The 132,760-nt window shown below is 40.8% G+C and overlaps 7 protein-coding genes and 7 non-coding genes across 15 annotated transcripts; 5 read left to right on the top strand and 9 right to left on the bottom strand.

The window, feature by feature from the left end:
• Positions 1-6,111: 6,111 nt before the first annotated feature.
• Positions 6,112-15,369, top strand: LOC129112846 (trichohyalin-like). The gene is made up of 4 exons (XM_054625083.1): positions 6,112-8,302; positions 8,350-8,470; positions 12,835-14,314; positions 14,380-15,369. The coding sequence occupies exons 1-4, from the start codon at positions 6,112-6,114 to the stop codon at positions 15,367-15,369; spliced, it is 4,782 nt and encodes a 1,593-aa protein (XP_054481058.1).
• A 2,392-nt stretch (positions 15,370-17,761) lies between these two features.
• On the bottom strand, positions 17,762-17,833 carry trnaq-cug (transfer RNA glutamine (anticodon CUG)). The gene has a single exon. It is a non-coding gene; the product is annotated as a tRNA-Gln (tRNA).
• A 997-nt stretch (positions 17,834-18,830) lies between these two features.
• Positions 18,831-18,913, bottom strand: trnal-cag (transfer RNA leucine (anticodon CAG)). The gene has a single exon. It is a non-coding gene; the product is annotated as a tRNA-Leu (tRNA).
• A 324-nt stretch (positions 18,914-19,237) lies between these two features.
• Positions 19,238-19,309, bottom strand: trnaq-cug (transfer RNA glutamine (anticodon CUG)). Its single transcript has one exon. It is a non-coding gene; the product is annotated as a tRNA-Gln (tRNA).
• Positions 19,310-20,240: 931 nt separating this feature from the next.
• Positions 20,241-20,323, bottom strand: trnal-cag (transfer RNA leucine (anticodon CAG)). The gene has a single exon. It is a non-coding gene; the product is annotated as a tRNA-Leu (tRNA).
• Positions 20,324-20,647: 324 nt separating this feature from the next.
• Positions 20,648-20,719, bottom strand: trnaq-cug (transfer RNA glutamine (anticodon CUG)). The gene has a single exon. It is a non-coding gene; the product is annotated as a tRNA-Gln (tRNA).
• A 610-nt stretch (positions 20,720-21,329) lies between these two features.
• On the bottom strand, positions 21,330-21,412 carry trnal-cag (transfer RNA leucine (anticodon CAG)). The gene has a single exon. It is a non-coding gene; the product is annotated as a tRNA-Leu (tRNA).
• A 628-nt stretch (positions 21,413-22,040) lies between these two features.
• Positions 22,041-22,112, bottom strand: trnaq-cug (transfer RNA glutamine (anticodon CUG)). The gene has a single exon. It is a non-coding gene; the product is annotated as a tRNA-Gln (tRNA).
• A 1,154-nt stretch (positions 22,113-23,266) lies between these two features.
• On the top strand, positions 23,267-37,330 carry mapk11 (mitogen-activated protein kinase 11). 2 transcript variants are annotated; one of them, XM_054624903.1, is made up of 12 exons: positions 23,267-23,547; positions 29,251-29,380; positions 29,477-29,535; positions 29,762-29,873; positions 31,225-31,254; positions 31,935-31,982; positions 32,073-32,187; positions 32,274-32,345; positions 32,745-32,824; positions 33,038-33,116; positions 33,291-33,464; positions 34,686-37,330. In XM_054624903.1, exons 1-12 carry the CDS (start codon positions 23,435-23,437, stop codon positions 34,757-34,759), a joined length of 1,086 nt encoding a protein of 361 aa, XP_054480878.1. In that variant the 5' UTR covers positions 23,267-23,434; the 3' UTR covers positions 34,760-37,330. The 2 variants fall into 2 exon arrangements, with proteins under 2 accessions (XP_054480878.1, XP_054480879.1); XM_054624904.1 differs by lacking the exon at positions 23,267-23,547 and adding an exon at positions 27,483-27,600.
• A 2,035-nt stretch (positions 37,331-39,365) lies between these two features.
• On the top strand, positions 39,366-43,864 carry mapk12b (mitogen-activated protein kinase 12b). Its single transcript, XM_054624247.1, has 12 exons — positions 39,366-39,695; positions 40,586-40,715; positions 40,898-40,956; positions 41,039-41,150; positions 41,328-41,357; positions 41,660-41,707; positions 41,805-41,919; positions 42,020-42,091; positions 42,277-42,356; positions 42,662-42,740; positions 42,832-43,005; positions 43,658-43,864. Exons 1-12 carry the CDS (start codon positions 39,577-39,579, stop codon positions 43,720-43,722), a joined length of 1,083 nt encoding a protein of 360 aa, XP_054480222.1. The 5' UTR covers positions 39,366-39,576; the 3' UTR covers positions 43,723-43,864.
• A 794-nt stretch (positions 43,865-44,658) lies between these two features.
• Positions 44,659-47,874, top strand: LOC129112753 (uncharacterized). Its single transcript, XM_054624973.1, has 7 exons — positions 44,659-44,810; positions 45,994-46,053; positions 46,225-46,479; positions 46,626-46,883; positions 47,031-47,279; positions 47,367-47,458; positions 47,702-47,874. Exons 1-6 carry the CDS (start codon positions 44,732-44,734, stop codon positions 47,453-47,455), a joined length of 990 nt encoding a protein of 329 aa, XP_054480948.1. The 5' UTR covers positions 44,659-44,731; the 3' UTR covers positions 47,456-47,458; positions 47,702-47,874.
• An 8,427-nt stretch (positions 47,875-56,301) lies between these two features.
• rpap3 (RNA polymerase II associated protein 3) lies at positions 56,302-61,818 on the bottom strand. The gene is given in 18 exon segments (XM_054624629.1): positions 56,302-57,054; positions 57,151-57,251; positions 57,355-57,452; positions 57,913-58,096; positions 58,232-58,337; positions 58,340-58,430; positions 58,821-58,913; positions 59,082-59,152; positions 59,348-59,469; positions 59,575-59,702; positions 60,010-60,144; positions 60,229-60,299; positions 60,381-60,502; positions 60,647-60,774; positions 60,867-60,977; positions 61,067-61,231; positions 61,321-61,478; positions 61,678-61,818. Coding segments are annotated over 17 exon segments (1,962 nt in total). The 5' UTR covers positions 61,471-61,478; positions 61,678-61,818; the 3' UTR covers positions 56,302-56,968.
• A 449-nt stretch (positions 61,819-62,267) lies between these two features.
• atp23 (ATP23 metallopeptidase and ATP synthase assembly factor homolog) lies at positions 62,268-65,304 on the top strand. The gene is made up of 6 exons (XM_054624867.1): positions 62,268-62,536; positions 62,737-62,782; positions 63,445-63,526; positions 63,621-63,758; positions 64,359-64,442; positions 64,535-65,304. Exons 1-6 carry the CDS (start codon positions 62,389-62,391, stop codon positions 64,736-64,738), a joined length of 702 nt encoding a protein of 233 aa, XP_054480842.1. The 5' UTR covers positions 62,268-62,388; the 3' UTR covers positions 64,739-65,304.
• Positions 65,305-87,222: 21,918 nt separating this feature from the next.
• On the bottom strand, positions 87,223-107,874 carry LOC129112360 (leucine-rich repeats and immunoglobulin-like domains protein 3). The gene is given in 20 exon segments (XM_054624426.1): positions 87,223-87,811; positions 87,909-88,163; positions 88,322-88,462; positions 88,558-88,716; positions 88,848-89,324; positions 89,427-89,591; positions 89,594-89,707; positions 89,824-90,159; positions 90,619-90,782; positions 91,083-91,154; positions 91,711-91,782; positions 91,912-91,992; positions 94,292-94,435; positions 95,337-95,480; positions 95,577-95,720; positions 96,264-96,407; positions 96,574-96,708; positions 102,682-102,756; positions 102,870-102,941; positions 107,420-107,874. Coding segments are annotated over 20 exon segments (3,336 nt in total). The 5' UTR covers positions 107,617-107,874; the 3' UTR covers positions 87,223-87,566.
• Between the last annotated feature and the right edge of the window lie 24,886 nt (positions 107,875-132,760).

Here is a 132,760-nt window from a genome sequence, read left to right on the forward strand (position 1 = left end):
AGCGTCTCCACTCTCATCAGAAAACCATCACCCAGGAGGAGATGGAGATATACAAGACCTTCTGTCAGGCTACATTTGATGAACATGTAGCCATCAATGGTAAGTTCAAGGCTGCTCTTCATAAGGCTGAACAAGAGCTGAAGAATGGACATCTACAGTGGCAAAAAGAGAAGTCTTCTCTCACAGCACAGCTGGTTGAAGCGCAAGCAGAGACCAGGAAGACTGCAGAAGCCCTGAAAGAGGCAAAGGACCTGCTGGAGACTGAGCGCCTCCACTCTCAGCAGAAAACTACCACCCAGGAGGAGATGGAGACGTCCAGAGCATCCTGTCTGGCTGAACTGGATGAGCAGAAAAAAGATATTAGTAAGCTCAAGGCTGCTCTGGAGAAGGCTGAACAGGAGCTGAAGACTGGAACTCTGCAGTGGGAAGAGGAGAAGTCCTCCCTCATTGCACAGCTGGAAACAGACTGGGACAATAACAATGACCAGCTGAAAACCATAGCTTCTCTTCAAGCACAGGAGGAGGAGGCTAAGCAGACGCTGGAGAGATTCCAGTCAGCCCATCAAGCCCAGCTGGAGGAACAGAGGGCGGAGAACAGCAAGATCTTAGAAGATCTGAAAAAGACAGAAGATCTGCTGAAAACTGAGCGTCTCCGCTTTCAGGAACAGTCAACCCTCACGGCACAGCTGGAAACATCCCAGAGCAACTATCTTGCACAGCTGGAGACGCAGGACAAAGACAGCAAGAACCTCATGGCTACTCTCCAGAAGAAATCTGAAGATCAACTGGATAGTGAACGTCTTCTATGGCAGCAGGAGAAAGCTTCCCTGCTGAAGGACAGGTTGAGAAAGAAAGCCTCCTCTCGGGTTCAGCTTGAGCACCAGAAAAAGAAAAACAACAACCTCTTGGCTGCTGTGATGAAGACTGAGCAGCAGTTGAAGAGTTGTAGCATTGAGTGGCAGCAGAAGAAGTCTTCCCTCACAGCCAAGCAGGAAAAAACCTGCAGGGACCTCTATGCTGCCCAGCTGATCGTAGCTTCTCTTCAAAAACAGGAGGAGGAGGCTACACAGAAGTTAGAAACATCCCAGGCTTCCCATCAAGCCCAGCTGGAGGAACAGAGAGCGGAGACAAACAGGATCGCAGCAGCTCTGAAAAAGACAGAAGATCTGTTAGAAACTGAGCGTCTCCGCTTTCAGGAACAGTCAACCCTCACGACACAGCTGGAAACATCCCAGAATAACTATCTTGCCAAGCTGGAGATGCAATACAAAGACAACAAAAACCTCATGGCTACTCTCAAAAACAAATTTGAAGATCAGCTAGAGAGAGAACATCTCCTTTGGCAGCAGGAAAAATCTTCCTTTGGAGTTCAGCTCGACCATCAAGAAAAGAAAAACAACGACTTCTTGGCTGCTGTGATGGAGGCTGAGCAGCAGATGAAGAGTCGTACCATCGAGTGGCAGCAGGAGAAGTTATCCCTCCTTCAGGCCACAGAAAACATCCAGCAGACGCTGCAGGAGAAGGAACAGGAGCGGCAGACGACCGAGAGCTCCTTGAAGTCCCAGCTCGAAGATCTTCAGAGCCAGATCACCATCAAGCAGATGAGGAAGAAGTGGTACAAGAAACTCTTCTCATGCCAGGCTCAACACTGAGGACACAAAGACACATTTGTTATTGTATACTTGTGAGGATTAATCAGTCTTAACCCCTAAACAGCACCTTAAAACAGCTGTTTGAGGGTTAAGACTTTATTCTACACTTGGAATGTGAAGTGATTTCACTTTTCAGGTGTAAAACTAAAACTAGTCCTCACAAAGATACAATAACTAATGCGCCCACACACACACACACACACACACACACACACACAACCAACCAACCAACCCACCAACCATCAACCACCAACCCATCAACCCCAACACCCCACACACACACAACCAACCAACCAACCAACCCACCAACCAACCATCAACCACCAACCCATCACCCCACCAAGCACCAACACACACACACACACACACACACACACACACACACAGCCATCCAAGGAGAGGGGATCTCTCTTTGAATAGCCTTTCCCGAGGTTTCTTCCCATGTCCATTAGATTGTTCTAAGGTTCATGGGGAGTTTTTCCTCGTCTTCTTAGAGAGCTTGGGCTGGGCACCTGTTGCTGATCTGGGTCTGTGAGGCCCACTGAAACACCTTCAGCTACACAAATAACATCTTAAAAAAATAAAATCAAAAAAATTATGTCATGCTTGTAAGTCGGTTGTTAATGAAAAAGTTTAGGTTGTCATGTTTAATATTAAAGGTATAATAATAAGTTGTTCAAGTAGAAATCCTGGGACAAACACCAATGAGTTCTCATTAGCACCCTAAAGCCTGAAAATATAAAGTAAGTTGGCTCAATTGATTTGACATGTTGGTCTAAATATAGTATCTTTTGTCTGGAGTTACATGTTGGTCATCAAAAGAAAATAATGAACATTTCGCAGGTTTACTACGAGTCTGAAGTGGCTTAAGAACTTAAGGCAAGAAGGTTAATTTAATGTCACAGCACCTTTCAAACAGAGATGCAATTCAAGGAAATGCAAATTAATATTTGAAATAACAAAGAGATAAGTATTAAAGGTTATATTGATAACAATTTTTATGTAGACAAATGTATTTTTTAAGTAACAAATAATCAAACGTTTTAGAAAGGTGCCAATACAATTAATAAAATTATGAAATCATTTCAAAAATTTGATGGGTCAAAAATGAATGTATTATTTATCCCTGTGGAAAATATCAGAATTGTGGTTGTTCCTTCTAATAAGGTTAGTGAGCCAACAGTATAACGACGTTGGTATCACTGCGTCTTCAGAGATCAAGTTGCCGTGTGGAAAAACAGATTAATGGCCAAGTCTGACAGTAAGTGACTCGCTTAAAATCTGGTAACGTCACCAGTCCCAAGTACTCAGTGACAAAAGGAGGCTGCCTATGTCAGATATAAGACAGAAAACTCAAGAGAGAGGAACAGAAACATTGTTGAGGGTATGTGAAGTATCTGTCTCTATAAACAAGGCTGATACACTTATTGTATAGTTGTCAAGAATGTACAAAAATACTCATTAAAGGTGGCATATCATGCTCATTGCCAGGTCCATATTTCTACTTTTGTTTACATTCTTTAATGTTCAAAAATATCTTTATTTTTCTCAAACTGTCTGTCTGAATATAACTGTATTCAGCCTCTGTAATGCTGCATTTTAGCATGTTTCAACAGAACTCCGTTGCTAGGCAACAGCTTGAGTCCATGTTTTTACTTCCTGTCAGCTGATGTCATTCACATACGCTGCAACTGGAAATTAACTGGGACACATATGCATTCAATCTTTCAATCATTTTACCCTTATTAAAATAAATAGTATGGATGAATGCAGCTTTATTATTTCTCTAGGATTCACATTCATTTGAGTTTTAGTGTTATGTGTTGTGCAAATGCTTCTTTTCTCTTAATAAGAGTCTGGTTAGAGTGTAAAAATCCATATTTGTGAGTACCATATAACTGTGTAACAGAGTCACATAAAGTCTGTAGTGTAAAGGTAAACAGTGGACTATGCTGATACAATATCATTTCTGTTGAATCCATCGACCTGTTATTCTGCAGTTAAATCTCAAAGTTAAATACATCGCTGATGTACAGTAAGCAGGTCTGAAATGGGAATAGAGGGTTTTCTCACACACTTGCTTAGAGTGCTAAGACGGGACACATACAGGTACAGCTACACAAACCAACCCACACATATGTGAACAAACACATTGGTAAAATGACGTGATGAAACCTCTGATGCATGCTGGGACCTTCAGGGTCTGACATAAATTAATCAAAATGAAATAGAGCAAATATTCAATATTATCGTTCCACTCCACCCTGTGAAATCAATGCTCCCTTTCTTGAGGGCTGTAGTACACACCTATACATGCAGCAGAGAGATGAAACATTAGCTTTCTCAAGAAATTATGATTCATAGTCATGGGATGGAACCACAACGTTGTAAAACAAAGGTATAAGCTTTCATGGAATCAAAAAGTCAGTCAGAATTCAGGTCTGTTCTACTGAAACTCTTTTAGCACTACGCTACCCACAATCCGGATAGTTTGTTGGAATATTTTATTTACATTTTCAGTGTTACACTTATTATCCTTGTTGCATAGCAACATTTTACAGCATCCTTCCTGTTCACATTTACCTCAAAATGTCATTCAAGCCCCAACTTGTTTTTGGATTAAAGCTGCATTCATGAATATTTGGTCCCTTGGGGGACAGAGGAGCACCCTGATCTTTGTTGCCCTAAAAGGTTGATAAGGCTGACTCTTGGAAAAATTGTCTGGGCCTTTAAATTATATGATGGTTCTTCATCAGCTACAGACAAACTTTTACTGTGTGCTGTTTGGTGATGGAAAGGTAGTGTAAAGTGGATTTATCTGAGGGTTTTCGCTGAAGACAGCCACCTGCTGTCAATTGAAACAAGGGTAGTGAGAGCTGTGGGACTCAACCAAAACAGTTAAGTTGCGAGTTGTAAAACAATAAAAAGGAGCTAAAAAACGCTTTAACCCTCCATAGAAGTTTGGTGATAATTCTGTGTGGATTTGTCAAGAACAGATATTTATTGAGAACATTTCAATTTACCATCGATGTGTTATGTGATCGGCTCTTCTGGCAAGCCTTTAAAAAGACCATCGTCAATATAGTTTAGAAGCTGTACTACATTGTTAACAGGGCTTGCTATTAAATAATTAATTTAGCATACGTTAAATGGTGCTAATTATCTAAAATGAAAACAAATGTAGGGGCATAGTTGTCTCAATCTTGTCTCTTAGCATCAGTGACGTCACCTGTAAGTGTTCTGGTGAGAGTTCAGATAGGATTAGTAAGCAGAGAACATTATAGCAAAATAGACTGAACTATAAGATCTTTGTCAATCAATCAAACACTCACTAAACATAAATCCTCACCAAGACACACAATTAAGTAACTATATTATTAATAAACCCTACAAATCAATCAATCAATTGTATTTGTGACATGTAATCATGTAATGTACAATTCCCATCAGTTCCTTCAATTTCTGCATCAGTTTGAATAGAATAGGGTTAATAATAGATACTCTCTATCTATTATTAACATACACACACACACACACACACACACACACACACACACACACACACACACACACACACACACACACACACATATATATATATGTATATGTATATCCGTCCTATACTCGGATGTTAGTGTTGGAACAAAGTGCATTAACTGGTCCCACTTAAGTCCTAATCAGACAGAGTATGTATGTTTATATTCATACATGTATGTGTATAGACATATACATATATATATTTATATATATATATGCATGTATGTATGTATGTATGTATGTATGTATGTATGTATGTATGTATGTATGTATGTATGTGTGTATAAATATATATATATACATGTATGTATATGTATATATTTTTACATGTATTTATATTTATATACATATACCCTTTTAAAGTGTAATTTCTTCGCCATATTTTAGGGATTATCAGAAATTATAACATTCATACATTCAAACATAAACAAAAACATTCCAACTGGTCTCCATAGCAACCAAAGGTTCCCAGGACTGGATGGATAGAATCAATGTAATTTGGAACACTCATTAAAGGCAAACATCAAAGGAACATCATCTGTGATGTCATAAAGGACTTTTCTATAGTTTACTAATAGGAGACAAAAGGTTTGATCTGAAACACATTTCACTCAGACTCCAGTTTGGATCGGAGACGAATTTGACTAGCAATGGAAAGTCCACTGAGCAGGAAACAACGTAGACATCTGAAAAGAAAGACCCAGGTCCAGCAGCAGGAGACAAAGCTGGAAGACATGGAATTAAATTCCAAGGAGGTTGAACCTCCAATTAATTTTTACCTCAGTTCACTCGAGGAACAAGTCAGAAGTGAACTGAAGGACAGCGAGGCGAGGCTCACCAAGACTGAATCAGAGGGAGAGTCCTCCTAGACATCGATGAGGACTCGCTGCAACATTTTCTTGATCATGTCCAAGAAAAGAACATGAACAACAAGTGGAGCGACGAGAAACAAGAAACGCCGAAGGAGATATGTGGCCTGAAAGATCAGCTGCATGAATCTCAGGCTAAACATGGCCAATCTCATGTAAAGTTGGAGCAAGTGAAGGGAGAGAAAGAGGCCCTTCAAAATGAAGTGGAGGCTAAGAAGATGGAGCTCTGTGCTGTAAGGAAGATGATTGCAGTGGCTAAAACCAACGTGGAGTTGGAGTTGGAGAGCTATCTGGAAATTGAGACGGCTCAAACACAGAAACTGCGCATTGAATTGAGAAAGATGGCTGAAGCTCTCAAAAATCAGGCTTTCCATCAAGCTCAGATGAACGAAGCACGGGACCTGCTGGAGACTGAGCGTCTCCGCCCTCATCAGAAAGCTACCACCGAAGAGGAGATGGAGACATTCAGAGACTTCTGTCAGGCTAAAGTGGATGAACAGATCGATATTAGCAGTAAGCTCAAGGCTGCTCTTGACAAGACTGAGCAACAGCTGAAGACCGTTCATCTCCAGTGGCAACAGGAGAAGTTTTTCCTCACAACACAGCAGCAGAAAAACGGGGACTACCTTCAATCCCAGGTGCATCTGATAGCTTCCTTTCGGGCACAAGAGCAGGAAGCATTAAAGCAGACGCTGGAAAGACCTCAAGCTTTCCATCAAGCTCAGATGAACCAACAGAGAGCGGAGACTAACAGGATCGCAGCAGCTCTGAAAGAAGCACAGGACCTGCTGGAGACTGAGCGTCTCCACTCTCATCAGAAAACCATCACCCAGGAGGAGATGGAGATATACAAGACCTTCTGTCAGGCTACATTTGATGAACATGTAGCCATCAATGGTAAGTTCAAGGCTGCTCTTCATAAGGCTGAACAAGAGCTGAAGAATGGACATCTACAGTGGCAAAAAGAGAAGTCTTCTCTCACAGCACAGCTGGTTGAAGCGCAAGCAGAGACCAGGAAGACTGCAGAAGCCCTGAAAGAGGCAAAGGACCTGCTGGAGACTGAGCGCCTCCACTCTCAGCAGAAAACTACCACCCAGGAGGAGATGGAGACGTCCAGAGCATCCTGTCTGGCTGAACTGGATGAGCAGAAAAAAGATATTAGTAAGCTCAAGGCTGCTCTGGAGAAGGCTGAACAGGAGCTGAAGACTGGAACTCTGCAGTGGGAAGAGGAGAAGTCCTCCCTCATTGCACAGCTGGAAACAGACTGGGACAATAACAATGACCAGCTGAAAACCATAGCTTCTCTTCAAGCACAGGAGGAGGAGGCTAAGCAGACGCTGGAGAGATTCCAGTCAGCCCATCAAGCCCAGCTGGAGGAACAGAGGGCGGAGAACAGCAAGATCTTAGAAGATCTGAAAAAGACAGAAGATCTGCTGAAAACTGAGCGTCTCCGCTTTCAGGAACAGTCAACCCTCACGGCACAGCTGGAAACATCCCAGAGCAACTATCTTGCACAGCTGGAGACGCAGGACAAAGACAGCAAGAACCTCATGGCTACTCTCCAGAAGAAATCTGAAGATCAACTGGATAGTGAACGTCTTCTATGGCAGCAGGAGAAAGCTTCCCTGCTGAAGGACAGGCTGAGAAAGAAAGCCTCCTCTGAGGTTCAGCTTGAGCACCAGAAAAAGAAAAACAACAACCTCTTGGCTGCTGTGATGAAGACTGAGCAGCAGTTGAAGAGTTGTAGCATTGAGTGGCAGCAGAAGAAGTCTTCCCTCACAGCCAAGCAGGAAAAAACCTGCAGGGACCTCTATGCTGCCCAGCTGATCGTAGCTTCTCTTCAAAAACAGGAGGAGGAGGCTACACAGAAGTTAGAAACATCCCAGGCTTCCCATCAAGCCCAGCTGGAGGAACAGAGAGCGGAGACAAACAGGATCGCAGCAGCTCTGAAAAAGACAGAAGATCTGTTAGAAACTGAGCGTCTCCGCTTTCAGGAACAGTCAACCCTCACGACACAGCTGGAAACATCCCAGAATAACTATCTTGCCAAGCTGGAGATGCAATACAAAGACAACAAAAACCTCATGGCTACTCTCAAAAACAAATTTGAAGATCAGCTAGAGAGAGAACATCTCCTTTGGCAGCAGGAAAAATCTTCCTTTGGAGTTCAGCTCGACCATCAAGAAAAGAAAAACAACGACTTCTTGGCTGCTGTGATGGAGGCTGAGCAGCAGATGAAGAGTCGTACCATCAGTGGCAGCAGGAGAAGTTATCCCTCCTTCAGGCCACAGAAAACATCCAGCAGACGCTGCAGGAGAAGGAACAGGAGCGGCAGACGACCGAGAGCTCCTTGAAGTCCCAGCTCGAAGATCTTCAGAGCCAGATCACCATCAAGCAGATGAGGAAGAAGTGGTACAAGAAACTCTTCTCATGCCAGGCTCAACACTGAGGACACAAAGACACATTTGTTATTGTATACTTGTGAGGATTAATCAGTCTTAACCCCTAAACAGCACCTTAAAACAGCTGTTTGAGGGTTAAGACTTTATTCTACACTTGGAATGTGAAGTGATTTCACTTTTCAGGTGTAAAACTAAAACTAGTCCTCACAAAAATACAATAACTAATGCGCCCACACACACACACACACACACACACACACACACACACACACACACACACACACACACACACACACACACACAACCAACCAACCAACCAACCATCAACCACCAACCCATCACCCCACACACACACACAACCAACCAACCAACCAACCCACCAACCAACCAACCAACCAACCAACCAACCAACCATCAACCACCAACCCATCACCCCACACAACACACACACACACACACACACACACACACACCAGCCATCCAAGGAGAGGGGATCTCTCTTTGAATAGCCTTTCCCGAGGTTTCTTCCCATGTCCATTAGATTGTTCTAAGGTTCATGGGGAGTTTTTCCTCGTCTTCTTAGAGAGCTTGGGCTGGGCACCTGTTGCTGATCTGGGTCTGTGAGGCCCACTGAAACACCTTCAGCTACACAAATAACATCTTAAAAAATAAAATCAAAAAAATTATGTCATGCTTGTAAGTCGGTTGTTAATGAAAAAGTTTAGGTTGTCATGTTTAATATTAAAGGTATAATAATAAGTTGTTCAAGTAGAAATCCTGGGACAAACACCAATGAGTTCTCATTAGCACCCTAAAGCCTGAAAATATAAAGTAAGTTGGCTCAATTGATTTGACATGTTGGTCTAAATATAGTATCTTTTGTCTGGAGTTACATGTTGGTCATCAAAAGAAAATAATGAACATTTTGCAGGTTTACTACGAGTCTGAAGTGGCTTAAGAACTTAAGGCAAGAAGGTTAATTTAATGTCACAGCACCTTTCAAACAGAGATGCAATTCAAGGAAATGCAAATTAATATTTGAAATAACAAAGAGATAAGTATTAAAGGTTATATTGATAACAATTTTTATGTAGACAAATGTATTTTTTAAGTAACAAATAATCAAACGTTTTAGAAAGGTGCCAATACAATTAATAAAATTATGAAATCATTTCAAAAATTTGATGGGTCAAAAATGAATGTATTATTTATCCCTGTGGAAAATATCAGAATTGTGGTTGTTCCTTCTAATAAGGTTAGTGAGCCAACAGTATAACGACGTTGGTATCACTGCGTCTTCAGAGATCAAGTTGCCGTGTGGAAAAACAGATTAATGGCCAAGTCTGACAGTAAGTGACTCGCTTAAAATCTGGTAACGTCACCAGTCCCAAGTACTCAGTGACAAAAGGAGGCTGCCTATGTCAGATATAAGACAGAAAACTCAAGAGAGAGGAACAGAAACATTGTTGAGGGTATGTGAAGTATCTGTCTCTATAAACAAGGCTGATACACTTATTGTATAGTTGTCAAGAATGTACAAAAATACTCATTAAAGGTGGCATATCATGCTCATTGCCAGGTCCATATTTCTACTTTTGTTTACATTCTTTAATGTTCAAAAATATCTTTATTTTTCTCAAACTGTCTGTCTGAATATAACTGTATTCAGCCTCTGTAATGCTGCATTTTAGCATGTTTCAACAGAACTCCGTTGCTAGGCAACAGCTTGAGTCCATGTTTTTACTTCCTGTCAGCTGATGTCATTCACATACGCTGCAACTGGAAATTAACTGGGACACATATGCATTCAATCTTTCAATCATTTTACCCTTATTAAAATAAATAGTATGGATGAATGCAGCTTGATTATTTCTCTAGGATTCACATTCATTTGAGTTTTAGTGTTATGTGTTGTGCAAATGCTTCTTTTCTCTTAATAAGAGTCTGGTTAGAGTGTAAAAATCCATATTTGTGAGTACCATATAACTGTGTAACAGAGTCACATAAAGTCTGTAGTGTAAAGGTAAACAGTGGACTATGCTGATACAATATCATTTCTGTTGAATCCATCGACCTGTTATTCTGCAGTTAAATCTCAAAGTTAAATACATCGCTGATGTACAGTAAGCAGGTCTGAAATGGGAATAGAGGGTTTTCTCACACACTTGCTTAGAGTGCTAAGACGGGACACATACAGGTACAGCTACACAAACCAACCCACACATATGTGAACAAACACATTGGTAAAATGACATGATGAAACCTCTGATGCATGCTGGGACCTTCAGGGTCTGACATAAATTAATCAAAATGAAATAGAGCAAATATTCAATATTATCGTTCCACTCCACCCTGTGAAATCAATGCTCCCTTTCTTGAGGGCTGTAGTACACACCTATACATGCAGCAGAGAGATGAAACATTAGCTTTCTCAAGAAATTATGATTCATAGTCATGGGATGGAACCACAACGTTGTAAAACAAAGGTATAAGCTTTCATGGAATCAAAAAGTCAGTCAGAATTCAGGTCTGTTCTACTGAAACTCTTTTAGCACTACGCTACCCACAATCCGGATAGTTTGTTGGAATATTTTTTTTACATTTTCAGTGTTACACTTATTATCCTTGTTGCATAGCAACATTTTACAGCATCCTTCCTGTTCACATTTACCTCAAAATGTCATTCAAGCCCCAACTTGTTTTTGGATTAAAGCTGCATTCATGAATATTTGGTCCCTTGGGGGACAGAGGAGCACCCTGATCTTTGTTGCCCTAAAAGGTTGATAAGGCTGACTCTTGGAAAAATTGTCTGGGCCTTTAAATTATATGATGGTTCTTCATCAGCTACAGACAAACTTTTACTGTGTGCTGTTTGGTGATGGAAAGGTAGTGTAAAGTGGATTTATCTGAGGGTTTTCACTGAAGACAGCCGCCTGCTGTCAATTGAAACAAGGGTAGTGAGAGCTGTGGGACTCAACCAAAACAGTTAAGTTGCGAGTTGTAAAACAATAAAAAGGAGCTAAAAAACGCTTTAACCCTCCATAGAAGTTTGGTGATAATTCTGTGTGGATTTGTCAAGAACAGATATTTATTGAGAACATTTCAATTTACCATCGATGTGTTATGTGATCGGCTCTTCTGGCAAGCCTTTAAAAAGACCATCGTCAATATAGTTTAGAAGCTGTACTACATTGTTAACAGGGCTTGCTATTAAATAATTAATTTAGCATACGTTAAATGGTGCTAATTATCTAAAATGAAAACAAATGTAGGGGCATAGTTGTCTCAATCTTGTCTCTTAGCATCAGTGACGTCACCTGTAAGTGTTCTGGTGAGAGTTCAGATAGGATTAGTAAGCAGAGAACATTATAGCAAAATAGACTGAACTATAAGATCTTTGTCAATCAATCAAACACTCACTAAACATAAATCCTCACCAAGACACACAATTAAGTAACTATATTATTAATAAACCCTACAAATCAATCAATCAATTGTATTTGTGACATGTAATCATGTAATGTACAATTCCCATCAGTTCCTTCAATTTCTGCATCAGTTTGAATAGAATAGGGTTAATAATAGATACTCTCTATCTATTATTAACATACACACACACACACATATATATATATGTATATGTATATGTATATCCGTCCTATACTCGGATGTTAGTGTTGGAACAAAGTGCATTAACTGGTCCCACTTAAGTCCTAATCAGACAGAGTATGTATGTTTATATTCATACATGTATGTGTATAGACATATACATATATATATATATATATGTATATATATATGTATGTATGTATGTATGTATGTATGTATGTATGTATGTATGTATGTATGTATGTATGTATGTATGTATGTGTGTATAAATATATATATATACATGTATGTATATGTATATATTTTTACATGTATTTATATTTATATACATATACCCTTTTAAAGTGTAATTTCTTCGCCATATTTTAGGGATTATCAGAAATTATAACATTCATACATTCAAACATAAACAAAAACATTCCAACTGGTCTCCATAGCAACCAAAGGTTCCCAGGACTGGATGGATAGAATCAATGTAATTTGGAACACTCATTAAAGGCAAACATCAAAGGAACATCATCTGTGATGTCATAAAGGACTTTTCTATAGTTTACTAATAGGAGACAAAAGGTTTGATCTGAAACACATTTCACTCAGACTCCAGTTTGGATCGGAGACGAATTTGACTAGCAATGGAAAGTCCACTGAGCAGGAAACAACGTAGACATCTGAAAAGAAAGACCCAGGTCCAGCAGCAGGAGACAAAGCTGGAAGACATGGAATTAAATTCCAAGGAGGTTGAACCTCCAATTAATTTTACCTCAGTTCACTCGAGGAACAAGTCAGAAGTGAACTGAAGGACAGCGAGGCGAGGCTCACCAAGACTGAATCAGAGGGGAGAGTCCTCCTAGACATCGATGAGGACTCGCTGCAACATTTTCTTGATCATGTCCAAGAAAAGAACATGAACAACAAGTGGAGCGACGAGAAACAAGAAACGCCGAAGGAGATATGTGGCCTGAAAGATCAGCTGCATGAATCTCAGGCTAAACATGGCCAATCTCATGTAAAGTTGGAGCAAGTGAAGGGAGAGAAAGAGGCCCTTCAAAATGAAGTGGAGGCTAAGAAGATGGAGCTCTGTGCTGTAAGGAAGATGATTGCAGTGGCTAAAACCAACGTGGAGTTGGAGTTGGAGAGCTATCTGGAAATTGAGACGGCTCAAACACAGAAACTGCGCATTGAATTGAGAAAGATGGCTGAAGCTCTCAAAAATCAGGCTTTCCATCAAGCTCAGATGAACGAAGCACGGGACCTGCTGGAGACTGAGCGTCTCCGCCCTCATCAGAAAGCTACCACCGAAGAGGAGATGGAGACATTCAGAGACTTCTGTCAGGCTAAAGTGGATGAACAGATCGATATTAGCAGTAAGCTCAAGGCTGCTCTTGACAAGACTGAGCAACAGCTGAAGACCGTTCATCTCCAGTGGCAACAGGAGAAGTTTTTCCTCACAACACAGCAGCAGAAAAACGGGGACTACCTTCAATCCCAGGTGCATCTGATAGCTTCCTTTCGGGCACAAGAGCAGGAAGCATTAAAGCAGACGCTGGAAAGACCTCAAGCTTTCCATCAAGCTCAGATGAACCAACAGAGAGCGGAGACTAACAGGATCGCAGCAGCTCTGAAAGAAGCACAGGACCTGCTGGAGACTGAGCGTCTCCACTCTCATCAGAAAACCATCACCCAGGAGGAGATGGAGATATACAAGACCTTCTGTCAGGCTACATTTGATGAACATGTAGCCATCAATGGTAAGTTCAAGGCTGCTCTTCATAAGGCTGAACAAGAGCTGAAGAATGGACATCTACAGTGGCAAAAAGAGAAGTCTTCTCTCACAGCACAGCTGGTTGAAGCGCAAGCAGAGACCAGGAAGACTACAGAAGCCCTGAAAGAGGCAAAGGACCTGCTGGAGACTGAGCGCCTCCACTCTCAGCAGAAAACTACCACCCAGGAGGAGATGGAGACGTCCAGAGCATCCTGTCTGGCTGAACTGGATGAGCAGAAAAAAGATATTAGTAAGCTCAAGGCTGCTCTGGAGAAGGCTGAACAGGAGCTGAAGACTGGAACTCTGCAGTGGGAAGAGGAGAAGTCCTCCCTCATTGCACAGCTGGAAACAGACTGGGACAATAACAATGACCAGCTGAAAACCATAGCTTCTCTTCAAGCACAGGAGGAGGAGGCTAAGCAGACGCTGGAGAGATTCCAGTCAGCCCATCAAGCCCAGCTGGAGGAACGAGGGCGGAGAACAGCAAGATCTTAGAAGATCTGAAAAAGACAGAAGATCTGCTGAAAACTGAGCGTCTCCGCTTTCAGGAACAGTCAACCCTCACGGCACAGCTGGAAACATCCCAGAGCAACTATCTTGCACAGCTGGAGACGCAGGACAAAGACAGCAAGAACCTCATGGCTACTCTCCAGAAGAAATCTGAAGATCAACTGGATAGTGAACGTCTTCTATGGCAGCAGGAGAAAGCTTCCCTGCTGAAGGACAGGCTGAGAAAGAAAGCCTCCTCTGAGGTTCAGCTTGAGCACCAGAAAAAGAAAAACAACAACCTCTTGGCTGCTGTGATGAAGACTGAGCAGCAGTTGAAGAGTTGTAGCATTGAGTGGCAGCAGAAGAAGTCTTCCCTCACAGCCAAGCAGGAAAAAACCTGCAGGGACCTCTATGCTGCCCAGCTGATCGTAGCTTCTCTTCAAAAACAGGAGGAGGAGGCTACACAGAAGTTAGAAACATCCCAGGCTTCCCATCAAGCCCAGCTGGAGGAACAGAGAGCGGAGACAAACAGGATCGCAGCAGCTCTGAAAAAGACAGAAGATCTGTTAGAAACTGAGCGTCTCCGCTTTCAGGAACAGTCAACCCTCACGACACAGCTGGAAACATCCCAGAATAACTATCTTGCCAAGCTGGAGATGCAATACAAAGACAACAAAAACCTCATGGCTACTCTCAAAAACAAATTTGAAGATCAGCTAGAGAGAGAACATCTCCTTTGGCAGCAGGAAAAATCTTCCTTTGGAGTTCAGCTCGACCATCAAGAAAAGAAAAACAACGACTTCTTGGCTGCTGTGATGGAGGCTGAGCAGCAGATGAAGAGTCGTACCATCGAGTGGCAGCAGGAGAAGTTATCCCTCCTTCAGGCCACAGAAAACATCCAGCAGACGCTGCAGGAGAAGGAACAGGAGCGGCAGACGACCGAGAGCTCCTTGAAGTCCCAGCTCGAAGATCTTCAGAGCCAGATCACCATCAAGCAGATGAGGAAGAAGTGGTACAAGAAACTCTTCTCATGCCAGGCTCAACACTGAGGACACAAAGACACATTTGTTATTGTATACTTGTGAGGATTAATCAGTCTTAACCCCTAAACAGCACCTTAAAACAGCTGTTTGAGGGTTAAGACTTTATTCTACACTTGGAATGTGAAGTGATTTCACTTTTCAGGTGTAAAACTAAAACTAGTCCTCACAAAGATACAATAACTAATGCGCCCACACACACACACACACACACACACACACACACAACCAACCAACCAACCCACCAACCATCAACCACCAACCCATCACCCCACACACACACACAACCAACCAACCAACCCACCAACCAACCAACCATCAACCACCAACCCATCACCCCACCAAGCACCAACACACACACACACACACACACACACACACACACACACACACACACACCCAGCCATCCAAGGAGAGGGGATCTCTCTTTGAATAGCCTTTCCCGAGGTTTCTTCCCATGTCCATTAGATTGTTCTAAGGTTCATGGGGAGTTTTTCCTCGTCTTCTTAGAGAGCTTGGGCTGGGCACCTGTTGCTGATCTGGGTCTGTGAGGCCCACTGAAACACCTTCAGCTACACAAATAACATCTTAAAAAAATAAAATCAAAAAAATTATGTCATGCTTGTCAGTCGGATGTTGTTGAAAATTTAAAGTTGCACTACTTTCATGTTTAATATAAATGTGTAGTAATAACTTGTTGATGTAGAAATCCCGGGACACGCACCAATGAGTTCTCATTAGCACCCTATAGCCTGAATATATACAGTAAGTTGGCTCAACTGATTTGACAGGTTGGTCAAAATATAGTGTCTTTTGTCTGAAGTTACATGTTGGTCATCAAAAGAAAATAGTTCAATTAAAAACACTTTTCTTTCTGCAACATTTTGCTGGTTTACTACGACTCTAAAGTGGCTTAAGAACTTAAGGCGAAAGGTTAATTTAATGTCACAGCACCTTTCAAACAGAGCTGCAATTCAAAGTTTTATGGTAAGACAATCCATTCATGTGCAATGCATGCAGCAGAGGTGAGTAGCAGTCAGCGAGTCGAGGGCTGTAAAGACCCATTGATGAAATGATCAACTCAGTCTGCAGAACTATTGCTTGTATATTATCAATTATTTTAATTATTCATTCCTTGAGATGCATTAGACACCTTAAATATAGTTACAACAACTGTTTAAATGAGGGAGCCTTTTCTCTGTGTCAAACTCATTTGTTACTGTTCTTCTTCTGAGAAACCCTAATAAAGTCCAAACAAAACAATAATACTGAAACATGGTTTTACACATCACAATCGTATTATATTCAGTCCATGATCATGGCCAACAGATTAGTTTTCTACTAAACAATGACTTAAAGTATATTCCTAGCCTTTACTTACAATCTTAACAGTTTTCCTTGAACAACGTGTGACTTTCTATTCAAATATATTTAAAGTGGCCCTATTATACTTTTCCACTGTTTCCCAGCTTTTGTTCTTCAATCAGAGTCTAGAGTGCTAACCATTACACCATGGAACCAAAAAATCAATTGAAACAGTGATAGTTTTGGGAAAGAAACTTGTGTTTGTTTACTTCCAAACTCCCAGAGGTCACAATGTTACAGAAGTGACTTACTGTATTGCTTCCTTAGCTTGGTCTTTCTCAACAAAAGTCAGGTCTTATTTCCGGAGAAGCTGTTTTTAAATGTGCTTGACCAATCACAACAGAGCTTTCAAGCAGAAATGAGAAGACATTTCTGGAGGGATACCACTGTGTGTCGGACCTTTAGAGAGTTTATGAAGAGTGTTGCAGGACAGCCAGGATGAGTAAACCATGGGAGATTATGAGCATTAACGTATTTAAACATTTGTAACTGTCTTGAGCGTAGTAGTTTGTAGCACTTACTATATTAGATTAGTCTGTTGCAATTATTGTTTTCATAGTAATCTGCCTCTGCATAAAAATATGCATCCAGAAAATAGCATAATAGGGCTTTTTTTAAAATAAATCTTTTAAAGGGCAGCTGTTTTCTGTGTATTTATACTTCATTGTTTGTTTACACCTTATTTTCCTTTCATTGTGGAAACAGTTTCTTACATGACCATGAATGTCATCGATGCAGACAATAGTACATAAAATACACAGCGTTCACACAGAAGAGGCCCCACAAAGACTGACTGAATAAATGAAGATATAGTAGGCTACATTATAGTAGAGATGTCATGAATCCATAGAGCAACATGGGGGGACAATTTTGTTTAATAGCACTAGCGGATGTAATACCTTCCAGATGACAGTCTTGGATTTAATTGTAAGAACAGTTTTGTCTCTGTGTTTGGTCATGACTACCTGTACTCAGGCTCTGATGAGTTTCCATACTGGAGGGCTCACCGTAACCACAACATTCTCGTTTAAAAGTAAGGTCCCACCGAGATTTGAACTCGGATCGCTGGATTCAGAGTCCAGAGTGCTAACCATTACACCATGGCACCAACTCATGCACCACACTTTAAAAATGTGGCCTAACATCACATATGATATCTGATTATATGTTGTGGTATTGTTAAAATCAGTGACCACAAAGGCTTCTGTCAGTCAGACAACACATTTATGTCTTCGTCCAGACAGTTGTGGACCAATGTCCCACAATAAATGCCATTAGGGCTTTTTTTTAATAGCACAGGATATATATTTACACAACCAAAGACGCAAAGAAAGAGAATAACATTGTGACAAAGCGACATTTAGCTGGCTAAGGTTAGTGTAACTAACTTAGCTAACGTTAGCTTACTCTAACTTTAGCTAGCACCTGATAATCAATATATTAGCCCAAGTTATCAATAAAATAATACATTAATATTTGTGTACAAACATACCTGATACAAACAGTGTATTTATAACCTCTAGCCCTGCTGGTCCTTCAGGTGGACTGGATAACATCATGACCAAGTGAAAGAGGAATATCCAGCTCATATCCAGTTTGGAGGACAGCAAAGTATTTGTATTACCAATAAATAAATAAATAAACAAATGTATCAAGAAAAACAAGAAAATAATAAATAAATGGTGAAATAAATACAAAATAAATAAAGGCATTAATAAATAAAACCAAATAAATAAATGCTAAAATAAATGAAGGAGGGCACTAATTGAAATTGCTTATTAAACATGACATAAATAAATATTTTATTTTTTGTCTACATTTTTATTCACATCCATATAGTTCTGTATAGTAATAAAGGAAAAAATTATGATACTGATATTAGCTTATTTCACCATTGATTAATTTGTTCTGTATTTTGTTTGTTTATTCATTTGTCTTCATCAGCGAGGGAACGCAAGAATTTATGATACTGATATTAGCTTATTTCACCATTGATTAATTTCTTCTATATTTTGTTTATTGTTTATTCATTAGCGAGGGAACGCCTTCACTATAACATATATTATATATGCTTTTATTGGTGTCATCATATGTGAAAATGTATATGTCAGAAGTGGGATTCGAACCCACGCCTCCAGGGGAGACTGCGACCTGAACGCAGCGCCTTAGACCGCTCGGCCATCCTGACTACTACATCACTGAAGGCGTTTAGACATCCGGCTCATATACATTTACCCATTTTACATGTTAACCACATGCTTGTTCAGACAGAGCAGAATCTGAACTCAGATTGTGAGGGTTCAAAATCTCATTGGAGAGTTGAGTATATTGCATGGGTGCTGCTCTTGACACCTCTAGCACTAGCGGATGTTAACCGCCAGATGACAGTCATGGATTTATATTGTAAGAACAGTTTTGTCTCTGTGTTTGGTCATGACTACCTGTACTCAGGCTCTGATGAGTTTCCATACTGGAGGGCTCACCGTAACCACAACATTCTCGTTTAAAAGTAAGGTCCCACCGAGATTTGAACTCGGATCGCTGGATTCAGAGTCCAGAGTGCTAACCATTACACCATGGCACCAACTCATGCACCACACTTTAAAAATGTGGCCTAACATCACATATGATATCTGATTATATGTTGTGGTATTGTTAAAATCAGTGACCACAAAGGCTTCTGTCAGTCAGACAACACATTTATGTCTTCGTCCAGACAGTTGTGGACCAATGTCCCACAATAAATGCCATTAGGGTTTTTTTTTAATAGCACAGGATATATATTTACACAACCAAAGACGCAAAGAAAGAGAATAACATTGTGACAAAGCGACATTTAGCTGGCTAAGGTTAGTGTAACTAACTTAGCTAACGTTAGCTTACTCTAACTTTAGCTAGCACCTGATAATCAATATATTAGCCCAAGTTATCAATAAAATAATACATTAATATTTGTGTACAAACATACCTGATACAAACAGTGTATTTATAACCTCTAGCCCTGCTGGTCCTTCAGGTGGACTGGATAACATCATGACCAAGTGAAAGAGGAATATCCAGCTTATATCCAGTTTGGAGGACAGCAAAGTATTTGTATTAGCAATAAATAAATAAACAAATGCATCAAGAAAAACAAGAAAATAATAAATAAATGGTGAAATAAATGGAGAAATAAATAAAGGCACTAATAAATAAAACCAAATAAATAAATGCTAAAATAGAGGGCACTAATTGAAATTGCTTATTAAACATGACATAAATAAATATTTTATTTTTTGTCTACATTTTTATTCACATCCATATAGTTCTGTATAGTAATGAAGGAAAAATGTATGATCCTGATATTAGCTTATTTCACCATTGATTAATTTCTTCTATATTTTGTTTGTTTATTCATTTGTCTTCATCAGCGAGGGAATGCAGATACGATATTAGCTTATTTCACCATTGATTAATTTCTATAACATATTCATTACATATGCTTTTATTGGTGTCATCATATGTGAAAATGTATCTGTCAGAAGTGGGATTCGAACCCACGCCTCCAGGGGAGACTGCGACCTGAACGCAGCGCCTTAGACCGCTCGGCCATCCTGACTACTACAACACTGAAGGCGTTTAGACATCCGGCTCATATACATTTACCCATTTTACATGTTAACCACATGCTTGTTCAGACAGAGCAGAATCTGAACTCAGATTGTGAGGGTTCAAAATCTCGTTGGACAGCTGAGTATATTGCATGGGTGCTGCTCTTGACACCTCTAGCACTAGCGGATGTTAACTGCCAGATGACAGTCATGGATTTATATTGTAAGAACAGTTTTGTCTCTGTGTTTGGTCATGACTACCTGTACTCAGGCTCTGATGAGTTTCCATACTGGAGGGCTCACCGTAACCACAACATTCTCGTTTAAAAGTAAGGTCCCACCGAGATTTGAACTCGGATCGCTGGATTCAGAGTCCAGAGTGCTAACCATTACACCATGGCACCACCACACTTTAAAAATGTGGCCTAACTCATGCAAGGCTCTTTAAAAATGTGGTCAGGTGGACTGGATAACATCATGACCAAGTGAAAGAGGAATATCCAGCTCATATCCAGTTTGGAGGACAGCAAAGTATTTGTATTACCAATAAATAAATAAACAAATGTATCAAGAAAAACAAGAAAATAATAAATAAATGGTGAAATAAATACAAAATAAATAAAGGCACTAATAAATAAAACCAAATAAATAAATGCTAAAATAGAGGGCACTAATTGAAATTGCTTATTAAACACAACATAAATAAATATTTTATTTTTTGTCTACATTTTTATTCACATCCATATAGTTCTGTATAGTAATAAAGGAAAAAATTATGATACTGATATTAGCTTATTTCACCATTGATTAATTTGTTCTGTATTTTGTTTGTTTATTCATTTGTCTTCATCAGCGAGGGAACGCAAGAATTTATGATACTGATATTAGCTTATTTCACCATTGATTAATTTCTTCTATATTTTGTTTATTGTTTATTCATTAGCGAGGGAACGCCTTCACTATAACATATATTATATATGCTTTTATTGGTGTCATCATATGTGAAAATGTATATGTCAGAAGTGGGATTCGAACCCACGCCTCCAGGGGAGACTGCGACCTGAACGCAGCGCCTTAGACCGCTCGGCCATCCTGACTACTACAACACCCAAGGCGTTTAGACATCCGGCTCATATACATTTACCCATTTTACATGTTCAGCACATGCTTGTTCAGACAGAGCAGAATCTGAACTCAGATTGTGAGGGTTCAAAATCTCATTGGAGAGTTGAGTATATTGCATGTGTGCTGCTCTTGACACCTCTAGCACTAGCGGGTGTTAACCACCAGATGACAGTCATGGATTTATATTGTGATCATATTTTTTATGTTTTATGTGGCATTCATTGTTTGCTTACCAGTTCCTCACATAACAAGGTATTTCTATTTATTATTATTTTTGTATATTGCTAGAATAGAATTTCAACAACTCATTTATGTTACATATTAAACAAGGATTAAGCCTTAAACTTTACTAATATAACATAATATAATGTAATATATATGCACATGCACAATATACAACCACTGTTCTATAATGGTACACTGGGTAATCAGTCAACACATGTTGTCTTAGTTTCCAGACAGGTTTGTAACAATGTCACACACTATATGTTATTAACATAGCATTACAGAATCAGAGTTGTTCGGTAATCCCACACTGTGTCTGTCTGAGTTTCCATACTGGAGGGCTCACCGTAACCACAACATTCTCGTTTAAAAGTAAGGTCCCACCGAGATTTGAACTCGGATCGCTGGATTCAGAGTCCAGAGTGCTAACCATTACACCATGGCACCAACTCATGCACCACACTTTAAAAATGTGGCCTAACATCACATATGATATCTGATTATATGTTGTGGTATTGTTAAAATCAGTGACCACAAAGGCTTCTGTCAGTCAGACAACACATTTATGTCTTCGTCCAGACAGTTGTGGACCAATGTCCCACAATAAATGCCATTAGGGCTTTTTTTTAATAGCACAGGATATATATTTACACAACCAAAGACGCAAAGAAAGAGAATAACATTGTGACAAAGCGACATTTAGCTGGCTAAGGTTAGTGTAACTATAACATACATTATATATGCTTTTATTGGTGAGTTGAGTTTATATTGTGATCATATTTTTGCTCACCAGTTCCTCACATAACAACGTATTTCTATTTATTTGTTCTTGTATATTTCCAGAATAGAATTTGAACAATTCCTTTATGTTACATAGTGCACTATAATTAAGCCTTAAGCTTTACTAATATAATATAATATAATATAATATAATATAATATAATATTATAATATAATATAATATAATATAATATAATAATATAATATTATTTAATATAATATAATATAATATAATATAATATAATATAATATAATATTTAATATAATATAATATAATATAATATAATATAATATAATATTATTTAATATAATATAATATAATATAATATAATATTATTTAATATAATATAATATAATATAATATAATATAATATAATATAATATAATATAATATAATTTAATATAATATATTTAATATAATATAATATAATATAATATATAATATATAATATAATATAATATAATATTAATATAATATATAATATAATATAATATAATATAATATAATATAATATAATATAATATAATATAATATAATATAATATAATATAATATTATAATATTATTTAATATAATATAATATAATATAATATAATATAATATAATATAATATAATATAATATAATATAATAAAACTGTCTGTAACTACTGAGACTTACTTCAGCCACAGGGAGGGGACTGAGGGAGAGAGAGTGAAATAGAGAGAGAGAGAGAGAGAGAGAGAGAGAGAGAGAGAGAGAGAGAGAGAGAGAGAGAGAGAGAGAGAGAGAGAGAGAGAGAGAGAGAGAGAGAGAGAGAGAGAGAGAGAGAGAGACTGTCACTGGTCGGTGCTGTTGCTCACACAGCAGCTCGGCTCAGGCAGCAGACGGCGGCCCGAGCCTCCGGTCCCATCTACCGTCATCTCACCCCCTTCATTTCCATTTTTCCTCTTCCTGTTCGGGCTCAACTCCTTTTTCCTTTTTCCTTTTCCCTGAAGCCGGCTCGGAGAAATGTCCGCCAGACCAGGATTTTACCGGCAGGAGCTGAACAAGACTGTGTGGGAGGTTCCGGAGCGGTACCAGAACCTGACTCCGGTGGGCTCCGGAGCCTACGGCTCGGTGTGGTGAGTGTGTGTGTGTGTGTCTGTGTGTGTGCAGGGCGGAGGGGCGAGGCTGCTCAGACACAACATCTACCCTCCATCGGTCATGATGCATCAGCACAGATGAAGCAGCTGTTGGAAACTGATTGTTTGGGGTGTTATTGTTACCAATTGTCATATTTACATATCATGTATATGTGTTTCAATATGCAAATAGATATGATTTATTTTTGTGTAGCCTTCTGCTGTCACAAAAGACACGCACACACACACACTAACATACACAAACGCACACAACCTCTAAATATGAGGAGCTTCCCTGCAGAGGCTGCTGTCCTGGGACTCTTACAATGCATGCCACATCTGGAAAGAGAAAACCTGGGCCCAGCTGCTCTCAGTGCCTAACATGATGCCAGTCTGACACCTTTAAACCTGCAGCAGGTGCATCACGCATGCATCATCATTTCACATGTATCATACACCTGTCTCCTCTCTGCATGACAGTGTGTGGATGCAGATATTTATACACTTGCAAAATGCAATGGCTATAATTTTGAGCCAATTTCGTATCAGCTGGTGGGATCAAGTTGCCATGGCAATGTGTCATGGTGATAACCTCCTCCGACAGTCAATATTAATTAAGCTGTAATAGCAGGCAGACGTTTACCTATAAGGAAATGTGGAGAGAACGGTTTGTGTGGCTGATCCTAGAGGGATTATCTCATTTTCAAAACATGAATAAGATGTTTGGATGATGGCAGCTCCCTGATGGCAGTGAGAAGTATCTGAAGTAGAACTGATTGATCCGGGCAACTGGGCCCAAACACTGAGCTATGAAGAGACACAACCAAACAATTTATAAGAAGCTTTGTAGACGTAAAACGAAGAATCCTTCTGGAAATAAGTGCTCTACCAGTTTGAAATTGCCCCTTTGTTAAAGCTTTATCCTGTCACCTGCACAGTAAATGCAGTCTTTGACGACAGCCCTGACTCAATATGCCCAACTGAGCCTTTCCAGGCTATGACAGAAAAACAAATGTGGGCCAGTTTTGCTATGCTGTATGAAGTCCAAATCCTGTGAAGCTTTGTACCAGGAGGATGAGAGAGAAGATTTAATGTCGGTGAGTCCAAATTTCTCCAGATGGAGCACTCTGTGCTGTTTAGGAGACACTCTGGAGTAGGTTGCTAAGTTTTGAGTCATCGTTTTTTTTGGCTTCCTCTGTGTAGGTGAAAAAGTATCACTAACTAACACTTAAAATTTGAGATGAATTCCCTGCATCTTATTCTCACTTTGGCCGGGATTGGTGATTGTCAGATCACAAACACTACAGCAAGGACACGATGTGAAGCTTACATGCTGCTTCCTGTTAAGTCCGATGTTAATTAAGACACTTCCTGAATGTGTTTGTCCGCTTGAGCCCCACTTTACGATTCAGGCTCCCGCAGGAGCATTTTGTGCGTAAACATCTTGCTGATATTGCAGGTTCAAAGCTCAGAATAGCACAGAGGAAAGGATAGCCAGATGAAGACGTTGCTTTTAGCTGTTTTCATTCACCCTAAGGAAGATTATTTCTCTCTTCTTTCTGGAGAAATGAACTGCCAAGGTTGAGGTTTGATTCCCATTTGGACATTTTGGATGGTGCAGTATCATCAAAGCCTCCATTCAATGGTACATAAAGCTTTGTCTTTTGGAAAAATCATTTTTGCCATAAAGCAATGTTGCTTTCACATTTGCTATTCATGATTTCTAAAGGCTCAGTCAATTTGTGTAAACCCTCAATTGCTGATTTTGGTAATAAAATTCTCTTGCCCATCTATTGCTCAAAATAGACTTTTTCTAAATTTCATCACAGGATCATGAATAGGACTGTTTTAACTCTGTTAATTATATAAAAGTTAATATATTTTTAATGCAATTGAACTCTCAAGTTACTGCAACTACCACGCAGTCTTTCCACATCATTGCTCTAAATCTTTGGGGTCTGGAAGCTTTGTCTTGCCACACAGGGAGTGATGTGTTTCCATGTGTCTGGTTTCTTTGGAATCATCAGAAGACCTCGAAGTGGTAGACGCAGATTATCCGGTGTATTTTCTCCTCCAGTTTTCAGCATCACACAGACAGTATGTGAATGCTGATCACTGGTGAAACGCCTAGACCTTACTGAAACTTTTTCTTAAATTATACATGCACACACAAAGGGTATTCCTCCGCACACCACCCTGCATCATTGCCCTGCATTGTCAATGTTGATCTCCAGCCATTGTCAGGAACTTTTCTCAACCGACTGGGGGATGGGTGTTCAGAATACGACATATGTATGCATGTGTAGTGATTGGGGGGTTAGGATCGTCCCACAGTCTCACCTCTTGAGATGCACAGTAAAACGGCTCTCATCATTTATCTCCTGGTGAACTCTCTTGAGACTGCGGACCTGAGGTCAAGGATCCAACAAGCTCATATAATCCATTATAGCTAGAGATGAGGAATTTAAAACCACATCGCCTTGGGAGACAGGGAACCGAAAGACATAGAGTTAAGACAGCAGGTGTAAGGGAGTATATTAGTAAGTAAGGTTTTAGAGCTGCTAAGTGCAGATACAAGAGAGAAAGGAGTCAGAAATGCAAAGCTAGTTTAATAATTTAACACGCAGTGCCTCTTGAATTTTGATAAGTCATGAGACAAAAAGTTTGGAGGGACTGAACGCTGTAAAATCCCCAGCCTAATCCAGACTCTTTGTCTTCTCAGCTTTCTGCCGTCAAACCCTAATCCCATCCCAAATATTCTCTTTTCTGCTCTGTGAGACAAAAAGTGGGCCAATTTTGGACCGGTCGAGACCAAGGCTGCTTTCATCTCATGTCACCATATGTAACATCTGTTCAGAAAACCAGAACTTTGGCATGCAGCCTCTCATTTGGATAGCTATGAATAAAACATCACTGCTTCATTTAATCCTGACAAAATGCAGTGTTGCAGAAAACTAGATCGGGGCTGTGTTGCTGCTGATGATATGAGTATTTGTATGTCATAAAGGGTGTGTGTGTATATACTTGACAGCATAGGGCTTGAAGAAATTGTCACACTTTGGGAAATACAATGATTATCTTTCTTACGGATGGTTCAATGAAAAGATTGATACCTCTCTGTCTATGTCAGTCCATTCAGGATAAAGCAGACAGTTAGCATAATTTAAGACAAAGAGTGGACACAGGGGGAAACATGTAGCCTAGTTCTGTAACAAAATTTAAGGAAGTCACTGCATCTAGCCAAGAAATAGTCTTCCACAAATCCCCTTGTAAACCAAGAAATTGTGTTGTTTTGTATGAATTAAACGCACAAGATATAAAAAGTGAGCTTTAGAGGTGCATGAAAGGTGGATTTTGCTGTTGTTGGACAGAGCAATGCTTGATGCTCCCCTATTTCCAGTCTTTATGCTAAGCTAAGCTAATAGGCTGCTGGCCCATAGCTTAATGCAGACATAAGAGATGTATCTTGTCTTGGCTCCTGGATGAATTTTAATGCATAAAATTGGATGCAAGAAACAAACCCTGTGGACAAAAATCTGTAGAATAAATTATAATTTCCTCTCCGTACTGGCAAGTCTATGCCCTCCCCCCATTTAAATATATGCAACCATATAGGTTTCACTCTTGATTATATCAGAACGAATCTCATTAACTGATAGGACCAGAACATGTACATGAAAACATGTACATCCTCTAAGGAAAAACAATGTACTTGAATTATCTCACATTGGTTATTAGCTTCCCCTTCCCCCTCTTCCTTTTTGAAACTGTCAGTGCATTAAGAGCTCGGATATAAAAAGAGACAAAAGAAGATGAGAGAAATCGATGTCTTGGCTGGGCCCTGTGCGCTGACAGCAGTGCAGTCATACCCATGTATGGAAGCTGGCAGGAAGGAAGGTATGTGTGAGGCAGAGAGGCCTGGTTCATGTCAGAGACGGAGGAGACTGGCTGCTGTCCTGGCTTAAGCCCGGCGGGGACATCCGGACTGGCAGCAGGCGATTGCAAGACACATGGATGCACACAACCGCGCAAGAGTGCACTTTACTCATGCATGTAAGCATTATAGGTCACCGTGAAATGATACTGTAATATTTACAAGGAGTTTCATACTGTGGAGGGAAAAAAACAGGAGACACGCATAATTTGGTGGGCACTGTCTAAGAAGACTACATCCTGTTCTTGCTGTGAACTGAATTGTGACTGTGGTTGTGATTGTGGTTTTCAGGAATAAGAGATATTGAAGGTTAGGTTGCTGGCTTCTTTCTAGTAGCACTGTCGCTGAGCAGCACTCAAAGAGAAATCCATTGCTGAAGAGTCAGTAATGCACCCACAATAGAATAAAAATGCTGTGCAGCAAGTTTTTTCACAAAATAAATCATTATATTTAATTGAATATACAGTGTCACTGTCATCGAAAACTGTCATTTTTAGTTGACAGCTGTGTACTAAAGCATTTTTTTCTTCAAATAGCTGTCAAATAAGGATTTCACGTGATATCATGAACTTTAGTTTTAGAGCATCAGCTGGGTTGTGGTCTCTCTAAAAGGACACCTTATTACTGAGAAATTCCTGAAGTGGCCCTCACACATTCAGATGAACTTCAAGTGAAAGAAGCAGGGGATTTTCCCTTTACGTGATCAGAAATCAGTCAGATAAACTAATGGTATGTTCCAAATATTAGAGTTAATACCCATGCATCGAGTCAGTTCTACATAAAAATATAGAGTATAAATCTTATTTTCAATGTTTCCCACTTTAAATGTCCAGTCAGTGTTTCACTTCTTATTCTATTACTGCAGTGCTGCGTAGTATTTCACAATTCACACCCATGTTTCCTTCCTGTTTGTCTGTGTCTCTGTTGGCTGTATTATTATACTACTGAGGTTGTTGAACAGACATCGGCATCACAAATGCAGCGGCATCAGAAAGCAGCAGTGCTCAGCGTTCGATGTGTGGAAACACATTTACATTTCAAAAGAGGCAAATTAAATACACTGCACTTTTACAATATCTGACATCCGCACCTCTCTTGTTCTACCACATCCTCTTTCACCATCTCCCTCTATTTCTGCATTAGTCGGTCTATCTATCTCTTTCCCTCAATCATTTAACACTAATATACACTCTCGGTATCATCGGCTGATACTAGGTCTGAAGAATAGTTTGGCATTTTGGGAATGATAGGGAATAATGATTGGAGACAGGGGGAAAACCACTATCCTGGTTATGTCCAAAAGAAGCAAAATTACTTATAAAGCCCACTTATTAACAAATTATATCTCATTTGTTTTGTTTTTACAGTGTGAAAAACAACAATTTGATGTATTTTTTTGCCTCGAGCCAATGTGCAGGACAGGAAACTGCGAAAAAGGTAGCCTAGCTCCTTTCCAAAAGTAACAAAAACTGAGGAAGACAACGCCAAGAAATTAACATGGTATCCCGCATAAAACTACAAATAATCATTCTGACACATTGCATTTCATACCAATCAAACAAACTAGATGTAAAATGTTGCTGAGTAGACTTTAAATGTGGTGGTAGGTGGATTTTCTTACCCTTTGAAAGAGCCAGACTAGCTATCTATCTGTTTCCATTCTTTATGCTAAGCTACGCTAACTGTCCCCTGGCTGTAGCTTCAAATTTACCATACAGTGGTAAATCTTATTAACTAACTCTTTATTTATTTTTGTTTTCTCTCTCTAGCTCGGCGTATGATGTCGTTTCGCGGCATAAGGTTGCGGTGAAGAAGCTCTCCAGGCCTTTTCAGTCTCTGATCCACAGCCGCCGCTCGTACCGGGAACTCAGGCTGCTCAAGCACATGAAACACGAGAATGTTAGTGCTCCTTATCAAAATACCCAGAGACGTGCATACTCGGTGCTCTGCATGTTTCCGCTCTGTTATTGATCAGCTCTGTCTCTGTCTCCGCAGGTAATAGGACTGCTGGATGTCTTCACACCTGCTGCAACATTAGAGGACTTCAATGAGCTGTAAATCTTTTATGCCTTTGTTTTTACTACAAGCCATAGAGCTGTCCACCTTTCACCAAAAATGCAATGATTCCGTTATTAGAGGGCAGGATGGCGGTGGTGGAGGCAGTCCTAGGGGATTACAGGCTGGTAGAGATGTCTTACGGTTGCCATGGCAGCATCACTGTGTTCTCCTCTACTGAGACCTCCCAACCCCCATTCACTCATGCACTCTCCCTGTTTCCAGCTACCTGGTGACTAACCTGATGGGCGCAGACCTCAACAACATTGTTAAATTTCAGCGGTTGTCAGACGAGCATGTGCAGTTCTTAATTTACCAGCTTCTACGCGGCCTCAAGGTAATTTACATCATCTTGATACACCTGCTGTATGCCATGCATGCATGATACATGAGTTAGCATGCAGATGGTGCACCGGTGATTCCCAACTGCTTTTGTCTGATGTACCACACAGCCCTGACAGATGTAGCACCCCTCCATTGACTCTTAGAGTAATGTCCCAATTAACTGATTTTAAACTATATGGTATTTCACACTATTTATTGTATAAAACTGGATATCATTACAATATATATTTTCTTTATTGACCTGTCAATGTGTAGATACTCTCTATAAATAGATATCTGTATAGGAATGCAGAATCTGTTGGTAGCATAGCAAGATTTTGGTATTGGAGGCGTTCTGATTTCCGTTTGTACTTCAAGTAGTATGACCAATCACATGGGAGCAGGCTTTGGTTGCATGATGGGAAACAGTCTATCTGGTGAGGGAAGGAGCTGGAAAACAATGGCAGAAATGCAATCTCAAACCCATCGGCTATCGTCTAACCATGATTTAGCTTTTTACTGGTTCAAATAAGCTGTAAACTGGCTACTTATAAACCAATCTTGTCTCTCAACACCAACTTGAGTCTCGCATCTCAAGTTACTAATTGGACCGTAAACAATGACTGTCACTGATCAGAGGAATTCTTGGTCGGGAAATGTATTAACACGTAATATGCTGGCTATGCCGTAACCGCAAAAATGTTGGCTGTTGCCCCCAGAGGCTAAATCATCGTCAGACTGATAGCCGATGGGTTGCAAGATTGATGTTTATGTTGCTATAGTCAAGTTTGCCATCAGTCTACTAATTTGGAAACCAATTATCCATTACTTTTAGTTAACTGTTTAGACTTCTCTTCCCTCTTGCTTACTAGTTTTCACAGGCTTTCAATCACAACAATGTTCAAGTGTTTCAGCAGACACTGAATCAAATCGTAATTTCAAATATTTGTTGAGCCACGATTTTTCCATGTATCCCTTGGCAACTGCTGACCCCTGGTTGGGAATAACTTTGGTATACAATGCTTACAGTGAATGCAGCCTGTCAGTAACCTTTCTGTCAGAATTTGGACACCACAGTCTATGTTGCACCAACACTTGCTATATTTATACTGAGTTTGACATTCTGTTATTTTTTGTGGATTCTGTCCAAAGCTTGCATGTTCACACTGAATCAATCCAGCAGCCGTCAGGGCCGGCTGTTCGGCCTTCACGGTTACCATGGGACAGACAAAAGCAGTCTCCCTTTAGGCCAGGGCTAATGTGGTGAACTGCACTGTTGACCCCTGTCTCCTTTTATGTGCTCTCTTTCCTCTCTCCTCTCTCCTCCCCCATCCTCCTGTCCCACCCCTCCGCCTGTCGAACAGTACATCCATTCAGCGGGATTGATTCACAGAGTGAGTACCGTCTCCTGCCCTTCTTGTCGTTTCTGACCATCAAGTTTGAAAAAAACATAACGGAACTTGCCTCGTTTCAAATAAAAAGAAACATACAGGTTTCCCCTTGGAAATATTCTAGAGGCCTTGCCGATATTTTTTAAACACATACACAGTTCAGCCTGACATTTTGGTATTTTTGGGGAAACTTTCTTTGGGGAGACTCTGTGATCTGCTCTAGATTTTAAGTTACAAAGGTTTGGGGATTTTGGCAACACTGTTTGGCAGCACAGCATGCTTGTGTATGGGTTGAACCGTGGATTAATGTCTATTAAAAAAACAAAACCTAGCCATTATTAAGAGATTGATGATAAACAACTGTTTTTGAATTGTGCATGCAAAAGTGAGGTTGTAGAAGAGCATTTGACATGAAACTTTAGAAATAGTGAATATTTACTATTTGGACACAAATAGAAAAGAAAATTAAATTAATTAATCGCTGTATTTTGGTTTGGTATTCTTGAAATTAATTTATACGAGTGTGCTCTGTTTAAATGTTAAAATGACCAAAAATGGATTCCAAATGGAAGCCGAGTGGTTTATGCTGTTTTTATATAAATATCCCTCCCTCTCTATGCAGACACATCCTCATTTGAATCATGTTTGTCTCCTTCTTTTGTCTGCTTTACTATCTTTCCCAGGACCTCAAACCAAGTAATGTGGCAGTAAATGAGGACTGTGAGTTGAGGGTAAGACTGACCTTCAGTTCAAACTTGCGAATCCTTCCCACTCCAACCCATGAACTCCATCGGTTAAAAAACTGTCTTCCTGTCCTGTAGATCCTTGACTTTGGATTGGCCAGACAGACGGACGACGAGATGACAGGGTATGTGGCAACTCGCTGGTATCGAGCGCCGGAGATCATGCTGAACTGGATGCACTACAATCAGAATGGTAAAATGCCTATTAACATTTAAAAAGCTTTTTTTTCCAAATGCAAACTCATTTAAATAACTAAACCTCTTGTTTTTCTGTTACAGTTGATATTTGGTCAGTGGGATGCATTATGGGAGAGCTGCTGAAGGGAAAAGTCCTTTTTCCTGGCACTGACTGTATCCTTTATCAGCAGGGCGAGAGTCCACTGCAATTTGCAGCTTGTTTTCCCCTCTTAGCATCAACCTTCCATTACCTCTTTAATGTGCCCTGTGGACATGGACCTCTTGTGGATTTGCATTACAATCCCGGGTCTTTCTGAAGGGGAGGTGATTCAACAGAGAGAAATGGGGAATGAATGGAAGCGACCACAAAAAGCTGAATTATCTAGGTTGTTGTATTCGGTGTCTAGAGCAGAGCTAAAACACGTTTGATTTACTGATCTTTGTGTGATGTGGTACACTGACTAGAAAAGAACTCTATGCAGAGCTTGGCGAGTAGAGTTCCTGCGTTTTCATACGAGACAAGATAATATGATGAGTCAAGTCATGGCAGCCCTTAACTTCTCCTGCACTAAGATATTGACCAGTTGAAGAGAATCATGGAGGTGGTTGGGACTCCAACACCCGACCTGTTAAAGAAGATCTGCTCTGAACATGTAAGAGACTAAAGAATAAATAGAGGGGTGATTGGGAAAAAGAATTCGTTGTAATATTGCTTTCACAGATGCAGGCAACCTGCTCTGATTGATTAGTCACTCTATTGACAAGCCTGTTGATTGAGTAGTCAATACGTGTGAGGGTTGGGGTGATTGATCACTAACAAATCATCCACATTGTCACAAGAGTTGAACGTTGGTCTCTATTTTCAGGCACAGAAGTACATCCAATCCCTGCCCTTCATGCCCCAGCAGGACCTGGAGAAGATTTTTAGAGGAGCAAATCCACTGGGTGAGTGATGCAGATTGGATTATCAACTTCTTAAATTCATTCGAAAGGCTTTGAGAGGCTGCTAAAGCTCAAGTTGTTCTCTGCATATTGCAAACGAGTAATTCAGTTATACGCGTTTCGCCCTTTGGGTTTAAACATGTCTCCAACCACTCTTTGTGTCTCTGTCTCTGTTAGCTGTCGATCTAATGAAGCGTATGCTGGTTCTGGACTGTGATGGGAGGATCTCGGCCAGCGAGGCTCTGTCCCACCCTTACTTCTCACAGTATCACGATCCAGATGACGAGCCAGAGGCCCCGCCTTACGACCAAACGTTGGAGAGTAAAGACCGAACTCTAGAAGAATGGAAAGGTGATATATGATTAAAAACAGTGTATAGCGCCATGAAACACTTCTTTCCACTGTTGTCCTTGATCAACCCGGTCTCACTCCCAACTCAGACCGAGGCTTGGTCAGTGCCCCTCAATGTCTGATGCGGCTTTCAATTAACTCTAATGTAATCCTTTATTTTTAGACAGTCGGAGCAACTTACGTAGTTTCAAGAGTGAGATAGTTCACACAGGGTTGACGATGGAGAAGGTGGTTAGGTCGAACAAACACAGGGACCTTTGTCTAGGAGACTGCTATTCATGTCCTGCGCGAAACTAAAAGTAAAAGCTGACATTTTGAAGTGTTAGTTGTTTGTCACGTGAGTCTTTACTCACGTGAAACATTAGTCACTCAATAATGACGAGAGTGAGTTGAGTTAACATCTTCCACGTTCTTTTCCTGAACTTAAGTGGTTCATTTGAAAAGACACTACGCATGTAACGTGTGGAAACTGACCTGCATCACTGCCATGTCAAAAACTGACGCTAAAAGGGTACCTAAAACGTCATACTTTGAAGCTTAGGAACACTGATCAAGCATCGGTATTTATCGAGTTGGGAGTGAGAATGTGTTGCCTTGTTTCCAACTTATAAATGGCAATTTAAGATGTACACATATGGTCTACTTTTCAATTTCTTTAAAAAGAAATGCACTCACTTTGTTTTATTAACAATTTTAAAAGGGCAGTTTTTGATTTGCAGAGAGGAAAGTTGCACAAATTGACGCCACAAATCCAAAGTGAGCTTCGAGTTGCAGAGCTTTTGATGATTTTAAGCTTGCATGGCTGTTGCAAGAATGTGTACTACATCACCAAAGTAATATTTGAGATATTTAAATATGTCATTTCTAACATCATGAATATGATTACGTTTCATTTCAGTAGGGAGTTTTATGGTTTGCGAAATGGCCCAGAGCTGATGTGAGTCATGGTGGATATTTTCCGCCTGCTTTGCATCCTAATTTTGAGTTTCTTTGATAGACCAGTGTACCAAGCAGAACAAGCACGATTATAAAGGCACCAAATCAAAGCTTGCACCAGAGGACTCTTGGTTTATATATGGAAGTATCCTGTGCTGTGACAATGACACTTGAAGGGAGTGTTTTATGCCATTTCAGGTTTTAAGCAGGTTTAAAAAACAAATCGTAAACAGAATTCCTAACATGATTTCTTTCGCTTTTTTTCTCTCTCATGTGTGTGCTTAGAGTTGGTATTTGAAGAGGTGAACAGTGTCAAAGCATCCGGCAGCAAGACCGATAGCCTTCAGGTGGAGCAGTAAGCCTTTTTCAGCTCTGCCTCAACCCTAACCCTGCATAAGGACCAAGTACTCAATGATTGGGAGAAGAAAGAAAAACTCTGCATTCCCTCTGCTCAGTGTGACTGTGTTTGATTGCCTGTCATGGGTTTATTTGAGCAGCGGGGGCAGGACGGTCTCCACGGGATCAGATGCACACATTGCAACTTACAGGGAGCATTTTAGAATCCGATAGAAGGAGCTTCACAGTCCAGAAAGTTGCTTCCCCTTATGTTTCCGCTCAGTGAGGGTAAAATGAGGAACCATTCAACATCAGGGATTGCAGAGGGCATGAGGACTCATACGGGGGAGCAACTTTACGGAACTAAACTGTGTTTACAGACTGGTATTGAAGGACGAAAAAAAACTGCACACTAGGATTTCCAAAGCAACTACATCTGGTCCCTCGTCATGACAAATGCCATAAGCAGTCAGTGCTTTCATATATGGAATTCATGTTTAAAGGCTTGCAGCGATGCCACGTCATGTCACAAGAGCAGCTTAGCATTTAGCCTGCGTACTACTGCATGATTTTTGTGCATTTTATTATTACAAAATATAACTGGTATTGTATTATATAACCATTAAGACTGCTTATTGCATATGCCACGCTGCTATAAAAGCAGCCCGAGGATCAGAGAGAGGCATTATAAGGAAATGTGACCAACTTTCAATCTGTTCTATCTTTATAATTAAAGTGCATTGAAAAAAATGATATTAAAGCAAAGAAAAACGACTGTTCTTCCTCGGATGAGAGTCATCCTCTCCTGCTTACAGAATAGTAAACACCAACTGTGCTATTAATTATCAAGGTAATTAATATATGCCAAAGCTGGAGCAGCATGACTGTGTTGCAGGTCTGTGTTTACAGTGCAACCGCGCTTGTCATATACAGTTTCAGCTGATGGCTGATATCTGGTCACCTGTTGGTTTTAGAAGCGTTTCATCAGGTTTCCATAGTTCTATGTTGTGTTTTTTAAAGCCCCAGTTTGTGTTTACAATAGTTAGGATTACAGGCATTTTGTAAACTGTTTGAAAGCTGTGGTGGATAATAAGATATTAGCCAGCTTCATGCAAGTAATGACTGGTCAAACACTCAACACAAATGATGCAAGGTGTGCACATTAATTAGTGATCATAGTATAAAAGCACTGGGGATGTTCTTTACCTCGCTTGTGCGATTTCCAGTAAAACTGAACTACATAGCTTATTGCAACACTTGTACGCCCTCACATGCAATATTTGTACAAGCAGCATGAGCTATCCACATATTCGGATTATCACAACAAATGTCTGACTTCCTCACTGACATTGTGTCACTCATCTTGCAGCAGACTGGAGTTTTAGTTCTACAAATGTTTTGCTGAGGTAGGAATAATCTGCTTGTGTTAACCCACAGTGTGCAGAGCCAACAGGTTTTCCAGCTCAAGGCTGAAGGTCAAGGCAAAATGTCAAGAGGAAAAAGAGGACAACGCTGATATTATGAAATCTAGAACTAAATAAAAATAATATGATAAAATACAGTGTGTGTAATGCCTAAAGGGTTTCAGACAACTATGAGCATTTTAATGAGATATACCTCAACATCCGGGGTGGTTTGCTTACATTTTAGTCAAGTGAAGGGTTCATTGACTGATGCCAGTTGACATTTTGGGAGAAAAACACAAACTGTATTAATTAGGAGCTAAAAGGTTCATAATTCAGGAGCACAAATAATTACAGTTTATATATTCTCACACTTAATCTGTCTGCTATCTGGACACAAGTTGGATAGCAGTTGTAAAACAGATATAAGTTTTCTAAAACCTGACCCTCTAATGCAAAGTAGCAGCACTAGTAGCTCTTTAGATTAGCTAAAGCCCATCTGAGGTTTTATTTTGCGTCAGATATGAGATGAACAACGGAATAAGAAGAAAACCTAGCTAACTAGCCTAGCTAGATTTGTTAGCCAGCTAGGCTAAATTCAATTGTATTTTATAAGGTTTGTGTGTTCCTTCGTGCAAGTTAAACTGTGGTTCCATGGCTTGTCCCACTCAAGTCTAACCAAACCAATGAGATTATTTCTGCCTAAAAGAAACAATAATACAACTAAAATATAGTTTTTGAAGAACACAAGAAAGAAAACCCACTCTTAGCTATTTTTTCCCTGTAATTTTTCTTACTGGAGTGCTAAATGTAGCCTTTTGTTCAAGTCGTCCATTAACACTGGATGCAAAATATTGAATTTACAGTCCAACTGAATCAAACATGTCTTTCTCAGTCATGTCAGTGTTAGAGCTCTGAATGTTCAAGTGTTATGTGCTTATGTGGATGTTGTATATGGGGTGGATTTGAATAGCTAACTGCAAATTGAATGTATCCGTATACTGTATGTATGTTACAAGTTAGGTGTGTCTTTTGAATACATGGCGGCATGAGAATTAACGTTAGCCATGAGTTTAAAATCACTGAACTGAATGTCAGCTATCAGTTTTCAAATGATTTAGATGATTTTCTCATTTATCATGAACGAGTAACGTGACTTGGCAAGTCTTCAACAAAATAAACAACATCAGTTCCGTTAACTCTGTTTGTCAGTATGTTTCTTGTCTTATACGTTCTCTGCAACATTATGTCTTTTTGATATACAACATGGACAAAAGATTTGACACCTCCATCTACATCGGCCTACTTTTGGATGGAAAGGATTTTTTACCCTTGTTTCCCTTCTTCTAATTATGGCAATTATGTCAAGTGTGAATTGCATGTTTCCACCTTTATGGCAACCGTTTTGGAATGGCCCTTTCCTGTTGCTTTAAACGAGTTTCATAAACAGTTATTCCAGTATGGTGAGGATGCACATGAATGCCCATAACAAGGCCCTGACCTCAACCCCATCCAACATCCATTGGATGAATTGGAATGCCAACTGCAAACCGGGCCAATGGTGTACTGAAACCCATGGCTTTGGGGTGAGATGTTCAACAATTACATTTGCCCACATAGAGATTAGGATAGTGTAGTAAAGTAAAGTCTAGTCTGGTCTAGTTACGTCTCGTTAGTAGTATAGTATAGTTTGGTAAATAGTAATAGTATCAAAGAATAGAATACTATAGTCTAGAACAGTATGGTATAGTATAATACAATAGTATAGTAAAGCACAGCATAGTATATAATAGTATAGTATAGTAGTACAGAAAATAACGGAATAATATAGTCTATACCATATTCCAGTCAGTATGGTTTAGTATATTAAAGTAGTAAAGTACAAGATAGTATAATCTAGATTAGAATAGTCTACTAAAGTATATCATAGAAAAACATATAGTCTAGAATAGTATGGTTATTGTAGTATAGAACAGAATAGTTTACTATAGAATAGTATAGCACAGAATAATGTAGTAAAGATAAGCATGGAATATAATTGTGTAATGTAGAATAGCATAGTATATATATAATATATAGTACAGCATAGAATATAGTAGTATATTTTAGTATAGCATGTCACAATATAGCACATGGTATAGTTTAGTATTTAGTATAGTATGGTTCAGTATAGTATTGCATAGTATAGTAACACTGTAATGACACCAAAGGAAATTAAAAACAAGATGATTATAATCAATATCAAATGTAAACAGATTATAAAGCAACAAAGACACATTTTTAATGGCATTCTATTATGATCATTAATGCAAAGAGACAGGCTTGTTTGCCAACTCAGCATGAATATCATTATAGGAATATTTCAAGTGGAGTATTATAGAGTAGGCCTTTAACGTGAACCTTAGGGTGGGCAGATGTTTTGTGGCTTCCCCCCCAACATTGTAGACACACCCATATACTGCCCTGGCGACCAGGAGCCATGATTAACAATGTGTGTGTGTGTGTGTGTGTGTGTGTGTGTGTGTGTGTGTGTGTGTGTGTGTGTGTGTGTGTGTGTGTGTGTGTGTGTGTGTGTGTGTGTGTGTGTGTGTGTGTGTGTGTGTGTGTGTGTGTGTGTGTGTGTGTGTGTGTGTGTGTGTGTGTGTGTGTGTGTGTGTGTGTGTGAGTGTGTGTGTGTGTGTGTGTGTTTGTGTGTGTGTGTCTGTGTGTGTGTGTGTGTGTGTGTGTGTGTGTGTGTGTGTGTGTGTGTGTGTGTGTGTGTGTGTGTGTGTGTGTGTGTGTGTGTGTGTGTGTGTGTGTGTGTGTGTGTGTGTGTGTGTGTGTGTGTGTGTGTGTGTGTGTGTGTGTGTCTGTTTGTGTGTGTGTGTGTGTGTGTGTGTGTGTGTGTGTGTGTCTGTTTGTGTGTGTGTGTGTGTGTGTGTGTGTGTGTGTGTGTGTGTGAGTGTGTGTGTGTCTGTTTGTGTGTGTGTGTGTGTGTGTGTGTGTGTGTGTGTGTGTGTCTGTGTGTGTGAGTCTGTGTGTGTGTGTGTGTGTGTGTGTGTGTGTGTGTGTGTGTGTGTGAGTCTGTTTGTGTGTGTGTGTGTGTGTGTGTGTGTGTGTGTGTGTGTGTGTGTGAGTCTGTGTGTGTGTGTGTGTGTGTGTGTGTGTGTGTGAGTGTGTGTGTGTGTGTGTGTGTGTGTGTGTGTGTGTCTGTTTGTGTGTGTGTGTGTGTGTGTGTGTGTGTGTGTGTGTGTGTTGGGGGTGGCTACCCTGCAAAGCGCTCAAGTGGTCCACTGGTTCATCTGGAGGAATTTGCGCCGCACCAAACTTTCCACTCCGGGACGGACTGCGCGTCTTGGTCGTTCGGAAATAGAAAAAAAAAGAAATACTCAGTTCGTTCACATGAGCGGACGGAGCTGACCCACATCCTGACCTCAGCTTTGTCCAGTCGGTCCGGTATGGCTGTGCGGTCCAGGACGGGATACTACCGACAGGAGGTAAACAGAACCGCGTGGGAAGTGCCGGAGAGGTACAGGGACCTGAAGCAGGTCGGGACAGGAGCCTACGGGACCGTGTGGTAAGTAAAACATCAGCTTAATAGATCAGACTATTGGGTTTATGCTATGTAGGACTATTCAACGACTTTACCAAATGCATTTACTAAATGCGCTGTATCCTTTCGTATTTTCAGAATTTTAATTTGCATTCAGCACAGATGTATACAGCAGTGGTTCTGTCTAAGTAGTCTAGCGGTATTTTAAGTATTATACATAAAGAAATCACAATAAACTGACCCTCTTCCCAATGCATGAGAAACAAACAATACACCTTATGACTAATAAAGGATTATCTTATCTTATCTTATCTTATCTTATCTTATCTTATCTTATCTTATGAAAGGACCATGTTAGATAATTTAATGAGCCACCCTTAACTTGTTTTATTTATGTAAGTGTTTTTTACCTCAATACCTTACTTCTACTTGAGTAATCTAGTAATATTCCTGCAGCAGCAGTACTGCTGGTGTGGGATATTTTGGTCAGCAGTATCACCACACAGCTGGCTCTACAGGGCCTCCCTCTTTCTGCATTGTGTTGTATGGATGAGGGTCAACAAAGAGAACAACCCCCCAGTCTCATTGTTGGAAAAAGTCAAAGAGCCCGAGTTAAGTGTATATAGAATGCACCACTGCATTGTCTTCAGTCACAAACAGACAGCAGACATTGTGTCTTGTCATAGCAAGAAAGGCACATGTGTAATTAATATCCTTAATTCGGCACTGTTTCATTTAGATGCTATTAATAACACTTGTTACATTTCCTTATAGATATCAAATAGCACCCGGGAAAAACGTCTATAGTGATGGAATTTGGACACAACAGTTGAGTTTTTAGAGGTGAAATTGTTCGTAACCTTCGTAAGCTTTCTTTTGAGTTACACAAGACACCTCTTATTGGTCTGTTTCAGTTCAGCATGGGACCGCCGGATGGGGACGCAGGTGGCCATTAAGAAACTTCATCGGCCCTTCCAGTCTAAACTTTTTGCCAAAAGGGCCTACAGGGAGTTGCGACTCCTCAAACACATGAAGCACGAAAACGTAAGAGCGCATTCCGAAAGACAAAAGAGGAAAAAGTATTTTAAAGCTGTACAATGCATCTTCTGTGTTGTTGTTTTAAAAAAAAAGGGGAATAGAACTGCAGAATGAAGCAGATAAGACAGGTTGAAGGTGGAAAAGAAAGCTATTTTAATCATATTTTTGATTTCATTTCTCCTGATCAGGTAATCGGGTTGATGGATGTTTTCACTGCAGAGATCGCATTGGACCGCTTGCGTGACTTGTAAGTTCCCGAGTGCTGCTGACTATAAAACCGGTTGTTATTCCTCTGGAGTGATCCGACTCCTCCTATCTCGTCCCTGCAGTTACCTGGTGATGCCGTTCATGGGCACTGACCTCGGCAAGCTGATGAAGCTGGAGAGATTGTCAGAAGACAGAGTGCAGTTCCTCGTCTATCAGATGCTGAGAGGACTCAAGGTGAAAACCATTACTGACACTGATACATGCACATTGCAGCATCCACACTGTATCTGTTAGAGCAGTGTTAATTATTGTAAACTTGATTACCACGTCTCCTCCAAGTAAGGGTCATACACTTGTTTCGGTGAGTTGAGCTCAAGTTGCTGATGCTGTCTGTGTTTCCTCTCTCCTCAGTATATCCACTCTGCAGGGATCATCCACAGGGTGCGTGACCTTTGACATTTCAGACTATGAGCTTTGGGGGTGGGGCTCTTGCTCTTTTTCACACTCAATCCCATTCATCCTGATTCCCACACAGGGAGCTTTGCTCTGTGAGCTCATTTCCATGTCTTTCTTAACTTAAGACTTACGCTGTCTGTTTCATTTAATGTTGATGATTCCATTTTAAAATATTCTTTTTGTCACGTACTTTGTTACCCAAAAGTCTCTAGGTGTTAAAAATATAACATATACTTTCTGATGACTTCCATCACTCACTGTTTAACTATTTTCTTGACCTTCTCCAGGACCTTAAACCTGGAAATTTAGCCATCAACCCGGACTGTGAGCTAAAGGTACTCTAACTTGACATCAAGGCGTTTTAATGTGATCATCCCATACACCTACATATTTCCATGCAATAGCTCTTTTTTTCTCCCCCTTCTGCTTCAGATTCTTGATTTTGGCCTGGCGAGGCAGGCCGACGCGGAGATGACCGGCTACGTTGTGACGCGCTGGTACCGAGCACCCGAGGTTATCCTCAACTGGATGCACTACACACAAACGGGTAAGACATAGTCACGTTTTGTGTCAACAGGAGTGGAGGAAAAAGGCAAAGAGACCCAGTTTCACAATGAGAGAGCTGATGATCTTTTCTCTTGTTGCAGTGGATATTTGGTCGGCAGGTTGTATCATGGCAGAGATGCTGCTGGGGAAACCGCTATTCAAAGGAAGTGATCGTATCCTTGACTGTCATCAACACCAACCTGGTTTTGTCTTAATCATTAAAGCATTTAATTACCTATTTTCCTGTTTTTCTTGTCCATACATGCTTACACTAAAGCATTATAAATGGAAAAGAAAGCCCATATTTGAAAGGTAAAAATCCATACAACAGATAATTCTTAACCACAGCTACTGCCAGACCTGGACCAGCTCAAAGAAATCATGAAGATTACAGGAACCCCAGCAGCTGACTTTGTTGTGAAGCTACAGAGCCAAGATGTAAGTCGCACCATGGGGTCGGACCGACACGTTTAATATTCACTGGGTGCACTCACTGCCTGTAAAGTTGAAAGCTGGTTGTTTTAAGTTTGTAGCTTACTCACAGTCAGTTTGATGATTTCATAATTGTTTCAATGCTTTCTAGCAGTGAGTGTTTGATTGAAGGTTTTTGCTATGAAATGGTCAGCATAAAGACAATAAGTATCAAAACAAAATCTTGTCCATACCCGACTTCTCTCAGACTTATGAAAGTCTCTTAGCACCCCAACCTCTCTCATCCTTCTCTCCACTTTCTCTCTCGACAGGCCAAAAACTACATCAGAAGTCTGCCAAAAGTTCCAAAAAAAGACCTGCATTCCCTTTTCTCCAAAGCTAGCTTGAATGGTACGTACAGATCTCTGCTTTCCAGTTTAGCCAGGTGTCGTTGACACTAAACCCAGTTTTGCTGACCTTGACATGTATGTGTGCACGACAGCGGTGTGCGTCCTGGAAAAGATGCTGCTCCTGGACCCGGAGCGGAGGGTGAGCGCCTCTGAGGCGCTCGACCTGCCTTTCTCCAGCGAGTACAGAGATGCTGAGGAGGAGACGGAGGCGCTGCCTTATGATCAGACCATGGACAACACGGACCTGCCCTTGGACCAGTGGAAACGTAAGAGAGAGGGGGCAAGGGGTAGAGAGACTATGTGTAATGAATGAAGTGTAGTCCATAATTCTGCAGTTCCCCTCAGCTGTACAGAGCCTTTTAGCCTATTTAGCAGGTTGTTTTGGTTTAAAGCCTGCAACTTTAATGTTTTGGTTCGCTCATTGACCTTACTTTCAGCCACACCGGCTGTTTTTAGTGAAAATGTTCTGATAAACCCATTGAACTTTACCTCCACCAAACAGCAGTCAGACAGAGTTTGCAACTAGCTGGTGAAAAAAAGTGGATATTTCCCTTTCGGAGTCGGTGGAGACCAAAGCGGAACTAAAGGGAGAGTGAATATTGGACTTGCATTCATCGGGTCACCTGAAACACATAGGTTTAAATCTTTCCTCTCCCTTAAGGGACACCTAGTTTTGTTCATTTGCAGGTCATATTCAGTGTTGTTACAGTACCTGCTGTTTGCCAGAGGAGGTCACTGCAGATATTTGATACTTATTTTACCATGTAATGATACACAGAAGGGGGCGTTTACTATAGATACAACAGGAGAAATAACAGTAAAAAACTGTTTCATAAGTTTTGAACTTGGATGTGAAAGTAGGACTGAGACTTAATTTAGAATGGCTGATTTGTAATCCTCTCTTTTGTGTTTGTGCAGGTCACACTTTCACAGAGATACTGACCTTCAGGCCGCCCAGGGACACCAGAGAGACGTCACTTTAAGAGCACACACATACACACATTGGGCACACATACACATCTGTGCCCAAAAACACTATGTTCTTGTTGACTTTGCTTGTGTTTGTGTACGAGTAATAGATATGATTAGTTTGTTAAAGTTTCAATAAATGTGATATGCTCAGTTGTTAAGAGGCTCAGTTGTGTGTCAAATTATTTATCCATCAACCATAGGCAATATATACAAATACATAATTCTACTGCTTCCTTAAAGTCAGTCTATCCATTATGTGGCAGCTTTTTTTTTCTGTTTGCATTTTGATAATTTATGCTGATAATGGATGTATTTCAGGAACAAAGGGCGAGGTCAAACATTGTACAGTACAAAGGTGAATGCTGGTAATGCAGAAGTGAATAATGATGTCACGCAAATCATATTAACCACTGCAGGTATAAAAAAAATAATAACAATGAAGAAATTCTCTTCATGTAAGGATGATTAAAATAGTCAATGATAACAGAGGCAAGAAAAATGACTTTTTATTATTTTAGGTGTTTTATCTGTAGCTGAGTTAAGATGATGCAATGTTACATTATGTTGTACTTATTTGTTTTCCAATATGAAATCCCTATTTGTTCCCTTTTACAGTGATCAGGCCTGTAACATTTCCCTATTCTCTTCACCATTAAACCATCCTGTAATCTCAAAAAAACTTCCTTAAACTGGCTCTGAGCCAGAAGCCCAGAGACGGAGGAGTGCAGCTCTGTTACTCCCTATCTCATCTGGAAAACTGATCCAAGATTCACCAGTAAATACATATAAATTGGTTATTTGCTGCTGAGGAAGATCTGCAAAATGTAACCCTCTACGGGGATTGATCTGCCATTAATTAACACAGCAATGTATTTCTCATTAGAGTGACTAAGAAGGCAGATACGTTTCTCCTCGGCTCTCTCTGATAAGAGCAGTTTGCCTGCAGATGTTGACTGACTGACTGTACAGTGCTGGCTGTCTATTTCCTGGTGGCTGTACACTTCAGATTATTACGGGAGAATGAATAAAACCTTCATATCTAAACAATATGGAGGACGCTCAAACCTCAGAAGACTTCTGTTGCTGCTGTTTCTGGCAGGTAATACAAGGATTTTCCTTTTGACAAAAATACCTGAGGACAAGTTGATTTTTGGTTGTGATAATAAGGTCGTAAGCTCAGTGTGTGTGCTGATTTTAATGGCTGTTGGGCAAAACATTTTTTACTGTGTTATTATTGGGGAAAACTCTTGTTTGTGTGTAATACCTTTTATAAATGCAATGGATCATGAACTACTGTCATCTTTTCAGTTACTTTACTTAAGTTTGAGTTTGAAGTTACTTTATGCTTCTGGTCTTCTACATTTCAGAAGTAAATACTATACCTTCTACTCCATTACATATATTAGAAAGCTGTAATTACTATTAACGTTGAAGATGAAGATTTCCAAAAATATATCAGCATTTAAAACATGATTTATTGCTTTAGATTAATCTAAACAATTTAAAGTATTCACAATTTGCTCCACCTCAACCAGCTACAACAGTAATATGCTAATATTGATCTTATAATATAATACACACACACAAACATTAATTTGGTGTAATTTGTGATATTAGTTTTGATACTAGTTTACATTGCGCAAAATATTTTTGGACTGTCCCTTTTTTTTGTTAGCTTACATTACCCTAAATAAGCTACAAACCCTGTAAAGCTGTAGCGGCAAAATGCCAGAGCATATTAAACTGAGAGAAGGTCCGTTTTATTGCTTATAAATTTAGCTTTTCATTTGAAACAGAAAATTTGTGTTATGTTTTCTTAGAAAAGTTACATGAGCTTAATTAATTGGTGTGATACTTCTTCCACCACAGCTTTTCTGTTCAATTCGCCAAGATATTTTTCTAAAATGATTCAATGGTCCACTTATTAGCTTTCAACCATATCCATGCTGATGAAGACTGTGTAAAATGGCCGCTGTTATCGGGATGAATCTGTTGACTCGCAAGCTGAGTAGCTAATTATTTCATTCACAGCCCATTTATGTCCTCTTTTGCTTAAAAAATGACTATCAACAGCAGTTTGACAAAACAATCCCATGAAAACTGAGCAAACTCCTTCCAATGTTGAAGACTATGTGATACGATTGAAAGCTCTGGAATAAGGCTGAAAGTGGGCTGAAGTTGGGACTGTTTAGTCAGAGTTATATGTCCAAAGCCGAGAACGACTTTGATACTTAATAATAATGTTTTAGATAACAGTGAATATGTTTCCATTGACTGTGCAGGCCTTCAGCCAGTACTGTCCACAGATGGAGAGAAACCTGAACTATATGAAGACGAGGAGAGTGAGTGATTCTACATTCAAATAAACATTAAAATCTGTAACAAAGACAATATCTGTATCAATTTAAACCTCCAGATAATAATAAAAAAATCACTTTAATATATGATTACTGTAAAGAATAGTGAACCCTGTCTCTGAATCATAGTTGTAATTGTGACTGTTTCCTTTTCAGATGGAGAGAAAATCAAATGCTCAATAGTCGGTCCGGACTACGTGACTGTGGGTGTGCCGAGCAGCGTTGAATGTGACGCCGACTGCCCAAAATGTACCTTTTCTATGTCTTTGGATGGACAGAAAGCCCAGGGTCAGGGAAGCGTGTTAGCCTTCACTGTTGACAGCTGGGCGAAGGCCCTAACAGTGACATGTACAGTTACAAGTGACGATACAGGGCTGACTGCCACGACAACAAAGCAACTGCAAGTGTTGGGCAAGTGACAGCTGATTTCTTTATTTTTGAATTAGATATTTTTAGTGTTGGTGTATGTATAATTGGCCTCCAGTATATTCACAACTTCTGCCCTTTGTGAATGCCCTTGCTTAGTAATGATTCATGTACTTTCTTTCTCACTTTAGCCGGACCTGCCAATGTTTCCATCACAGGCACCGATTTGATGCAACCATCTGTGAGCCACACATACAGCTGCCACGCCTACTGTCGACCATCTTGCACCTACGCCTGGAGGACGGATAAAGACCCATGGATGAGTGGTCAGGGGAATGTTATTTCTATCACTCCTCAGGAGATGGACAACTCCAAAACTGTCATCTGCAAAGCCTCCAACAATGTGTCTGGGCTGTTTGTCGTCGCTACTCGATTCATAGCTGTGATGTGTAAGTCAAGGAGTTTTAACTACAAGTGGGGTTAAAAAGATAACACCTTTCCAGTAAAAGTATTTTATTAATAAATAGAGCGCATATTACATCTGCATTTTTGTAGATATTAGCTTTTCCTGATCTCTCCTCACTATCTTCTTTCAGCTGGTCCTTCAAAGGTTCAGATCAATGGCCCCGACGTGATAGAAATTGCAGAAACATATAAGTTTGTGTGCACCTCTGAATGTCTGCCCTCTTGTCGCTACGTGTCATCTGTGAACAGTCAGACTGTGAGGGGCAACGTGATCGAGATGACAGTGGATCATCCGCTAAAATCGGTCACTCTCAAGTGTGAGGCTCAGAACACTGCTTCAAAGAAGACTGCCACAACCATAAAGACAGTACAAATAACACGTAGGTTTAACATGCATCATCGTACATCCTCTTAATGCCGTACACCGGTTTCTTGACCTGCTTTTGTTTTTGTTTTCCTGCGCTCAGGGTCAGATCGGAACCTGTCCACTCGACCTGAAGAGGCCTCGGCTGTGCTGCTGCTGGCCTTCATCATTTCTGCTGCCTTCACACTGTGACAGGTGAGGCTTACTAATAAGGCAGGGGGAATTATGATCCTAGCAACTTGTTTTTTTGGCTGCTTCTTTAAATTTTACTCTTAATCTAATAACATATTACTTTACTACTATTCACATTTGTTTTATTTCATAACATTTGGTACAGTTATTTTAGCTGTATTAGCATTTACAGACATATTGTTCTTACTATTGTAAGAAATAATTTCTCTCTCTCTCTCTCTCCCCATCTTTGTCTGTGTCCGTCAGATCTTGAAGGAGGGTTTTTGATCTCTGGAGAATTATTGACTCATGGACCGCTAATTTCATGCTGCATTCTTCTCTATTGGTGTCGCAGGCTGACAGGTGGCCGAACCCTGTTTGCACTTTCTAGTGAGAGGCGTGGAAAAGCACTTCAATATCCAAGCGTGGACATGTAATGAATTTGTAGACTTTTTCAGATTCTTCCACATCAATACATTTGAATTGGGGATGGCTATACATGAATAAATTGCACTGATGACTTGAACAACAATACTAGGACTGTTTCTTCACTAACCACATATGTCCAATTTGGGGCGTCACGCAAGCCAAAGATTCTTTTGGGGATTACTTTAAAATGTCACCAAACTGTTTTTGACCCTTTACATCAGGGTAAATACTGAGATTTTCTCATCAATTATTTGTGCTGCTACTTATTCACTCCCTTATACATTGCTGCCACTTTTCTTAAAAAAGAACCTAATCTTGTCTGCTTCCCCCGGTAAAGTTATGAGGGACATAAATTCACATAAAAACACAGTATCCATAATGCAAATTGATTCAGATAACATATAGATAATAAAGTCAGATCACACACACAGATCATCAACATTAACTACCTGATCATCAACATCATTATCCCTTGATTGGTCTGAAATTGTCATATGAAAGAAGAGACAAATCTTTCAAAAATAAATCTACGTGCACATTTTCTTGAAAGAAAAAAAAGCCTCATGCATTAAATGATTAACTGGTTATCAAAATGATTGCTAAATGTATTTTCTGGATCAACTTATCTTATCAGTATGCTATCACAAGTCACGACCCAGAGCGCCAAACAACAGGATTGAGGGATGGCTGCTAACTGTAGCTGGTGCTAGCCAACCATCTCACGAAGCTAACTCTGCCCATATCTTTCAAATACAATTAAGTGTTTATAAGTAATTGCAATTCATTTTCACACGTGTATGCTCCACCAACCACTTCGGCAACACACCTCCAAGCTGTTATGAAGCCAATATGTCCTCGTCCTGGGGGCTCGCGCCAGATTCGCAAAGGCAACTTTTCAAAGAAAACCATTTTATAGGGAGTGGGGGTGTGACTCTTTGAGGTTTGGTCTATGGCACAAATAGAAGAATATGTTTGACTCATACACATATTAAATTAATAAAAAAACAACAATCATGACATAAATCTGAAAAAAAAAAAATATTCCAGATGTAGAAAAAAATGATGGCGTCCGTGTCCCCGAGCTTGAATGTGTGTGACTTTTTAACATCTCTTACTTGCAACAAAATCTTGCATAAAGTTTCAGTGTAGTTGTTTCCATACAGGATCAGACTCTGGTGTCTTCAGTAGGGGCTTCTGCTCAGGTTGGTGGATAAAGCTTTGCTGGAAATGACATAAGCCACTAAAGCTAATTAACTTATTACAATCATAAAGCTGTCACTAGTTTCAATCCAACAACGGGGTTGAGGGAGATGTGAGTCATAGTTTGCACACGAGAAGAGGTCGAAAAGAGGTCTAATCACACAATAAGTGAATAAAACACCTGTGTGGGTGTGTGAAGAGGCCTTAAACTGGAACTCTCATGAGGATTTCAAAATGAGTAGATGGTCTTGATTCAGCCTTGGCTCGAACCTGCAGGATGGATGGTGATGGAATACTACTGAGATCTGTTGTGAGAAGTGGTGCAATCACACTCAACGGGTAGACTCGTTTCCAACCAGATGAGTTGCATTTAATAGACGGGAAAATTTGCGTGTGTTGCAATGTAATCTAAATGGAAGGTCAGTTCAATACATCCCCATACTTTAGGTACATGTTTGCTGTAATCTCATGTCGGCAAACAGCAGTGACAGTTTAAAGACACACCCAGGTTTCGTATCGGTCCACTGACAAACACTCTCTGAGAAGTGTTTCACTGTGGTGTGTACTCATTAGTGCTTTGATAAAACAAAGATGTCCTGTAAATCATCTGAGATTTCATTCTAAAGTTAGATTTCGACCTGAGTCACTGCTTTTGATGAGGTCATTTTAGTAGAGAAGGCAAAGGGACTCTGGCAATAATTTAAATTTTAATCAAATTCTAGCTTTGTTTTACTACCTTAGAGACCTTGAGTCACAGTTACAAGTAAAATGTAAGTGTCTAATAGGTTAGAAAGTTGTGGTTAATGCCACTATTACTATCATGTATAACTTAGGGTGCAACTCGTCATCTCCTGAGTTAGACAATTTTAGATGAATAAAAAAAAGAACTTTTACATACATTAACACAAACCCCAATGAAAAAAAAAAACCATATCAGGTCTGGCAGGTAGCTGGAGTTGTTTTCTATCAAGACGCCGTGATGAATTGAGTTTAGAGTCTTTACATCCGCAACCGCAGGCAGATATGAAAAAGGCGACAGAGCCACATTGATTGGCCCGAATCAAGCATTGAGTACAAAAGAAACCGCAACACACAGAAGACAAAAACCCCACGGCACGTCGGCTGCTTGCATGCACACCCTCTCCAGAGAAAAGAGCCAGCTGATAACCTACATACAGCCCTCCTTTGCCAGTAACATAGGGTCCTTTGTCGTCTATGTTTTGTAATTAGCGGTTGATAACACTGGGCAAGGCCTTCCCCCGACATGCGTTATAAGAGTGTGAATGGTTAGAAGAGCGTGGATAGTTGTTCAGACTGTCTGCAGCAGCATGGATCATCACTCAGCCGGTCTGCTGCTGCTGCTGCTGCTGCTCACCTGTTTGTCAGGTAAGAGAGGCCGTCCTGCTCGCATTAATCAGTGCTTCAGCAGAATTATCAGTTAATTACTCAATTATTCAGACACTTTTTATTGTAAATTCTTCTTTTTGCAGCGTTGTATTTTCTGCCAGAAAACTATTGGTGTTAATGTATTCTCTTTTCTCGTAACCAAGGTTTTTCTACCAGTGAAACTGGGGAGGGTGGAACCGTGCGGGAAATGTCATGTAAGATCCTTTCAATTCTGATTCTCACCCATCATCAAATGTTTAAAATATGCATTAAAGCAAATTTTGTTTGCTCTTTTCTGATTGTGTGCCATAGTTTTTTACTTATAGGCTCCATTTCCCTTTAATATTTTTGTATTGGAAAAAATGTGCAGTCCCATGTGTCCTCCTGCAGACGGGCCGAATGAAGTGGTGATCATAGGGGTCAGTGTGGTGACAGTGGGAATCCCATATTATTTCCAGTGCCAGTCCGAGTGCTACCCGGGCTGCAAGTACAGCTGGACCCGGGGTAATGTGACCACTCAGGGGCCCGGGCTGAGCCTGCAGCTCCTGCACACGATGCCAACAGAGACCCTGACCTGCACAGTGGACAACCCCACAACAGGGAGCTCAGCAGCTGCCCTAAAGATTCTGCACGTGACCGGTATGAGAGACGACCAAAGTGAAGTCAAATTCATGAGTTCCCTCAGCTGCACTTCATTCAACCAAATCTATCTCCAAACTTTCCAGCTGGGCCATCGAACATACGGATCAGCGGTCCATCCTATCTGACTGACAGAGTTGAATCCACCTTTACCTGCTGGGCCAGCTGCTACCCGTCCTGCAGCTACACGTGGACTGTTAGCTGGGAAGGGGAGACGATTCGTACCAGCATAGGCGACACCATTACTTTCAGTCCGGCTGAAAGCACCGTGGAATCTGAAGGTTTGACGTGTGTGGCTGAGGACACCGTCTCACATCTCTTCATCTCTACGACTCTGTCACTGCAGGTGGCAAGTATGTGAAAGAGCTTAATAGAAATCAACCTGAATGGTTATATTGCATGGGGGGTGAGAAATGTGTGCACTTACTGCTAAAGGAGTTTGGTTAAATGTGATGGAAGTCAGTCCAATTGTTTGATTCTAGTTCTATTTCTGTAACTGGCTTTCTATATTACATTGTGATTTATAGTTGTGATTAGCTTCTGGTTGCCTCTGATAACAACGGATTGCATTTCTGTTTTAGTTGCCATTATGCTCCATTTTATAATACTGAATAGCTATAGATTTAATTTGAGATTATGAAATTTGAATGAAGAAATAACACAATCTTCCATGAAAAGTTCAGCCTCTCAATTTAACAGTGTTTTTTTGTTTTGTTTTTGCCACTACAGCATTAGTTGGTCTGGTATGTTAGCTCATTTTAGTAGAGCTGGGTAACTGACATCTGATTCATTTCATTATGGCCCTTTTTGACTTGCTGATGTAGTGTAAAGATCTTTAAAAATGAGTACTTGGACACTTTGAATGCATATATTGATGTAACTTCGTGAAATGAGTACAAAGCATTCAGACTCTCAAACTCCCTCTGTAGGTGTATCTGCTGTTAGCGTCCAAGGTGAAAGTACAGTGACTATGGGAAATCAGTATACATTCACATGCTACGCGGCATGCATCCCAACCTGCAGCTTCACCTGGAAGTACATGGGGAGGACTTTCAAAGGCGACCAAACCCAGATACCCATCATGCATCAAGGGCAGAAGAAGACGTTTGTCAGTCACTTTGAGATCACTTTAAGTGACTACTCTAAAATTGAGCCTCTGACCTGTGTGGCAACAAACACTTTATCTCGCGCCAGTGCTAACTCCACAATAGAACTGACTGTCATTGGTGAGTCCGTGGCAGTGCTCCCACTATGATTTTTTAATTGAAAAAAATATGGTATTAGGTAATGACATCATGTTCATTCTCCCTGCACAGACCCCATCTCTGTGCGGCCCACCTCCAAGGCCCTGCCAGTGGCAGGCAAGTCGTTCTCCCTGCAGTGTGTTGGCTCTCAGAACCCAGCCTCCATTACATGGCTGAAGAACAAACAGCTTATGCCAGCCTCTGAAAGGGTGCACTTCACCCCTGACAATGTCACGATGACCTTCAGTCCTCTCCTGCAGACAGATGAGGGTTTATACCAATGTGTGGTGGCAGAGGGGGAGGGCCTCATCCAGTCTGTTGGCTACACGATGCAAGTAAACTGTGAGTACACAAGGGTCGTCGCAGTTGAGCAGTGCCCAAGAGGTTTGAGAAGTGTAGCTGTAGATCTGGTGATCTGATGATGTCTTATCTTTGACTTAGGGTGTTCTGGTACCAAGTACACGTCTACACTTTGCTTCAACATGGTCATGGTTATGGATGGTCCCTGAATTTCCCCAAGTACAACTATTGACCTCCCACACTAGCTCAAGCTCCTATTTTCATCAAGAAAAGTAAATTCCCCATCCACCGAGGCCACTGGCAACCCACCAAACTCTGATGCACATCCTTTTTTCAGAATTCAGAATGTGGTGACAACTAGTAACAAAATAAAACTGCCTATTCCCAAATTAAATTGAATCCATCCATAGAATAAATAAAATGACAGAAAGTAATCATGAAACATTTCCCTAGTTGCAATTCATCCGCATTCCTTTTGTACCATAATGTAAATATATGTGCAAGCCACATACGAGTCTGTCTGTCTATCTGTCTGTCCTACCTCCAACTGCAGACGGGCCGTCCTCAGTGGTGATCAGCGGGGTCGACGTAATGACTTTGGGAATGCCGTACGAGTTCCAGTGCTCAGCCAGCTGCTACCCGACATGCCAGTTCACCTGGTCCTTCGGTAACGTGACCTATCAGGGCCTGACGCTGACCTTACAGCTGGATAAACCAGTGCCAACAAATAAACTGACCTGCACGGCAGTCAATCCCGCTACGGAAATATCAGTCACTGTCCAAAAGACGCTGCAAGTGCTAGGTAATTTTGGGGGAAAAAATGAATTCAAGTTTATATGTTTTTTGTTTTTTTCTTAGGGAGAATGCCTTAAACTAATTTCTAACTTTTCAGACAGACCAACAAATATACTTGCCAGCGGTCCAGCCTTTTTTACTACAGGAGTTGCATCCAAATTCACCTGCTCGGCTGACTGCTACCCCTCATGCAGCTTCACATGGACCCTTACCTGGGAGTGGGAGACACTCATTACTGAACAAGGCAGCACTATTTCTATCACTCCCCCTGCTAACACTGACATCTCTAATGTAACTCTGTTGTGTAAGGCTGAGGACACCGCCTCTCATCTCTATATCGAGAAGGCCCTGCACCTGCAGGTGGCAAGTATGTGGAGGAACTTACCATGAATGAGAACAATAAATATGCAACAAACATTTGTTAAGTGACATTGAGGACATCTTTTAAAGATCAAATTAAAACAAAAGAATGGGGAAGTTTAGAATGTATCTGTACATTTTACACCTCAAATCCACCTACGGGATCATTTTGACTTAAATGATTGAGCACAATATAATCAAATGTCTTTCTGTCATCTCCTTCTGTAGGTTTATACAACCTTACCATCATCGGAGACAGTGCAGTGTCAATAGGAAATCAGTACACGTACAAATGCTTCGCCGAGTGCTCTCCGTCCTGTGATTTCACTTGGAGGTTCATGGGGGAGCCTTTCGAGGGCGATCAGCTGGATCTCACTATTCGCAACTACTCTAAAATTGAGCCTCTGACCTGTGAGGCGAGGAACACTTTATCCAACGTCACCATGACCACCACTATGAACCTCACTGTCACCGGTGAGTTTGCGATATTTCTCCCACAGACTTTGTATTGGTTTGAGCAATGTGTTACAGCACCGCTGGTCTCTGGAAAAGTGCTCTTTTGGATGCCCCATTGGTGGACAAAACTTGTGAAAGTGCCCTACAGCATGCTGCTGGGGCCTTTTTTATTTTTCTCGCCGCTGACCCTCACACAGTCCGCCACTGTGATATACTGTAGGAGCCTTGTGGCCTTATTTATGTTCACAGCTTTTGCTGCCCCTTAATATTTTTAACATTCTCTCTACACAGACCCATTCTCGGTGCAGCCCACCTCCCAGGTACCACCGGTTGCAGGCAAGCCTTTTTCTCTGCAGTGCGTTGGCTCTCAGGAACCCGCCTCCATTACATGGCTCAAGAACCAGCTCCAAATGCCAGCGTATGAGAGGGTGCAATTCTCCCCTGACAACACCACGATCACCTTCGGTTTTCTCTTGCAAGCGGATGATGGGTTATACCAGTGTCTGGTAGTGGAGAGTGTGAACCGCACCATCCACGAAAACAGGCTGGTGGTAGTAGTTGAGGGTGGAACCCCCACCCTGTCTGTTGGCTACCTGATGCAAGTAAACTGTGAGTATACCAGGGTCAGGGTCAGCGGCTTGCCGCACATAATGCTAGGCCAAATCAGTTTGTACAGATCACAGACATTACTTTTTAATGTGGGAGTTTTGGAAATGCTGGTAGGCAGATTTTTAGCAGTTTCCCTCTGCTTCCAGTCTTTATGGGAAGTTGGCTATTCTATATTTTAATGCTGGTCATAGTTTCATATATAACTTACAAACATGAGAGTGATATCAATCTTCTCATCTCAATCTTCCCAAAATGTCGAAAATATTTCTTTAAGGTACGTGTTAACAACCCAACCAGTACTGAGTATTCAATAAATTGTCTTGTATCATCCAGACGGGCCAAATGAGGTGCTCATTGTGAAACCCAACGAAGGGCCGGTGGGTGAGCTGATGTTGGTTCAGCCGGGATCCACAACAGAGCTGCAATGTCAAACCGACTGCTTCCCTGTCTGCCTCATCACCTGGTTTTACGAGGGCACGGCCCTTTCTACAAATGCCTCCATATCCTTCACACCTGAAATACCTCCGTACGCAGCCGCCCTCTCCTGCATAGCTTCCAACCCAGTGACGGGGTATAACGTATCTGCCGTGACCACAGTGGAGGTGCCTGGTAAGTAAATATCAGGGGTCAAAGTAAGAAATGATTACACTTCAAAAGACAGATGGACTTTTCTGCATCTTGATACCTGTTTGAGTAGGTTTTTTTGTGGCTGTTCTCTTACAGACGGACCAACGGATGTGAAGATCACCGGACCTGAGGCTCTTGAAATCGGGGTCACGGCGAGCTTTACTTGCTCAGCCGATTGCTCTCCATCCTGCATTTTCAAGTGGACCTTGTACGGGGAGACGATGACGGGAAGCGTGATTGACATCACTGTGAACAGCAACGTTTCCAAAGAGTCCATTAGCTGCCAGGCCGTGAACACATTCACAGGGAAGACGGCAACGATCAACGAGACGCTCAGTGTCTCAGGTAGGCTGTCGCTGGAGGTTTGAGAGGATTTAAACAAAGCTCAAAGAGGTTATCTGACTCTGATTTATGTGCTTTTCACTTTAGATCCTCACTGGTGCGGATGTTGAGACGCTGAAAGAACTGCACTCATTCTTCAACTACACATTATCTTGATCTGCTTAATGCTCGGCACACAGCGGAGCACAAAGTTGTAGTACGGTTGTATTTGCTCTGAACAAGATAAGACAGCTATAAGAAATGATGCTGTGTGCTTGAGTAATAACTTTGGGGGGTTTTAATTACACAAAGCTAATCGCATTTTCTTTCACGATATGTTCCCATTTGTCTTGCCAAACAATATGCACTATTATGCTTAATAAACAATGAACTACTGAACTTTTTCTGATTACCCAGTGCCAATTCATCAACCATGTGACACATCTGAGATTATGCAACACTGATTATTTGAACTGCTGTAGTGACCTTGAACAACAGCACACGCACACAAACATTACAAAACACACCTTTCATTTTTATTCAGCTTCTAAAATGAGACTTAAAATGTGCATTTGCAGAATACAGTTCTCGACAGTCAAACAGAGCCGGTTTAACATGGGAGGATTATTCAAACAGGGCTCACAGAGACCAACCCATACGTGTGCTGCATTAAAAACGTATAGGGTAATTGGAAACTCCCATTTCCTGTTTATAGAACATTACTTCTGGCAGGGGTATAATCGCCTATTTTTTCAAGTTTGCATGCTGATACATTTATTAAAACAGTTGTGGAGTAAATGGTTAAACATCTACACAGAAACGTTGCAGATTTTTATTTGATTAATATCGTGACTAATGATATTAACTTTTGCATTAGGGACAGGAATCTACACTGGAGATCTCTGTCTATATCAACTTTAACTCTAAAATGAACCAAGGTCAGAATTACAATCAACAATCTGTGAATTTCTGACTTTAGATCAAATCAGTGTTATGAAGCGAGAAACTAGATAACATTGTATTTCCACAGGGCCAAAACACAGCTGTCCAACTGAATTATAGTCAATTTAAGTTTATTTAGTAGTAGAATATAACTACATTGTTCCTTTGGTTTTGAAAATAATGTAGTACTGTGTTTTAAAAGGTAATGTCTATAGAGCTTGTGTCGTCACACACCGTACTTCTTCTGTAAGGTTGCGACAGACGATCCCTCCAGCTCTGCTTGGTGAAGGAAGTCAAACAGTTCTTTAAGCACTGGGGGAGAGAAGTAGTACAGCACATTATTAATATGACTGAATGTGTGGGTGAGAAGTATGAGTCAACTGCAACGGCACATCAAGGAGACTCCACCTTTCTTCTCCGGGGACGACAGGAACATGACAGCCATGTCGAAGCGCCTCACACTCGCCAGGCTCCTGAGGATCTCCAGTGTGATGGCCGGTGCCTCGTTCCTGCACAAGACTAGTGTTAATGCACAGTAACAACACTAAATGCGTAGCGCTGCTGGGCTGAAATGTAACACTAGTTCATCTAGAAGCATATTTTAAAACTCACTTGATATAGAAACCGTGCAGTGTCCTCACGAGCTGATTAAGAATGTCCGGTTCAAGGGAGTTTTGGAAAATGTTTGTGAACGCCTCGGGTTTGATTTGCTGCAAGATAAGAACAAAAACAAGGGTGACTTTAACTTAGCTGTTGACATTCAGGCTGCGTTCAGCACCAACTTGGATTTGTTTGTTAAATTTATCATAGATTTTGTATTTTGTAATATTCTTAAATCTCTCAGAATTAAAGTATTTAAATATAGCTTTTGCATCAATTTTATGATTTCAGATTCAAGATGTTTTTCTGGGGTTTAAAATGACATTACATCTGTGGAAATTAGACTGGATTGACATGACAATTAAAAAATGCAGCATAAAAACCATAAAAGAATTATAAATAAACATCCATTCCACTGCCCTCAGGGCTCTTAGACAGGAAATTTGGCTTAATCTGCATATGCCAATACCAACGCTGTGCTGACAGCATATCATTTTACTGTCTGAACACACAAATATGATCTTGTCGCCAGTGAATTTTTTATTTTTACTTTACAAACACACAGCTCACCCTCAGATATCTGTAAATCGCTTCAGGCTGGTTTCCGATCTTGCGGAGGTCGGCCTCCAGCTGGAAGCTGTTGGTGGGTGGAGGAGGCAGGTCTGCTACTGTTGGGGAGGGGCTGGCTGACGGTTCAGGAGGATGAAAGATTTTCTTCTGCTCTGGCTGTTTGGTCTGCCTGCTCGCAGGGAGGCTGGGGAACAGAGGAAAAACATCTGTTTACAGGGCAGGAATAATCGATGCCACATTCCACAAATTACTGCTACATTTAGTGCTTTACAGACAAAAATAAAACATCATGACATAAGAGAGAGATGGTGCCACTAACGGATCAGTTGAGTGGGAGGGGACTTCTGCGATCTCCTCAATCTTGATGATCTTGGCGCTGGGTGACGTCGACAGCGGAGACGATTCGTCCTCAGCCTCCTCAACGCCTCCTGGACCAAGAATTTGGACCCACCTGACTCCACCTCAGACACTGTCGCCTTGCCGCTCACTTCCTCGATATCAATCCTCCTCAGAGGTTTCTGAAGAGCAGCAGATGTTCAGAATCAGTCAAATGACAAACGATCCAGATCAAGATACCACAATATGGGCATGACAGAATCCAGATATTCAATCTACATGCCACCTGCTGGACAAATACTGCTAAAGCATGTGGTATATTAGGAATAAACTAGTACTGTCAATTTGTATGTAACTTTAATACATTTATCTGCTTTTCACAAGTACAAACTGTATAAATTCAAAACTCCCTGTCGTGTTATTTTCAACTCTGAAAATATTCAGTCGAAAGAATTCAGTCAGATCACATCAATGTTTTTAGCACCAGACTTCATAATCTGCCTTTATAGCTTTCAGTGTAGCAGAGAATAATTTGCATCAAGCAATACTTCTGTACTGAGGGAAGAACTCACAGTTGACCGCAGATGTGTTGGTTTGTCTATTGGCTGAACGGTTCTTCTCTGTGTGCCGTCTGGTGTCTGAAGAAGGCCGCTGGAGGCCACGTCCTAACAACAGAACGACATCAAGAAAACAGAAGCTAAGTCTACGGAAGATCAAACCCTAATAAACTTTGTAATTTAAGCATTTATTCTTATGCCTGCTTTTGTAACATGGGGGACATAAAACACAGAAGGGGAATAAACTTCAGTCTCTAAGAGGATCTTGAAACATACAATCTTCAGTTTCTGGAGCTCGTTCAGGGCCTGCTTGTTCCCTGGTTCCAGTTTCAACACCTCCTGAAAATCTGTAACACACGCACACACACAATATGTTTTTATACAACTAAACAGTCAATAACAGATAACAATGATCCTTGTTCGTATTATTTCAGTGCAATTTGCTGGCAAATACATTTTTGTTCTTCCAGATGTTAAAGAAAACAGACAAAATGTCACTGCTGCTATTTGCCTTCGATGGACAGTGTTGTTCTATTCAGCACCTTGTTTGGCCTCCTCCAGTTTCCCTAAAGCTACTCTGGCTGTGGCACGGCGGGCGACAGCCTTGGAGTAAGTGCTGTCCAGAGAAATTGCTTTGGTGCAGTCCTCCTCTGCGTCCTTATACCTACGCAAACAGAAAAAAAAACATGGTAAGTTTGATCTTCTTTTTCCAGATGCCTTTTCACTCTAATAAACAAAAATGTGCTGTAGAAGAAAATTTGGGGCTTACTTCTCCAGCTTGAGGAAGGCCATGGCTCTGTTGGCGGGCAGCAGGACGTTCATGCTGTCAGCCTCCATGCCTCTGCTGTAGCACTCAACAGCGGCTTCATACTTCCCCTCTTTGAAATAGGCGTTTCCCTGAAAAGCACATTTGGAAAATTTTGTAAAGCTATTTCCAAATAAACACAGCTTAAGTTGTTCATCAAAATCAACAAGGAATATCAGGATCTGAATATTTCCTTTTGTGCCAAACAGTTCTGAAACTTTATCTGTAGTTGAGATATCTTCCTGGTTCTCACTTTTTGAGACAATAACAATTTAACAACTCACTCACTGTGCATGTTTTCAAATGTTGCCCTTGTAGGCCACCATACACGCTTCTTGACTAGAGTTGGTAAAGCTAAAAAGTGGCAAATAAAATGACAAACACTACTCCACAGCTCACTCTGTCTTTTTGTACAGCCGCCTCCTGTCGTCTCTGCTGTTCCTCTATCAGTCTCTGCTGCTCAGGGTCCACTGTGGGAACCTCCTGTGGCTGTGTGGCTCCACTCGGGGGGGCTGGTGCCGGATGACCGAGAGTCTGAAACAAGCCAGGGAAAGAGAAGAAATAAAAGAGGAGAAGTCTTGGGAAAATAGGCTAAACCCCTTAAACTTTCACACTCACCTCTTTGATTCTTTTCACTTCATTCTGTGCCTCCACGTTCCCGGGGTCAAGCTTGAGAACCGTCTCATAATCTATTCAGAAACAGATTTCTGTTGTTATCTCCTGTGTGCTAAAGTTAAACCGATGATCTAACCCTTTGAACAGTCTGTCACCTTCTAATGCAGATTCATATTTCTTCAGTGCAAACCGTGCTGCTCCTCTCCTTGCGTACGCTTTGAAGTAGTTGCTGTCCAGAGCTATCGACAAGTTGCAGTCAGACTCTGCCACAGCATACCTGCAAAGAAAAAAGTTGTCAATAATTAAAACAGGGGAACAAAAACGTTTTCATAACACACATCCTTCTTAATGTTGTTACTTTTATTGAAAATATACTTTTTTAATTGTGCAATACAGCAGCCTTTTAACCTATGCCGTTTACTTTTTGAGTCTGAAGAAGGCGGTAGCTCTGTTTGTGGGAAGCACAGGGTTGTAAGGATCGGCACCCATCCCTCTGGTGTAACACTCGACAGCATCGTCGTACTTCCCATCTTTGAAAAACACGTTGCCCTAAAAATAAAAGTATAACCTGCTTTAGTAAAGGGTAACTTTTTCTTCTCTTTAGTTTGTTTTATTGCAGAACTTCTCACACAGTTTTTAACCTTTTCTCTCTCAGACTGCGCTTTCTCCTGATCAGCTGTAGCTTCCTCAGAGTCTGACTCATTTGACTCTGCAGGACTTTCCTCCTTATCCATCTCTGACAGAGCTTTGTTCTGCGACACGGGGAGAATAGATCTTTAGTCAACTACTCCATGACTTAACCAATCATGTTAAGTGTATTTTATAAGGATGCATTATCTACCACGTCAAACTTGTCCCATGATCTATAGTCGTATGCTTTGATCCTTGAGGCTTCTTTGGGCTCCTCTGCCTTTGCGTCACCGTTGCTTGTTGGCTCCTTCTTCTTCTTCTTCCTTTCCCTCATCTTTGTTTTGTAGTCTTTGTTGCGCACAGGTGGGAGCTTCTTCTACAACAAAGAGACAACACGTTAATGACCACTGAATATAGTCCATACCATTGCCTACTCCTGAGATGTATACAACAGGAACAACAGACCTGGGCCTCTTGTTCTCCCGTCCTCAGCTCCTCATCCTTCTTTTTCATGTCTGTCTCCCAGCTGTCCAGCTCCGTCATGAAGCTATGCAGATCCTCCGCATTTTGCCGCATCTGAAGCTGTAACTCAATGGCTTTGTTTCCCCCGGACATGTTTTGACCTGTGAAACACACATTTGTTTTGTAGAAATTCTTAACAGTTGTTGCTGTTATTGTAGTTTTAAAGTCGGTGTTGCAGCCAAGAAGAAAACACGAGAATCACGCGTCCATGTGTTAGCAGCTAGCTAGCAAAAACACCAAACATTAGAGCAAATAAAGAAAATGAAAAGACTCTGTGGCTACTTGGACGTTGTAAAATACCTGGCACTTGTTTCTCTCGCTGATCACTACCGTTAAAATGTAGCTGCAGTTTGTACGGCTAAGTACTACAACAACATGTGTGGTTGTTCATGGCGCTGTGTTTACGTCCGGAGCCATGACAGCCGAGTACCAGCAGCCTTTGCGCTGCTGGTACTGCGACGTGCGTGACCAAAGATCGTCTCTGTTACAACAGTACACTTGATACTACAAAAACATTTTACTCACTTCAAGTCCGCAAACAGCCGACCGAAAAGAAAGCTACACGTTACACAAGTGTCGGTTAGATTCGAGACATTGGATGTTGGCATTTTTTGTGTATTTGTCATATAATTAACAGCTACAGCCCTCGGTTGGGGATTATGTACCCCGTTGGTGCTTTGGTCCATGCATTGTGCGCGGAGTTGACGACTAGCCTCCACGTTCTCAATAGATGATCCATACCTCTATTTATCTCTTTATAAACTGCTTGGGGAAAATAAAACATTTACATTTTTTTATATTACATTTAAGTGAACTATATTTCCAGACTGTTTTGTATGAGAACACTCAAATTATTTTTTTTAATTTTTTTATTTTTTTTACAACTGGTTACCTTTGACCTTTTGGGACCACGTGATCTACAAAACAGTGATGACCTCTCTCGCTAGCTAGCTGGCTAGTGGTAGCTTAACTCTCGCTAGCATTGCCAGACTGGTGACAGCATTTCACACAATGGACCAACCTAAACAAGAGGAGGAATATGGATACGACTTATTCCCGGAGAGAAACAAGGGGAATGACAAAAGGACATCGATCGCCAATGCGATGTTCACTTTCAACCACAAGTGTCAGGTCATGTTGCAGTTCGCCACAGAGACTAGTGAGTTTTCTTTCTTCTTATTACGCCTTAAGAGGGATTGTCATCTCAGCAGTGAGCACACAAGTGTTGGTGATTTCCAAAATCCGTGTAATGCTAACTGTTAAACCACGCTGTCAGAGTATCAGCTACTAGCCAGCACTTGTTTCTGTCAGTGAATGCTTCATACATTCAGCCCTGTCTGTTTTCTGTGCTTCCCTTAGGTCCGTATGCCAAACTCCTCCTTGGTGCCATGAAAAGTTCAGGATGGTACGTATGATTGATGAATAAAATATAAGTGTGTTTATCATTGTTGACCTTCCACTGTAACGCTCATAGCCCTGCAAAAAGCCTGGGACTTATAGTTTAATAGATTATAGTTTTGCAAATGATACGAGTCGTTTTTTAAATAATAGAAATAATGATCATAATGATAATATATACAGTACCAGTCAAAAGTTTGGACACACCTTCTCATTCAATGGTTTTTCTTTATTTTTATTTTTTTCTACATTGTACATTAATATTGAAGACATCCAAACTATGAAGGAACACATATGGAATTATGTGGTAAACAAACAAATGCTCAACAAACCAGAATATGTTTTATATTTTAGATTCTTCAAAGTAGTTGAATGAGAAGGTGTGTCCAAACTTTTGACTGGTACTGTAATAATAATAATGATTAATCTCAAATTAAATGGAATGTGTCCTTTTAATCATTTGTGTTAAGAGCATCTACTGAATGCATGCACACACATTCAAATATCTAGTTAATATTCCATATATCTAATGTTGATCGTATATGTGATGAGTTCCCCCTGTTTCCCTCCCTCCACTTCATTGGCTAGATATGTTTACTTTAAAACTGTAACTTGTTACAGTAAAGAACAAACAAATTAAGATTGCTTTACTTTCTCTTCTCAACACAGCAAAATACTCAAAGACCGACATTTCTCCTGTGAAGATTGTGACGGGACGGTCAGCGGTGGCTTTGACGCAGCTTCTTCTCAAGTAAGAAGCTGGCATTGATAAATATAAAGGCGGTTCTGATGGCGTTAAAAGAATGTCAGTGCTCATCAATAATGAGATTTGCATTTGTTTGCAGATCGTTTTGTGTCAGAACAACATCCATCAGCAGTCCCACATGAACCGAGTGGTCACACACGAGCTCATTCATGCCTTCGACCACTGTCGGGCCCACGTGGACTGGTTCAACAACTTCAGACATCTGGCCTGTTCCGAGGTGAGCGCCAATGTGTTCAGCACAGGATGCATTTTTGGGCAGTGGAAACTTTGGTTGCTGTGTGATTCAATTTAATCTGTGTCTCACAATCTCTGGCATTGTGTTCCTGTTGTCACGATCGAACCTATCAAAATGCGTAGTTTTCCAATCTTTGACATCAAAATGTACACAGAGTGCAGGGAAAAACTCAAAGCAGACACAGTTCCATGTTGCAGTAAGCAACTTAATATCGCAAAAAATGATATGTATGTAATGTACATTTTTTAAAAGCAGGTCTTTAAAATATGTTATGTAGTTCCCTAAAACAGCTAGGCACTGTAGTTTTTATAAAAGTTAACTTAAGAGTAAAGACTGCATTCATAAGGGACTATTTTCAGCAGCGGATTGATACACATTTGGTCCTCTAGTGTGTATTGACAGCATCTCCAGACTTATCCTTTAAAATTTAAAGGTCCTTTGAAAAACCCTTGGGCTTTGTTGTAAGTTAGAAAATAATGTCCCCATGTTTTCATTAACCTTTCAGTAAAAAATGTTTGATTATCCTGCTTAAAAGTTGTGTTTGCTGATTATCCAAAGACTTTGTTTGTGTCATTATTTCAGATCCGGGCAGCTAACCTAAGTGAAGACTGCTCTTTTAGCAATGAAGTCTCCAGATTCAACTTTGGATTCAAGAAGCATCATCAGGTACCTGCACTGGGACAATTGTGACTTTTACTGGCAGGTATCATTGTTGTGTCTGTAATCTAACACTGAGATTGTGTTTTTTCCTTGGACAGGCGTGCGTCAGAGGCCGTGCCCTTGGCTCCATCCTGGCTGTGAGGAAAATTAGCAGAGAGCAGGCAGAGAAAATAGTGGACGAGGTCTTCGACACGTGTTTCAACGACCACGCGCCATTTGGACGAATCCCACACGACAAGAAGGACGCTAGGTTTGCCTACAGAGATTATCAGAGCAGGGATCGATATTATGCAAACCTTTAGTGTCGACATATTCTCATTTAACTCCCAAGGGTGCTGTGACTGGCGGTGATGCTGTCAAAAGCTCTGCACCGTCAGGGCCATGGTCAGTAGAGAAGCCTCTACAGAATGACTGTGTGAAAAAACGATCATCAAATCCCTTCTGAAGGGATTTTCAGAGAATGATTTGTCCTTGAAACAGGAAAGCAAAGGAAGGAGTTTCAGTGCATTTCATGTTCTACCTTAATTTTTTTATACTAATTCTGTATAAAGGGATTGTAAGGAGTGATTTTGCTGTGGAAGTTAATTATTAGATGATTCCCCAATGATGTTTTTGGCATTTTTTTTTATTTTTATTTGACCAATGGGTGCTTTTAAGGAAATACAGGATTTGATTTTTCTCCCTCAATATTTGCTGTGAAAGTCCTTTGCTGACAAATGAGGATGTATTTATCTGTTTGCTCTTCATCTTGTTGCCACATTGACCTCCACTCATTTCTTGTAAATAGAGTAGCTTGTGCTTAAATTATACGGAATCAACTTGTGTTTGAATTAAAGTTTGATTCCTCTGGAAAGAGTTGTTTCTGAGGACGAGACTGGGGTGTTATGTTTGACTTTGTGACTTGCCAAAGAAGACTAAGTATGTGCAATGCTGATTATAACACCTTTATGTCCAAGCCCAAGAGAGGATTTTTCAAATTAACATGTGAGGCAAGTAATATAAGTAAAGATAGAAAAGTTCTTCCACAACAACACGGTCAACTTTGTTCACATCTGCGCCGCAACTGTAAAATGTCACTGCTGACATTTTTATTAGGCATTAGCATTTAAAGAATCTCGTATCCCTCCACAGAGATTAATGAGGGAAAAAGTTATAAGGGAATTAACCTCATAATCCCCCTTTATTCCTCCTCCTCCTCTCCCTATCTCAAAGACAACACCCTCTGCATCATAATCACAAAGACACTTGGTGCGTCTGCTTTTGGAGTGTTATATGCCACTTATCTCAACATTCTCCTCTTAGAAAACACTACAAGAACGCTTGATGAGCGTGGGCTCGAAGGACAAGGCAAGTGGGTGGGATGACGAGAAAAGAAGATTAGGTTAATTTTAGAAGCTTAACAGAAAATGATGAAAACAGCTTCGAGGCGGTCGGATTAATGTGGGACAAACACAAGAAAACAAAAAGAGGGAATGATATTTGGGTTTGTGCAGTCATACACTCAAGTAGGCTAAATAAATAAATCATACAAAACAAAAGAATGACTGCTGGAATTGTCCACATATCAAATGCTAGCTAGTAAACACATTTGATACAATAAGACATGCAGAACAAGATTGGGAATTTGTAAATTGGCTTAATTCTACTCTCGGACTGAGTTCAGGTCAGGATTTGAGGACTACCAAAGTCTGGAGTCCAAGCCCTTGCAAACAAACTCACATTAAAATCTCAAATATATTCAACGTAAAAATACTGGAATCAAAGCAGTTGCAGGTCGGTGTTTATGATTTGGCGACATCTAGCGATGAGGTTGCAGATTGCAACCAACTGAAACTTCTCCCGTATGACAAGCGTTTTGGAGAACTACAGTAGCCGACAAGAAACGCTAAAAAGCAAGTGGCACTATCTACAGCCAGTTTGGTTTGACCCTTCTGTGCTACTGTAGAAACATGGCAGCTCGCTTGATAAGGAGGTCTACGTATGTAGACACAACGTAAACATAACAAAAAAATTTTTTTTTTTCAGGTGATTATACATGCAAGAAAACATACTTAATATTATATTCCATTTCTGCCAAAACATCCCCCTAAATGCTACACAATGTACTGTTAGCCATTATAAATGTTATCCCTTCCCCAAGTTGCTTGATTGCTAAGTTGTTAAAAACTACAGTGGATGCAACCTCATGAATACTGACATCTTAGTTATGCTGCTCTCTTTGCTTAACAATATGGTAAAGTAGGCCTATATTTGGAAGACAAATTTAAGTGCAACAAAGCTTAAACACATTATCAACTTAAAAAGGTCCTACAGAGAACATTTTAGCAAACAGTTGCTTATTAGCAGACGCCAACATTATTTGAAGTCGTGTTCTAGTCTGATATTAACTTTCCTTTTAGCTCTATTTTGGTCTTTACTAACTTATATAGGTAATATCTCTGTCTTTAGCTGCTAGATACTTTACTATGTTTACCAGCTTGTAGTTATCTTTGATTAGCTACTAGCTTACTTTGATAATTCAATGTGGGTTTCACATTATATAGTAATTTCATCCATAAAGACAAAAATATCAATCATTCCAGATTTAAAGTAAAATAAAATGTTTGTATGCATCAGTATACAGGGATTACTGCCAAATAAACAGCAGTTTGAAGCAACAACATATTAATGTAGTTAAAGAAATATTCCTCTGCTACCATCCATTTGATATTAGCAGATTTCTAGCTGGTACATTGTGGTCATTTAGTTTTGAGGAGCAGTTCCTTTTTCTTCAGTCATGACTGCAGTACCTTCTCAGTCCTTTGGATGGCAGTTGGTGCCACCAATCCACATCATCAGAACATCCAATCCAAAAAAGAGCTGTTACTGTTTTATTGATACATACAGTATAATTGAATCCATTTCCAGGTGAACGTTGGGCCTTTTATGAGCAGAGCTAGGGCGCAGTAATGAAGTTGCCGCTGCGAAGAGTGACGACTTTCATTATTCCATCTATTCAAGCAGGCAGCACCCACTGTGATCTAATTAGGATGCTCCAGCAACACTGAATTCCCTTCACTAATCTGCTGTAGGACAACACATTAACCCCGAGAGCACTAATGAACTCGTCTCATTAATTAGAATAATGCCAGATTTAGTTGTAGTGCGGAGAGGCGATGGAGTGCGAGGACACCCACTTGCCTTTGTGAAGTTTTAAGGTGTCTGCTCTTCACAGGGGTGGAGTTGATAATGAGAAACTGCTGAATTATTTAGCTGTACAGAGGGATCGGTATTTCGATTTTTATGAAGAAGGCCGTGAAAGTTTCTGCACAGTGCATATTTTCAGAACAAAATGAAAAGTAAGTAATTAGCTTCGGGGAAAATATGTTTGACTCCAACAGACACATTTGCTTTTAAATGTCTTGGATGACTTTGGAATGAACGCAAGCAGACCTGGGGAGAAGCTGGTCGACATGGCATCCTTTGGCCAAGGTGGTCATTTTTCTGTTCCATCTCTAGCACTCTGGGGAAACAATTGAACAAAGAAAATATATCAAGTCCAGTCGCTTGTTCTTTAGCCCGAGGAGAAGAAATCATGTTCAGCTGATTGAGGTCAAGAGTGCATATCTAAAGATGGCCGCCGTGAACCTTGTTTTATCAGTCGACAGCATATCTGAACACATGTATATGAGGATACATATCAAGATGAGGAGAAGAAGAACATGGAAAAGAACGAAATGAATAAGAAAATACTTCTAATAGACAAACAGTAATGTATATAAATATCAGTCCAACTGTAGGTACTGGATGTATATATACGTTTCTTGCACATTGGGTCACTTGGAGGGTACTTTATCATGTTTATCATGGGCAATGCAGTGTGTGGGCACCACAGAGGTGATTTCTTAGTAAAACTTTATTTACACCGAAATATCAGATATATCAGATAATAATGAATATTCCTAGTTATACTTTTTTTTTACCAGCGATGGCCAGTGAGTCTATCCATAACTGCCAACAGATTGTATTTATTGTACATAATACAGTGCATGTGATACTTTGGGATGTGATATATAATTCATTATGTGGTTAACAGGCAACACTGACCGTGGAAGAAAAAGTTGGGATCATTATAATTCACAGCACAAATCCTCTGGAGGCGAACCTTCCAACCTGACAATTAACTTCCCCAGCAGGAAAGCACTGTTTGAGACTGCAGCGGGGGGTGGGGGGGTGGACGGGCATGTATATCAATTAATTATGTGTGCAAGTTGAGGATTAATTAAGGAGCTGTTTAAAGTTGGCAGAGATCATCTTTGTATTAGTTGAATTTTGTTTAATTTAAACACAACTTTTTGGCACAACTCTCTCCAAGCAAGGCCCTCTATAACCTGGATTATGGGTTGGTTGACCGGAAATCACAAAAAAGAAAAGACGTTAATTCATCTCATTGTCTTTACTTGAGAAAAAGTTACTATTTTTTCAACCTACCAGTAAGCCTCAAGTCTTGGAAATGAAGTCCAGACTCCGGACAAGTCCCAAATCTTACTGTAATGACTTGAGACAAAGGGCAGAGGCGAAGTGAAACTGGACCAGCCTGAGGGATTAATGAGGAAATGAGATTCAGGTGAGGAGGTGGGAGGGGAGGCTCAGGTGAGGCGAATGGCGGCAACAGGGTTAGTGCAGAGCAGGAGAGAGTGGTGGAGACTGAAAGTGCAGGAGAGATAGCAATATGGCACAAGGAACAGAATAGTATGATATAAACATGACTAAGGGCTGGCTGGAGTTAAACCACCTGCAATTAGAGTCCCAAATAAATCAAAAAGCACATTTTATATAAGATTTATAATTTTTAATATTCAAATCGGATATTTGACAGGATCTACAATACTGTCTGTGCCACTTATTGGAACTTTTCATGGATTGTCATACATCTTGGGTTCAAGATTAATTATTTGTCTTTCTACAACACAGGGTCGTGATGTTTTCAGTAATTTAAAGTAAAACGCAAAACGGTGAGTGAGTTAGTTGTGTGGCCTTTTCCCACGTCGTCTCAATAGCAACAGTAAGTCGAGGGATTTGTGGGTGGCACACTGAATGACGCTTATTAGGAATGAAAGGACTGAAGATTATATCAGGAAATCCCCTTGAGACACACACACACACACACACACACACACACACACACACACACACACACACACACACACACACACACACACACACACACACACACACACACACACACACACACATACACAGTGGAGATCATTTTGATACTGCTAAACATCCTGTGTAAGAGTTGAGTACAGTCAAACAGCAAAAACACAGAAATGTATGTTAAATCTCTGAAACACATGTAGGCCAATCAGGTGATGTCAATGTGAATATTTTTTAATAAGGTGATGTCATGAGATTACACTACGAAGTTGCTATATTTGCTGTAATATGTGTGTTTTCTCCTCTATTTCTGAAAGCTTCTACATGTCATTTCTCATTTTCCAGTGCAGATGAGAATAGTTCAAGTAAATTAGCCCTGGCAGACGGTTACCTTTCACTGCAGACATGTAGATGACTTCTACAACAGTAATTAACGCATGCTGGCATTTGAATCTCCATTTTGCTAATGATATGCATGGTATTAATTAGGCCTAAGTGATTTACATAACAACCGCTGGACAATGTCCTGGGGTAAGAGCAGGGCTGATTTTCTTTTTATTAAATCTCCCTAAAGGTGCGGCCTCATTAATACATTCTAACAGCCAGCTCTGCTAACCTTGACAAGTAATTTAGAAGTACAATTTAATAAAACTCTGTAGACTGGATTGAAAGCTTAGGGATATGTCAAGAAAGAGTGGGCAAAACAGAAAAAATGTCACAAAAAATGTAAACAGTGGAGCAAGGAGAAGAAATTACATTACAGTCATTTAGCAGACGCTTTTAAATGGAATAGAACTGAACAGAGGGGGAGAGAAGATGTAAAAATAGATACACCTATGTTTAGGAGTGAATTTGTGGCTAATAAACCTTGACTTACTTTGGTTTCTCACACAGGAGATCAGCACTTAGTGCCGGCACACACAGAATAAAATGAAATCTACATATATATACAAATTGGCATAAGGACGAAGGTTGACGTAACAGATCTGGATCGCTTAAACCTGCATTAAATAATCTCTTGGGAGCTGCACTACAAATGTAAACATGGCATTTATTGCACACACATTAGCTAATGATTGCCTGTTTACTCATTCAGCAGACATGGAGAATCATTAGCATTAATGCTGCCCCTTGACAAAAGTATTCTTGCTCTTTTTAGCTTTATTTTGGTCTCCACCAACTCCTGAAGGAAACATTTGTCTCTTAAGGTGCTACTTGCTTGACCCGTTCACCGGCTAGTTGCTAACTTTTTCTGTCTGCTGTTTGGTGCAGGCAGCGGTTTTATCAGAGATTTATTTTTCTGAAAACAGCTGCCTGCTGCGACAGGAAATTAGGTTGATGAGAATAGTGATACTGAAGCGAAACAGTCAAGTTGTGGGCCGTAACATCAAAACAATCTAGCTGAAAGATGCTATAATGTTCCGTAGAGTTGAGGGGAATCTGCAAAGTTTGGGGAGGATTTTCTGTGGGTCTGTCACTGTCAAAATATTGATAAGTGCAGCTTTAAGAAAAGGGTTTTAATATGGATCAAGACGGATCTGATCCAAAACTGTAACCCTTGTTGTCAGAATCATAAACAGTTACGTTCTACATGGAAGAAGAAAAAAAAAAAGAACTCCCAAACCCCCAAGAATTAACCTATTTTTAATAGTCCAAGAGGGCATAGAAGTGATCTTGAGATTGGTCTCGAGTCCTGCAGCCCCGTGAAGTCAGCTAAGACCAAAATCTTTCCAACCATTCAATTCTTTATCATCCAAACTCCAAGGACATCGGAGGATCACCTCGTCCTCCTGTCCGCCCCATTTGCGTGAAGAGTCCGGCCTTCTTCGAGCAGAGCGGGCGGCCGGTGGGACCTCCAATTCATTGAAGGGAGGAGCGGGATATTGCCTGAAGGGCCGACTCCACTCTCTGGTGAGCCAATTTGCTTTGACCTCTCAGCCCGTCTCCTGCGTCGAGAATCCAGATAACTGTCCTCCAATCTGGCGGCTTTGTCACGGTTGAGTTCTGTCAGCGGCAGAGCCGCTGAACCTGAACGTCCATAACCAGAGGGATTATCGCGTCTTCACTGAGGACCTGTGTGAGGGGAGGATTGATGCCCATTTCTGCTGACATTTCCCTGTCTCTGACACAGTAGATAAGAACTGGGACAGAAGAGTGGGAAATAGCCCAGTAGAGTAGAAATAGCCCAACTGTCTTGTAACTGGAAGGTCAAGGGTTTGATCCCTTAAACTGCCAGGGTGTCCTTGAGCCACACAGATGTGAAGACTTGGCTACAATTACCCCTACGTTCAATTTTCTTTGGTCAAAATCAGTCTGATAACATTTAGTTGAGTGCATTTTGGTCCTCTCTAGTAACAAGAACACACAATTTATAATCAAAGGTAACATGACACACAGGCACATGTTTATTGGACAGGTTAGCAGTTTTGATCAAGCCATATTTTATTCACGGTATCAAGCAAATGTTTGGGTCCTGAGAGAAGCAAGAATGTTAACAAACTAATGGCACAGTGTTTCATTGATCATCAGAGCTTTAAATCTAAACAAGAATGCTTCTTGAACTTTTGCAGCAATCTGTCTAATTATCTTGTCCCCAAGTTAACCTGGGTCGGCTCTACCTCAACATGGGGTTCATTATTCAGGAGGGTGAGGACGGCTCTGACCCCCGTATCTTTGTTGCACATCATACTCATTAGACACTCAGGATCAGTCGCTATCCAGCTTTTAACATCGCCGCCCGGCACTATTGATCAGCCACCGGCACAGGGACTTTTTCGCTGCCTGAGCTGACGGGTAATTAAAGAGTAAACTTAAAGAAAACACACAGAGAATGTAACCTGAACAAACTCCAGTTATCTCAAACAAAACACATTGATCTTCTTGTGAACTTTGGCAACTTTGGTGACTTGAGTAAAGAGAGTTATTTGCATATTACAAAAGCAGTCGGCTTGCAAAGGTGGCCCAGTCAGACTCCTTTCAAATCTTTGAATTAGCCAATGCAAAATATGTGCAAACGTGTATGAAAATCAGTTTGATGCAGACCAACAAAACCTGTTTCTGTTGTGCATTTTGTCAGGTTATTGCAACCACACAAAAATGTAATATTCTATGACTAGTATCTGAACATGGTTAAATGCTCTTCAGCATGTTTTTCGGGTGTCTGTCCTGGCATATTTTTCCATTTTGAATTGGTCCTGGGTTTAGATGGTGCTTCACTATGCTGAAACTATCAGCTTCCCCTCGTCAAATCCAAACTGGATGTGTGTGTGGAACCACTAGAGGTCGCTCTGATGCTGCTTCCTTTTTCACACAAGAAGCCCTCTGGGTAAAATTTCACATTACACTGGCCCCAATCCAATTTATTAACCTGTAAATAAACCTCAGGAATTGTATCACAATGTAAACACAAATTAAACCCTGTTTTTAAATATTTGTGCTTGTGTGATACACACACACGGCATATTGGAGGTTTGGCAGTACAGTAGAATTAATGATGTGTTTTCTTTTTAAAGCCCCCATTAAGTTAACAAACTGCACATATTTAAGACTGAATTGAAGTCAGAACAAGACGAAACATTTCTCACTAAAAGCATTTATTCTCAATGTGAGTTTAAGTGGCTCATCCCACAGTTCATTAGTTAACAAAACACTCTGATTGGGTTTGCCACACAGGCCACGGTGACCTTTTTTAAGTTGCCTCCACAGGCAGTAAAACTTTAGTCTGCATGATTCAAGACTTTGTTGCTAATAAGTGTGTGCGTGGACCGTACCGCTGAGTGCAAGGCACATCTCACTTTTATCTGCAACCCTGCCTCCCAATCCCCCAGATCCTGTCACTCCGCCCGGCCCCCTCAGGAAGACAGGGGTAGAAAAAAAACACAACTCAAGAAACCACTTCTGATGGAAAACGCAGCTGTTTGCAAGTTTGCTCGCTGAGAGAGCATGGAAACGGCTTGTAAGGCATGCTCCGACAGTACTGTAGGCCTCCTGGCAGCCTAACACAAGGGCACAGAGCTGTGGTTTCACGTGGTTCAACATGCTGCATGAGTCATTGACCAGAAACATATCCCATGCAGCATGGTGAGGCTCAGTGGTGGGTGAGGGCCCAAATACAATAAGCCACGGGCCTGCGTAATAACATATGTGGATGATGCCCGGCATGTCAAATCCATATGGATACCAGGAGAAGCCCTTTTACAGTGTCATAATTGATGAACACCCAGATTGCGAAATTTTTAGTGACAGCAAAGAGCTGATCGGGATTGTTAGCAAGCCCAAAAGCAGAGCAGGGAAATAAGAGCTTTTCTCTTCTACAATCATTATGGGAAAGAAATGTATTCTGACCAAAATTATTATCACAAGTTGAGCTGTTGGATCCAATAAAAAAATTAAAGCTGCTCTACTCTATATTTTTATTTTAACATGGATGAAAAGACCATCTATAATGTTAAAGGGATCCCTTGTAGTGACAAACAAAGAATTAACGCCAGACTCTACAGTTCCCATGGGCTTTTTTGGACACTGGTCTCAGTATCACTTTCTAAAGAAGTAGCGCACAGTTAATTTCAGTGACAATAATCTAAAAACACACTGTACACTATATCTGGCCAGCACCAAACAGCAGACAGGCAAAGTTTGCAACTAGCTGGTGAGTAGTTGGTGCAGACCAAAAACAGAGCTAAAAGGAGATTGAATAGTGGGATCGTTTACATTCATAAAGTGGCCAGAGACAAGACTTAAAAAGGTCATTTCTAGTAAGTGTCGTGCAGAAACAACACAGTTTCAGTTGTTGAAAACCATTTTATGTGGTTAAGTCTGAGAATACAGAACTTCCCTAAAGCTAAATTACATTTTTGTGTTTTTATTTGTGGTGTTGATGAAAGACGTGATGTCGGGGCCGATTAGTCAGACTCACTGCAGGGAAGAGGGTTATAACATTGTACTCACGAGAATGTGTTTTGTCATTTCATTAAAAACAATGACTGCCGGTCGCCGTCAAGCCTTTTTCTTTAAAAATTAAGAGTTTTTAATATCAAAATCCTTTCGGCAGTTTTGTGGGTGTCAATACGGTTGCTGCAGCCATGGCGTGGCGATTAAAATCAGGTGTTGCTGTATGATTGATGCAGTGTGCGCCACATATGTGCTGCATTCGCACTGGTAATTACAACACTTTCAAAAGATGTGGAATTCGCCTTTTGATGTATGTGCGCCTGCTAAGACTTTAAAGAACTCAACGGAGGAACATCTGGGACTGAAAAGAAAGTCGCTGGTGGGAAAAAAAGGAGAGTCACATTAATGTCTGAAAATGGCATACAGCTTTGGGAGACCTTGGATGAGCCTGCCTTACACCATTACCAGTTTACACGGACCAAAGCAATCATTGGAGGTCAAATTGTACAACAACAGTAGCATAAAATAGACCAAAATGCAATGCAAGCACAAGACTGAGTGGAGTTCTGAGTGAGGAGGCGTGACAATAACTCAGTTGGTTACTTCGAAATCTTGCTCTACTAATGTGTGTAGTGCGGCTGTCATCATTTTCTCTTCCCACTTTTTAAAAATACTGGGAGCAATAAGTCCAGACATGTTCTCTGGGGGGTAGTTGAAAGGCATCCTGGGAAATGTAGGATCCAAAGCGGAAGTAGACTGCTACCACCATTATTATTACTAGTCACATTACTATTACTATTACCTGTACCATTAAGCATTTTAGCTTTACTTCCACCCTGAAGCCCTTTTGCTTTCTCGTTCTGCAGGTTTCCATGAATCGTTGTGGTACCTGGACCGTAGTCGTGCCTCCTGCTGTGAGCCGACTGACACCCACTGCTACTTCGATTATTATTATTAATCACATTACTATCCCTATTTTCATGGCTATAATTCTACTGTAATAATTGCTGCTGTTATTATAAGTAGTCTTATTATATGAATCATTTATGTCATATACATTGAATGTGTTGTATCTAAGAACTGTTATGCTGCTCATTCTGTACACATGACATCTATTGCATTCTGTCCATCCTGGGAGAAGGATCCCTCCTCTGTCGTTCTCCCATAGGTTTCTTCCTTTTTTCTCCCTGTTAAAGGGGTTTTTAGGGGAGTTTTTCCTGTGCCGATGTGAGGGAAGGACAGAGGATGTCGCATGTGCACAGATTGTAAAGCCCTCTGAGGCAAATTTGTAATTTGTGATTCTGGGCTATACAAAATAAACTGAATTGAATTGAATGTTGAGGACAATAATATGACTTTAATAGAAACATGATGGACATTTTCTTTGAAACTGTTTCAAAGTAGGCTTTTTCTACAATGAGCAGCTCTTTTTTCCAATACTTCACTAATTAGACCAGTTTAATGAAATATCATTCATGCATTGATTAAATAAAGAAACATAGTCCTACCTCTCACCTCACAATCTCACATCAGCAAACTAATTTGCTTCAATCCTGCGAGTCCTTGTCATGAAACCTCATAGCGATCTCAGACGTAAAGCAACATCTGGCTGGTTTTAAGAGTCATGGGGGTTCATATGGGTTATATGGGCCGTGGAAGTTTAAAAGGGTCAATACATTCAGATACAACACAACTGTGGCTCATGTGGAGAGCTGGAGAGCGGGGCTGAAAATGGCAGAATTTCAGGAAAACTCTGCATTCTTTCCATATTAAAAAAGATTGTTACCGATCCTGTAATAGATTTTAGACAAGAACTGCAAGTACTAAAAATACTATGGTTTATTATCAGACTCCTACCTGTTGAAGAGAGGAGGTTTAAGGAATATTTAACTTGTTTCACAGGAGTACAAATCTATCAGATCTCTCTTTGTTTTCGTGCATAAAAATGTGACTTTGTTGATCATAGTTTGGTGAGTGAAACAGCCATGAATGCCAACAGTTCGATGGAGTGGGGGGAAAGTCCTGTTTGAGGACTGCATGGTTGGAAATGATTATGTTCCCCTCTCTATGATGGAAAGTAAAGCTCGGCAGCAATTTGTCCACCTGCACCTCTGAACAGCAGGCTTGGTAACAATTACTGGTCCAGGAAAGAAAACATTACAGAGTCATTACAATAATGATAGTAATTCAGGCCAGGATAGACGTAGCCTCTCCAGGCCTTCTCTCCTCTTTCTCTCACTGTCCCTCTTTTCCTTTTCCCACCCATACCTTGACTTTAAATCTTTCTTTTCATACACATTTCTCATTTCGCCCTCTTTTGAAATCATTGTTCATTTAAATTTAGTGTGTCTCTTTTCAACCGTATCGGACGACCCTTTTCATTGATGCTTTGCCGTGATTGGACTTTATAGCCCCATGAATCACAAATATTACCCTGGAGACACATGTTAATTTAGGAATATTTTAAAGGCTCTACAGCATAAAATTTTTAAATGAAGCCTCGCCATAAAGACATCCGGATATTTTCAGCAAACAAGAGCATGTGAATGTCCTCCTGTCCTGACCAGAGGGAAGGACCATGTGCGGACCAGGGGAGGAGGCCAGCCGGAGCCCCCCCACCCAAGCCTGCCTGGCAGAGCGTAAAACAGACTTATTTATGTCTCACAAACTGAACTGAAGGTGCCAAGACATTATCCAAGACGCCGATGCAGTCGCCGACACAGCGGCTGCTGCCATCCAGTCTGGAAAACATTTGAAAATCTTTGTTATGAAGAGAGGGTAAAGATGCCCGTCCTGGCACTGGGGGGAAGATGGATCCATGTTTTCCATCTGGAGCTCACTGAGTCAGTGTGGGAGGACGTGTGTACGTTTTCAGCACAACAGAGCCGATGATAAAATAGCTTATGAAAAAAGAGAAATGGCTGCAGTCACTCTTCTGGGTGGGCCTGCGAGCACATGACATGTTAAAGCCTGCGAGGGATTATTTTTGTATTTCTCAGCACTTTTTTTTAGCAGAGTTAGACTGATATATAGGGTCATTAAATATCAGTCACAATGTTCTGCTTTGATATGAAGTTTTATTATTTTATGCAGTTATTCAAAGCGGTTTCAATCAAGTGAACTTAAAAGAGTGTAACAAATACCAGAGTTCAACAGCTAAAAAATCGCGTGTGTAGCCAACGTGTTACTTTTATTCTGTTGTTGGGTTTTGTCTTTAGAACTCTTTTAGAATTGAATTCTTTATGCTTTTTTGTGGATACAAAAGAAAAGCTTTTGTGTGGATGCGTCAGATTAGCATCTAAAAGCACCATTCCTTTGACTCTGTTTGCAATCGCGCTACTTATAACGTTCACCTTGTGTTCTCTGTCACAGTCACAGACAGTTAATCCTTAACAAGTCTCTGATTGGCTGACACCAGCAGCAGTTCACACAAAAGAGGGGCACAGCTAACAGCTAGCTAACCGCTAAAAGGCTAGCCAGCTGGGTAGATGCAAACACGTATAAATCAAAATAGTTCTCCGAGCTAGCTAGCTGGTAAAGCTATGTCGCTAACGGTACGATCCTCACACAAGGTTTATTCAACAGAGGTATTTGTACTGTCGACTCTTGTCTTATCGTCTAAAAACCATGTGTCTTATGTAGAGCAGTAAATAGTCTTTCATACATTGAAAACAATAGACAAAGAACTGACCTCCTTCAAGATGAGCCCTTTAATGATGACATTTCATCAGTGTGATTTCAGAGGCTTTACCACTCTGACAAGAATAAAACTCTGACAATAAAACTCTTGTAATGCACCAAACATCATCTATCAGCTACTTCAAACCACAAATATCCGTACAGCTTTCAAAAGCAAACATTCTTTTTGTTTTATGGCTGCTTTGAGTTTCAAAGGGAATCAGCCAAAGACAAACTATCCATCCAAACTGCTGTCTTTCAGTGCGTTGATCAGGCTCAGACGGCGCTGGTCTGAGGGGAAAGTGGGAAATCCCCCTTTGCCGAGCTGCTCCTATGCCGCCTACTGATGTCGTAATTTCTCACTGAAACCTTAACCAAACAATAAATATTCGACAGCTCAGTTGTTCTAAAAAGCAGCGCTTGTTTGCACAACACTGCCTGCCAGAACACGCTCGTGGGGTTCACTGTGTGTGACGGTACGGGGCGGATTGATTGTCAGACACCAGGCTGGAAAATGCATAAGCGTGTGGAACACTTTTTACTTACAGAGATGCAAAATCTGGCTTTCTTGTGGCTATTAACCTCACAAAAAGCCTTCATGTTTGTACATGAACATTTTCATCTTTGTATGTATACGTATGCTCCAAATGCTGGATCCACATGAGGAAAAAAAGCCAAGATTGAATTAATCTCGTGGAGAAGCCGGCCATGTTGTACTCATTAATGACTGGCACACATGAAGAAAGTATGAGTTAATTGCTATAACATTCCAGCCAACATATAAACTGTGGTGGTCCAAACACTCGTTCCCTGAGAAGAAATCGAAAAATCCAATTGAGATGTAGTCTTATAATAAGTCCAAGGTGAAACTTTTGTTTGGACATGTTACTTCCCTTAGAGAGACTCAGCACAGCAGGTTTCACAAACACAATTTGGCGGCTCTGGGTCTCAGCAAATAGTGGCCAGGTTAATTTATGAAAACACTCACACCCTGTTATCAGATTAGGTCTACAAAGAACTCTCAGCATCAACAAAAGGTGGGATATATTTCTTCTTTTTAAAGAAAGCGGCTCGATGAGAGCTGTGTCATGTTAGTCTTTCTCTCTCCCCCCCATCCGTCCTCATTCCTTCCTTTGCTTTCATTTGTTTGAGCTGTCGACAGCAGGCTAGGCCTGAAATTAAAAACCTTTAGTGTTTGTTTGCTCGTTGTCAGCGCAAGGCTTTTCCCATCATTCCTAGGGACTGCTCACACCTCACGCCTTTTGAAAACTGAGGCGGGGTGGGCGGTGGGCTCCAAAAATTGAAAAAAAAACACCACAATCCCATCTTCTTTATTCACCATGAATGAGAAACTATATTTTTTACATTCAGTTTTACAATACTACGTTGGGCCTTTTAATAATAAAAAACAGTTAATGCACTTTAACTGTCAAACAAAGACTGCTGACTTTGCACATGTTTTTAGCTGAACTCCTGTCATGTTTTTAAAAAAATCTTCAAGGTTTAATTTCTACCTATTCCGACATTCAGAAAGTATTAAATTTGGAAGCTAAACAAAATATTTGCTAATTGGGATTTCAAACTTATCAATATTGGTGTTTAAAAAAAGGTGAGTGGTTGAATAGAGGTGTTAAACAGACAGGTTTGGGTTAATTTGTGTGTGGGGGGGGTCTCTTGGCTCATAATCTGGGGTCAAGCACACACTCAATGTCAGTGTGTTTGACCCAGGAGTGCCTGAAGTGTTGATTCACCACGAGGTCAAAGGTCATGTGGAGAATGAAGACTGATGTCTATTAGCTTTATTTAGACTGGTTTTAAAATGTACACTCACGTGGCAGTTGTGGCACATTTTTGAATTTGTATGTGCATCTCAAAGGAATAATTTTCCTACTTTTTTATTCCCTTGCATCTTCCTGATATATTCCAGTGTTGCAAATGTTGTCAGTGACATTTTTAGGCCTCTCAATCTCTATATTTGCTATCACTGTTTGCTCTGCAGTTTTTCCCCACAAGGATCAATACGGTTTTGTGCAATCATTTATATCCAGCTTTCAGCTGCTGCTGCCAGATGTGTGTAATGCCTACTGATACAGAGACAGAGCGCCACGCGTACTCTGGGCTGAAATCCGAATTAAATGCCTGTAAAAATCTCAGATTTCAGCATGTCAAAGGATTATTTTAGCACCCTTTCTCTACCTGGGCTTCAGTTGATGACTAAAATGACAGTAGAATAAGTTAGCAAGCTAATGTTAGCAAGCTACTGGTAAGCCATGGCACTTGCAAATATAATACTGCATAGCTTTCTGGTTTATCCACATTCCACTAGTTACATACTGTTAAATGCTTTACCTTAACATACAGAAATGCTATAGTTAGCTTAAAATTGAAGATTGCTGCACACGTAATGTTGAGGACTAAGATGCGCTCTATCTTTATTACAAGAATTGTCTCATATTAACTAAAGTTAGCAGCATTTTTTACAGATATTTTGGCGTGGGAGCATAAAACCCCCCACAACCACATGGAAGTTTCCTGTAGCCAGTAAGAAAAAAAAGAGAGACCATGACACCCAACAGCATGGACAGCATCTTAATGGATAGAGAAAGCGCCCAAATGCAAATAGCATGATGTAGATCTGATTCAAAATGCAAGTTTTGGATATGTTGAGGAACAATGCTATGCATTTATGATTATTGGTTTGCTTCTCACTAATATTTAATAATAATGGCACCATTTATTTTTATTTGATTATTTTTACTTCATAAAAGTTTAGGTTATTCTCATTTGTGGACCTTCATTTGTCTGTTTTCAAGTAATATGTCTTCACTTATGTTGCTATCTGTGCATGTCTTTATTCGTCTTCACTCTGACAGATTTCCAGAGACTGTCAAATGGGCTCTAGCAAATTGAAAAGATAATAATTGCAGGCTGCCAGCAACACCAGCCACCATGTCACAACTCTCTTTGCATACAGGGAAAGAATGCAACAAGGAAGGAGAGACAGATAGTGTTGACAGGATGAGCAGAAACCACCTGGAGTTTAAACCAAACTTGCAAGGTCACCTCTCCTCATTTTTCTCCTCCTGTGGCTCGTTTAAAAATCCCTCGGGTCAACTCTCCACCAGCCTGGACACATCCACAGTGTTTGACTAAAGACAACAATTTTCTGCTTATTGGCAATTTGTTCGGGATTACTTCTGAGGTGTTTGACACTGGAACCATAGGCGGGTTTGCTGGTTGTAGCTAATGCCCTGCTAGCAGTTCTGAGTTGGTGTGCATTCCAGAAAAGTATTCGAGACTTATAAGGAAAGCTGTAAACGTAAAACAAAGAATGGCTGAGTGTCCCAGGTGCAGGGAAACAGCTTAGCCTCGGGCAGTTTGTTGTCAGTGTCTATGCTTATAAATCTTTAACTCTCATCACTACAAGGCCTCACACCTAACGCCAAACCATCAAAATCCACATTACAAAATACCTCAAATCTCAAAAGCTGCGAGGAAATGCAGTATGAACCCGCCTTTTCAGACATAGTGTAGCCTATATGTACGCCAAGGGGAAAGGTCCAGTTTACTAGACAACAACAAAGACTATTAAAGCTGCACCAATATTTGTTTTAAACTAACAGTGGATCAAACAAGTGTCGCTCAGAGTGTTAAACCCACAGAGAATTTTCACCCAAATGTGCGGTTTCTTTCCGTTCTACAGAGCATTTTATCGACCTTCAGCTCATTGTTTTGGTGTTAAAACCCTCAAATTTACTGTTTTTGGTCTGTGAACCTGCTTTAGAGCTTTTGCTGCTGGTTGTTTCACTGTTTTAAGTTGAAGAACTCTAATAAACCCACTCACTGACTGCCCAGCACCAAACAGCAGAGAGATAACACAAATAACATAGCTTCATACCTTATAACAGATACCAGAGTGGTTTGATCTTCTCATCTTTCAAAAGAAATAAAGTAAGAAAGCGAATAAGTTTGTTTTACAAAATGTCACACCCTTTAAAAGTGCAGGACTTTACTTTTAATGTAAGTTGGCCTTCAACAAAGCCAAACTGCCAAAGCTTTTTCGATAGATTTAGAATGTCATCGCAGTGTCCATCCCTCAAATCAGTCTCTACAGGCTGATATAACCTGCAGGAAAAGGGAAAATTGGACTTCAACTGTCCAGTTCAACTCTTCTTAATTGGCTTTCACTTCTCACAGTTTCAGTGTAAAACCTTTATAAAATACAAGGCTGAAGATTTGAGATTTGAAAGTGCCTACAGATAGCATCTTTCTCCGATGCCTCACAGACTGTGATTCACAGCCTGGTCTCAGTCTCAGCCATTATGGTTGTGTCTTTTACAGGCTTGGGGGTGTCGGTTATTGCCGACCACAGACACACAAGCAGCCTGACTGATTTAGCTCTTTAGATTTGTGTGGAATTAGTCACAGTGGAGGGCTGGCCGGGACAGCGGGGAGTTTAAGACATTGTTGGGAAAGAGAAAGCCTGGAGTGGGCAGGCCTTTTTTCTTTTCTGGTTTTTACGACCCCTCAGGTTTCCACCTGTGCTGACAGGGCTGAGACTTTACAATAGTCCTGAGAGAGTTACAAGCAGCCGGGTAGAAATTCCAGGCTTTTTTTTTCTCTTGTACTCCTTTTCTTTTTTCTTCTCTTTTACTGGAAGGGTAGGGTGGGGGCCCCAGTTATTGTGGAACATTTGTCAGGCAGCCAGTTGCAGAGGCAGGGCCAACCGGTGATTTATGGCAACATCTGCAAGATGCAAAGCCATTGTATATGCTTTTAATCATACAAAGAGCCCTGGCTGGATTGGAGATTGAAAAGAGATGGTCTGATGGGGTCTGATGGGGTTTTATGGAGTCCGTGCTGGGATTCAAACTGATGGCAGCTCGTGCGAACATATTATATGACCGTGGGATTTCTGCAGCTTGGTGTTTCCAAGCTGAAGTCGGCCTTCAGCTGGTGTTTGCGCCAGGCGAATGCTGTTTCTGTGATTCCATATGGTCAAAAAATTCTCACCAAGCTTGAAGATAATCTGTGAATAATTGAAATGTTTTGATGCATAAGAGGGAACCTAAAATGATAAGCCAGTAAGAGGCAAAAACCACCTGTGAAAGCAGCACAACACAAATCTTGTTGGATTTGTCTGTCAACAGTTGGTCCCAAAGTGAGTGTGACCTCACATACAAAAAAGCTGGGGTCACCTCATTTTTTAAATGTGTATATTTCAGCACTGACAAAGCATATCTAATGTAGAAACGAGCCCAGTGGTTGTAAAAGCCAGACACCCGTGCTCCAGTTGATTTCCTGAGCTTCATAACAGAGGAATAATCATTTCTGCGAGCTGCCTTTAGCTATTTAATATAATAAACATCTGTCTGCATGTCACCACATCTGGCAATATTGAAGGCAAATTAGCTACAAAATTCAGAGTGTCTGGCAATGAGATAAGACCGTGGCATGCTAAATTCATTTTCTTGGCTCGGTCCCTGGGGTACAGAGGGCAGAGATGGCCTTAGGAGCTGACCCTGGATCAGTGTCTGACTGCTGACACAAACACTCCGGGGTCAGACGATGTAGATTAGACGCTGATCTGAGAGCAGGGGGTAGCAGACTCCCTCAGCCGTCTGCCAGTCATTGGTGGTCTGGAGGAATTGTCAACTTCCTGTCTCATTTCTTTGGACGCGGAATCAAAGAGGGGAAATTATTCTGCAATCTGGCTGGTGTTTTCATTCCCTCCGCCCGACTGGAAATGTGAAGTTTGTCGCTTGTTGCAGACTCGGCAGGAGACTGCAGGATCCACAGTGCCTTTCAAAAAGTGGAAACGCCTCAGTCGCTTGCCACAAATTGTCTTTTGGTTGCAACAATTTCAGAGACTTTCCTTAAGGAGTAAATAAACATTTCTGAGGGGAATTACATCCACCCGCTTAATTGTAACATTCAGAATTTACTTAAGTGCCAAACTTTGCCTGCAAGAAGGGGAATTGTGTAGCGTTTGAATCCACCACTTCACTTGCTAAACTCTGAAGGGAGAAGAAGCTTTCTTCCCACAGTTGCAATAAAGTTACCTTGAGCAAGGCAGTTCAAGGAGAAGTCCCCCTTAGATCCTCTTACATGGTTAAAAAGTAACAACACAACACAATCGAGGAGTCATTTTGTAATGAAATATAGCACTTTATCTGCTTTCCTTCAACCTGCCAGGCCTACTTCAGCTTGAACCAGAGATTTCCTTGATGATGTCTATTGGCAACTCCAGTAAAACATGTGTTAATTTGTTGTATTCAGCATGTATATGCTATAGAAAGAGTTATACTGAGTAGTAGGGAATTTTTAGTTGATGAAGTTGGTTGAAATTGCCTCTTCTAACAATACATTTTTAACTTAAAGAAGCTGTGTTTTTTGAAAAGCAGTGCTTGTATTGTCGAACCAACAGAGAATCATCACCAAACTGCCATTCATCTCAGTTCTACATAACCTTTCAGTGTCTTTCAGGTCATTGTTTTGTTTTTATGGCACACAACTTTACTGTTTTGGTAACAAACAGAGAACTCATTGCTCTACACCAAACTATGGCCAGACACAGCATCTAACTGGTGAACAATCGTGAAGTTTTAAACACTTAAAAAGGGTGAACGGCTTGAGTAAGTAGCAGCGAAGGAGACTAATGTTTTCCTCAGGAGTTGGTGGAGCCCAAAAGCAGATCTAAAAGTAGAGTAAATTCACCATGTGGCCATTTACACAACTTCAAATGAATGCTACGTTGCTCTACGTCTGCTTGATGTATATAATAAGCCACTCTTTGCAAACATGTTAGCCATGTTACAATGATAAAGTGTTGTTATGTCAGTGTTGTGCCAAGAGTCCAAGAAATCAACTACTGCTAGTTTAAACTTTATCCTGACGTATCTTGTTATCAGAGCCATTCTAAGACCAACTTCAGCACTTCTTAAAAAAACCTCATAGACATTCAAACTCATGGTCTTATACAAACCAGACTTCCTGGATCATACTTCATGTCACACTGCTTCCTGAAGCAGTGTATCCCCACCAACACAGCCCCTTACATTCTATTAATATCCTGTCCTCCATGTTTAGCTGATTATCAACGGGAACAAGAATTGCAACGTGGATTGCAAACAATTTGTTTCATAGCAATAAAGTATTTTCTATGTTGGCTCTTTCGCAAAAACCTATGACTATTAAAAGTTATTTCTGTTCTGGTCTGACATCTATTACCACACTGTGCTGAAGTGCAATCAGAACGCACTGAGTCATGTATCACTCTCCAGCCTAATTTATTCATCCTGGAGGATCTGGTTTGTCTGACTGGATTTTTGCTCTAACAAGACACGACTTCACACTGAGATCACGTTATAAAGCAGAAGTGGACTGGTCCTTGAATGTTGCCTCAGCATTAGCAGCAGCAGCAGCAGCAGCAGCTGTTTCCCAGGTGTTTGGATATGTGTGTGGCTCCACCATCTTGTCTTAATCGCAGCCTCCTCAAAGAACTGGCAAGACTTCCAACAAACCTCCTCATTCCTTTACAGTGGGGTAAAGGCATAGAAACCCGCACAGTGTAGCCAACAACCAGGTGTACTTAAACATTAGTCAGCCAGAAGGATGGGAGCGAAAGAACACGTCCTATGAAAGCAAATCTCATCATCAGCATTTCCAAACACAAACTGACACAGACCTAGGTTGCATTATGATAATGACAAAAAATCTATTTTATTACTTTTCTCTTCACGCTGCTGGATTAAACGAATGACTTAAACAACTGCCCTTGAATAGGGGATCTGACTAAATCCCCTTCAAACTGCTGGCACCACCATAGTGAATCTGCCATTTCGTAAATAAACTCCACTGTGGCAGGCAGAGAGCCGCAAGACGCTTTCCAAGTGCAAGTTTCAACAGCTAGCCCCGGTGCACAAGCACACCTTTTTCCCCTCGTGTTGGAGAGGAGAGGCCTGAAACAACAAACGGACAGGCGAGAAGGGCTGGGGGGGCGAGGAGGGAGGGAGGGAGGGAGAGAGGGAAGGAGAGGGGATGAGTCACCCAGTAAACAGAGTAAAGTTTGAAGTTGCATCGTGCCGTGCTATTCAAACAACTAGCAATTAACATGAACTACATATAATTATTTAAGTTGTATTTAATTACGAGCATCATTGTTAATAGAGTCATTATTAATGATAGCGATTGCAGTAGTCTTATTCACAATGGTGGTGATAGCTGCATTCAATGCTACTATTACCACGAGTACTCGAATACTAATCTCTCAGTTACTACTTCTATTACTACTTCTGGTAGAAGAAGTGGCAGTATTACTAGTTGTATAAGCTATTGCAATGCTATGAATCCTGGCAGTATCAACGGTGTAGACCAATTAGTAATGCAAGTAATATTAATAATTATAATAGTGGTAGAACTAGTAGTAATATTTACAAAATGTATAGTATGCAAGCAGGATTGTTATGTGTTTTAGTGCGGAACTGCTTGCCCTCCTTAATAATAGGAAATACAATCAGTAGCAGTAGTAGTAGAGGTAAAAGTTGTTGCCATAGTAGTAATAAAATAATTAGAAGTACCAGTATTAGTAACAGCAGTACCAGTGGGGGGCCATATGGCTGACACCATTGTCAGGATATCATTATTTTATAATCATTAAGTATTGATTTAAGTCACGATATGGCAAACGTATGAAATATCACCTGAGATCAAAGCCTTCATAAGTGCAGTAAATCAACAGTAAATCTGCACCACATGATAAACTATCATTTGTAAAAAACAATTCAGCCCTACATGGAACCAGATTGTAAGACCAAACGGTTAAACATCCTCTCTGTCTCCGTCTCGCTCTCTTGGTGGGGGGGCTGACTGATGACAGACCTGAGGCGTCCTTGGCGGTCTGTGGTTCTGCTCTAGAAGGCCAGTGTTCAACACCCAACAGCAGCACCGCATCCTCTAAATCTCAAACACACCTCGTGCATGATAAAGACAGTAACATCATTGAAGACTCAGAGCTCTTAAGTGAATGCAGCAGCACACATTAAGGTGTTTTTTTTTTATTGTTTACATATGTGCAAAACATTGCTTCATTCAAAGCTGGAATAACTGAATAGGCAGGGCTGCAAAATACTCATACACAATAGGTAAGCAAAAATAATGGAATCTGTTTATATACAATTTACAAAATATAATAAACTTTATATAAAAAAATGCATATATTCATCTATATTATTGAGCAGAAGCTGTGTCCTTGACGAACAGCTGCTAATATGCTCCTTTTAACTTTTCTCTAGGAACATCAAATTGTCCGTTACATTCACTCGTTGCACATTTCAGGAGTCCTTTATTGCAAAAGTGTCCATTCAGTGAGGTAGAAGTTCTTTTTTTTGGTCGTCCTCTTCATGAAAAACAAGAGTCACTCAGCTAGGTGCTAGTTCTGCGCTGCGGGAAGGGATCCGTCCTGCTGCTGTCAAACGGCTGCTCATAAATGCTGTCGCTCTGCTCCGATGCCGAGCCCTTTGTGAAACTGTTCTCCTCCAGGTCTGAATCGCTGTCCGCAGCGACGTAAGGATTCTCGTGCAGAGTTATCCCATTATGCGTCACCAACGGTGGGGCGTAGCCTCGGTAAAGTTCCTTATTAGGCCTCCAGGGAGCCTTCCCAAATGTTCCTGAGCGAGAAAGGGGGCAGCAAGAAGTCAGACCAACGCACAGAGTACATCCATTTAAGTTCGTAAAAAACAAGACAATACCCATGATAAGACCTACCCATGAAGGTGTTGGAGGGGGTAAGAGACTCATAAGGCTTCCCGTAGTCGTTGGCTTCTACCTCCTCCACAGTTGGTCGCTGGTCACTCTGCTGTGGAGAGGGGATGAGGTGGAGGCTTGCATTGGGGAGCTGCATCAGGACAGAGGAGGAGCAAAGGTCAAAATGCTCAGACAGGAAGTAGTCCCTCATTTTAGAGTTGGTCAGGCTGCCGCTGTAAGAGTCAATGCAGGCAGGCTTTTGGTCGATGGAACAGCCTAAAGGTTAAAAAAAGTTAAATAGGGAAATGATTAGTTCAATTAGAGACTGAGAAAGATGATGACTGTACTTTAAAAGTTATGTTATATAAATGTCTTATAGTAACATTCTAGGATAATGATCAACAGAATATTATCGATGTAAGCTTCGTGCAGACCTGTGAAGACTTCTGTCGGGTCAGTGGAGTACATGTTCTCTCGGCGAAGCAGCGAGCCGATTGGACCTTGATAATGGCAGAGCAAAGGATCGATGGCTGCCTCCATGTCTGTTTCACTTCCTGTATCGAGCTGACAGAAACCTGTACGGGTTGAAGGACCAGTATCATGTAAGAAAAGCATGACGCTGCAGAGGGATTAAATTTAATGGACAAAGCAGAAAGGACAGGTGTTTTACCGTTCATGTCCTTTGGCTGCAGGTAGAAGCCGCTAATCGACGAAGCCATATACTGATGGCCGCTGCCGCTCTCTGATGGGATGTAGCCGTCCTGGCGGTCGGCGAGCGTTCCTTGGGAGGACAGGTAGCTGGGGATGTCGGCAGGCAGGTTGGTCTCATCTGGAGAGCAAGGACATCAAGTTATGTCATACACTTTCATTTTTATTAACAGATATGATGATACTTTTTGAGGGAACCCTTTGTTGACCTTGATAAAAAAGGTTAAACTCCAACAACTATTATGCACCCACCTGTGTTGGTGACGCTGCAGTCCTCATTGCGTCGCCGTGTGTGGTAGATGATGACCACCCACACCAGTGATGTGCCCACCACGCAGCACACCACAGCTATGATGACGATTCCCACTGTGGTCCACCCATCGTCATCCGATCCTGCCCCGCTCACCATGCCGACTCCAACGCCGCCCTGCACTCCAGAGTCGCAGTTGGGGTTTGGGATGATCGCCAGCCAAACGTTGCCCCTCTCCGTGCCCAGCGCGTTGGACATCTCGCAAGTGTACTTCCCCGCATCTGCCTCTGCAGCGTCAACGATGATGAGGAGCTGGTTGGCAGCCGCGAAGAAGTGGCGCTCAGTCACTACCAGGGGGCTGTCGTCTTTGGTCCAGTTCAGCCTCGGGGGAGGGCTGCCGCCAGCTATGCACTGGAGAACGGCGGTTTCGCCCTTGGCCACCGTGCGATCCATGAGGGGCCGCAAGAAGGAAGGGGTTTCTGAAATGAGGACCATAGCAGAAGAATAGAATATAAGTTAGTGGGACAAGGAACCAAAAATATCAGATAATATCTTTCGGCTCTGAGAGTGCTGTTTCTCACCTAGCACAGTTAGCGTAGCATTTGCAGAAATGGCTCCAGCTGTGTTTTGAGCCGTGCAGCTATAAACGCCAATGTCCTCGGCCTTGACGTCCACTATGAAGAACACGTCGTCCTCCGGCATGACGTGCATGCGGCGTTCGCGGGCGGCAGGGAAGTCGGTGCCCCGTCTTTTTGCCAGGCGATCTGAGGGGAAGGGTGACCAACGGCGGCACATTCCAGCCTGGCCGTTGCTCCGGCACGGATACTCAGGTCCATTGGCATCTTGGTGAAGGAAGGGAGCACTGGAAATGGGATGAATACATTTCATTAGAATCTTTTAAGAATTTGAAGGGCATTTTATGAACCTTATAGATAGAGACACATGCCATTCGATTGGTTTCTCCCATCCTCAACTTACTGTTGACAGTGAGCCTGGCCTTATTGGAATAGGACGATCCAAAGTGGTTGGAGATGACGCACTGGTACTTCCCCTCGCTGGAGAACTCCACATTACTTAGTTGCATGGTGGTTGTGTACTCCGTCACCTCTGTCTCGCCTCCCGTGCCTCCCTGCACCCTCAAGTGTGCCTGGTTGTGGATCTCCACATCGTTTAGGACCTCATTGTCTTTCTTCCAGGCAAAGGTCATGGGCGAGTCGCTGGAGCTGGCCGCTGAGCAGATGAACGTCACGTTGGTGCCCTTGAGCGCCGACTGGGTCTCTGGCTGTACGGTGATTTGAGGCTTGGGGAAGTCATCTGGGAAGACAACAAAAAGGAGAATTTAAAATTGTCTGTATAAAATGTTCTATGTGTTCAGGTCTGGAAATGATTGTTTAGCTATGTCTGGTAGATTTTATAGGCAAATCTGAAAGGGTAAAAACTGAACTGAAATACATCCTCAGTCTCTCTCTATGACTGTAACGGGGAAAGCTGAAAACCTAACCTAGTACATTTCCACAACGTTCCCTTCATGAGGCTCATTAGCTTGACCAGGAGACGGGGAGGAAAATGCTGAACAATCTGGGTCAGCTCGTAAATGGAAAACCTGTGTGTTTCAGTGTGTGTGTGTGTGTGTGTGTGTGTGTGTGTGTGTGTGTGTGTGTGTGTGTGTGTGTGTGTGTGTGTGTGTGTGTGTGTGTGTGTGTGTGTGTGTGTGTGTGTGTGTGTGTGTGTGTGTGTGTGTGTGGTGTTAGACCAAGTGAATGCATCACTTACCACACACAAACTCCTCCTGGCCGACGGCGAACACGCTCTTGCCCTTCAGCATCTGCGGGTGGGCGCAGCTGGCATTGACGCAGGGCAGGAAGGTTTGTTCTGCCACCCAGACGGGAAGCCACTTCAGCTGGCAGTCGCACAAGAGGCTGGAGGTGTTCAGACGCCTGCCAGGAGAGAAGATACCGCAAAAAAACTTAATTCACAAAGAAATAATATCCCTTTAAATGGTTAGTTTTCAGTGATTTAGGTCTTTTGGACTAGATTTTGATGTTAAAACTTAAATGACAACAACAGAAACATCGAAAAACCCTTTAGTGGAAGGAGTCAAAGGAACCTGTGAAGTCATCACTAACACTCAAGCGAGCGCCGTTTAGTTCTTGCTTTCCCAGCAGACCATAATGAGTTTCACCTGGTTCTCTGTCCCACACTTAACTTAAGATCCCCTTAAACATGCTCATACTTACAGCTCCTGCAAGTTCTTCATCTGAGAGAAGGCGTTCGCCTGGATGGACATGATGGCGTTGTTGCTCAAATCTCTGAGGAGAGATGAGAAGAGAAATTAGTACTGGTAAGATCTTCACAGAGAGATGGCTGCTCTTTCTGCCAACATCAGCCGTGTAGAGTGAAGGCTACAAAAACTTCAATCGAGAGGGGAAAAAAAGGTCTGGGCTCCAGAACAATAAAACTCTGGGCAGCAGTTTGCTGTGTTAATCAAGAGAGGCCCAACTCTGGGCTGCTTTGAGCTCTGGCAGCGGCTGGGAAAAAACTCTAATTAGAATCAAATGCAGCTGTTGTCCACACGTCCACCCACACGCGCACACGCACACACACACACACACACACACACACACACACACACACACACACACACAGTTCCCTCCACTTGCCTTGGTGATCGATATAGTCTGGCACGCATGTAAAGATCCTAATGGCCGAGTTTTTTCTTGATTCCACATCAAAGCAGTGGAATGGGAGAAAACAGTTTGGGTGTACGGCTCTAACAAACAGCCTCTGTGTCTCAGTGTTATTCACCCTGCTAAGTTTACAACTCGGACTTTTGGAAACAATCAGTGAAACACAAGGCCGACTCACAGGTGCTGCAGTGCGTCCAGGCCAGAGAAAGACTTCTTGGTCACCGAGCGGATCCGGTTCCCCTGCAGAAATCTGGGAAAACCACAAGATTCTAATCAATTTCAAACCCTTACTTTTGCTTGCTTGCCTTGTTTTGTTCATCTTCAATAAAGTCACCCAGTCCAGGGTGAAACATCATGTTAACATTGATCATGAACTCACAGTTTTTTCAGCTTGTCCAGAGCAGAGAAAGGGCCATTCATGTCTTCGATGGTCCAGGAGATTTCATTATTTTGGAGATCCCTGTCAGAAGAAACAAAGACAGACCACCTTGTAAAAAATCCACACCCAGAAAACAACTGCATTTTGCGATGTTAATAAAACTCTATGCGGCTTTACATTTCGTGTGAGGGGAAAATGTTCGAGACTTTAAAATTATATTCAAAGCGGCTCCATGCCTTACAGGAAGTTCCTGCCTGGCTTTTGCGGCGCTTTTAAAAGTCTGCAATGGCTTTTCTGTGTTGTATAGAAAAAAAGTTTACAAGGAAATGCTGCAATATAGTATGTGCGCTGCATTTTTAACTTCATTTGAGGGGATAAATATACTCTGCATGCAATTCAAATATGTATGAGTTAACCCTTAAAGGAAGTGTTGCCACAGATCCTCCTTCTAACATTAAATATATAATGAATCTGTGATATTTTACACTTTCTAAGGGTTCTTCTGTGAGTTTTTTGTTAGTTTGATTAGAGGTACTTTTTGTGAACTCTAATCAAATTACCTCAACAGTGATATCTATTTTCCCATTTATGAAAACCTGCAGAAAATTGCTCCTTAATCAGAATCCAACCTGTCAAGTGTTAACTAACTGGAGATTTACAGGTCACTAAAATAAAACTGGTTCTACCACACAAACTAGTTTTTAAGTGTAGATCTAGTGTATCTATTACTAAATATTTACACCCAGTAACGGCCAGGTTTGTGTAATTAACTGAACCAACTAACAAAGCTAACGTTAGCTTGCTATTGTATTACCCATTACGTAGATGGGTAGGTTTTTACATTGTATTCCCTGAAAACAACATGATAAACCTAATCACAAAAGTTGGACCAATAATGTTAGCTAGACTAATGGCCAACTAACGTCTTACGACTAACTCTAAAACACAATTTTTCACCATAAATTCATAGTTAATTTAGCTAGCTTAACCAGCAACCTCATTACTCTTAAGTCTTTATGGGTCAGACAGCGAGCAAGCTAACGCAAGTTTTGCTAGTGGGTTTAGTTAGCTAACAGATGGTAGATGGTAAATATTTAGTAAAAAATGTCTCTTCGTAAAGACCCGTTTGTGTGGTGCTTACTGTTTTAATTTAGTGTTACGTAAATCTCCACTGAGATGAGATATAATGTAAGTTTTTACTAATTTAAACTGGCTGGTGCAACCAGCGAACAGAAATTGGTCTCTCCGACTTTACTTTAATGGATTTCTCCATTGTATGATCTTCCAACGGCAGGGCGAAATAGCGGCTCTACAAGAAAAGCTCTTGCTCTTTGTTTTTCAGGGACTGAAACTACGATTAAGATTAATGTTGCCTGAAACATAAACCGCAAACTCAAAACTGTGATAAAATATGGACCCATTATATACCTGCTATCAACAGAAAGAAAACTACACCAAACAACCTAATAGACAGCATTTGAGTGCCAGATCACTAAAAGCCAAGAATTTTCCAGAGAAATTGCCTCCTTTGATCCCTCAGCTGCTCTAATGCTTTCAAACTGCTATTTTCCTCCTCGACATGCCTGGTTAAGGCTGATTGAGATTGAGGAAGGGTGTGTGTGTGTGTGTGTGTGTGTGTGTGTGTGTGTGTGTGTGTGTGTGTGTGTGTGTGTGTGTGTGTGTGTGTGTGTGTGTGGGGGTGGCAGATTTGAAGCCCTGAAGCTATCCATGTCCACCTAGCTGCACACCTGCCCTACGGTGACCTCAGCAGTGAAGCTGACATTTGGTTCCAGTTAAAAAATACCAACCAGGGGAAATGTTACGGAGCCTCTCTGTGGGAACGGGGGGATGGGTATATGTGGGTGTGGGAGAGGAGGGTCAGGCGGAGGAAGGGGAGAGGTGGGGGGGGGGGTTGTTGAGGTCGGGGTTGTGCCTCTCGGAGGTTTTTTTATGTGTGTGGAGAGACCTCAACACGGTAATCTATTTCACATCCCCAAAACAAATCAGGCAGGATATTTCCACTCAGGCAGCAGATTGATGGTGGAGGTGGCTTTAGAGAGGGGGAGGGGGAGGCGATAGCACTTGTACTTACATTTAATGTTATAGATAGCTGAAACACTGTATCACACAAAGTATCTACTTAAAGGAATAGTTTGACATTTTAAATTTAACTTTATTTGGAACCAGACTTGAGACAGGATTAGCTGAGTTTAGCACAAAAACAAACAAACTGCTTGTCCTGATCTGTTAAAAGATAAAAAACACTTTACTGTGTTGCGATCAGATTTATGGTTCTGTATCCGTTCCCTAGATGTTTAGTTGGTAGTTTAAAACTGACTACATTCAGTATATTTGATGTCACATTGCAAAGACAACTTACAGCATCTGCAGGTTGGAGAGGCCACGAAAAGCCCCGTCTGCAATGAAGCTCACAAGGTTGTTTCCGATGTGGAGCTCGTCCAGCACGCTGAGGCCTACAAAACTGGATTCCTCCAGTCTGGACAGATGGTTGAAGGAGAGGTCGCTGTAGGATAGACAAAAACATAAAAATAAATTTGCGATTTCAACTAATTTTGTGCGATTTTGAGGAGATCAGCTTTTGCAACAAAACAGAACTAGTGAAACAAATGCGTTTTTTAAGTAAACTCAGATGAGAACAAATCAGATAACCAGCTAGGTCCCAGCCGACAGGCGGCTTGTTTACTCTCAGCTTTGTGTGATAAGAGCGAGAGAAACACAGGGAGGGGGAGAAAGAACAACAACCTATCTGTGAAAAATACTCCAGACACTGCAAACACTGAACTGACCGCTGCTGTAAACAAGAGCCACAACAAAGGAAATTAAATCTGCTTGCAGGAATGTGTGTTGATGAGGGGGTAAATCGCTGAAGTTTTGTCGGTAACGTTGTGTTAGATGTGGAAAGTGACTAAATGGTTAATGGACTGTACTTGTATAGGACTGCGACTAATAATGTTATTTACAATAAGAAGATCAAGCAGGAGTCCCGGAGGCCCGTGTTTTGGCTCAAGTGACGGCAGAAAAGAGAAGAGGCAAAGGGGTGTGTAATATGTTGGCAGTGATTTAATGTTGGCACTCACTGTCAGAGCATAAGAGACGCTGCTTTGTCTGCGTGTGTGTGTGTGTGTGTGTGTGTGTGTGTGTGTGTGTGTGTGTGTGTGTGTGTGTGTGTGTGTGTGTGTGTGTGTGTGTGTAAATGGCGACAAGAGGAATTGGAGTGTGAGGAAGGGCAGGCGGGAGTGCCAGAGGGGAGGATAGGGCGACACAGAGAAGTGTTGGGAGTTCAGAGTGTGAATGGAAAGTGAGCAGGGAATAACGAGAGGGAGGAGGAGGGGGGAGAGAAAGATTGTGCAGAGGGAGGGGGAAAAGAGGAGGGAAGAAGAAAAAAAAAAAAAAGGTGGACTCACAGCTCACTGAGTTTCTGGCAGAACTCCCAGGCGTCAGGTCGGATCCTGCTGATGGCGTTGTGGCCAAGGTGGAGCTGCTGCAGAGTCAGCAGGCCGTACAGCCAGCCCTTACTCACCTCCGTCAGGTTGTTGTAGTCCAGCTGCCTGCAGGCCCACACACACACATTCACACAATGAGACCTTATACTACATTTGGAGGAACAGAACTCTTTACACATTGCTTGCAAATTTTTTGCTTACAGGACTTCCATGTTGCTGAGGCCCCAGAAGGCTCCGTCCATCAGGCGGCTGAGGCTGTTCCTCTGCATCTTCAAGGAGCGAAGAGCGTGCAGGCCGTGGAACGTCAGGCCCTCCACCCTGCGGACACGGTTCCTGCTCAGCTCCCTGAAAAACAAACAGAACAGTGAGCTCAAGATTACAAGCAAGGAAAAGGTGTAGATACTTTATTTTAAAAATAAAGGCTGTGTTAGAACTCTAACAAAAAACACTAACTGAACAAAAGCCTTTTTTTATATAAGATTCCAATACATGAGCAAAAAACTGATATACTGGCATACAGATATAGTGACCAGTTGTCAGCCAATCATAGAAAGCCTTGCCATGGAAGAGAGATATGGAGGACATTCTACAAAGTTAGTAAATTGTTCATGATAAATTACTTAATGGACCTTAATATTTTTTTGTTTGCCCTGCCAAATAAAAAACAAATTCTAAGTCCTCAACTTTGCAAATGATAAGCCTCCAAACAAGTGTGTAGTCAGGTCAAAGGCCAGAAAAGGTTTGGGAAAGAGAGTAATTATATTTAGAATGAGGGGAAAGTCTTAAACAGTATCAAGATGTCAAAATAAGACGCATCACGAACCGTCATGATTCGAAAGCCCTGCTTGAGATATTTCTCTAAAATAACAAAAAAACAGTAAAGCTTACAGATGCTGGAGGTTTGGCAGCTGGAAGATCTTAGCCGGGATGGTGGAGAGGCGGTTGCGGTTGAGCCGAAGAACTTGTAGGCTGCTAGAGAGGTTGGTGAAGCAGCCCGTCTCCAGTGATGAGATACGGTTGTTGTTGAGGAACCTGAGAGAGAAAGATTCAATGAGGAGACACATTCAAATCTTTATTGCCATCACAGAAACATGCATACATTCATAAATTTTTTGGCTTTTCCCAGCATTCAGACCCACAATACATTTTGATTAAGACTAAATGTTTATCAGGCACTAACAGAACTGGAGACACTCACAGGTTCTTGAGAGGCAGAGCGGGGAAGGAGCTGGCCTTTATTTCCACGATGTTGTTGTTGCTGAGGTCGAGCGTTTCCAGGGCGAGGAAGGGCCTGAGCTGCTCCTCAGAGATCCTGGTGATCCTGTTGTTTGCTCTGAAAATACAGACACCGTCGCTCCAATAAATGACAAAAATACTGTGTGTTTGGCTAGTGGAGCACACCAGTTTCATGTTTCCAGATATGCAAACAGTCAAGTCCCTCAATTAGCGTGTGGTATTAAAAAAAAAAGCCAAACTCTCATGAGCTTGTAAAGCCATAACTTGCCACCCAGTGTGAAACACTGTCGTACATTTTTTTGCTTATGTTGCATGCATATTTCCAGGATGCCTACAAATTGCTCGGTATGATCGATGTTGCAGCTCTTCAAACCAAGTCCAAACAACCTTTCGGTTTAGTAATGTGTGATTTTGTTTATAAGGTAATTACCAACAAGGTATTTAAAAAAGTAACCTGCCAATTACTTGGCTGATGAATACCATTCCCTCAGTGAAAGCATGCCTCGGCAGAGGCCAGCAATTTCCTGAGCTGCACGCCTCCTAAATTGCAGTGCAGGGACTGCTTAGTTATAAACAGAGCCTGTACAGTGCCCTCTTTGTGTATGAGACTCGGCAGTAGAGAGAGAGAGAGAGAGAGAGAGAGAGAGAGAGAGAGAGTGAGGGGTGGGGGGGGCAGGAATTCCCTCCAATGCACCAGACTACAGGCCTCGTTTTCAGTATTCATTGCGATGGTTACAGTCCCCCCCCCTCCAGTTACACCTTGCTGACCAGAGAGCTGTTAGTTTTTCTGATTCAGTTTTCCAGCAGCCCCTCGAAAAAAACATCGAGGACAGTTTCCCAATGTAGGTTTTATTTGGGATGTGGTGTTGTTAATATTTAATTATTGGGAGCTGTCAATCAACTGACCCACTGTAAAGGCCGCTTCACAGCAGTAGCATTTGTCATTAACTTTTACATGATTACTCCATTGACTACCGGTCACCTATTCCGATAATTGATTAATTGTTTCAAGCAAAAACATTAATTCCGAAGTTCGAGTGTATATATAAGCAATTCAGGTATTATTACCCGTCTATTCACACGCACCGCTCAGATTTTTATTATCATTTCATCCACCTCAGGCGGTTAGACAGCGCGGCACCACACTGCTGTGAAACCGAGATGCCTCACCTATTCACTGTGCGCTAACACCTAAAGAACTCACTGACCCATTTCCCACACGCATTGAATGCTTTCAGAGCGCATATTTTTGTAAAAAAGGGGTGCCCCGTCTGGAAAGTGCAACACCTTTTGGAAATCTTCTGATTCGAAAGCACAGAAGGGGAGATTCGCGAGTCGGCTAAAACACAAGATGGTTGGCAGTTTGGGCAATGCTGGAATAAAAAAACCTACCAGTGAGTGCGTCTGAGCCTAATGCTTGAGTCAACCTTGGTGCTGTCGGCTAGGGGGCTGGCAGGGAGGGGAAGGTGGGGCCAGACTTTTCCGAAATGACACAAACAAAACTCTTTCTGATGCGCTGAAAATGCGGAACGAATTTAAAATCAAATTAAATCATCTCTCTAACCCTCTGTACCCCAAACTAACAAAAGTTTTCTGTGCGTTAATCCACAGCGACAATAAAATACAGCTCGTTGTCTACGATAAAGAAACGGCACAGGCAGCTCTTTTGTTTGCAGATTTGCAGAGGGCCTTCCACGCACCACGGCCCCCAGGTCCCAGACAAAAGCGCCGCACACCACCTGTATCTCGGTTTTCATGTTCCCCTGACTGGTCGCTGATAGAGGGAAGGCCGCCTGGTGAGAAAGAACCAGTCTTTCCAGTTTCTTTCGGGGGGGTGTAGAGCCACGGAAAGAGAGAGGGGCTGCTGCTCACTTCCTGTCTGCAAGGACGAGGAGATGGACCCTGGAGTTTGACTTGGTATCAGAAATCTGGACAAGTTATTACTCCTTAATCCTATGAGCCCTCTCAGATTCGTTATAACTGTTATGCAGAACTCTTCAGTACTCAACCGTAAACTCTGTGTGACTGCATGGCCAGACCATTGCAAACTCTTTTCATTTTCCCCTCTAATCTCTACAACAACTCAATGAGTACTCCTCGGTCTTCTCCGCACACAAACAAGCCCCACATTGTACACTTCAATTACACGCACTTCATATGTGTGCATCCACTTTGCTATCAGATAACATGATTATAGTGCCATTACAACTGTGGTTGTAGGGCTTTGCTGCAGTTAGTGGAAGTCAATAGAGGGCGGGCCATGTGTCATTAACAGACCATGGCATTACAAGTATTGATAGAGTACGTACTCATTATTAAACTGAGGCCAGAGAACTCAATGTGGTTGTGCCGCTGTGATTACAACCACACAAAGCCCTTCCTATGAATGATATTAGGTAGTCATAGAGTAGCAAACTTTTTTTGGGATAGCTAACAAAAAAATCTGTATCTGCACACGTTTCCAGACCTACCAGACCTCATTAGACCTTGAATTCCTCAAATGTGAGAGGGTAGAGCCTTTTTTTATTACCAGCTTACTGCACCAACACAATGTGGCTTTCACAGAAGCACATACCTGCCAGCGCTCTTGACGAAACTAGTGTTTCTGGCCGTCAAACTTACCACTTTCACACACTGAGAAGTGATTTTGTTATGTAAGATTCAATGATCCATGATGGAGACGTTTTTTGTTGTTGTTGATTTGTGTTTCCAGCGAAGCTTTGTCCATGGAGCAGAAACTAATGCTTTTAATGGGGGAAACTCTTTAAATGGAGAGTCGCTATTTCTAAAACCGTCTCGCTCTTGGAGTGTGTGTGTGTGTGTGTGTGTATGTGTGTGCAGATGTGTGGTGGTGTGTGGTATTTCCTATTGGAAAAAGAACAGAGTTTTGAGAAGCCATCTGATGACTCCCTCTCTATGCAGTGGCGCCTGTAATGAAAACCAGGGCTGCGATCGCTATTTAGACGCCATATTAAGCTCTGCACATATATCTTGCTCAGATGGCGGATCATCTTAACGCGCTTGGTCCCAGGCGGAGCGGAGAGAAGCAGGGATCGTATTAACATGCGAACTGAAGGACCCTTTACACAAAAAGACAGGGGAGCTGTAAAATTCTTGTTGTATCAATGTGTTCTGTAGTGACAAATAAACCAAGTTTAAGGTGTTGTGTAAGTTCATAAATGCATTTTGCATTCTAATTTACAAAATGTGTCTTTTCTTGGTTGCTACGCCCACTTTACTGTTGTTTTTCTGCCCTGTAGTTCCTGGAGATCACCTGTAAATCAAGCTATGTAGACAGGACTTTATATTTTTTGTTGGTTCAATTTAAGTTTCTGATATAATCTTGGATTTGTGAAATGCATTTTTCAAAAGACTGTACAATAAATTAATTTATCAAAAATAACCAACAGATTTTATAAATTAGTTGCAGCCCTTGCTGAATCTCCATTGCACTTATATCTATAATGAAAACGTCACGGATTATTACTATAATCGCTACTGTTTTGGTTTGTAACTCTCATCTTCAACAAGGCTCCCATTTCCGTAGACATACCGAGAGGTTCACCTAATCAGACCTGGAATCTCCAGGTCATTTGTTGAACCCCCCTGAACACAGGCAGGGGGATTTAGCGGTGGTGGGGTTTACCCCCTTCATAAATTCCTGGGAAATTGTTCAATTAATTAAGATGATCACGACTCAATTACTACCAGCTGCAGGGTTATTGCCGTTTGTTTTTACTCGGAGCTGCGAGGTCAAAGGAGTCGGCAAGAGCTGCCGCAATGTCTGACTGGCTGTTTGAATAAGTGGTATTCGATACCCCGAGGTCTTTTTTTCTCTCTTTACTACCCTCACAGCTCGGAGAAACTAAAGGAGGGAGAGAAATTCTGGAAAAATCACACTGCGCCACCTAATCTGATGGTGGAGGGCGCTTCAGCGAACACACTCGGTGTGAGTGAGAGAGCAAGTGTGAATTTTTTATTTTCTTCTTGTGTGTGCTCCGGTTCCTCATATTGCTTTAACTAGTTTGAAATAAATTATGCTCCTGACTTCTCTATCCAACAACATTTTAATGGATCACAATGTTATGCATTTTTTGAGGTTTGTGAGGGATACTGATGTTTAAAATCACTGCAGCTGGCCATTAAATGACCATGGAATAAGCTGATTTTGGGGGATAGCATGATACTGCTGCTTACTAGCCTGTAGCGCTTAGCTATTTAGAACTCAGGTAGGTAAATAAATTAGCATTAGCTATGATGACGCAAACTATTAGTATTCCTAATTTTATCTACTTCTTGTAACACACCATTATTAAATTCCGTACACTTACACGTTTTGCTGCACCTGCCCCACTTGGTCAGGCATGACCAGTAGCTAATGGTGGCTAATTTAAGCTAATGTTAGCAAAGTTTAGGTGGATATTTCTTTTTAACTGACACTACCAAGCAACTTTGGTGACTTCTGTTACACTACATTTGAATATTTACCATAATCCCAGATTATCGGGTTAAGGTCACAGTGAGTGTTGTTCAACAATGGTACAAATTTAGTTCATTAGCTACAACAAACAGCTAATTTTACTGATAAATGTTTATAAAATTTCAAGTCCCAAGGGAGAGAATAAAACAAGACATTTTATTTTAAAATAAGAACATCTTGAGATAAATAAGTGTCTTTCTTTCATGTTATTCTGTAACTCAAAGTTCTCCGTTTACAAAAACAATCAGTGCAGTATTTATTTGGAGTGTGTTAAGGCAGAGTTAACATGGATGACACGACTTTGGGTGAACCCAACTGAGCAACAACTCAAATAAAGACATTATGGTTTGGAGAAAGTCTGGATTTGTTAAAAGTGAAACGGTGCAGTAACTCTGCAATTGAATCCAGAATTGCTCGAGGGAACTTGGACAGCATAACAAAGCAGAAGTGGCAGATGAACCAGTGACCTCTTTCTAACCATTATGGGAACAATGTTGTCATTCCAGTCTGGTGAAATTTGTATGTGGAACAAATAACAAAAAAAAAAATGTTTTTTCTTGGACCAGGGTAACAAATCCAAATTTTTACGGCATGCCGTAGGACAGCTTGCATAAATTATTCACAAAACAACCCTCAATTAATGCAGTCACACATTATATCTAAAGTGCAAGGAGCTTGCCTTAAATGAAAAAAACACCCTGCCTATTGCCCTGAGCTAAAACTTACAGCTGGAGGTGACACTGCAGTGCTAAACGTGCAAACAAATTGCCGCATGCCCCGTGGTTACCGTGTGGCGTCATGTTGGGGCTTGATGAGGAATACGCCTCATCAAGCCAGGAGACAGATACATTCTTCCACAATAACTTCACGTCAGTCGGTTTTTTGGATAGACATGCCACAGAAAGCAAATCAAATTGTTGAGGTTTCACACACTAATATCTGGGGTTCTTGTGAAAGCACGTATTGCACAACAATATACCAAGGCATCTTCTGGTTAGAGTGTGAGCATAATGAAATCTGACAAGTCAAACGATTTTAACATGAATAATCTCACAGTATCAGACACTTTTGCTAAAAGTTTATGGTGCATATTAACAAAAAAACTGGGATTAATTGGCTTCTTTAAAGTGATGTACCAAGATGTTGTTGCATTTTCAGGAACTCGTGGATGCTGCCTTGTTTATAAATGGCCACACAGAAACCTGCAATCCATCCACATCAAAAATTCCCAAATTTGGATGTTTCACATGACGGATTTTCTTTCTCTCCAGCGTCACGTCACTGCCCCCACGTTAAAAATACACCAACAGCAGCAGCAGCCACCAAACAAAACATTTCCATTTCTGTTGATGGCATTTGTCTTCGCCCATGTGACCCGTCTGGGACTGTCTGCCATGTCTCAGACTGCCCCGTCTGGGAACCGGATCAGCCCAAAGAGTTTGCTCTCCAAAGGGAAAGAAGGGAGGGGGGGAAGAACCACTTCCCAGCTCACTGCTTTAACCAGCAATGACAACACTGGCAAAGGATTATCCTCCAGGAAAGGCTGAAGTGAGAGGTGATCATAGAAAATTTCAGGAAGGTTTTACTTACAGAATGAGCGTTGTGATGTTCGAAGCGTAAGGGCCCAGATCAGGTATTGCTTCCAGTTCATTGTGGTTCAGCTTTCTGTGCACATTGAGGAAAAAGAGACAGTTTGCCACATGCAGGACGGGGATGGAGGCTGTTTGGAAAATCATGTGTTGACTTGAGAGAGTGCAGAGAACACAAGGCATACTTACATTTCACTTAGATGTTGTAGTTTGGAAAACAAAGTTCCATCAAGCACCTGCAGTTTGTTATGGCTCAGGTCTCTGTTAAGGGAAAAAAGAGGCAAAAATTAAGGAGAAAGTATACACCATGGAGTGTGTTTCTCAGCGTCTGCAATCTTCCATACGGGCCTACATAGCCAACATTATAACATACAAATCATCTGTGGTTTTGTGCCTCGACACTGTGAACAGAGGGCTTTCATCAGAGATAAAACACAGTAATTAAATAAGATTGTGATTAAATGAAACACAATGGTAAGAAAAGTAAGCAAGAATAAGATTTAATGTTGACATACTCTCACAAAAAGGAGATTTTGTGGAGAAAAAAAAGGTTCCGGATATCACCTAAAGTCAACGCGAAGCCACTAAGAAACTGTCCACCATCTTTGTTTTCAACAAAAAGAGGAATTAAATAGTTCAACTGGTTCTAAATGTATTTGATTGATCTGTTTCTTAGACTGGGTGACACTGAATTCAAACTAAAGACATGTCACTTCAGGATAAACTATTGAACCAGCACCAGACTTCTAAAGTCATTTTTTTTTGCAAATACAAAAGTCCAAAGAGATTCAAGTCTCTCCCCCCCCCCAAAAAAAAGTATTTCACGTTAAATTGACTTTTTATCCCTTCCTTTTAACACAGAAGAGAACGTTGTGGATGCCAAAACAGCCCACTTTAGATCCAGGCCTCTGCTGAGAAGCAGAGCCAAAACAGACAAGCTGATAAGTTATTGCGGGGCGAGATTCTCTTTGTGCTGAAAGGAGGCTGAAACCTGGCGAGGGAAGTTGTTTAAAAAATGCTGGAGTCAAGGTTTCAGCACTGGCTAGGCTTGGTCCAGATCTCTTCTCTGGTGTCTGGACTTCAAAACCAAATTTAACCGATTTAAAACATGTGTTTACATTGATAGTTGGTTTTAGTTTCTGTCCACTTCACACATTTTAGAGCGTTTTGTCTGAAGAAGTGTTCAGGAGCTGAAACCTCCTTCAATGAGTGATTAGTCAGGGTTTATATCAGAACTCTCCTAGATTATTACACATTTTTAAGTGTTTTAATCAGTTATTGAGCTCTGGTCTACGTCTTGATTATGTCTGAACCCCCTTTTGGATCTGAGACTGGATCAAACTCAAACCCGGTCTTGGACTGAAGCAGTCTTGGCCGCAGCTCACTGGGGGTGAAACCCTTGTTTTTGGTTTTGCTGTCTGTTTTGAAAAGCAGCCTAAAAACCAGCTCAAGGAGTCTGGCAAGCGGAGCCTCGTGTGCCATAAAGTGGTGGAGTTATTGACGCTGCTGCGCACGATCAACGTTGCGGTGCCAGACACTTTTTTTCTTTACACCCCCTCACCCTCTACCCCTCCTCCTCCTCCTTACCTCCCTCATCTGGAATCCATCAAGGAGCTCTGGGAGGAGGGGAATAACCTATCAACTGGTAATGTATTCACAATGCCGGGAAAAGCGAGAGGGACGCCTTTCGTAGGTCTCAAACACCCCTGTCGAATTTTCTGGGGCCTGTTTTTGTCCTTTGGTGAAAAGTTTCATAAACCACTCAACCAGAGTTTTACTTCTGAGCCTCGCTCAAGTTAACCCCCCCTGCTTTTCTTTCCAAGCATGGAGCTGTGTGTTTTTGTTTTTGTTGTTGTAGTTCCAGCGCTGGGGGCCATATGGGAAAGGTGTCCTATCATACTCCCTAGATAAACCCTAAGTAGCTCTGACACTTCCACTTCCCTCACAAAGCAGGCTCTGAGCGGAGCAAGATAACACAGTGCTGCGTACAGGCTTCAGTCTGTATCTGTTGGTCGGGTGAAAATGCACAGCACCTCTTTCTTATCAAAGACTGAAAAGTGAATAAATGAGCCACTCTTTAGGTTACTAGAGCTGTCAGTAACGTTTTAGATTACAATAATGGGACATAAATGGTTCTCTTTGTGGGTGAAGCCAAAGACATAAGTTAATGACAAAATATTGAATGCCAAAGAGCAAACGTTTGCAAAAATCTTAATAAAGTTGGTAGTTCTCATGTTGTTTTTATTAAGACCATAAACTTGTGATTTTCAAAGTTCAGCTTCATAAACTGTAGCTCGCTAGCTTATAGCTTTTAGCTACAATAGCTTGTTCCAGCGGGCAGTTAATTGGCTACCAAAAATAAGTATTAGCAAACTACTGGGATATGTACTGTTAGCTAACGTTACCCCCTCTTATTCTCCATGTCTTTTCAAACTTTTGCAAATATATAAATAGAGGTGGTAGTTCTATGTTGCTTTCATTTAAAGACCATGCCATTTGTGATTTTCGAAGGCCAGTATGATAAACTGTAGCTCGCTAGCTTCTAGTTCAAATGGGCAGGTAATTTGCTACCAAAAATAAGCATTAGCAAACTACTGGGAATGCTAATGTTAGCTAACGTTAACTGCTCTTATTCTTCATGTCTTTTCCCCTAGTCATTGGTGTTACCAAAATGTTTGTTAAGTCCAAAAAATTGTCAAATTCCTCAGAAAATATCTGTAATAATAATTTCCCCATTGTGGGACTAATAAAGGCTTAATTATTATTAATTATTATTATTAACATTTCAATCTTAAAGGAGTTGGTAGGCTATAGCCTATTCGACCACAGGTGTGATGTTTTTCATTCAAAAGAAAGAAGGGTCCCAATTCTTGTCAATCGATGATTCACAGAGCTCTCTATTTATAACAAAATTAAATAGTAAACTGTTTCGTCCCTAGTACACATATTGTTTAATTACACTGGCTTCTAGGTAGCTCCAAAAGCAGGATTGTTAGCTAACGTGGTACGAATTCTACATGCTAACTTACTTCCTGTTTTTTTACTGAGCATTAGTGACACCTGGCCAAATAAATGTAGTTTTTTAGCTCTAAAAAACTAACATTCCTCTGATAAATGCTTGCTAAAGTCTTATTAAAGCCTCAAGGGAGTCTGTTTTTACAGACGTTACCAATCCAGAGAGACATGAGTGTTTCATTAGACTTCTCCATGCATTTCAATTATTGTAGATGTTTTTAAATTAAAACTACAGTCGTGCCTCACTCTCAAACCTTAAAAGTGAGGCAGCATTAAATCTGTAGCCTAATTTCCCCAACAACCTCCCAGATACTCGTGACTTAATCCCACTCCTTCGAGCTCTGCTCTTTTTCTCCTTCCCACTTTCTCCTTTCCCCTTTTTCTTTCTACCAGTTTGTTTCAAACTAATCCTACAAGCTCCTCCTTAATCAGTACCATCACTGGCTCTGGAGTTGCTAATTCAGCAGAAATAATGGGGTGCTGGAAAACAAAGGGTCGGGCGGTTTAAGGGGTTTAAGATGTGCTGGAGAGCCACTCGTAAATTAGCATGCCAGAGTGAAAAGAATTTTCCCCCCATGTGGAACTTCTTTTTTTTTTCTCTTCATTTTCTTTGGAAGGCCGGCCTTCGGTTATGAAGCTCAGGCTGGGTCTGTTTTCTCTGGCAATGACAAGTTTCCAGAGCAGCACATTTTAGAAAAGAGAAATACTAAATTCTACAGCAGTGCTGCGACAAGGTACTGAATCAAGAGAACACATTTCGATAAAAATCAAGTACTGCAGCTTAACGCAGGGCAATAAGAAAATCCAGTACGCATTATTATCCGCAAAGGATAACACACTGAGGAACATGCCATTAAAGTTGTGTTTTGTGTTTCTGCTTCAACAGGCCGAGCTCAGCCTCATCTCATCTTGTGGAGCCAGAAGGCAAACAGGAGAGTAATGGAGACATTACTTTAGGAAGCAGTCCAAGGCTGCACACAGACTGTATCTGATTTATGGCTTTGAAGGCCTCCAGGTGTGTGAAGCTGGAACCTGAAGACTGAACCAACTCCAACCATTACAAATGCAAATGTGGATGTAACCACACTGGCAAACCATTATTAACATTATGGATGTCTTTTAGTTGCAATTGCATGTACTATGTGGGAGACAGCTGACAACTACTAGCCAAATAGTGTTGTTGTTATTAGTAGTATTAGTAGTAGCACCATTATTACTTATACCCTACAGTGATACGTGAGAAAGCCTGATTTTCAAAGCACTACCTGCAGGCACTGGGGAGATTTATTCAGAATTATTTACACTTTAATGGGGAGGTTTGAAGGGACTGACAATAGCACATTGATGTGTAAAAACACGCTGAAAGGCTGCTTGGGATTCCCTGTTGGCCCCAAGGATCCTTACATGCTGCTGCAAGGACCAATATGATCAATTAAACCTAATGAGACACATACATAGATTCATGGCTGGGTCAGATAAGAGTTCTGTAACTTTAGATGAGGCAGAAAAACTGTGCAGAAAGTTAAACTAACTAAATTCAATCTACAGTGAAATAAGGGCCAATTTTAGTTTCTTCTTCAACACTACATTCTGTTTCCACCACTACAGGAATGTGATTGATCCCATCGATTCTGAAGGAAAAAAGTAATTAACCAATCAGTTCAAATAAAACGCATTATACATCACAGTATTAAGGCATGCAAAGGCTCTTTAACTGGACTCACAGTTGAACTGTCCATTCTGGGATCTTGTCTGGAATTTGGCCCCTTTTCAGCCGACTGCAGTCCAAAAGCTCCCCAATACACACACAGGGAGGGGGACACGTCCTTGTGTTTGCAGCAGATCCACATTGTAGCCTCAAAACCAGTAGAAAAACCACAGCAAATCTCGCAAAACTTCTAACCTGCGTTGAGGAACACATTTCCCAGGCCCCCCCTGAGCCACACAAGAGAACACCCCTCTTGAGTTTATATCTTCAGATGAAGCTCAACCAATCTCACCCCCCAAAAAAGTGAGAAATCTCAAAAAAACAAATCCCAATTGTGGTGCGGGTGATCAGCTTATATCCAATCCCTTGTTGTTCTGCAGATCGTAGATGTGGAGTCTAAAAGAAAAGCGGTCTTCTGAAACTTGCCCATTCCGCTGGAGAAACTTTTCTGTGCGGTGCTCCTCGCTGCTGCTGTTGGGGCAACTTGTGCTGTGCAGGATCCCCGCACAGCAGAGGTATGCGGGGGGAGGGACCACAGGGGCCCATGGGACATGTAGTCCTCCATGCTGCTGCCTCTGGATCTGTACCAGGCAGGGCAATGTAAATTAAAAAATTCCAAAGGAAAATATACATATATATTTTTTTTGATTCATCCAAAATGTATTCTGAATGAGTTTGTGTTCTAGGTTATCTTTTTTTCCTGCCAGTGTGACTTTACAGGTAGTGTAGGCATATATTAATCTATCCAACCATACTATCCTTATCCTATTGTGTTGCCAGACAGGGCTGTAAAATTATTTATATATTTTTAGATTCATCCAAAATGTATTCTGAATGAGTTTGTGTTCTAGAGCTTCCTCGTAGCACTTATTGCATTCGTATTAGTTGTTGCACTTACTGTATTTGTATCAGTTCGCTGCACTTATTGAATTATTAATTTATGCACTTATCCTATTCGTAGTAGTTTGTAGCACTTACTATATTCGTATTAGTCTGTTGCAATTATTGTTTTCGTAGTAATTTGCCTCTGCACTGTACTTTTGCTCTGGCTTATGCTTTAAGATGCTTGTTTAAGAAAGGAGATGCACTTATGACTTCTGGTGACTAGTAGTTCTCTTGAATACCTATGTTGAATACACTTATTGTAAGTCGCTTTGGATAAAAGCGTCTGCTAAATGACTGTAATGTAATGTAATGTAATGTTATCTTTTTTTCCTGCCAGTGTGACTTTACAGGTAGTGTAGGCATATATTAATCTATCCAACCATACTACCATTTGGGTCGTTTATTCACATTTTGGGAGAGTTAATATCAATACGTTATATTTCAGTGGGAAATGTTTTACTATGAATTCCATGGCATTTGGGCGACAGTTTCTTCTTCCAGATTTAGAGTTTTACATTTAACACGCCATGTGCTCATCCATATTGCTGTTGTCAGGGGAATTAAAAATGTTAGATGTTAAAAGAAAAAACATCTTGTTTCAGTTTCTAACTCCTCAACTGATGGAACAAATGCTCTTCTTTAACCAGCTACAACATGATTACTTACATTAATATATAAAAACCTCAACACATTATAAATTACAAATTTATAGTTTTCATACATTTAAATTAAACCCCTTTAATACTATATGCTAATAGGTATGTAACATTTGGAATGTAGGACTTTACTTGCAATTAGGGCTGCGGCTAACAATGATTTTTTTAAATAAATGGTTTGGTCCATGAAGTGTCTGATAAAAGTGAAAATGACCATTATAATTTCCCAGGGCTGAAACTGACCAATTTCAATTGTTTCGTCTGTAAAACTCCCAAATATCTCGTCTATTATCAAAGAGACTGAAGAAAAATGAACACACTTAGGAGCTGGAACCAAGTCACATTTGGCATTTTGCAAAGATTAGAACTAAATAGCTGCCAATGAATCTTGTTAGTTTAACACAAGTAAAGGATCTGAGTACCTCTTCCATCATTGCTCTTGTTTGTCCCTATTGGTTGTTGCTGCAACCAAAAATTCCTGGTGCATCATTTAATTAAACCCAACGGGAATATTGATTTGTATATTTCTAGAAAAAGATTAAAAAAAAAAAATTGAATAACATTTCATAATAGGATAATAGGGTAATAGTTTTTTAAAAGAAGTTTAACATTAATTTCCTCACACCAGGAATCAGTGTGCACATAATTCATGAATAGTGCTAATTGGACAGAAGGCCAAATTCCACCTTGTTGTAGGACACAAAACAACCTCATTCACCTTAAAGGCAAAGTCACCAACAGAGGCTTTAATTGATATTTCACACTTGAAAGCCAGCTGATATTTTCTCATTTGCAATTTAGAAGGTCTTTGCTCTTTTTCATTTCCACATTAAAAGGCCCTTCATGGGATATTCATGCCAAAGCAGATGTGCCAGCCCCCCCGCCCCCCAGGCAAAGTGTTCAACAATTTCCTGTTGACCAAGGTCAGACTTTCACTGTCCGCTGGCACTTCCTCTTCTCAGTGAAGACACAAGCTCATTAATCTGTTGACACACAGATGAAAGTCAGACTGAACTTGATGTCAACTAAATAAGAAACATATGTCAATAGATCAAAAACCGCTTGATATGACATTTTAAATTTTTTAGGGAAACAGAAATATGCAATTTGGTTGCTAGTCCTTTATAAGTTCTAAATTCCAGCTAATGCTAATTTCTACTTAGTAACCCGATGCAAGTTGGTTGCTACTATCTGCAAAACTGGCCAAGAGGTCACTGTAGGATAACAAGCTAACGTTGCCTTTTGGTTGCTAAACTTAACTGCGTAATACTTTTTTAATTTGGGTGACTTCTTCATGTAGCACAAGCTACACGATCACTCTGATCACCATGAACTAATTAATGTTTTGGTTGGGTGTTGTGTTGACAATAAACATCTATTTAATGCACTATCCATCAGTACCAGACACCACTTTGAGTAAATACACGTCAGTAGACTGAATTAATTCGGTGTGAGGCTGTTTTTCGCTCTTACAGTTCAGCGGATTGGTGATAAGCTATTCTATTGTTTTTTTTAACATTGTCTTGTTAATGGTTTATTGCCTCTTTAACAGCTGCTCAAAGGCGTGAGACTCATCCTCTGGTCAGGTAGCCAACTCATTAGTGTATTAAAAAAAAAGGCAAATGGGACAGACCCCCCTGCATACAGCTAGGAGATAAGATGCTGCAGACACAAATTATTCTTGGTAAAATAACAATTGTTTTATTTACCATTGTTTATGCCTGTTCCAGCAGCTATTAAGCTGTTTCTAATGGCATAACACGGCATGCAACTCTCTCCTGCTGCTCCATTTGCTTCTATCCTCAGTCAATTTTAATTAAAAGTTGTCGATAAATTGGATTGTGCCAGAAAGGAACTGGGCTGTTGAACAGAGTATCGATTCTATGCTTATGAGATAAAACGTTTACGTCGAGATGATTTAATGTTATCCTCCTGGAAAAAATAATGAAAACTTTATATCCACTTACTGCTGTTACGGTCTGTTTCATTATTAATAGGAACTTATTAGTGCGAGGAGCCGTTTAATTTAATTTGAACAAATGATTCAATTTAACATAAGAGCCACGTGGCATGATTCCCAATTGGCTCATCTACAATAAACTGGCAGAAACATAGTGAAATCAAATGAATAACTAACTGTAGAGAAAATGTCCCACTAGACTCAGCTGATCAACACTTCCAATACTAACCTACTTTTCCTTAAGGAATCTGGTGTTTTTTTCAGCGCCACAGTGTGTGGACTTCTCGGCGGGGGAAAAGCAAACAAAAACACAAACTTAGCGGGAATCTGGGGCAGGAATGGCATGTCCTAGTGATTGATTAGATTGCCACAGACTCCTGCAGGATTTTGGGAGAGTAGAGGGGGGATCGCACCGTCCCAGCAGGCCCACTCATCGATGGGCTGATTGCTTCCTCATGGTCTCCTCTGCCGAGGCCTCACGCTGGAAACCAACTCCAGACAGCAACAATGCTTCCCTCTAGATTGACAAGTTGTTTAATTTCGAGGCCAAGGAAAAAAATCCTACTTCTTATTGAAGTAAGTGGAAAGAAATGGGACAGTCTAAGAAAGATTTGCTGTCTCGAATCAACTTGTTTATTACTTTTCTTTTCTTCCTTGGCACCTGAAGGGCCTTTCCCATCAGCTCTTGCCAGCTGTGGGCCTCTAGAATGGTCCCAACCAGCGACGGCACTGATCCCATCATGCCCCTCTCTCTGCACAGCGTATACAGTGTGCAGCAGCCGTGCCTCAGCTCTCACATTCCTCTCGGTGAAATCATATTTTCTAGCTGCCGCTGATTTGTTTGGTCACAGCGGCGCCTGCATGATAGATGTATTTCTGGCTGTGAAACACACTCCCGTGCCCCTCACTGCCCCCCTCTCAGACTAGTTTGGAAGATAGTTTAGAGGTATGTTGAGCTGCGAATTGTTCCGTCGGACGAGCGCCAGAAACTCTGCAGCCTGTGTGAAGCACGTACAGATGTTGGCAGAGAGCTCGCCAAGTTGCTAATGCTGCACGTGGCTGGCCGCCAGACATTATACTTAGAATAGTAACGGTGCTGAAAAATGCCTACCCATCATGCCTCGCTCCAGGTACCGCTCTCTGCCAGTAACAACATACAGTAAAGGCGGCAGAGTGGCATGGAAGGTATTTCTGTGTGTGCATATTTGTTTTCTCTGGGTATTGCTTTTATGAAAAGGGGAATACCAGGGAATGGAAAACCCATTATGCACACATGCATCACATTAAAACAATGATTGAATTTCAATTTTAAGATAATTTAAATTCATGACTTAATGTGACATTAAATTATGACCTCTGCAAGATATTCCGTAGATAAAGCTTTAGCTTCTGTAGGTCGCTGTTTTTTCTGTTGGTTGAGCCAAAACTGCTCATGTTAAAGCTGCTCCAATCAATTTTTTCATATTAACAATGAATGGAAATACTTTGTACAACATGAAAGGGGCCGAATTTGCAAAATATTATCACCCAACTCTCCAGTTCCCCTCAGCTTTATGTAGCGTTTTCGCGTGTTTGAACTCATTGTTTTGTTTTTTACGGCTCACTACTTTACTATTTCGGTCGTTCTTCTTCCGTTTATTAATTTCATGTTTACTGACATTTTGTAGAGGAATTTGGTTAACGAGACCTTTGGGATTTCTGAGGTGGCCATTTTTTTTGTTAGCAGGTTTGAGAACAGCAACAATGGTTGCTCTTTTGGTTGGTTGTAACAATCTGCTATGTCTCTGCATTTTTTTCTTACCGACTGTTGAACTTGAATTTCTCCCAAGCTCCGTGAGTTTAATGGGATGGAGGTCTGGCTGGTAATTCAAAACAAACCAGAAACATAAAACAGTTGGGTTTATTACTTTAAGTACATGTGCATCATGTCTGAGGAGGAGAGGATCTTTTGGCCGTGCTACATTGAGGCTCATTCCAGGTGTCGAGCCACATTCATGTCCTCACCGCCCAACACAGGGGCATTTAAACGTCAGAACAGTGTATGTGTTGTCAAGGGTGAGCCTGTGTGAGGTTGATGTTGACGGGTGGCTGAGAGGCTCCAAAGTGGCCCGTGTTGAGGGTCTGCGTTGTGTGGCCACCGCCAATTACATGTCCCAGAGCCCGAAACAAAATGTCTGCTGTGTGAACCGGTCAGTGTGGATAAATAAGGCAGTGTGTGGCGCTCGGTTGGGATGCCTGCCTCTTATAATTAATGGGAGGACTGACTTTGGCATGGAGTGTGGTGGCCCAGACTGATGGCCATATGATTTGTCAACATGTGTCCTTTCACCCCATAATCCCCCTCCCCCCAAAACACACACACACTGTCTGGAAACCAAGCCAGAGAGACCCACTTTTTTGGTGATTTGGAGCAATTGCACCTCCACACCAGTGAAATGATCCCATAGAAAAGTTTTTCTTTAATTAAAAAATAATAATAAATAGAATAAAAAAGAAAACTCCCCCTTATAAATAAATGACGAAAATAAAGCAGAGGAAAAAGGAGGGTTAAAGTGAGAAAAATATTTAAAATGTCAATCTATTTTATTTATATTTGTATAGAATGTTATCCTGAACTTGAGTGTAAAGGGCCATTTCACTCTTAAGAAATCCTTACTGATATCAATATCAGTTATCTAAATGTGGAAAAAACTACAGCAAACCCAGCATATATGCATTCATCTTTGATTCAAGGTCAGAGTATATAGGACAACTTGCCTGAGGTTTGTATTGATTGTAATTATCTTTCACCCTGAGGGGAACTGCATCTCATTTGTAACACAGTTTTCTTGTGTATTTGTTAGACTGGCATGCTTTTTATCCAATAACCACCCATCTGCACCCAGACGAGCTGACCGAAATGCAGACGAGTCAGTTCAATATCCAATTTAACTTCCCTATGAGCCTTTTGCGCTTTGCCCCCTCACTGACATTGACTTCCCCACACACTCTGGTGCTGGACTTAATTAGTGCGTGTTTCAAATGTTGACACACATGGATGGAGGTGCTAATCAGGGCCTGCACGGTGCAGTAGACAAAAAAGAACATGGTGCAAACTTCGTTTGACCGGTCCAAAAAGTTAAGAAAAGACCAGCAGATATGCATGCTAATGCTGTATATATTATTCTGGCCTGAATCCTTCACTGGTCCACTTTAGCAGAAACCTCTAGTTGAAAAGGACACGCCTTTGTGTCCTTGAAACCTCATAAGGATTTTCTTCATTAGATATTTTTCCATTTTCCTCTATTATATCTCAGGCATTTCTGCTCTATTAGCATCACGATTATCCAACTCCTGAGGACACAGCTTCTTAGAGAGACTTTTTAATTAGACTCTCTTCTCTCCTGACTCCGACAGTGTTATGCCAAACAAGGCAGTAGTCACACCAGACCTCCTTCCTGCTGAGAGCCTCTAACCCCCCCAGACCCCCCACCTTCAATTAACTCACCTCCCATGGCCCTCCCGCCTGGAAAAAATCAGCAGTGGGTCCACGGCGGTGATAAAGAAAGCACAGCTGTTCAAACAGTGGGGGTGGTTGGAAGGATGCGTCAGCATATTTAGCATATTTTGTTTGTAGAAATCAAACTTAATGCACATCAGCAGACCACCAAATAAGATATCTCAAGGCCTTTATAATGCGTAACAAAACGGCACATAACACATTTTATAAATCTAGATATGATCTTTAATTTCACTAGATAATTGAAGCTTAACTGCAGTGAAGAAGGACGGTTGGATTAAAATGAGATTTTGTTTAATAGATATTGCACAAGAAAGATGCTGCAGTGTCCCTTATTCTGCTTTGGGATAAAACAAAATACATCTCTACTTTTGAAAGACAAAATTAAATTCATCATGAGTGAACACATCAATGCAGATTTGTCTGTAAGTAATCTCCAATGTTCGGTCCACATGGTGGGTATCTAAGTGAAACTGAGGGTCACACATTTCATCCCCATAACTTGTTCATCAACAGCCTCAGGGCAAAAATGTAAAATTATTCCTTTCAGGCAAAAATCAACACAAAAGTCAACACAATATCCAAAACGTCTGATCCTCCTCACCTGCTGGACGGAGCTTAAAGGGGAACAGAACTCCACTTTGGTATGATAGCGCATGGGAGAGGGTCGTTACATTTGCATTTCAAAGAACACATGTCAGATTAAAGCACATAGCTGTCAGGTCAGTGATTGGTTAAAAGGGGTCATTGCTCAAAACAATGTGCGGTTAATAGGTGACTCATTTTGAATAGACTAGAGGAAGTGAACCTATCTGATGGGAGATAACGGGGAGAAAGCCCGCGGGGGAAAATGTGTTTTCAGTTAGAGAAGGACAGTTTGGCCCGAGCGTCACCAGACTGCTTATTGTTTTAATTCTGGGAGGTATCTTTAACGCACGTTTGTAAAACTCTTTTGTAACACCTAGGACTCTAAGTGGCCCTGAATGGATTTATAACATAACTTTGAAACAACAAGTGGTTGAAATTATTAGTTGTGATTGGGAAACACCCCTCCAACTGCCAAGACAAGCCCAATCAGCATGATTATTTTTGTTGTGTGTGCTCAGCATTGAGGTAATCAGGAGGGGGTGCAAAGCATCTCCGCAGCACCCCAGGGACTCTGATGACTCAACCTAGCCACCCCCTCACCCAACTTTTCTCCTCCACAAACCTCCCGCTGCTTGTCTCCTGAATGCTCGCCCTCCTCCTCCTCTCACCTCCCCTGTTCTCCACCATGACCTATTGTTTGTCGACCGACGAAGTGCAGCATTCCGGCCTTCGGCTTGAGCTTTTTGTTTCCGGAGCTACAGGAGATACCTGCTCGACCACCTGAAAGAAAACTGTTGTGTAGGGGAGGGTGTATGCCTTTTTTTGACATGCTGTTTTATAGCTTGTAATGCTAAAAATACAGAAGCAGTGTGAAGGCAACAGGTGAGCATTTATCTGTACTTATTTAACAAAACCTTTTTTTAATTGAACTATCCTTCAGTTTCTTCTTACCTGCAGTTACGCTTCAATTAACCTGTGTAAACAAAATCAGATCAATATTTATCCGATATGTGCTCCTATTCATAGATAATAAAAGGTTATTAACTGTTGTCTTGTCTTGAAGACCTGCAACGTGTTAGCATCAAAAAAACAAAGCAATGTTCAAATGATAAGCAAGAGTCAGTTTTATTGATTAGAACGTGCTATTGGAGTCTGGTAGATCCCAATGTTAAAAAGTGTTTAGTGCACTACATCAAGGCAAATTTACTGTTATCACTAAAATAATCTCATCAGTCTAGTAACAATGCAGAGCACTACCAACACATTTGCTACCACCATTATTATTACTAGTCACATTACTATTACTATTACCTGTACCATTAAGCATTTTAGCTTTACTTCCACCCTGAAGCCCTTTTGCTTTCTCGCTCTGCAGGTTTCCATGAATCGTTGTGGTACCTGGACCGTAGTCGTGCCTCCTGCTGTGAGCCGACTGACACCCACTGCTACTTCGATTATTATTATTAATCACATTACTATCCCTATTTCATAATTATAATTCTAAATAGTAGTAGTAGTAGTAATAATAGTAGTAGTAATAGTTAAAATAGTTAAAATAGTTTTTTTTGTCTGTAAATATAATATTTCAATTATTGTTGTTTTTCTACTGTTTCTTATTGCTTATTTATAATACTTGTTTTTTTTATTTTCATTTTTTATTTTTATCTTGTCTTTCTTCTACTATGTCTCTTGTGTGCACTTTACTCTATGCTGCTGTAAGCCTGCAAATTTCCCCGCTGCGGGACTAATAAAGGATTATCTTATTTTATCGAATATAATAATTTCTGCTGTTATTATAAGTAGTCTTATTATATGAATCATTTATTTTTCCTGTGCCGATGTGACAGAGGATGGGACAGAGGATGTCGCATGTGTACAGATTGTAAAGCCCTCTGAGGCAAATTTGTAATTTGTGATTCTGGGCTATACAAAATAAACTGAATTGAATTGAATTAAATTCTCAGTTCAAACTCCCAATGCCGATGCTTGGTCGGAGGTGATAAGCTTCAGACTAAGACGCTCTAAATTAATATAGATCAACAAAACCCGTTACATGATACTTTTGGCTCCATGGTGTTTTTGTTTTGTTTCAATTTTGTTGTAATATTGAGCCAAAGCATGATGGTTTTTACTAACCTAAACAAGTAGTTTTGTTGCCTAAACCTCACAAAGTTTTGTCACAGTGTTGGTTTTGTTTTGATTTTATTAACAATGTTAACCATGTGTTTCAAACTGTCAGTAACTGCAACCATAATCCGGAAACGTAATTAAAAATGCAGTGTAGTTGAATAGGAATGTTTTTTTGTTGGACACAGACAGGGTTATATACTTAAAACCAATCACTGACCTTCATACAGTCTTTGCATATTACTGAATCGAGGCTATACATCACTTCAAATTGACTGCATGCTTTTTCCAAAGTACCTTCCAACATTAGTTTCCGCAGCAAGAACCTATAGGAACACTTGGAAATCTGGCAGAACACACCAAACAAATTCAATTTTTTTTCAAAGCAAAATGAAAAGTTATTCACCAGACATGTTGCCATTTTCACACAGACTCGCTTAACCCCTCCAACTTCATCGTTACTTGTTAGCTACCTGATATGGCAGTAAATGGTTTTGTCCCTCTTTGTTTTCTGTACCACAGCCCCATGTGCTTTGGGAAATGTGTTTGTTTGTCTTGCCAAGAGTTATAAAGATCGATGTCTCTCTTATATCTGTAGGATAAATATGAAGCCAAAGCCAGCGACTGGTTAGCTTAGCTTAGCATAGTATACAGACAAGAAAGATAAGGAAACAGCTAGCTGGACTTTGTCCAACAGACTTTTGGCGAGATTGTTTAGTCAACTGCTGTTTCCTGCGTTTAGAACGAACTGCGAGTCTCAACTCTTTTGTCTTGCTTGAAGTAATTGACACCTTTATAAAAAGTGGACTAAATAAAACCGAGGTTTGTGGCAGTACATGGATGTAAAAAAGCAGCATGAGACAGGTGGAGGGTGTCCATGAATGCAGCTGTTGGATATCTCCTCACTGCTTCACCCCCACACCAGAGGGAGGTGCTGAGGTGAGAATGAAGCCCTCCCCCGGCCTGCAATCCCTCTGACCCAAACAGCCAAGGTCTTTGCTGGCTCGGTGGAAACAAGCTGTCAGGAGAGGTAAACATGTGATTAGGGAGCCTCTGCCTTCGGTGGTCTCATCACTCACACGGGTTTTAATACAGCCTTAAATCTGGAAACACAGGCTGTAAAGTTAAACACCAGCCAGCACAGAGGAGGAGTTACGATGTGAGAGGTGATGTGATGATCTGGTGAGCACAGCGTTGCTCTTCCCACCAGTGTGTGAGGGTGATTTCTGGTGCATAGTGACCTCTAGAGGTTGAGATAATGGAGAGGAAATTCGTTTCCCTGTCTGTATTGACTGAGAGCTCCAAAACCCCTCTTTGCTTTATCTAAATCTCCTCATGTGATTTACCTGCATTCCTGTCATCATGGAGAGAGGGAGGGTCCCTGAAAAATGGTTCATTGCAGGCCCTTGAAAAGAGTCAGGGGTTTTCATCATGACTTAGACTCACAGACTTCAGTTGTTTCTGAACATGATAAAAAAAAAGAAATATTCACATTCGTCCCACATCCTATACAAATATAAATAAAATAGATTGACATTTTAAATATTTTTCTCACTTTAACCCTCCCTTTTCCTCTGCTTTATTTTCGTCATTTATTTATAAGGGGGAGTTTTCTTTTTTATTCTATTTATTATTTTTCTTTAATTAAAGAAAAACATTTCTATGGGATCATTTCACTGGTGTGCAGGTGCAATTGTTGATTTCCCGATTTGTCCTTTGCGTAAGGCTTTGCATCAAATTCGCATCAGCCGTTTTGCCATTCAATCAAGCTGTACATTCAAATCACAAACAAATCCTTTATTTGAGCAGAGCGTCCAACTGAAACTTACTGCAGGAGAGGTGCACCTGTTTGCTCTAATTAAGTGTTGTGGCTTTATAAGTTCATAAACACAAGGACAAATATACTATAATTCAAATTTTTGGTCAAATACAAAAAATCCAATATATTCAATACATCTTTCCATCCACTCCTTCTTATCGTTTAGTATCACATATCTGCCGTCCTTGAACAAGCTCATCCGCACAACAAGAATGTGTAAAAATAGATCTGCCTAGGGTTCTGCAGGGTGCACTTACAGTAAATGTCCTGCATGAATATTAATGGTAGGCTGCTGTGGTGATTCACTGGACTCAAACAAAGCGGTGCTGCCTGATGAACATTTATATTTAGTAGTGTAACGTTCCCTGTCCAGTCTCCACTGTGGATATTACACTGTCACCTCACATTAAATGTTTTGTTCCAGTCGCTTTGAGTCTCTTTTGCACATTTCAGCAGATGTTTTACATTTTCTTAAATTTTTTCTCCGAAAAGAACAGAATTTTGGTTGAGTTCAAATAGAGAGAGCAGGTACAGCAGAAAACACAATACTGTTTTACCAGTCTCTGAGAAGATGAGACAGGTATTTAGAAATAGCTTTACTCTTTGATGCATGCATGCAGGATGGGAAAGGTGTAGTTTTATGAGTCTAAGTGAAAAAGTCTTCTGCCCTCATAAAGAAATTAATTCAAGGACAGCCTCATTTGTGACCCTTTGGATTCATTTCCCACACCGCCCCCTTCTGGTGGGACATCATGTCCCCCAGTGGCTCCTCATTCATGTGTTGTCCTTATCTCGTTTATTCTAACACATTTTTTGCAGTGCAATATCCCAAGATCCGCTGGACTTTGAGATGTAGTGGAGCTCGGAAACTAAATCTAAGGTGTATTTCATGTACATTGGAATGTGCTGAGACTTGCCTGCACTCTGCCTCTAACACATGTTCTCATTTAACAAGCACACCAGCTCGCTACTGTAAGTTACGACACCTGTGTGACAACTGTGTCTGCATTTGAGTTGACAGTAACTCGCCTTTACAATTTATGTTCATCTAGGTCGAATGCATGAATATTAATCTGAGTTATATCAACAATACAACATAATAAGGAGGCTGAGGTGATAGAAGGAGCTGATCAGCAGAGTAAACATTGATGGTTGTTGGGGTTTAGCCTAATGTCAGCAAGCTGCTGTCAAATTGTTTGGATATTCAAAATTAGAGAAATACTTTAAGAGCTTTAAGTTTAAACACAATAGATGTTCAATCAAAATCAGAGGAGGCATTGTCAAATTGTGTAGAAATTTTAATGTTAACACAAATGTTCATAAAACCACAGCAGTGCTTGGATTCTGATTTATTATTTTTACAGTTATCTCACAGATCATGTTCACCTAAATCCCTTTGGCCTCAACTATACTCTGTCCTGAGACAAAAAAAATATTTCTCTTGGCTTCCCCTGTGAACCGCACCTCTACCTCAACGGTGCAAGCTTGTCTGGAGTTTCTGTTTGGACTTTGGGAGCGCCATGCTTCCATAATCTGAGCTCCACTGTTTGTGTTCTTACCCACGACCTTAGAGCTTTTTGTTGACACTTTCAAACTGTGAGGATCATGTGAGTTCCCAACAGCAGCAGTGCATGCTTTTGTTGAGATGTAGCCATAGTTGCTATGTTTGGTACTATAGAGATTGTACATAAGTATTGAAAGTAGTCAATATCAGAGGTTTTATCTGAAATTGATTAATCTGGTTTTACAAAATGTACAGTCAAGAGACATAGGCTGTGTAAAGATTAAATACTAGGCATTAATACCTTGCTACTGTCTTTAAACTCACTTATGTACTTTTATACAAAGCCCAATAAGGTTATAAAAAACAATAGCATGTTAATACAGAGCCTCGAAACTGACTAAATGTAAAATATTTGTAGGCAAAAATATAAGTGAATACGCCAATATTTTAATTGATATAATTTAACAATGGTGGCTAGACACACCTACCACGATAGCATTTTCAGCTAGCTACCTAACTGAAGCTAACTTCTTAAAGCTACAACGGCTAGTGCATGTAGCCTAATGTTAATCATCCACATACTGTGCTGCATACTGACGTAGCATTACTGTGTGTAAATTTATTGAACCAATTTTTTGCCAGAAAGCTTATGCTAACAAAGTTAGCTCAAAGTTCACAGACACCAGGCCTATGTTCCCCGTGACTTGGCTGATGACCTTTTACTAGATCTGTCTGTCCATACAGTCCGGATACCAAGGAAAGTTAAATATTTAATGTTTTAGAATAAAAACATGCTATGATGATGACTTTACCAGAGGTTAAACACAGGTAAAATCATAGTTTTCAGTGTAAAATGGCAATGTACTGTAACTAACAGATATCTGGCATTAAAGACACCAGTCAGTCTCGACATACCAGCAAGTGTCTTTCCTTTACTCCAACAGTCAGCAAGTGAGCCACTTACTGTACAGTCATGTACAGGATTATAAAAATATAGCCTATATGTAAACTCCTCAGAGTTATTCACAGTTACAACTACTGCTACAAAGTTGGGTTTATTGGGTTGAATGACAATGAGCAGCCCTCGTCAAATGTAAAATTAAGCAATATGCACTTTTGTTATGTTTTAATGAAATATGTATCTCATAGATATTTAATTCTGCCCGATGTGGAAAAGTCTCTAAAACAACATTAAGACCAGCATGGGATTCTCAAACTCTCGACTGAAACAGGCCTGACAAAAGGATTGTTGTGTAAAGAACTGTTTTAGGCAGAGAGAGGCAAGATGAAATAAATAAAAAAACATCCCATCCTATCCCTTGTCATATTGAGCAAATATTTGACACTATATTTAAAAAAGTATTACATTTCTTGACACGTAACGTGATAATAGTCGCATTACCTACCAAAAGATTTTACTACACTACTACACTAACCCTTTGAATGGAGCAGGATATATTTCCTGGTGCAGCTAATCCATTGTGTCATTTGGCCACGTGCCATGATTCCCTATAAATACAGTAGTGTGTGTTCACACATCAGGTAGCCAACATCAAAATGTGACGGAAAATATTCCTGACAGGATGGAAAAGAGAGATCCTCTTGCTAAAGTTATATTCAGCAACTTTGCCACTGATGCGTTTTTAGGGATGAAAATTTGATGATCAACCTCTGGGGCAAAGTGACGGCCAGCATCGTCATAGCTCAGAACGTCAGTGTCCTCCTTTAGTCTGGTTCATTTGTCTGAGTGAAAAGGATGAGGCTCACAAGGTATCATGGGTAAAAGGGACATACATGCAGGCAAACAGAATAAAATTGTGTTCATGTTGATGCGTAAATTCAGAATTATTTTAAACTGGCAGTAGACACCACGGAGTTCATGCCAAAGTTACACGAAGAGGAATCACAGTTATTTTGTCTGTAGGCTACTGAACCTTAACAAACCCACTTGAAACATCTAGCAATGTCAGAGGCAACAACTTATGTAGGCTTCATCCTGCTGTCAGCAGTTTAACACATACAGTAGAACAGAGCATACGATTGAAAATGATTCATGTAAAGTGAATTGAAGAAATGACAAAGCAACTGTTCGGGTGATTATCTTGGAAATCCTCCTGCAAATGAATTTGTTATCCTTAACATGAGTGAGTCACTCCCAAAACCAGAATATGAGTTGGATTGCTTCTGTATCTCTCTGCCTAGCAACAGCTCTTTTAGATTTTATTTCCATATCGGTTACTTCATATAACACCCATTTTTTTTGTCTACAGTTGTTCTTAAATGTCTTCTTAACATTTGGCAAGTCACTCTCACCATATGCACCGGCTTCACTGTGACCCCCTTTACAATAATCCAACGGGATTGAGCTCAAATGACCCAGATTGAGTTTTCCGCTGGTGATGCCAGCGGCTTTATGCATGCAAAGAACATCTGATGTTGAAAGAGTGGAAGTCAAATGTACAGAAAATCAATTTCAAACATTTTTTTGAATGACATTTCAGCTGCTTTCAGTACCGGAAGCTCAACTGAGCATTTGACTTGTTCACCTCAACTGACACTGACAACTTCCCTCAGCGCTCACACTTGAAATTGACACTTCAAGCAATAGCATATAACTGAGTATTCATTTTTCAGCTCTAACACTTAAACTGCCACTTCAGCTTTTTTCATTATTGTAGTTAGTATTATTATTAGTAGTAGTATAGGCCCTTGTATTCAGAATCATAAAATTACGACCTTTTGATTTAATTTTATACCCTTGATACTCTTATTCCTGCTTTCAACTTTTGTTATTGTGGGATATTTATGTTTGTATATATATTTTAATATATTGGCATAATAGTGTTTTTAAATTAATTTTAATATTCAACTGACACTCACTCTTTAAATGACACTCCAGCTACTTTCAGTGGTTACATGCCAACTAAATCAGCTCTTTCTGCCTATTATTATTACTATTAGGTAGTATTCAGAATTTTACAAAATACAAATATAATACAGATAACAAAAATGTCAAACATTACGCGTCTCAATTGTACTTATTGTATTTGCTTAGTATACATTATAACGAATATCTTTGAGTTCTGTCAATGTTTTCTCTATTTTCTGAAATTGTACAGGCCAGTGTGAGAATAAAAAACAATCCATATTGCAGCCACTGTGTTACTTTCTTTGCCTGGAGCATAGAGACACAGTACAGCAGGCCTGACACAGGAGGAGGGATGAGGAACTGTGCATGTAACGAGTCCTGATGACTGAGCCAATCCTTCGGAGCCGCCCTCACGTCACACATGCGGCTCACTCAGGAAATTTAAACACAAGAGGAGCCATCCACAACAGACACGCATCTCTCTGATCCAAGGTCACACCGAGCCGGCAGCCTGCACAGGACTCTCTCTCTCTCTCTCTCTCTCTCTCTCTCTCTCTCACACACTCCTTCATCCCCACTCCCACAAAAAGGTAAAGTAACATTTAATGTCTGTTTATCGCTGATGGCGCTGAAAGAAGAGCCGGTGATCGGTAGGATTAACCGGGGCTTTCGGCGTTGTCGGGACGGGACAGCGGCGGTATGCAAGGATGAACATGTGCTGCGATGAATGAGCCATATATATATGTATATATATATATATATATATATATATATATATATATATATATGAGAGAGAGAGAAAAGGGCTTAACGCTGCAGAGTAGATGTTGGATTACATGCTGTGATGCGTTCAGGAGCATTTGGAGAGAGGAGGTGTAAATTCATCTCCACGCCGCCGTGCCGCCAATTTCTGGAGGATAATTATTAAAATAGAATCTTAATTATTGTTTTTTTTAAGCTCACGTAACTTTGAATGTGGTTGAGTCCGTGTAGGCCTCGGTCATGTAGACTGGCTTCATCCGGTCCCTGTCCTTACATCAGCAGCATCATATGATGGGCTGCAGGCCTGAGGAGGCACTCTGCTGGTGCATCCCGACCTTGCCGGCTAGTTTTCCTGATCTTAGTTAAACTTTCACAGGTTTCCTCAAAATGCCAGCAAACAGTGGCATCCTGAGTCGATTAGGCACAAGATAAGACGTTTAAAGTTGATAAAAATAACTTCACATGACAGTGTTTTCCACTGGAAAATGTATCACTGCTCTCTGTTTATTAAGACTGAAGGCCTGGTAGGTTAGTCAGATATTGAAATAAACCATCAGCTTTTTATTTGCCTCTTTTGCAACTAGTTTGCTGTTGAATAGCATCTCAATCAGCAAGTTAAGCTAATGACATTTCTACTCAACAGCAACTACTGTGGCCAAAAGTAACAATTACAGGACAAATGCTGAAATAAAATGTCAGGGGAAAAAAAAGTTGTTAAGACGGAGAACCTACACAGTAATGTCAGATAAACTGTGTCATCGACCTACATTTGGCTAACATCAGCCCCCATAAGCTAATGGTCACGGCTGTATCAACGGAATGGTTGAGTATATTGAAATGAGTGAGGTTTGTTTTATTAACTCCAGCACCTAACCTCAAATATTAACACGTTATATCTCCTTTTGTTTACAAGTACACAAACTGAACTGTAGAAAATGACATCTTGTGGTTTTATGGGTGTATGTGCAGGACTATTTCTAATACTACATTCTAATCTAATTCTCGCAAAGAAAGTGAAAAAGCACTTTTTCCTAATCTTTAAAAACAACACTAGCTAGTAGGATCAACACACAGTTCGCATCCACTTTCTATCAGCTTTTACTAAGTTTTCTTGTTGTTGAGGACATTTTGAAAGATGTGTTTTATTTTAACATGATGCTGGTAGTATTGCCAAAGGCTTCTTTGGAACTGTTTGGTGGCTATTTAAATATATTTATAATGGAGGCTGCTCCTGGTACACCTCCAAGTTTTCTCGTACCCGACCTTTGGCCGAAAAGGTGGGATGGTTTGCATTTTTTCTTGTTTTTCTTGTTATTTCATGCTGTTTTGAACATCTGTAGGTAACCTTCACATTCTTTGGTTGTGTTTGTCCACACTGTTTGTTTTCCTCAAAAGCAGGGGCCTATCTGGTCATGTGGGCGGGAACCTTAGTGCCAAACTTCTTTTTGACATGTTCATTACTCAGGTGTTAAAGGTTCACATTTTTGCCATATTTTGTTGGTGAGTTTGTACTCGCATGTATATACTGTATGACACTGACAGGGTTGTGCTCCTGTGTACCTCCTGGATATGAATACATTTCTGTGGGGGATTTTTTTTTTTATGGATCAGGTTTGAAGTCCAGGACCTCCTTCCACGGTTCCTAAGGGGAGGTTTGTAGTGGACACAAATGTGCTGATGCTTGCAAACGACACCTGATACAGAACAAGCCATACTTTAAGAACAACTTACTCACATAAGACCTGGAAACTATGAAAAACTAAACATCCAAATTAGTTGGTCAAGTTTAATGTATCTGAATTTAATTATCGTAATAAACAAGTCAATGGGTGAGATTGTAGGCAACCTTCAGTACACCCACAAAGATTGTACAACATTTAACAACTAACTAACTCTTTTAGCTTTGCTCTGGAAGAAAAGCGCTGTCATCCTGTTGTGTAACATTTAACAGATTTCCCTTCAAATGTGACAACATGTCTAACACTGATAATAGATGAAACAAAATAAGTACAAACAAAGACTGATAGAAGCTGAAATGATTTCCATTTCCATTTAAAATGTAGTTTTAATTGTAATTACGGGGACGTCTCTAAATTAACAGGTTGATTATTTATTGTTTATGTTAAAGAAGAAGAGCTACCGATAAATCGGCCAGGTAGATATATCGGTTAATATTTGCTTATTGGCGAAGACAATAACTAAAAAGTATTTGCAGTACAGGAATGCCAAACTAGGTTTTTTATTACCTGTTTTTGTCGCATTGAGCACTTCAATTTAATCTCCTTCATCTGAAGATGCTCTGTTAAAAGATTGATGTTTGACATTTGATTTCCCACATAAGCACTCATGCTCAAAGTGCTCAAACAAAGATGTAACAGAGGCCAGTGCCTCTGACCTTCATGACGTTTTCAGAGGCGTGGAGAGGAGCGGGAGCTTTGGGTTGAATGTTGAATGTAGGTGTTGGTAGGCATGGAAAAAGTGGTATGGATGGACTGAATCCCAGCATGCTATTGTGTCCACAGAGGTGTACTTGTGTGAAGGTGATGTACGGGTCCTTTTTTTTTTTTTTTTTTTTTAACCGCCAAGGAGCATTGCGCTGCATGAATGTCAGTAAATCACAGGTTGGGAGAAGGATTCTGTTTTGGCAGATGCTTGCCATCCAGTTTAATGGTCAGAGGTGTGTTTATGGAAATTTATCAGACCATTTGAAAGGTTTTTTTTTTTAATCAAGGTTTCGTCTCATCAAGATTTACGGCCTGACAAATAAGTAGAAAGGGTATTATAGTCCTAGTATATTTTATTTGAAGACCCTCTGTGTGGTGGTCTTTCTCCATCAGAATTCAGCTTTCAGAGGTCAGTGGCCATTGTTTCGGTTGCATTTGTTGGTGCTCAAGATCAAGGGCAAGTGTGTTTACGGGGACATGGTAGTTAGATTAAACGTTGATAAGGGGAACGAAACGGGTGGTTCAGGCAACACCCAGAGTGTTCCTCGATGGGTTAATGATGAACCATCTCTACAACAAAGTGAGTAGTGTTACTCCAAGGTTACCTTGGAACTAATCTTGCGTTGCCATAACTTGAAGTCTCATGAGAGTTGGGTGGGGTGGTGGAGGGGGCAGGTGTGGTGTGAGCGTCATGCTGGTGGCAGTCGCTGACTGTAGAGGTCATGTTTCCTTTTGTAGAGTCTGACAGGGTTTAAATCACCTGTTTAATCTGAACGGCATTTAACTGGAACCGTTAAATGCTGTTCAAGGTCTCGACAAATATTACGAGGCAGAGCCTGTAATTTTAAAGATGCATATCGTAAAACGTATACAAGTTAAGTGGGAATGTCCCCTTGCCCCCTAACTCTCATTAAGTCATGTTCCCACCTCAGCACCTGTCAGTCATCTATCCTTCTGTTGTACTTCATTGCAGTTCTAGTCCTATAGAGCTTCACAAAAGCCCATATTATGACACCATTACTGATTAATCACTGGCCAACTATCGGTGAAAGTAAGAAAAAGTGAGTCCACTTAGCAGCTAAGAAGTCAAAAGAAAGCTTTAATCAGTCTGGAAAATGGAGTGGAGGGAGTTCTACTTGCCATGAATGGTACCTTTGTACTTCTTTTCTTCCCGTTTTAATTGCTGGCTCCAAAAAGTCTAACTGTATTGAAAACTCTGTATAAATGTACCAAAATCTTTACAAAGTTAGTTACCCCACCCCATGAAGTTATATTTGAACTACATATGAAATTAATAATTCATTTTACAAGTCGAATCTTGGTGATGTTTGAGATTTATTTCTACAGGAAGACGATACCCACAGCGACGAGAATATATATATTATTCCATCCTCTGACATCTTACTAAAAATATTTAAAGGATTTTATTAGTGACTGCTGCTGTTATTTTATTATGTCTATTTAAGACATAATAAAGTATTAATTACTAATACTTTAGCACTTTTATCCCAACCCCCCCTTGCCTATTTATTACTTAATTATTAAGTAGTGACGACCTTTAAACTTAAATGCTAGTTTAAGAAACCTATCAGTGACTTAACATCTCTTTGAACATGCGCTTTTGTTGCCTCAGGCCTCTCACCTTCACAGCCACACCCATGAACACCTCCTTTACTGAAACTCATCTGAAAAATAACACTCCAAGCTTGGCCCTTGTTGTGAATTACACCTGAGACACTGTGTCCGTCCATGCTACAAAGAATGCAGTCTTTCAGGCTTTCTGCCAAGGTACTTAGTGATGTCCTTGAATGCCACACAGACATTACATTACAGTCATTTAGCAGACGCTTTTATCCAAAGCGCCTTACAATCAGTAGTATATTACATATCATTCACCCATTCACACACTGATAACAGGCTACCATGCAAGGTGCCACCATCAGACTCTAACTAACATTCATGCAACATCCAGTCCACACCGATGGCAAGCCTTCTCCTTGCCGCTCGCTCGGCTCTGTTGTTTGAGTAGGCTCAACAATGTAAAGTCCAGCAGTCATCTCAAGTACATGCAGGGGACACTGGACTAAAACAAACCCTGCGCTCGGCCCAGCAGCACACGAGGACAGGCGTGCGTGCGTGTGTGTCTTTGTGGTTTACGTGTTTTTTACTTTGGATCTTTCTACCTGACAATCCTCCCCAGCCTCTGAAACGGGAGGATTTTCTGCTGTTCTCCATCCAGGGAAGATTTGTCGGACAGACAAGCCATTTAAAGGAACAGTGAGTTACATTTAGGGGGACTTTTAGGGGCTTGCGATCATGTGACTGTCACAAATAGTTCACTGATAAAAACACTATTTACATGTCTAGGGATTATACAAAGAAGGCCAATTTGATTTTAAACAAGCACGAATATGTAAACGAAAGTGAAACCTAATTCAATCGGCTCTCTCCGCAGTCTCTCATCCACCGCCGCTTTACACAAGCACAGCACGAAAGATCGGCCTAGAGCTCTTTTTTTTTTTTTTTTTTTTTAAAACAAGCTTAAATACTTTGTTCATACTTTTAGCTATGCACACATTGTGGCTCTTGGGATGGCAATATTTATTTTTCAGTCCACAACTGTGGTCCAGACTGCACTTCTTTGCGTAGGGTTTAAGATAGGGGCTGTTAGTCTTATTCAGCAACGATTTGGAATAACAGTGTGTCTACAAAGGAAGCATTTGAGCTGCAGTTTCAGTCGACCGTCTTAGACGCTTCTGATAGAACAGATCCGCTACTATTTTAATTAATAAAGCTTTATGCACAGGGTGCGCACTGTATCATGCTTTCCAAAAGTGTACTCTCAAGTCTATTTTTTTATATGCACAAGTACCAGGATTGCGTGTTGGGCGCTGCCAAAACGCCATGGACCTACACTCAGAACTGTGCCTGAAGGTATCTAACACTGATGGAAGACTCAAGTTGCTACTAACGCCTAAAGCATGTGTATGCGGCTTTCGCATAAACAGGTTAGTATTATGTAAGATGAAAAAATAGAGCCAAGGCTTTGTATCTTTAATCACATTCTATGATTACTGTTTGATGGCCCCTATTATTAATGATATGAACTGACACACCAAATATCCAACAGCGCTGTTGGTTGATGAGAGGTGGAATAAGCATGTACTGCCACACTGGTATGTCGGTGCTGATCTATGACATTTTTTATGTCAAAGGTAATTAAAATAATTTTCATTATTACCAGACATCTCGACTAACCAGTGCTGCTGGTTGCAGATTTAGAACCTAACAGTGGGTGTGGGAAGATGGGTGGCTCCCAACAAACCAGACCGCACGCAGATCATGGGTATTTTCAGGCACCTTGTTGTCACCCGAGTTCAGTTTGACTTGGTCCTTACCCGTGTTTTAATAACCCTGTGCTGTGTTCGCAGCCTGTCAGTCGCTCCTCTGTCTGCTGCTCTCTCAGTCAGAAGTGTCAGGTGAAGGACAGAGGCACATGATGAAGATCTGGGCTTCTAAAGCCAAGAGGAAGTGTTGACATTGTAGAAACTGAAGGGCGTCTTTGCTCAGTTTGACTTCTTATGTACTTATGTGGTTGATCATAAACCGAATATGTCAAGCTTGTCTAAAAGTGCGCCTTGTCCTCGCCTCAGCTGCTATTTTATGGTCAATCTGTTTGGAGCTTCATATTCGAGCCCATCAACTTAAGCTGCTTATGAGTTCTGAGGTTTGTTCGTGCATTGTCGTCACGTTCAATCAATCAAAACCAGTGTCTACACTGAGTGCTGCTGCGGACAGCCTGTAATCTGATTAGCGTGGATTAGAACCACTGTATGGAAAGGCATAATCTCCAACTTTGATTAAAGGGGCAATACAACGCATATACAGAGGATTACATTTCCATTCCCTAGGCCAGTTTTAGTTTCGTTTTGTTGCCATTTAGTCATCCACCAAGTTAAAGTCAGGTATAATACCTAATGCTAATGATCCAAGGCAACATTTACTATAATGTGTAGGCAACCACTATCACAAAACCATAGAACCAAACCATTTTGTTGTTTGCAAATAAAGGCATTTTCCACTTATTGATGGTTTGTAGGAATTTGTTACAAAAATTCATAACCTTAAAAAGTAGAATTTCATCCATCAAGTTTTACTGTCACATTTTAGAACACATTTTGTACCATTTCTGTTCCGCGGTTGTTCATTCATTCAAAGGTGTCTGGTTGACTTAATTATAATTCATTTTTCTGTAAATAAAAATCCAAAAAGGAGGGAGGAGGGATTTATGTCACAGCACAAAGTTTAAAGGATTAGCAGTGATAATAAATATTTGTATATTTGCAATGGAGCAAATGTGTAATGTGAAAGGGGTCGCTGGTAGTGAGGACAAACACAGAAAATGATCACGCAAAACTCTGTTTGTCAAGCTTAGAAATGTTAATGATTCAAACCCATGAACAAGTTTATCATTCTTTTAGTTGCACTTTCCAGCCTCCATACAGTGCAGCAACTAGTACTAATTTCCTGTAATTCTTCAATCCGTATGAAACTCGAGAAAGTCATCATGCTGATGGCTTCCTATTCACACGTAGTAGATCTCAGCATATTGTGGGTCACTACAACATCACAACCTGATCTGTTGAGAGCGGCAACGAGGAAAGAGAGCGGCATCATTTATTGATGTTGGTGGCTGATGTTCATGGGTCAATTACAGACACTATGAAGACTGAAGTGTCCATTTCCGTTGTAAGGCTTTGATGTTCTCAAATGAAGCTAGCTGCTGTTAGATGTAGACTTCCACCAACACTACCAAATGTTGGTTCCTGTTAGTCAGCAACAGAAGCACCGAAGCAGCTCAGTTTTACATTCAGATTAAACCTGCTCTTATGACTGCCACGGAGATACGCCTGGGTGAATTTAGAATGCAAATTGCAATGCAAAAGCTTTTTTTTGACACTGGATGTCTTTTCCACTGGGAATACAATGGCTAGTTTGTAAAAATAATTTGGTGTAATACTACTTTACATAACAGGAAGTTTTATTGGTGGGACAGTGTTTTGCTCACGGGTTAATCATTTGTGTCTTTTACACATCACACCAGTTTTAATTAGATTGTAAACGCAGTTTATGTGTTTTACAGTTAAGTAAATGCTTGTCCACATTGACATGTCAATGAGGTAAAAGTAGAGCTGCAACAATAAGCTTAATAATGGAGTTGATCAACAGAAAACTATTTCAAATTGTTTTTTAGTCTTTTTTTCATGCAAAAATGCCAAACATTTGCTGGTTCCAGCTTCTGAAATGTGAGGATGTGAATGATTTGATTATCCGTCTTATATGATAGTTTAGGGGATTAGTTTGGGGATTTGAATGTTGCTGATATTAAACAAAGCAATTTGGATACCTCTCCTTTGGCGGAAGAAAATTATAGTACATAATTTAGGTGCATTAACAAGGAAAAGGAATTCTGATCCATATTGTAGCAAATAGAAACTAAACTACTTAACAGGGTACTACAGCGATTTAGTTTTTTTAGTATAGCATTTTAATTTAATTGGACGACGCACAAGAGTTGAAAAGTCCAAATTCGAAGCAGCAGAGGCCGAGATACAAAAAGGAGTTCTTTAAATTCCCATAATGCAAACCTAATGACATCAGGCTGAAACCCTGATAACACGATCAGCTTCCTCCAGAGTATAAACTATACTTCATACATCATACAGTGAGCAGTATAGCTATAACTAGTCAACTGAGCTTGATGTGTTAAACCAGTGAGTGGCCCCTTTAACTTCTCTGTTCTGCTACAGGTAGCTATTGCATCAGTGGTGGCAACCGCGTCTAGCTCTGGTAATCTCAAATAATTGCTCACTTGTGATGCTGCCAAGCAACCACGCATCACATCACAGCACTGGCATTGAAAAGTGTAACCACTGCCTCAGTTAGCACCATGAGCTAATTATACAGCTGTAAGTTATTCCTGGCTGATTAGAAAGGTGAAGCTAATGAGGTAAGAGGGCGAAAACACAACAGCTACAAATTTTGTGTGTGTGTGTGTGTGTGTGTGTGTGTGTGTGTGTGTGTGTGTGTGTGTGTGTGTGTGTGTGTGTGTGTGTGTGCTTGTAAAAAAAAAAAAAAAGTATCAACTGTAGCTGTGGACATATGGTTTTGTAAGTGTAAATAGGGCCTGTTTGCATTGTACACAGCAGCACCTGGTCCTAAACGCCTCTATCAGTTGACAGCC

Source organism: Anoplopoma fimbria, chromosome 23 (assembly GCF_027596085.1).
Source record: "Anoplopoma fimbria isolate UVic2021 breed Golden Eagle Sablefish chromosome 23, Afim_UVic_2022, whole genome shotgun sequence".
NCBI lineage: Eukaryota > Metazoa > Chordata > Actinopteri > Perciformes > Anoplopomatidae > Anoplopoma > Anoplopoma fimbria.

What these genes read in the sequence shown, in the direction of transcription:
- LOC129112753 (XM_054624973.1), top strand. Translation starts at nt 44,732, where the DNA reads ATGAATAAAACCTTCATATCTAAACAATATGGAGGACGCTCAAACCTC. An exon ending in ACTATATGAAGACGAGGAGA is followed by an intron (nt 46,054 to 46,224) that starts GTGAGTGATTCT and finishes TTTCCTTTTCAG; the next exon opens with ATGGAGAGAAAATCAAATGC. An exon ending in AAAGACAGTACAAATAACAC is followed by an intron (nt 47,280 to 47,366) that starts GTAGGTTTAACA and finishes TCCTGCGCTCAG; the next exon opens with GGTCAGATCGGAACCTGTCC.
- mapk12b (XM_054624247.1), top strand. Translation starts at nt 39,577, where the DNA reads ATGGCTGTGCGGTCCAGGACGGGATACTACCGACAGGAGGTAAACAGA. An exon ending in GGAGCCTACGGGACCGTGTG is followed by an intron (nt 39,696 to 40,585) that starts GTAAGTAAAACA and finishes GGTCTGTTTCAG; the next exon opens with TTCAGCATGGGACCGCCGGA. An exon ending in ACCCGGACTGTGAGCTAAAG is followed by an intron (nt 41,708 to 41,804) that starts GTACTCTAACTT and finishes CTTCTGCTTCAG; the next exon opens with ATTCTTGATTTTGGCCTGGC.
- LOC129112846 (XM_054625083.1), top strand. Translation starts at nt 6,112, where the DNA reads ATGAACAACAAGTGGAGCGACGAGAAACAAGAAACGCCGAAGGAGATA. An exon ending in AAGCAGATGAGGAAGAAGTG is followed by an intron (nt 8,471 to 12,834) that starts GTACAAGAAACT and finishes ATTTTACCTCAG; the next exon opens with TTCACTCGAGGAACAAGTCA. An exon ending in AGGAACGAGGGCGGAGAACA is followed by an intron (nt 14,315 to 14,379) that starts GCAAGATCTTAG and finishes CTCCGCTTTCAG; the next exon opens with GAACAGTCAACCCTCACGGC.
- mapk11 (XM_054624903.1), top strand. Translation starts at nt 23,435, where the DNA reads ATGTCCGCCAGACCAGGATTTTACCGGCAGGAGCTGAACAAGACTGTG. An exon ending in GATGCACTACAATCAGAATG is followed by an intron (nt 32,188 to 32,273) that starts GTAAAATGCCTA and finishes TTTCTGTTACAG; the next exon opens with TTGATATTTGGTCAGTGGGA. An exon ending in AACTCTAGAAGAATGGAAAG is followed by an intron (nt 33,465 to 34,685) that starts GTGATATATGAT and finishes GTGTGTGCTTAG; the next exon opens with AGTTGGTATTTGAAGAGGTG.
- atp23 (XM_054624867.1), top strand. Translation starts at nt 62,389, where the DNA reads ATGGACCAACCTAAACAAGAGGAGGAATATGGATACGACTTATTCCCG. An exon ending in GACATCTGGCCTGTTCCGAG is followed by an intron (nt 63,759 to 64,358) that starts GTGAGCGCCAAT and finishes TCATTATTTCAG; the next exon opens with ATCCGGGCAGCTAACCTAAG. An exon ending in GATTCAAGAAGCATCATCAG is followed by an intron (nt 64,443 to 64,534) that starts GTACCTGCACTG and finishes TTCCTTGGACAG; the next exon opens with GCGTGCGTCAGAGGCCGTGC.